The sequence below is a fragment of the Acanthochromis polyacanthus genome, chromosome 5, assembly GCF_021347895.1.
Source record: "Acanthochromis polyacanthus isolate Apoly-LR-REF ecotype Palm Island chromosome 5, KAUST_Apoly_ChrSc, whole genome shotgun sequence".
NCBI lineage: Eukaryota > Metazoa > Chordata > Actinopteri > Pomacentridae > Acanthochromis > Acanthochromis polyacanthus.
The window spans coordinates 9,657,687-9,801,581 of NC_067117.1; the positions used below are offsets into that span (position 1 = coordinate 9,657,687).

Below are 143,895 nucleotides of genomic sequence, written 5' to 3' on the forward strand. Positions count from 1 at the left end.
TCTGGTGAGACCATCATCAGTCATCTCCACATTTTTAGCTGTTAAGTCTTATAGCTCTACTGCTCACATCTATTTGAATGAATGAATATTGGATGTAGATTCATGACAGCAATATGTCTGCTGCTCATTATGGGATTTGTCAAGAGTGGGACAAATATTATCTTCTTAGTAATTGCCGTGAGCCATCTTTTCAGGCAAATGAATATTGATAAGGTCACTGAATCCTGACTAACAAGCTCAGTCAGTGTTAAAGTGGCCTGTTAATTCAGGGACAGTGATGCACCAGTTGGAATAAAATAGTAAGTTCTATTTTCTGTGATATATAAATGTTCTATCAGGCCTTGTGATTCTAATTCTAGAGATGTACATGAGTTCGTACTATATATGATTTCTGTTGACCTGCAGCTATTTCAGACAGTGTGGTTGTCTTGCCTGATGAATCTATTATGTCATCCTCATTGCATGAATTCTGTTGTGTATTTTCATAGCCAAGCAGTCCATATTCAATCAGAATTTAAGAGCAGTGCTCTATGAATTGATCTGACCACAGATGGAAGAGCCAAGAGCAATATTTATCTTATTTTTTATTGTTTTCAAGACTGTCGAGCACAGAAAAACAACAGCATCCAAGGTATTTTTCGTGGTTGACAATGGGCCTTTGGTGGCTGCTGACTGGTGACGTATTGACAGAAATCCATGCATTTTCATTGAATCTGACCATGTGATAAACAAAACTGTCTGTAATACCTGAGTAAATGAAACCTAAATTAACAAAACTGGGTTTTTTTTTTGCAAATAAAGAGGATATCTGTGAATAGGGCAACATAAAATCGTGTGGTTTTTACAAGAGACTGCTCTGTGCTTTTGTCTTTATTGATGAATCATTGTACACTAACCTAAACAGAGGATTAACTGTAATACAAGCCATTATGCTTCCTTAGTACAGAGTCTATGATACTTTTTAAACAAGCATGTGAAGCAACAGCAAGCTGATTTCTAGCAAGAAAGCATCAAGAAAAACTTGCTAATATACATAACCAACCACAGTGACAATTCTCCCATCACACCTCCATCTTTCCTCGCAGTGTCTGTGTGGGCCTGTGTGAAAATGACTGCAGTGACTGGAAGGAAAGCGAAAAATGCCGTTGTAACTTTCGGTTTGGAACAAGAACAACTAATTAAACCAAATCAATGTTTGTGGTTATTTCCCATCGATTTTCCCATTGTTGAGCTATCTAGGCGATGCTCCATTCACATGCATTACTTTTTACTGAAAGTGCCGTATGATTTACAGCTTACAGTGTCTCTGCTGGAGTTAGAGTGGCTGCCTCTGGAACAATTCCTTTACATGGCCATAAATTTGAAAGGCACGGATTAGAAAAGACCCAGACTACAGTTGAACTTGTCGTTAGTTGTTGGTGTTTTTATACGCATCCGTCAGAAACACAGATTCACACTGATTAGTGGACACGTGTGCAGTTTAAAGCTCGAGCTGTTAACTAATATACCAGCTTGCAAAGCAACTATACACGTCCGAACACAGATACTGATTCAGACATGCACACAATGTGATTAACAAGGAGAATCATTTCAGCTTTTGCACGGCTGTTGCCATGGAGATTTGCCATTGCTGCCCATGCCTTGTGAGGGAACATCAGAAGAAAATGCACCATTAACCACACAAACACACGCACACGTCTGAATCTGCACAGCTGTTTCAGACCTCCGCAAGACGGGAGAAGCTGCTTCTTTTATCTTACTCCACAGAAGGGTTATGGTGTCACTGAGCAGGGAGGGAGCCAATGATATTCACAATATGAGAGTCAGAGGAGAATGAAAGCCAAACCAAAATCCACATTTGAGTTAATTTGATACATTCACATTAGTACCTTACTGTAAGTGAGACTTTAATTATTAACAGAACACCTGAGCTTCCTTCCAATTTTGGTTTCAAAGTGTTTTATGTTATTTTTAATAGCAAAAATAATTGAATAATTATGTAGCAATAATCAGAGGCAGCGGTGGATGATTTTTTTGCCTCCTTGAACTAGCGGGTGCTTATTTTCCCATGTAACAACACCATCTAGCAAGTATTTACCTTTTTCCTATGCAGATTAAACTTGTAGTTATGGTTGATAGCTGTGCAAATCAACATGGTAATTCATTTTAGATGAAAATACAGCAAATGATGAGTATAGTGCATCTACAATAACTATAAATGCAGCAATGCAGTGCTTCTTTTTTAGTAATACTTTCAACCAGCCATATCAGGCAGCAGTGGCATGGACATGTATTTTTTCACAATTTTGGGTTAAATGTAACATGTTTCTCAAAAAATAATGTGTTACTTGCATCCAGTTGATAAGCTAACCACTACCTGACAAGTTTACCAGTAAATCTGCAGCAGTCCTATATAATAACTATTTGATGAGGCAGTTAGCATATACAGAATAAAAATACAGTGTGCAAACAGTCTTCTCTTCTGACTGAGAGAAACTGTCAAAAATGGCTTTAACAGACAATGATCAGATAGTGTGACCAGTGCAGACACACTTCTTTGACCGGTGAGTACAAAAGGCCGCGGTAAAATGTCAGCCTTATTCAAATGGCATTAGACAAGAGAAAGATGACGAAAGAGCTATTGGCATGCTGAATGCTGGCACATCAGTTAGAGCTGCAACCAGGCACTTGAATGTCCACAACTCCATCATTTGCCATCGAAGAAATTCTTTCAGACAGCATGGTATGACAGGCAGCCTGCCACATGATGCTCTGGATAGACATGAATGGGACATAACGTGATCCTGTCCCCCATAATGACCGCCTATTTCACCGAGCCCTTAAGGAGGAAAGTGACAACATTTCACAGGCTGTGTCGATGACCTCGTTAACTCTATAGGTCGCAGACTCATTACTGACATCGTCATTCCAATACAGCACACACTTAGTTTGAAGACACCCATTCTGGTTGTGTAGGTGATGAGTTGGACCAACAAATTCTTATTTCCCTCATAATTTAATAAAATATTTCATTCTGTGGTTATATTTTTATAACACATTTTGGAGCATAGCTTTAGCTGTTGAGTATTTACTATTAAAGCCATAACTTGGTGATTTTTATTTTTATTTTAGTTTTAGAATTTTAAATACCTTTTGGCATTGTAGTATTAGTATATTTAGTCAGATCATGCACTGCAAAAACTCAAAATCTTACCAAATCTTTTTGTCTTACTTTTAGTCAAAATGTCTTGTCCCACTTGATTTAGGATAAATTTACTTAACAAGTGACATTTCAGCAAGATGGAGGGATTTGTTTGAAGACAGTGCATCGTAAATATCTTTTTAAGTCAAACAATCTTGAAATTGTCTTATTTTGAGTTGTATTTTACAAGAAAACTCAAAAAGAGCTTAATACACGTCAAATTCGGAGGTTACATGAAAGCAAAAATCTATTTTTGACTGAAAAACTACTTTTTTTTTAGCACGTCTAACTTATTTTAAGACACCTAAGCTTGACTATCCTGGTAAAATGTAGCTTAAAATAAATTTTACCAGGTAATTTTAAGATCTCAATATTGTAAATATCATATCTTATCTTGCCATTTTTCACTTGTTCTATTGGCAGATTTTTCCACTTATTTCAAGGTAAAAGTTCCTTGAAATAAGTTTTCTTTCTCGTTTTGAGAGGAGCATTTTTCCGGTGTGTAGATATTTTTGTGTGTATGTGACACTGCGGTCATTGAATCTATCAGACTGAGCTGAGAAGACTGACTTTATAAAAAGACATCGAATTAAATGATGAAAATATGTCAGATCGCTAAATTATTGACCCCAATACAGTCGACCCTGCAAGCTCGCGAGCTCAGGCTTTTTAAGCCACTCTCTGCAACCGGCTCCAGTGAAAAAGCCTTCCTACACGGTTGGGGCTCTTTCATCACCCTTGGTTGCAATCTGACGTTGCATTTTAACCAGCTGCGCTCTGATGGTGATCTTGTCACTTTTGTTCTTCCCTGATAGCTGCTGCACTGCTGACCTCAAAGCTTTGCTGTATCCGCTGCAGTCCGTCGCTGATGTTCGTACACCTCTGCTTCAGCATCCACCTGTAGATCTCAGTGTCAGTTCCCCGTGGCAACGTCAGAATGCTACTGTCACTCCACACTCCCTGCTATGTTTCACTTGGTGTATCATTGTCAGTCGTGGCAAGATCAGAGCCTGGACACAAAAAAATCAACTCTCTGTATTCACACAGTAATTTAACTTGCATGGTTGACTGTAATTGTTGAGCGGTTGTCTACTGACGCCTACTGCATGCTGAAGCAACCCTGAACAGAGCACTGAACCTGTGGCAGCTCTGGTGCCATTGTTGTGTACACGAACGGCAAACATTGTAAAGCGTTTGAGTACCGCTAATGCAGAAAAGCACTATATAAGTGCAGACCTTTTACCATCTGAATGCTTGCAATGCATGAGTTGATGTATCACTATGTTGATTTACAGTTATTGTGGTGCTTTTGTTAAGCTGCTGTCTGCTCTACTCGTTGCCATGGCAAGTTTGGAATGTTGAATTTGATGCTGTGTCTACAGTACAGCTAAGCTTTTTGTGACAAATATCAGCTTTAGCCTCTTCGGCATTTCAGCACACTATGCCGGCTAAGTTTTGCTTTGTGTGTGCGTATGTGGAAGATATATATGTGTGTTGCGCGCAAGCCTGGCTAAATGGTGTTTGGAGGATTTGCTGCAGATGCGAGTTGTATGTGGGTGTTTTAATCTTGTTGCTCTGTCTAACCACACAGCGCTGTTATAGTTCATTCAGAGAGCTATTTCTTTTATAATAGCTTGGCTGTATCTGTATTATTCCCTAAGTACACTGAAAGCCTAGAATGGACATTTAACATATAATTTCCCCTGTTTTCAGGTGAAAAAGTCAAAGCATCTTCACACATTTCTAAAGAAACAAGACAAGCACAGAAGGAAGCATTCTGTGAAGGTGAGTAGCTGTGCTGAAACAATAGTAGACCTTTGTGCATGCATAGCTAACCGTGTTGTGCTCCCTGTGTTTCAATTCATCTGCCACAACTGACATTATTGTCTGCAAGGCAAACTTCCCATTCATTTACTTAATTCTTTAATTTTTGCTTCCCCATTTCATCTAGTCATTCAAAGGGGACACCAACCAACTGAATATAGCTCGGACTGAGTTGAAAATTAAGTGGATAATTCATTAAAATGCTGGAATTTTCAATTATACGGATGCCCTCCTCAGGCTGTAGATTGTACTACACCATGTCATGAGCACCTCCTGTCGATGCCAGATGTGCAAAGAGCCCAAATGTTCTGATTTTTCAAGGATTATCGAAATTGAGCCAGTAAAGCTATGCTCACAAATCTACCGCAAATGTGCCAAAACAGCATTTGATCAGGCTCCTGCACATCACACACACACACACACACACACACACACACACACACACACACAAATAATAGAGGGTGTTAATATCATATCCTCCACCAAAAGTGCTGGTTTCTTTGTTGCTGTCCCATCTGCAGATGAGGAAGGATTGCATTTTTCTTTTTTCACTGAATGAATTAGTGTTTATTAAAATGATTCATTTGTTGGTGTAAAATAATGAATAACCCACACTTTTACTCAGTTGTGAAATAGTGACTCCCCTGTGTATCTGCCTGCAAGAGGGTTTAATGTGTTTGTATGTCAGCATCTGTGCTTTGTGTAGATGGTAGTGTGCGTTTGTGTGAGTGCGGATGTGTACACACGTGTGCATTTGAGTCTGCTCTTGTAGTGTATGTGGGCTTGTATGTGTTGACAGATGAGTGATGCTGCAGGCGTTGTGGATTTGCTATGTTTGCGCATTCTTACTGTTTTTCCTCCAATGCAGTAGCACAGAACAGCTCATGTTGTCCTCTCTGAGCTACAGCTTTAACGTGCTCAGCTCGAATAAGTCAAAAGATCAGGAGGTGGGGGAAGGTTGGAGGGCTGTAACCTTTTGCTACTGAGAGCACCTTTTATTTCAGAGAAGATGCTGATGGTTTGGGGCAATGTGATGGTTGAGTGGTTGGAGTGCATGCATGTGGTGGAATAACAGTCCACTGTTGGGCTCCTATCTCTACTGCACGACTGAAATAAAACCTCAAAAATCTTTAAAAAAAAAAGAGGATGGCAGTTTAAGCGAATTATATGTGCTATAAATATTAGAATTAATCTCTGTAAATGGTGAGCCAAAATAATAAGAAAAGAAACTTCTAGCCTCCTTCTGATGCACATAGAAAGCTATGCGGTGTTTTGCGAATTGCTGTCACCTGCGTAACTTCATGCACACATGTATTATATAATGGCTTTTGGGAATGTGTTATGTATTGTGTATGTGTGTCATGAAACATGTAGGCCAGGATGAGCTTAGGATGTCGCTACAGTTCACACTGCAGCTCTGTGACTCACTGGCTCTCTTCTGGTTGACTAAACACTCTCTCCTTCATTGGCCCTGACTCATGACTTGCTACAAATGTGCATCCTGCATGTTATGCAAAAGAACTGAACCCAGATCAATATATTAATTACTTTACAAGCTTATGTTGGACTTTACCTCTGTGCTACTTGAGACACATGATTTATGCGCTGCCATGCCTCCTTGATTTTTTTTATGACACGAGAAGCGGGTTCCCTCTTTCGGTCAGCATATTTTCAGTCACGCTGCACGTCATGTATTTGGATGCACCCTAGAGGCAGCGGTCTTTAATAAATCTAAAAGTCACATCATTGTCGGGGTTTTATGTTCCACTGAACGTCTGGGTGAATAAAAGGTGAGTGTCTGGGGATGATGGAATGAGGTGCAACGATGTGTAGTAATCCGAACTGTGCACACTACTAGCCTGCAAATTGCAACAGGTTTTTTTGTATTTAATCAATTACAAAGAAAGAAAATGTTTCAAATTCAAAAGAGGGGTGGCCAGATAAGTGGTTTAGATTGCAGCTGAAAAGCAACCTTTCAATGCCATAAAGGTCAAGGAATACATTTCCATCAACTGAGCGCTCATTGAGACAGTCAGTGCTCAACAAATCTGTGTTCGAAATCAAAGCGGTGAGTTTCCAGAGATCTCAATGAGACTGAATGAGTGGTCAAATCTAATAAATGTGCTGGCTGGTGGGCTAAATTTGTAAAACTGCATTACGTCTTTTAAAAAATGCTTTTCCACTGGAGATAAGATGAAGGTGCTGTACCATGGATTTATATTTGCTTCTGCTGCAGTCTTTTAATGCCACACTGTTCTGTCTTAATGTGGCTCAGACGTGTGTGGGATTTTCTTCTCGCTTGAATAATCTTCTTTCTCCCTCTTTGTCCTGTCATCTTCAGGCTGTTTTCATGAAGTAAAGCTTAAAGCAGCAAACAGTGCAGGCACAGACTGCTGCTGCTGCTGCTGTCGGCATTTAGGAATCGTGCTCTTCTTATGACCTGAAATAGTGAACGCATAATGAGACCGGGCACAGGCAAGAGATGTTTGTTTAGGAAGAAGAAGTGAAAGAGACAAGGAAACACATAGTCTGAAAACCACACTGTGTGTCGAAAAGAAGCTGCACTGGCTTTTAAACTGAAAGAGTGTGTGTGTGAATTTATAGATGTATGTGTTTACCGTCTTCATAAATATTGCAGAGAAAATCTGGCTGTGACATGAGGATTTGCTGGATATACAGATGTAGTTATTTAAAAAATCACCATTTAAATTCCTTTGATAGCTGTGACTTGACATGCTGATGCTACAGTGCCTTTAAGTGAAATTGTTAGAAAAATCCTGCTGCAAAAATGAATATTGCAGATCCACTTTCAAGGATCAAAACATAAATTAACCGAAAATGATAGTTATCACATGTAGAGTCTAATCAAACTTGGCTACTCTTGGTCAGCACCCAGATGTGCTGTTTTCTTAGATCACAGAGCAAGACATGTTACTGAAATGAAATTGGTCAATAGAAGGCAGGAGAGATAATTAGATTTCTGTCCAACTCATCTTCCACGTCCTCTGTTTTTCTCTCTTCCTGTACAAATCAAGTCAGTTTTATTTATCACAAATCACAAATTTGCCCCAAGGGGCTTTGCAATCTGTAACCCATATGCCGACCTTTATTCTTGCACATTTGATTTGCCTCCAGAAAAAACTCCTCCATGAAGAAGGCGGACTACAAAACACGCAAGAAGCATAAGCCATTCACACCTTTCAGAGCAGGAAACAGACACACAGATGGGAGAGAGACAAGGGCAACGCAGGAGAAAGACATGCCAGGCTTGTTCACCATAATGGTTTAAATTACAAATCCTTCCTGTCCTCCTTTTATGCTACATGCTTTTAATGGGGGACAAAACTGGCAGCTGCTCAATCCCAGAGGACGGGGAATGTTTTCAGTTCTGCGGGACTATGTCTGGGAGAAAATGTTTCAGCATTGTCACACGCAAACGGTGGGAAAAGGGATTAAGGGACGACATGTCGAGCACGAGGTGGAAAGATGGACGGATGGTGGGAGACGAAGGTGGGGCTTGCAGAGCAGGGTGGATGGCGTTTCCATCTGTGAACTCCACCTTATGCACGCTTGCAGGAAACCCCTTCCACTGGTTGCACACGGCACGCAGCACTACAAGGCTGCAGCACGACACATATACGTAGTCTATGATGTAGGAGGATGATGACAGGAGAGAGGAGGAGGAGGAGGAAGGGGGGGAGGAAGGGGAGGAGGGGGGGAGCGCCAGTGAGCGTGCCGAGTGAGAAGAGTGAGCGAGAGGAAAAGGGCAGAGGGAGCGTGAGCGAGTGAAAGGGTGAGATAAGCAGAGAGAGCAGCATCTCTTGAGTGCATTCAGCTCGCAGCAGCTCAGGAGGCAGGAAGGCAGAGTAGACGGGGGAGAGCACCAGCACCTCACCAAAGGGGGCGACACCATACCTCTGTCTCTCTCTCCCACTCTATCTCTCTCTCTCTCTCGCAGACACACACTTTCACGCATCACACACACACGTATTTTGTGAGGAGGCGTGAGGCTCAGGAGGAGGATCACCACACAAGCGCGCTGTTTCGCTGGCTTAGCAGCACTTTGGAGAGCTGTCTCTTGAAGACTGGACCAGAGCTGTATCCATCGCTTCATCCATCCTTCCCTTCCTTCCTGCTCTCCATTCCTCCAACAGTGAAGCAGCTCCTCCGTCACGCATTCCCTCGACCACTCTGGACTGATTTGCTTTCCGTCATTCATCTAACCTCTGATCTCGCCGGCTACTGCTTTCATCCCATTCAGCCAGGAAACCAAGAGCGCAGCCAGCAGACCGACTGAAAGACCCACCTTTCGACCGCAACCATGAACTTCCTCCGACGCCGTCTCTCTGACAGCAGCTTCATGTCCAACCTGCCCAATGGTTACATGACAGACCTCCAGAGGCCTGACCCACCTGCTCCTCCTCCCCCAACTGCCTCCTCCCCTTCCCAGCAAGGTGCACCTCCTGCCACAGCTCCTGCCCAGTCCCCTACCAAAGCTCCAGCACCATCCCAGGCTCCGGCCAGCTCGCCCGCGGCTCAGGAGCGGCGCCCGTCCCAGCCGGCTCAGCAGCCTCAGCAGGCCCAGTCCTCCTCCTCTGGCGGTTCCTCTGGCTTCTTCAGCTCCTTCACCTCCATCACCAATGTGGTCAAACAGACTGCTGCGTCTGCCGCCGGGTTCGTGGAGCAGACGGCTCCTTCTCCTTCCCTCTCCAAGAAGTTCAAGATTCTGTTGGTCATTGATGAGCCCCAGCATGAGTGGTGAGTACTCAGATGGTAGTGGCTTTAATGATTGGTTGAGTGTTGTCCAAATGCCTGATGGGAAGTTGATGCAGCCGGTTTCTGTGTTGAGCCTTATTGAATGAAATTGGAATTCTCGGTGACCCTTAAGAAGCAGGCACTCTGCGGCTGAGTTTTTTGGAAGACACTTCAGATTTGGCGTGAAAAATATTTGGTTCATAGCGAGCCAGAAAGAAAATGACTTACTGTTAAAAACACAAATTTAAGTGTGGGTGTGCTGGCCTAATGCTGACTGGCACATATTCAAACCAAAACGATCGATTCGTGCAGTCCTTGATGAGATCAAAACAAATAAATGGTTCACATTTTCCGGCAGTGCAGCTACACATACATGAAATGAGCCTTATTCATGCATTATTCTGTTGTTTTTGTTAGTGTTTTGTGTCTTTGTATTGAAATGTATCCCATGCTCTCCTTGAAGCTGCTCCTAAAATAGAAACAGCTCTATTAATCTGAACAGACAGGACTGATTTTCTCTGGGGTTTGGACTCACACATCCCATCACCCAACGCTGTCACTTGTTTCTGTTCTTGCGTTTTTACATGTCTTCGTGACGGCATGCATGTTGTATGCTTATGCTAATGTGTGTCTCTGTGTGTGTGTGTGTGTGTGTGTGTGTGTGTGTGTGTGTGTGTGTGTGTGTATGTGTGTGTGTGTGTTCGAGCTATGAGTAAGTGTTTCCATCCATTGACTGTACAAGTTGGCTAACAGGATATAATCCTTATGATATCAACTCGTACAGCATACTCTTGTCATACAGGAGCATGTAGCTCTGAATAAAACATGCTCTTCTGCAAGTGAATTGTGGATCCTTGGCTCTGTAATAATGTTGCTTCCACACTCACTGCATTCTGTTCCTGCAAATCATATTTTGAAGGCTGTAAATGGTTTTGTGTGTGTGTGTGTGTGTGTGTGTGTGTGTGTGTGTGTGTGTGTGTGTGTGTGTGTGTGTGTGTGTGTGTGTGTGTGTGTGTGTGTGTGTGTGTGTGTGTGTGTCTGTGAATGTTGATTGATTTCACAGTTCTTTCATTATGCAGGTGTAGCTTTATCTTGTCAGCCTTATATTGGATAGCCACATGAAAAAGTGGAAGCCACGAGACACTTCTGACCTTTTGAATTTAATAGATACTATGGAGTGTTTTCATCTGGCAGCTATTGTTCAGCACCAGGCTGTTGAGCTAACGCTGATGTAGTATTGAAAAAAGCTCCAGAATACATGGAACTTGACTGCTACTGCTTCCAAAGTCAAGACTGAACTAGCTAGCTGAACTGTGGCCAAATAGTTCAAGTATAACGACAGATTTGGACATCTATAGCTCCACCAAACTCCATCTTGTCTGGAGGATTGTGCGATACCCTCGAAAGCTCCAAGAAAAAGCTGATAAGTGGACCTTGAACTGTGAGTGTTTTGTTTGGATGTGTTTGGTCACATTCACTTTATCATCTCATTCTGTTTTGATTTTAAAAGCTACTTCAGTTTAAAATGTTTCTTGGACGTTGCAAAGGTAGATCAGAAACTGGATTTTCAATTCTATTATAGTAAATTGTTAACACATGAATATAAACTTGCTTTAGTAACACAAAAAATACAAATGCATTCTTCTCTGTGCATCCGTCTTGTAGATGACAGAGATTTGACCCATTAACTCCTCAAGGACGCATGCATCCACAGCCCTCTCCCCTACTTGTCTTTTGGTTTATAAATGTGTGCATGTTTGGCATTGAAGGATTTAAAAACTTATCGTTTTGCAAAAAAAAAGAGAAGAATATATATATATATATATATATATATGTATATATATATATATATATATATATATATATATATATATATATATATATATATATATATGTATGTATATATATATATATATATATATATATGTATATGTAATATTTTTTTTCTCTTATGTATTTTTCACAAGAGCAATCAAATCATAATGTCCAAATTAATGATGACTAATGCCAACTTTGCAGGATTAAAAATTCTAGTATATATTTCAGATACTAAATTTTTTAAGTTTTAGATGCACAAAAAGCTTTAAACTTGCTGACTTTAAAGAATCACTGTCCTGTTTCTCTATTACATACAGGTTTTCTGACACTTTCACAAGAGACCTTTGGCAGTTTTCTCTCTCTGAAGACCTCATTTATGTTTGCATATAGTCAGATGCATGTTGTGTATAAAATTTTAAGTCTTCTTGCTCCAAAAAGAAGGGAAGAGGTTCAATGTCTGCAAATTGTAAAATGCAAATGCAGTTATAACCCTAGTGAGGATAAAGCGGTGCATAGAGAGAGAAAAATGCAATTATATAAATGCACTGTCACAAATCCCATTGGTGGTGCCCATGTGGAGGTGTACCTGTTAAATAAACTAATCCCATAGGTCCCTGATGAGGTAATGCCTCAGTTCAGGACACTGAAGGTTTAAAATGGACTGAAGGGTTTTTACTAGTAATTTCCAACACCATAAGCACAGGATTATCTCTATGCATTATGCACATATAGATGCATTGAGATTCCATTAAACTGTACCGACTGAATGTGACTCTCAGCTCTGTGTTTTGGTAATCTTGTATCTCTTTTGGTGGCTTACGATTGGATGACAGCCAGCCATGATGTGTCTGAATGCGAGACGCTGCAACCTCAATTCATAAAAGCAGCATTTGAATTCATTGCTTTACTTTGAAGAGTCATACGTCTACATCTGCAATGATTCAACAAAATCACATGTGTATCTGGTTATAATACACTTCAACTGTAAGCTGTGATATCAGACAGTTTATTGCTGGAGGGAAATGAAAATAGATGAAACAGATTTGGGTTTGCAACACATTTATATACATGAGCTAGTGCTGACTACATACACTTTCAAAAAGGTTGTTTTCTAAATAGTTTTCAACAAGTTTTCTGTGAACAATTTACTGTTATTTTGATGTTTTTCCCAGATTGGTCCAATTACACATAATTAGTAAAATCACAGAAAAAGTAATTTAATTCAATTTCCATGTTAAACAAACGAACCAAAACAAAAATGCCCAAGAGTGTAAAAAAAATTTGTACTGAAACAAATGGTAATTTTCTCTTATATATTTGGCCATCAAATTTCACTCATTTTTCTCCATTTAAATCAGCAAAAAATATTATTATTTTTTGGATTTGTCATGTTAATTAAAAGTTATGTATAATACGGATTGAGAAATAGTCATCATGTTTCCCTGTTTTGTTAAAATATAGATATTATCCTGTAAAAACACAAAAAAGAACTGTACTTATTGTCCACATCAAAAATGTCTTTTTATTACAAATAGCATTTAGTGTTTTTTTTATCATTTGACAGTACAATTACAGTGTTACTTTATTTAATAACAATATTTGACAGATATTGTTATTTTCACTGTTTTTACAGTTTTTGAATGCTGCAGGATTCTACCGTGTATTTACAGATTTTTTTGGCATTCTTGTTGCCAGATTTTCACTAGTTGTTCGTAGATTGCAAGTGTTACCTTTACAATCACTGTAGCTTATTGCTGCTGTAATTTCCACAGTCTTTTGATAATCATTTTAAGTGTGAGTCATGTGAGTCAAACCGCTAACAATGTGGTCTGACTCATATGATATACTGTGGTTTCACCAAGAGAGGGTTATGTTTACTCTACATCTGTGAGACATGTACAGTGTACAAATGGATACACACCTTTTTGTTAAGTGAAAGCTGTGAATTATAATATTTTGTAGTCTGTGTAGAAACATTTTTTCACTCCTGCACATCTTTGCCGTGGGTCCTATCAGGAAATGTTTTCAAGTCCTGTAATATAAAATTAGCTGTAGGACAAGAGCAGCTACAGTGGTACCAAGTAATAGGTTTTACAATATAAATAATGTAATGCATTATTTTCATAAGCCTTTGCATTTTGTTTGTAAACAATTTCTCATCTGGACAGCTGGACATAAATATTAATGTTGTTCTTTTGGGGGGTTGAATGCAGACTGAGGTTTCTTTTAGGCATCTGGCCCAGAATGGCACTCTGCTAAATGTTATTGATTTTCCTCAGACACACGAGCAGGCTTTTTACTCAATGGTGTAATTTAAAAACAGAGAATTATGTATACATCAGGGAATTCCACATCTATATATACATGATATATGTATACATATATATGATCTAAAGCCATCTTCAAGCTCCTAGGATATTAAAGGGGAACTTCGTTTTTTTTCAACCCGGGGTCTGTTTTCATATGTTTTTTCATACATGTGAGTGATGGAGAAATGAATTTTCGACATAGCTCCAGTATTTAGCCAGGCAGGCAGCTAACAGCTCAGCTAGCAGCTCAGCTAGTGAAAAGTATGGGGCAACTTGCCCCCTCCGCGTCAAAGTCCAGCCTAACGTGCTTTTTTTCCCACACTGACCGGCTCAGATAGTCTCAACGAGTGTCCCACAACATACTAGAGATGAGAAGTGAACGAAAACCTCCACATTACTTGGCGATCGCTATTTGTTGTGGTCTGTATCCAAATCTCAGGACGCTAGAAAGCAAATCTCGTTCCGAAATCGTGCGATAGCTCGCGCCAAAACCGGTGTTTTGGTTACAACTGAACCGTTTTTGATGCAGCAGAGATTAAGCATGACTAAACTACATCCATTTTAATAATAGCAGTACTGGGATGCCTCTTCACACAATGTGTCACATTCTGCGACCTTCTAAAATGGCAGCAGGCTGCATTTTAATAATACATAGGACCTGACCCAAACCAAATAATAAAATGTTTAAATCAATTCTAAAATGTATCAGACAATCAATAGAGAGTTCTTTGTAATGCCGGTGGCCAAGGTGGAGAAGTGCTTTGAGTAAGATGGCAGCTCAGGACTGTAATAGCCCTACGTTGAGGCAGAACAATGGACTACAGCAAATCCCTTTTTACATTCATACCCATGAATTTTAATCAATATTTTTGAGAAGACTGATGCAAAAGCTAAAGGGGATTGGCATGCAATTAGCATTAGTTATTTTCACACATCTTGATTGGATGATAGTAATGAGACGAAGCAATAAGGTTTAAGGTTTTAATTTTCTCCTGCTCTGTCTGTCATCTTTAGGTCTCTGTACCATGATTCTCCACTTAACCAGATGATGTCTGAGGGGGTCAGAAGCAGAGTGGTTTAACCCACAGTAAATCTGAACTGAGTTTTACATAATTTGTTTAATATTTTATGTTCTAGATTTTAGTGGCAAAGTGGTCTAACCCACAACCCAAATCTAACATTACAGTGGCGCTTAGAATGTTAGACCATTCTTGAAAACGCAAAACTTTGAACCCATTTTTCTCAGAATAGTGGGTTAGACCTCTCTGCTTCCAAACCCTTCATCTCTTCTCTTTCCTAATTTGAACTTCCTTTTCTCCACCCAGCTAAACTTTGCATACTGATCAAATCAAAATGAGCATTAAATATGCGTTTGGCATGCACGACAAATAGAGCGAAACTCGACATGCAGATACAAATGAGCGACAACTCCAAATGACACTGGCATCCTTTTTTTAAATGCTGGCTGGCTGTTGTATAAGCAAGCACAGGCATCACGACTCGCCCTTCACCTGATGGCTCATCCTCTACATTCTCAAGTGCTACTATGAGGAGTTTCTGAGAATGAGCCACAAAAAGAGGCCACAATGGGTGTCCAGTAATAAACCTGGAAGATGAAAGAGTGAATGCATTTTCAGGCAATCCAAAATGTGGATGTGTTTTTGAGTAGCTTCGTATAAATCCTTATGTAACAGACCTAAGCCCACTGAGATGGATGAGAGATGAGACGGTGTCCTCCAGGGTCTTTCAAGGTGATATCAGCACAGTGTGGAGGATTAAGGAAGAGAGAAGGAGCCGATCTGGGAATCTCCCTTTTGTCGTTTATTCTGAATGTGATGCTGCTTCCTGTTTGGCTCACCCTCTCTCTCTCAGTTGTTGTCTATGTTTTCCTCCCTGGCTTTTATCGTGACAGGCACTCTGTGTGGCTCCGGAGAAAGTGCTTCAGGTTCATGATGTGATGAAGTAATGAGAGCAGACGTGGTGATTCAGCAGTTTCAGCCCAAAGGCCACATCTGCTCTCTTTCCTTTGCTCTCTATATCTCTCTGCGTCTCTCTCGGTCCCTCTTTTTTGCTTCCCCTTTCTTTAAATCTCTATTTATCTACTGAATATGCACTCTGCAGTTTCTTCCAGAGCGCTAGTGAGTGTGTGTGGCACCTAGATTGCATAAGTGCCCATCAGGGGAGATTATTTCAGATTGTTGACTCTTGAAATGACTCGTGATGGAAGGTTTTGTTGGTTTGACCGCTGGTTGATGGTGAATGTCACTCAATTACCCTGAAGCTCTAGTATCTAGTTGGATACTGAACATCCAGTATGTAGGAACATTTGAAATTGGTACTGCAATGGGTGTACACATTCTTTTAACCTAGTTCTTTCAACTTTGAAGCATAAAAAACTAGACAAGGCCAAGAGTATGCAGTCATGCAAGCAGCAGTGTGATGCCATGCTTTAAATTAAATGTAAACGCATGCATGCAAACGGTAGATATGTTTATGGTTACTGTTTTGGTTAGCATGTTAGCAGGCTAACAGTTGCTAATTAACAGGTAAGTACAACTGAGGTTGATGGTAGTGTTATTGGTTTTGAAGGTATTTGGTCATGAAGAAATAGCACTTAATAGGTCACAGGACCATTAAAGTTACTGGGATTCATCCTCTAGGGACCACATATGGTTGTACCAAATTTTGTGCTATTCCATTCAGTAAGTGTTGAGATATTTGGTAGGATATGAGAAAAATGACCTACTCGTAACACTAGGGGAGAAGTCTGGACCAGCATAACAGTTTGTTTGGGGTTATTTTGTTTCCTATAGTTGCATAGCAGAAAGGGAGACATTTTTATGAATTCGCTCAGTTTTTGGTGTGATTGCAATGTGCTGACTTGAACATAAACTAGTTTACATGTCTAAGTGCTTGCATTCATACACTGCCAGTGTACACAGTGAGAGCAGGTGGGGAGGTGGAGTCTTTTATGTCTCTTTCAACATCACACACACACACATAAACAAGCACCTGGATCCTCTCTTTCTGTTTTGTCATCTAATTATACATGACGGGGGGGAAAAATCCCACAGAATCCAGCATTTTTGGATGTTGTATTCCTCCTTGTTTCTGCTGTCCAAGTTTCTTTAAGAAAAGTGGTTATTGTTGAAGGTTATTTGCTAAACACGGCATTTACTTAGCAGACAATACATACACTATAAACAGTAAAAGATGTCTGTGTTTTCTGCTGGCTGTGGTTTGACTTCGTGGTAGTGATTAGCCATTATCGGTGGCATTATGGCTCTCAGCTGCAGGTCGTATTTGCGAACACACAGGCTGAGAGCTGACCTTATTACAGCCAGTCGCAATGTCATGTCGACTTTACAGGCTGCTCTTGGGTTGGACCTCCTGATGTCTTGCACCTCTGAGCTCTTGTGATACTAGGCCGGTGGCATTTTGAGACCAACGGATGAGAAAGAATTAACTCCAAAAGGGATTTTACAAGTTCCAAACTTGGTGTTAGAATTATTGCATGATTGAAACTGTTTAAAGGACAATTCCAAGAAAATGAAAGCATTTCTAATTTGTTTATGTTTTGTAATGTGAACAACTCTTTTGGATGTCACAATGAAGATATGTCATCCTGCCCGAAAGATCAGATGATAATTAAGTTTTGTACGATTCATGCTGACTAGTTTCGAGGACTTCAGCATTCCCACGTTTTTTTTCTTTCCATTGTCGCCAAAGTCATTTCTTAAAGGAAATTGCTGGATTTTTTTGAGTTTTTCTATATTACATAATATCATATTGTAAGGACTTGGCCTTACTGTGTGATTGCGCCTTCTTTCTATGTACCTTTGTTTGGTGTCCATAATTCTGTATAATATATGAACTATTCTTTCTAGTGTTCAGTGCCAGGAAATGCATTTCTTTACAGATGAATAAAAACTAAACTGCAGACACCAGAAAGAGGCTTATTTTATTACTTTTTTTATATGCAAATGGAGCATTACTACAACAGAGAATCAATGATGCATGGTGAGAAATATAGCTAATTGTACAGTATAATGATACATTTGCTTAAATTTGACTGTCAACGTGGTCATGCAGCTTTGAAACCCCTTCCGTGGAGTTAAACAATGAGAGTAAATGCAGACAAGAAAAAAAAAAAAGAAATCAGGTACAAAAGTTTTTTGTTTTTATCTTGGAAATCAGAGTCACGAGGACGTGGTGAATCACTGCAGTATAAATAAGACTGAAGCTGGTTTTAATGTGCAGCATTTTTTAATATGCTCATGTCTCCCATATTGTCTCTGTGAGGAATACCCTAATAAGCATAATGCTCATGCTTGTGCCCATGAGACCAGGCTATTTGTACGTGCAGATTTGTGACACTGACTGTGTCCACACCCGCCGACTAATAACCAGCTTTAAGAAGAGCTTTTATCCTTCAGGCCTGTTGGGACTAAAGATCACAGATCACTCATTAACTCAGTGTCCAGAATTTGGGGGGATAAGTGCAGTTAGCCATTTAGCTAATTTAACTTTGGCAGGAAGGAAAATGTCCCAGTTGTACAATTAGTAAGTGTGCATGTCTCTTTTTACTTTTTCATTGCTAGTTTTTTCCTCATTTGTCAACTGTGGCGGACATTTTGCAAAGACAATTAGATAAGCACAGCACTTACTGCCTGTGCTTTCTCCATAAATTTACACCTCAGTAGGCTGCATAGCTGAAAGAACCAAACAGCTTGAGCGGCTTTATTCCAGAAAGTTTAATTTATCCAAAAAGCCACAGGCGGCAGTGTAGCCTGAATAAATTGTAAAGTGAATGATGCCAAAACAGAGCCAAGCTGATCTCTTACTCCAGCAAGCAACAAAGAAGTGAACTGTTGACAAAAGGTTTTGACATTCTTGTCAAAGATTTCATTTAACTTGGCAAACACCCATACGTAAAATGACACCAGTACTTGTCAGGGTTTTTCTTGGCTCTGAATGGGCCTTCCTGCAGAGTCAGTAGCATGATCAGTATATGTACAGTAAAAGCAATAGGCTTGTGTTATTTGACAGAAAGATATACATTTTACTGTAAATCTCTGTTGACTTTCCTTTGGTGCTGGCTAAAACCTATTTGGGGGATGCAAAAAAAAAACCTTTTTCTGTTTGGCTCAGTTTATTGTTTGTTTGTTGTGTCTCTCTGCGTTTGTTTGTGACTTAGCAATGTAACAAGTACAGTGAAATTTGTATTCTGTTAGTTGTTGGGCTCATCGTACAATTTTGGCTAACAAAATCAGGAAAACAGCCCAGTCACTGATGAGCTATTTACATTAGCTAACATCACCAGCTCCTGCCCCTGCTAAACTGTTTAATGGACTGGCTGCTTCTCATTTGAAATAGAAAATCTGTAAAGAGGTCTTTTTTATGTGAACTTCTCGATAATCATGTCGATGGCTGGAAAATAGAGGCTCCATTAGAATAGTGTCCTTTTAGACATAGAAAATCGATTTTAGAATTAAAAGAAAAGCAATAAACAGACACAATGAAACACAATAAAAAAACACAGTAAGTTTCAGCAGTAATCAATACTTAAGATGTTAATATTCGATATCTGTAATATACATTAAAACAGTACAGAATATTTTAATCGAGGCTGTCATACTATTATTGCAGGCTAGAAGTAAAATAAATTGCAAAGAAAATGGAAATGTTGCAATACAAAATAAGTTTTGTTCACTTTATGATGTGAAAATCTACTTCCATCCAGTGATAAGGGTATCAGGGTAAAGATACATGAACTTACAGACATGTCACATGTGTCAAGGTTAGTTTAATTTAATCTTTGCACATGTTGACCTTTGGTATGATTGTAGCATGTGCATAGTGTACAAACAGGCCTCTTAAAACCTCTTCTGTTAAGTGGCCTCTTCAGTAGGAGGAAGAGGAGGTACTTAGAGCGAGCAATCAGCACGTTAAAGAAGCAGAGCTGTGTCGATCTGTCCTGCTGTCCTTAAACCGGTTTTACTTCTTTCAGTGGTAGAGGTTTGTATTAAATATATTTTAAGACTATAGTAAAAAATGTAGTTTTGGGCTATCATATGACATTTCTGCTTTATTAACCAAGATAAACTAGAGCTGATTCATTTGTGTTCTGCCTCATGGTTCAATGATTTCTCCTATAGCTGTGTATGCTGCCATGGACTGACTGACCAACATAATGAGTTTTACTCTACTGCAACTGAAACGCACGACACAGTAACACAAAGAAATTGCAGTCGTATCGATTGTGTTGTTGTCATCACTGATTTTCTTTTTTCTGAGTCTCTGCAGTATTCCAGAGATAAACTTGTTACTATGTGGAAGCATTCAGTTACCTTAGAGGGCCATAAACAAGACCAATCAGCATCACAACCTCTGGTGAAATAGCCCACTGTTGCCATGGCAACGGGTGATCCTCTTCAATAATCTTGAAAATTCGTGGTTGAAAAGAGGGATAGATGTGATTTTCACGACAAAGACCTGTTTACAGATTACAGGTAGTTTCCTGCGAATAAATGAAACAACTAAGACATTGAAATTGGAACTTCCTCGGCTGACATCTCACCGCCTTTTTCTCTCATTTATGCACCTGTTTTCATGTCCCTTTAAAAATACATCGAAAATAATCTTCCTGACTGTAATGTCACAATTTGAACCATAAGATCTTTTTTATAGTCTCAAATACTTGCACGATTAAAATATTTTGTGTATAGAGGTCAGATGGAAGTCGAATGACTCAAGTGCAGGAATCAATTTAATCAGCATGATCTTCATTGTCGCTTTATATACAGCTTCTTATGTGCATGTTCCTCCAACATGTTTTCTTTCCAGAGAGATGCAGATTATAGTAAGTGGTGACTATAAATTACCCATAGGTGTGACTGTAAATCGTTGTCTGTGCAACCTGTCCAGGATGTACACCGCCTCCAGCCCAGTGTCAGCTGGGATAAGCCGCAGCTCTCCTCTAAGCAGTTATAGTTAAAGGATGGACTGCAGAGGCACAATATAAAATTGTTTTTCAACAAAATAATCTGTAGCCTCTTCCCGGCAATACGTGGTGCACATTTTAAGCTTGGTCATTGGGTATTTTTTGCTTAAATGCAACTTCAAAGTACAGTTAACACGTCCCCTGAAATTTGTAATAACACCCGCACTTGTACATTTGTACTTCCTGTCCATGAACCAGGTATTTTCACACGCAGTTCTTAATATTTTGAACCAATCATTTAACTGGGATCCAGACTGTTGCATCTGTGTGGATATATTGCTAACCATTTCCTCCATTTTAAGCTACAGCTTGCTCTGTTTCGCTGTGTGATGAGATTAAAGTTGGTGGATGGCAGCCGCCTGTGGTGGACGGTAGGATCAGAGGTGGCTGGGAGCTGCTGCTGCAGCGTTTTACCCTGCTGCTGATTCAAAATACAGAGCACAGATGTTGCCCCAGTAAAGCCCTCAAAGCAAATTTATTTCTAGAAGCAGGTATACCAAAACTGGCTCCTCCCAGTTACCTATTAGTGAAAGAGATGGAGTGCTAACATCTGTTGTGAGATCAGTAATGTCATATGACTGATGGGTTTTCTTTGGGAGGTGGAGCAGGAGCCATTTGTGAGACAGTGGTCAAGTTTTGAAGAAATGTTGTTTGATTTCAACTGGGTTTTCTACAGCTTCTCAAAATAGAGAGCTAGAAGGATTTCGCATTACCAGTAGAGGTTTAAGATGATTTGGATCATTACATGTCAGCACATCACTCTCCATAACAACTGAAGATTAAAACTCCCAGACAGCTAGTTAGATGAGCTTTTGCTGGGTTTATTTTACCAAATTACCCTTGGAAGATATTACAGGACAGGAAATAGATTGCAAATTGAAGATGAAAGGATCTTTGTCTTAATTGCTCTTTGTAATAATTCATCTGTAAACTCGTAAATGCACATCCAGACAGTCAGCGTGGCGTAGCCCTCCACAAGGCTGAGCTGTTATCTGTCAAGTAGCCCAAATGTAGGCACACTTGCAGTTGCAAATTGTGTTCTCTTCTTCAGTACAGAAATACACTGTGTAACTATTAAACCCACATTATACAGCAATGAAACCAAATTGAATTGGCCTTGCACTAATGCAGCAATTACCAAGATCAACAACTTGTGGTTCCCATCTTGCATATGCACTTATACTAAGTTCTATTACATTTTTTTCTTTTTAATTAGATGGGACTATGTTGACTCATAATACTCCTTTCAATTTATTCTGACATGATAGGCTCTTTTCATCAGTTTCCTTCTTTTAACTTCGGCATAAGGAAAATTTGTATTTGTCCAGTATGACTGTGCACTTGTATTACTCAAGGTGTGAGGACATAAACCTGCTTGCACAGTCACACTGAGTGAGTTTGTCTCCCTTCTGGGGTCAAAACTGAAGTAGGATGAAGATTTAAGTTAAGGTTATGGTAAGTGATAAGATTAAGTAAGTAGTGTTTATGGTCAGGGTGAGGACAAGTCTGGGAATCAGTGTAAGGCAACGTAATGTCCTGTGAAGTACAAGAAACACAATTCTGTATGTGTGTGTTTCTGAGACAGTGACAGTGAGAGAACAGCACTGGCACTTACTGTGATAATATCACCCGCATAGCACAGGGAGCTATTATGTCAACACAATCATTTAACTCATTTCTTGACTAATTACGACTGAAGAAACACAGCAATCATATCCAGTACAGATTTTAATATTAGTGAACCACTTGTGTAGGTGTTCTATGGAACAAAATTGACATTGTATGCTTCATCAGAGGTAAAGATTTTGTACTTTGGGGTTACAACTGTAGGTAATTATTCCAACAAATGTGAAATTAACTATTTAGAATATGCAAATGTTCCTACTTTTAGTTTATTGAGATAAAGGGGCTTGTGTCTAACAGAAGCTAAAGAATCTGGAAGCATTTTCAATATCACAGTGGAACAAGCTTGTGTTGAGGCTGCGGTCCTCCCTTCCTTTACAACAATCCACTTTATATGGATAAGCATGCATTACTACACGTTCCAACATTGGCATGTTAATTATTTAGTTCTACCTAATTGGATTTACAGAATAAGATGGATGATTGCCTTACAACTCTCCCCAGGCTTACAGACCTGGCTATACAGTCTGATTAATGATTCATTTCTGACTAATTTCTCCAGCAAAACTATAACAATGAAGGTGTAATTGGTGTCACAGGAAGGGCATGATATTGTTTTTCCTCCTATTAACAACAATCTAAGGGAAACCCTCCTAAATATCTGAGCAATTATGATCCAAGTGAGAGGACACAGTGTTTGGCATTATTATTATTTGGTCTGTTAATGAGTTCAAATTGAGCACAAGTCATAAGGGACGGCATCTTTAGTACAGCAGATGGGGTTCAGCAACGACTCTGTGGTGTTTTTCACTCACACATAAAAGATACAGAAAAAAGTGACTCGACTTGACAGCAATGGTTTTGTACTGCTTCATAAAGTACTCTGGATATTAAAATTCTGTCTGTCTGACATCAAACCGACACACCGCAACAAGAATGTTGTATTACTGCTGTCATAACTGCTATGGAAACATACTAATTAGATTGTCTCGGACAAAATATGTACTGCATTGTTGCGGTCATTAGTGTACAGTTGTTGCCTATTAAAAATGCTTTTCCACAATCCCATAGAAATGAGCGTTTGTTCTCAGAGGACTAACAGAGAAATGTATTTCTCGATTTCCATGACACAATTCCATTTTAAAATCTGTTTTGTTTTATGTGTTTATCAGTAGCCGTTTTGTGTTTTGCATTAACATGAGGTCTTTGCAAGCACTAGGCCATTTGCAAGAACTTTCATGTATTTTAACCTGCTCTCCTACTTTTTAGACTTGCTCGTTCAAGCTTTATTCACCAAACTCTGTTATCTAGACAGAATTATGTTTTTGCACCACTCAGTTCTGTTCCTTAATATTTTTGGAGATTTATTTGTGATCTGTTACAATACATTTCTAATCAGCATATTTTTGCCATTTATTTTATACTGTCACTCTTTTTCAGCCAACTAATCGTATATCAGATGGGATATAGTCCAATCATTTCAGTTGACATTCTCCCGAAAAATGAAACTCACTATCTGTGTTTGCTCAGAGAAACAACAGCTGCTTCCAGGCTACGACTTACCGCACTGAAAATGAAAATGAAACTAAAAGTTTATCGTCTTTTCGTTTCCCTTGTAGCAGAATGAAAATATGGTGCAACCAAACCATTGTGTTCTACAGTATTTGCTTGATAAACGAGACTATATGGGATTCGTAAATATAAAAAGAGAATGTCATACAGTAGGTGACATTATTCTGGCAGATGTGAAGGAGGCTTTTAGTGAAGGGCGACATGCATAAAGACCCCGAGGCAGCTGTTGGAGAGAACATTATCTCAGGAAGCTGCAATGCTACAATTTGCAAATACAAGTACTGTAATACAATCTAAAAGGATGATGTGGTGAGCAAAAGATTAATTTTGTATTCATTTCTTTGTCTCAATTTATTTTGGTGAATTTTTGGAGTTCTACTATAATTAATTGCTATATTTGAATTCAAGTGTAATTAGTGTTTCTTTAACAAAGTCAGGAGGTTACAACTGGTCTGGACCACTCCTGTACTTTGCAAAGCCAAGAAAATTTGCAAAAGCTGCAAATTTTCTTAATTCACATGCACAGGCCACTGGAGAATTCATCTATTCATGTGAGTGGTTCCAGCTTGAAACCCAATGTTCCTTGTGTCTCGCAGCTTATGCCATTACGTATACTCTAATTGTAATGAAAGTACACATAATTTAATCAACCCAGGCGCAGTGCAATTCAATAAGCTGACTGCACGAAGGTTTTCCCTTGAGCAATCCCTGTAAACACGCAGAACACTGTATAGACCTTTGGACCGAAACACCTACCTTGTAGCTTAGAAGTCTCCCATGCGATTAAGCACAAGGCCGAGGGTTTCCCAAATTAACCAGAGGTTCTGCGGATTCCCTCTGGCAGAATTTAGATCGAGTCGTGTCTGCTGAGTTCATCCCTTTTGTCTGTGAGCTTCTAGAAGAGTAGGTTCAGCCTGCCTTTGTTTGCCTTCCATTAAGCTGGGGTCGATGTGAACCACTGTTAGTTTGGAGTCAGCAGGGAATCAGTGGTATCTGACAGATAGCGGAAGCAAGAGAAAAGAGCTATCAGAAAGGAGAACAGAGGTAATGACAGAGAAAGCTGGTTCGAACAGCAGAGACGGGCATGAAAAGTGAAGATGGAGCGAAAATGAGCTCAGCAGAGGCAAAGCTCGAAAATCCCACTATTCCAGCTGTAACCATTAGATATTTATGATCCATAACAAGACGTTGGATCAAATGTGGCCCTGAGCTTTTCTCCCCTTCTTGCTTTCTCTCACTGTCTGAGTTCAATCCACATAATGAGAGGCTACAATCCATCACAGCATCAGATCGGCCTAAAGCCAGTCTGATCCGCTGGCTGCTCTGCTCACCACTAACTCTTGGTGTTGCCCACACGCTCGTTGCCAAGCGGGGGCCATGTTTTACAACAAATAATGGCATACCAAGACACTAAATATGTCTAGCATGTATTTATTTAATCTCCTGAGATACATTATCTCTGTTAGAGGGGAAAGCTTGCCAAGATGGGAGCACAGGATTGTAATACAAGAAGTAATTAACAGCATTTGCATATCCCACAATACAGTAGGACCCAAGAGACGAGCTAGCTGTTGAAGACATTCGCATTCCTCTTTAAACATTTTTAGCGTGGTCTTTTAATGCCTGATAAGAACACTGTTTTCAAATCAAGTTTATCTTTTACTTTTTTCCAGTGTTGGTTCAAAGCTTGATGCTTAAACATGCATCTTTGCCAGGTTCAGAGCAAACAGTGGGTGCAATAGTGGTTATTAATTTTTTATGTCATACACAACATCAATTAGATACAGGAGAAAGCAGATTTTATCCTCTAAAACAGGTCTTAACTGTTGATTTTAAGGATATGTGTTGTAAACAAACTGCTGCAGTACATACAATGTTAGACCAGCCAGTTTCCTAAAAGTTTGAATATTATCTAAATGCTTCATTTTGTTTAATCCATTGAATTAAACACTTTAAAAAATGGGTACTTCATCAAATTAATGAAACACAATCAGTGACTCTATTATTATCATAAAATCTCTGCGGATTGACTTGTGTACATTCATATCGCCCAAATCACAATGACATCAGTGGTATGAAATTCTAAGCTTTCGCAGTGTTGAAAGGTGAGGCCAGTACACCGTGATATTAATCATTTAAAGTGTTTCGTGAAAGATGAAGTGGTTTAGATAATGAGGCAGCTCTGACCTTGATTCTACAGTGTTTTGTCATCATTTTCTGCAGCAGGCCATACACACGTGGACAAAATTGTTGGTACTCCTCAGTTAAAGAAGGAAAAACCCACAATTCTCACTGAAATCACTTGAAACTCACAAAAGTAACAATAAATAAAAATTTATTGAAAATTAAATAATCAAAAACAGCCATCACTTTTGAATTGTTGATTAACATAATTATTTAAAAAAACAAACTAATGAAACAGGCCTGGACAAAAATGATGGTACCTCTATAAAAGATTGAAAACTATTTGAGCAGAGTGACATGATTAACTCAGGTGTGTCATTTAATTGACATCACAGGTGTTTCCAAACTCATAATCAGTCAGTCTGCCTATTTAAAGGGAGACAAGTAGTCACCCTGCTGTTTGGTGAAAAGGTGTGTACCACACTGAACATGGACAACAGAAAGCGAAGGAGAGAATTGTCCCAGGACATCCGAAAAAAAATGATAGACAAACATCTTAAAGGTAAAGGCTATAAGACCATCTCTAAACAGCTTGAAGTTCCTGTGACAACAGTGGCTCATATTATTCAGAAGTTCAAGACCCACGGGACAGTAGCCAACCTCCCTGGACGTGGCCGCAAGAGGAAAATTGATGACAAATTGAAGAGACGGAGCGTTGGAATTGTATCCAAAGAGCTCAGAGCAACCTCCAAAGAAATTAAAGGTGAACTCCAAGGCCAAGGTACATCAGTGTCAGATCGCACCATTCGTCGTTGTTTGAGCCAAAGTGGACTTCATGGGAGACGACCAAGGAGGACACCACTGCTGAAAAAAACTCATAAAAAAGCCAGACTGGAATTTGCAAAAATGCATGTTGACAAGCCACAAAGCTTCTGGGAGAATGTCCTTTGGACAGATGAGACCAAACTGGAGCTTTTTGGTAAGGCACATCAACTCTATGTTCATAGACTCAAAAACCAAGCATACGAAGAAAAGAACACTGTCCCTACGGTGAAACATGGAGGAGGCTCAGTAATGTTTTGGGGCTGCTTTGCTGCATCTGGCACAGGGTGTCTTGAAAGTGTGCAAGGTACGATGAAATCTGAAGACTATCAAGGCATTCTGGAGAGAAATGTGCTGCCTAGTGTCAGAAAGCTTGGTCTCAGTCACAGGTCATGGGTCTTCCAACAGGACAACGATCCAAAACACACAGCCAAAAACACCCAAGAATGGCTGAGAGAAAAGCGTTGGACTATTCTAAAGTGGCCTTCTATGAGCCCAGATCTGAATCCCATTGAACATATGTGGAAGGAGCTGAAACATGCCATTTGGAGAAGACACCCATCAAACCTGAGACAACTGGAGCTGTTTGCTCATGAGGAGTGGGCCAAAATACCTGTTGACAGCTGCAGAACGCTCATTGACAAATACAGAAATCGTTTAATTGCAGTGATTGCCTCAAAAGGTTGTGCAACAAAATATTAAGTTATGGGTACCATCATTTTTGTCCAGCCCTATTTCATTAGTTTGTTTTTTTAAATAATTATGTTAATCAACAATTCAAAAGTGATGGCTGATTTTGATTATTTAATTTTCAATAAATTTTTATTTATTGTTACTTTTGTGAGTTTCAAGTGATTTCAGTGAGAATTGTGGGTTTTTCCTTCTTTAACTGAGGGGTACCAACAATTTTGTCCACGTGTGTACATGCCACCAATAGAGATGACACACAGTATCGCACAACAACAGGGAAACTGCAGACCCTGCACACACTGTGTACTGGTGTACAATAAAAAAGCTGCACTGCACCCATCGGCCAATTGGTTCTGCCAAATTTAGTGTCTGCTGAAACTTGTTTCTCTTTCTTCTGTTGTCATAGCCAAAGTGAAAATCCATAAGATGCTGGAAAGTAGAAATGGCCGAATGTAGCAGGGACTATAAATTCAGTGAGGCCTCATCAGGGTCTCAGACAGCTGCAGTGTAGCATCAAGTAATAATTCTCTGAAGTCTTAAATGGTCCATTTGACAATATAGTATAAGGTGCAGTGATGCATTTTTGTCAGGGAATGCAGTGCACTTAACACAGAGACACACATTTATACACCTACACTTGTGAGGTCTCTTGACATAATACATTGCCTTGGAAATATATTAGTAATCTGAATCAATGCACCTACAGGCTTTATTGCAAATTTCAAGCTTTTGTTCTCATTAAGATCTATGCAACGAACTGGATGCTCTTTCAACAGCAGTTTTTTTTAAATAAAACATTTGGTTTGTGGTTTGTGTATATGAATTTTCATGTTGGTAAGCCTTCATGGTGTGCAAGAACTTGATGTAACTGTGAACCCTGTAAAAAAATACTTGGTTGACAGATGTAATGATCATTTAATGAGGAAAGACAGATGACTCTATAAGGGAAGTGAACCACAAATGATTTACATTGTCCTTGATGTAAGAGAAAACAGACTATCACCAGTGTTAAATGTTAAATGGATTCATATATAACTGTTGTTTAAAGTGTTTCACAGTTTTGCCTCTTTTTAACTCATTCACACAAGGCAAGCACTGTAAAAAAAAATGATAATAGGAAAAATACACATAGTGTGAGGGAGTAAAAATACACAATAGTTGCCCGAACAGTACTGTAGATTAACATTTACTTGTTGTATTAGCATTGCATTGACACAGACACACTATTATAGAGGCTATTTATAAAGCTTGCTGAAAAATTGACCAAACAATTCACAAACTTTCTGTCAGTGCTGACAAAATGGTGGAAGGTCAGTCAATCTGCTGTAGAGCTGCACCAGTAATATAGTGGTATACAGTGCTGGACTGAAACCAACTACTGGGAAAAATTACTTTCTTAATGTAACTGCAGTCACAAAAATCAGTTTTCCTGTGTTTGCTCACTCCACAATATTATCAGGAAACCATGAGATGACGAGCCACGTTTTGCTCTTTTTTGGTTGGAGTGTTACCATGGAAACATAGGCCCTAGTTCAGCATTAGCCTCGGGGTCAGATGGACAACTGTTTGGTTTTAAAATAAGTGAAGACTGTCCACTTCCTTCAGCTTAATCAGAGCAATGATAAGATGTCAAGATGGTTTGCAGTTGGGCAAATTAGCCCATGAAAATTCACTAAAGTTGATTCAAAAGCACCTTGCAATTTGCTTCGCCTCCACATCCCCACAATTCCACAGACAGGCATTGATTTCTTTTCAAAGTATAGCTGTTATAAAAGCTGGCGTGACTGAGCCCTTAACCTTTAAATGGCACTTTGAAGAAAATAACTGTTAAGCTGTCCGCACTTTTCCAAAATGTACTGACTCTTTAGATCAGAACAATGACACAGAAACACAGAATAACCCTCCACTACTCCATCTGTCTGCATCCCTCACGTACATCCATACACACTATGGTGCATAACTCTCCCATGACGTGAATCAATGAATCTGCAAACTTCTTGGTTTATTATTTAATTTCATCACACAGAACACAGTTATAGTGATGTTATAGAAGCGTAGAAACAGAGTAAAGATAAAGAAGTACTACATACAGGTGAAAGTATAAGTAACAAGTACAAAATACCGTATAACTGTATTACAGTTTTCATAGTATCTTCACTTTCTTGTTTTTTTTTTTTTTTTTTTTTTAAAGAAATTCGACTCAAAGATCAGCCGCAACACACATCAAACAAGAAAAGCATTCAGAGAGTGCAATACTCTGCCAAGGCTGCCCAGTCTTTGTATCATTTCCGATGGATGAAGTATTTAATAAACAAAAATGACCTTGCACTGAGCACAGGCGTGTGTTATGCATGTGTGCATTATGTGTAGATAGTGAATCGTGGCCTAAATATGTGATGGGCGGCGGGAATTCGTGGGACTTGGAAACACCCCCACAATTTAATCAATTGTTCCTTGTATCATGTCCTGATAAGTCCGTAGCGGCGGATTTGTAGTAGGATAGCAATTATGTGATCGTCAGCAGGCAGCTAACATAGCATTCACTTGTTGTCATGGTTACAGTGACACCGTGCCGCTATCTCGCAATGATTTGGAAATCCTTAACAAATCCGTGGATGCAGACTATAAGCCGCATCACTGTCAAAATCTAAAGAGGTGGTCCTTGTCTCATTTCTGACCTTCCCTGAAAATTTCATCCAAATCAGTTATACTGTTTTTGATTAATGTTGGATACAGACAGACGGATTCACCGAAGGACAAACATAAGCTGATCGTCACATAGCTCCACTGCATTCCTTGGCGGAGTAACAACATTAAAACTAACACAGTATTTAAACAAATATAGGTTTTGAGCCATCAGGGTATGAACGTGGTACTTCTGGTGTTTGGTTGGCAGCAGATCATTTGGTCCCTGTAGATTTTGTATTGGAGCTTTCTTAGATCAAGCTCATTCTGGCACATCCTGTTGATCAGATTGGGATCCCTAGGAGTATAGAGGTCGGGTCTGGACTTTTTCTCATGCTCCTCATGTCTCTGCGGTGTGGCGGGTTGCATTGTTTTGATGGGGGGAGGCTGCTGTTGTCGGAGAACGTTGTTGCCATGGGCTTGGTCTGCAACAATGTGTGGGTGGTAGGTGTCAAAGTAACATCCACATGAATGGTAGAGCCTAAGCAGAACATTTCATGATAATGAGATGATCAGTGTTATATACGTCACATGTCAGGGATTTTAATGTTGCAGCTGACTGATGTATATAACTACAGACATTACAACTGAAGCCACTTTGCTTTTTTTTAGCTGTTTTTCTAATTGACAGTCATGTCAGCATCTCCCTGCAGCTCACAGTTATTTATTCTCCAGTCACCATGCAATGTGTCATGTAGACCAACAGATCAATGTTTTGTAATTGAACTACTCTATATGATGGCTGGGAGGAGATGCCACTACCCCTAAACTACCCTCAGAAGGAACAACTGCAGCTCCACTGAGGAGATAAGGCAAGACAAAGGGACGATCCAAGACTTTGTTTAAAATGGGAAGCTAATTGTGGGGGCTGTTTTCTGTTCTCGGTAGATAAGTGTGTGTGTGTTTCCATATGTGCATGCAGGGTAGGTGTGGGCTTGAGTGGATGGCACTGCAGCGACCGACTGTGTGTGGTGTCGTGCTGAGGGCTGCCTTCTTCATATTCGCCATTCACACGCTTGTATTTCACACACCTCAGGGGAAGTCACATGACATGTCTTTTCTAAAACAGCTTAAAGAATTCCGGCAGGGAAACGTCCACATTTTGCTAAAAATGTGTGTCTGTGTATGTATGTGTGTGTGTGCATACGCAGAGTGTGCCGCCTTTTGAGTCGTGACCAGAAAAGATCCTCCCTCCTGAGCTTGTCTCTAACACCCACATTGAGGTTTTTTCTGCTGCCAGTAGGGAGCTGCAGTGTATACTGTGCTGTGCATGCATTTGTTCGCTCGAGTGTAAGATGTGACAGGTGTAAAGGGCAGAGAAGAAGCTCTGGGAACATAGCAGCTAACTCTCCTCAACACCACAGGAATCCTGAAAAACATCGACGCCCAACTGGCAGAAGCCGAATGCAGGAGTGATGAGGCTTGATTGGCCCGATTATCTGCTTTGAGCTTCTTCGTGACAGGTGGTGAAGGCTGGATTTTACCCGCTCTGGTTTAACCCTTTGTAATGCAACAGAAAGCAGTTTAATATGGATTACGTGACAGTTTCACGAATCCCCGTGAGACCGGGTTGGGATATTAGTGGTTTGAAATGGTCCTCAGGGTCAGATCATGGTCCTGCCTGATCATAGATCAGCATTTCACTTCAATGATTGGTGGCCACAAGGAAATATCTTAAAGATCATCCCTGTCCTATACTTATCCTATACTTATCACATGACAAGGAGCTATAATAAAGAATATACCAGACAAGAGGCAGGCCAGAGGGAGAAATCATCTTCAAGCTATTATTTCTTGTCAGCTGCAGGAGCGGGTATTACGTTTTTGTGAACACGTTGTTCTCGGGTACCTTTAGGATAGGTAATTCAGAATGAGTAACTTGAAGTCTTTTGGGGACCGTTTATTTCAGTGCACAATGGTCAAGATTTTAAAAATCCTCTATGGCTTTGTGGATTTCATCATCAGGATTACTTATTAGTTCCACACGACTCTGCCTTTTACCAGTGAGTAATTTTGCATTTGTGCCCGCTGTCATTTTCAGTGTGCCAAATTTGACATAAAAGGGAATCCACTGTAGCTGTAAGAGTATTTTTTTTTTAACCAAAGCAACATTGACTGAATCCCATCAACACATCTATGCCTGTTTCAACAGCCAAATCAGACTTTTATTTCTGTTAATGAACAAGACAAGGAAAAAAAATAGCTTGAAATGGCTGTTCTAGTTAATCATAGTAAATTCATCTTGTCTGTTTCCTGAGGGACGGTTTACATGATTTTGTATAATTAGTGTTAATATAGCACAGGCTCTTGGAATAACAATCGTTTTCTTTCATCCATGTTTTTGTACAAAGCCACATCACTAAAGTACATAATAAACATCTTGCTCCTCTGGTAAAAACAGCATTTATGACCTTTCCAGTCAAATTAGGCTTGTCATAAAAAGCCAACATGTGGCTTAATAGGTAATTAGAAGTCAAAAATGAACTCTCAACCTCACTTTATAAGCTAGTTGGGATGTGAACTCTCTTAAGGTGAAGATCATGTGATGTTATTATAAGCTGCTGCAGCGAATAACTTGTTGTAAGATTACTTGTTTAGCAATATTTTAGTGAGTCAAATTGTAAAGCTTAAGATAAATGGATGCCTCAGAAATTTAAATAATTGGAAAAATACTGTAAATGAGTCCATTTGAAGTTGTAGGAGAGACGTCATTGTTACTTTCATTTGCAATAAAGGCTAAAGTCTTTCAGAACAAGCTTAGGCTTTTCAATTCTTCAGAAGGTTGTCACTGAAATATTTTTTTGTTCTCAACAGCTTCAAAGCTGTATGCAAAATATAACCAAAGGAAAACCATAAATAAATTAAAGGTGGTTTAGCCAAAGGTTTGTGGACAAAATACACACAAGTTCTTGGTTTGTGAAAAGACTTACTGTGATAAAAACTGTGTGAAACCACCAGAGATGTCTGGAGCTATTTTTTTCTCTAGTACTGGTGTAATTCCAGTGACAACAGGGTGTGATTTCTAACAAAAATGTATTTTTAGCCTATCATGTGTGCTCCTGAAAATAAAACGGGGCCATTTTTCTTTTACATTAGAGAAATAAAATCCCCTGCTTTGTTACTATGTGATGAGTTTTCATAATTGACAGACAACCCTATGGACAGAGATGCTAGAAGGAGAACCAATTTGTTTGCTGAATCCCTCGGCTTCTAAACAGGAGTGAACCAGTGCATTATCTTGTCTTGTGGCCAATGAGTACGAAAACTGGATAATTACATTTCAGTTTTTAGGAGAGAGAGGAATGAAGATGGAGTAGAGGAGAGGCAGAGGGACTGATATGTTTGCAGAGGCTGGGATTTGAGGTGGGGAAAAAAGAAGCAAGTATTGAGGAGGGTAGGATGTGGCTTCACCCTCTGTCAGTGATGTCACTAGGTGTTAGTACAAGGGGAGTGGAGGATGATAAGAAGTGAATGGAGAACAAAATAACTGCAGGGGCATGCTTTTATTTCTCAAAATGAGACAAAAGATCCCAGTGTAGGATTGAAGCGTTATAAAAAAAAAAGTATTAGAAATGACACAGTGTGGTGTTGCGGCTGAGACAGAAAGACTTAGATGGCAAAAAAGACTCAAAAGGACAGTGAAAGGATAAATGAACGCAGAGAAAGTGTGTACGTGTGCGATAGAAGGTTAAAGCGAAACAAGCTTGTCTCTGAATGGTAACCGGAAACATCTGCGACACGTGCTTCCATCGTCCGAGTGAGCGCCACGGCACATGACTGCCCCGAGGGCCGCAGCACTCAGCCATGTCATGGCTGAACGATCTCAACACACAGGAACAGACTAAGAGCATGAGAGACCGACGGGAGGATGAGAGGGTGAAAGACAGAGGAGGAGAGCGAGGGGAAAATGGAGATTGAGGTGTGGAGAGATGTCGAGTAAAGGAGCAAGATAAGGCGAGAGGGAGGATGGGCAGCAAGTCAAAGTCAGAATGTCACACATGCGATGCTGAGATAGAGAGTTGCAATTGAAGCAAGAAAAAAACAGAGAGGCAAATATTTCCCACCAATCTATGAGGAAAACATTGTGCACATCAAATGTTGCAGCTGTGTTGAGCTGCTTCCCTCGAGTCATTCATTATTTGTGCACAGGTGAGCCTGAATACCCCAGTAAATCAAAACTAGCACAGTTTGACTGTAGAGGAAAAGTGTTTAGTAGTGAGAACATAATGGTTCTGTAATGTGAAGCTGCAGCAGGACTACTGAGGCTCAGCGGGGCAAAGGCTCAACCTTTATTGTGTCTGTTTGATACTTTTTTTTACTGATTGTGAATGACATCAGCAAAAAGGAAGAGAACAAAGCATAAAACTAGATAAAGGGCAAAAGAACAAAGAGATATAGATGAACGGAATAAGAGAATATTCGATCTCAGTGTTTCGAACTGTGCAATGTCCACTGAAACTCTGATAATTTGTCTAATACTCTGAGCTGACAGTCATTTTAACATCCAGTTCTTTCTTTGAATAAGCATATGAGAAAATAATTCATGTGACAGATGAAGGAATGACTAACACCTACTGGTAGGAATCAAATGCCCATCCAACTTTTTTATTCTTGTGGTAGGACTATGCTACTGGACTCCTTTACGATATCTACTAAAGCTTGAATTAAAACTGTTCTTGGATTTTTTTGTATTTAATGACTGCATTTTTTTTTTAATAACATAACATATAAAACATATCAACAGTACCTTCAATCGCTATGTTGTTTTGCTGTGTATTTGGAAGTTTAGGTGCAAAACGAAAAGCCTAGACTTGTTTCTGTGGAACACGAGGACCTCTGCTGTCGATTACATTTGCCTCTGTAGTATTTTTGTTGTCCTCCATGTCTGCACGCACTACTAAACAACCCAAAGTTGATCACGAAGCATGTGCGCTCTATCTCATCCCGCGTGTCAATCCTGGAGACTTTAATCATACACTGCAGGCCCACAGTTGGAAAACTATAACGCTCACTGTGTTGTAATTCCATATAAACAGATAAGAGTTTGGAAGGAGAGACACAAACAACTTCTCATTGACATTCTGCACATTCAGTGCGATACTCTGTCACACACACACACACACACACACACGCTCACACACACACTCATTCACACCCACATGACAACAATGCCGGGTGCACCACAAGATACAATTAATGAGTTGCACTGAACCAAAAAGAGGCAGAGTTCCTTGCTATTGCCATGTGAAAAGCCATTATGCCAAACAATGAAAGAGGAAAGCCACTGTAAATGACTTTGTGAGTTCGCACATGCTCTGTTAGTGCACGCAGAGCCGGACAGACCAGATGAGTGTTTTGCTTCGGACCTCAGTGCAAATGATAAACAACAGACACTATACCCGTCTCTTACTATCTGTCAGCTGTTATTAAACTGAGCGATCCGTCAGTGTCTCGGCTCAATGGATCAGGATGACCTGATTGTTTCCGATGTGTTCATAAGGGAAGTGTACCTGCTTGATGTGACTCCATGGCAACCAATTTGTCTCCAAAAATAGCTCATCTTCTTTCTTGAAAAAACAAAACAATATATATGTTTCTATATAAAGCTAAAGCAACTAGCTGGTTGACTTAGCGAAAAAACTGGAAACAAGGGCCAACCTGGCTGTGTCAGAATGCAAAAAACTCATCGACCTGCACCTTTGAAGCTCACTCAGGTTTATATTTAAAGTTTTTTTTAAATTTGTTTTAAAGAAAAATGCTGGTTGTGTATCAGGATCCCTTTTCTAATTCACAGGCAGCTAACTAAACCACACCGAAGGAGAAATGCGATATATTAGCAAGAGAAATGGAACATATGCCTGGGTACGTTGCAGAAGGGATCTAAGTCAAGTCTTAAAATTTTATTGAAATGCTCTAAAGTGGTTGTGGCTTAGTGAATACAGTGTGATACAAAGCTGTATTGAGTTATGTAGCTGTTAGATCCCTCACCGGTGCAGTTAGATCATTATACCCCCACTCCACTCTGATCGGGCTCCTGATCAGCTAGCAGGATTTACTACTTCCCACCCACTAACACAGCCTGGTGCATTCGATCACGCCAACATGGATTAATTGATAAATCTTTCATCTTTCTGTCTGTGTGGTGGAGCGTTTTATAAACACGTAAACTGGTGCAGTGTTAAGACTGAAAGCGTTTTCTGTACTTTGCTACTGATGCAGATAAGCTCAGTGAGTTAATTCCAACTATATTTCAGTTTGAGTTTTGCATGAAGAATCCCACAGTTTTTGGATTCCTTATTGAATTCTGGATAGAAGCAAATGTCATCTGAGTCCAGTCCTCCTTATTATACCTTATAATGTGTGTGGGTGTTTTTTTTTTGTTTGTGAGTCGTTTGTGTTTATCTGTGTGCGGGGGCGTAGTGTTTCAATTATCTTGGAGTGATAACTCTTAACTCGCTCTTGAGGTTTAGTTTCTCTTACAACCCAAACTACTTCCGCCTCTCACTACTAGTTCATCAGACTGAGCCAATTAATCTGTTGGAAAAGAGCTCTTTTACAGTTCCTTTAAATGTCTCCCTCCATCTCATTGTAATAACTTCTGTCTTTCTCCTCCACTCTCTGTCGGAGAGTTTGAGAGAAAAAATGAACCACTGACGGAAAACAAAATCATCTGTTCAGTTACTTAATTGGCACTTCAGAGCACTGATGAGATACAAAGAATTGAATTTTACTGCATTTACATAGTATAGATGCACGCTGTACATACTGTAGATGTCATCCCATGAATCCATCCAGTGGAAAATTACTTTCTTAAACTAGCTGGAAAAATGCTTTATACCATATTGAGTTTTGTTGTTATCCTGTTACTATAAAGGAAAACTGATTAGGAATGAGAGGAAATAGAAAATAGAGGTAAAAATTAAAGCCATAGCTCAGTTCTAAACTAAAATACTCCCTCTCTAGTCATTGATTAAAATCCTAAAAAATTGTTTTTTTAAATCAAAATTGCATCTTTTGAGGTTTTTCCCATGAAAATAATGCCTTAAAGTCCTAAAATAGGTTGCATATTACTACACAGCGGCTTTCTTTAGATTGTGTGTCTGTCTTTACAGACCTTCTTACTACTTGTTGCAGCTCGAGCACATCAGCTCAATTCCGACGTTGTTCAAACACTGTGAAATCCTTCTGTGCCACTCAATGGTGAGTTGTAAAATTGCAGTAATTCAGCCACATATGGTCAAACAGAAAGCCCCATTCTACAAGCTGGCAGGATTGATTCATTATCTGTGCTACTTAAAAAAAAACTCTAAATTTGTGTTTTTGAGACTGTCATTGGCACACTGCAGTTTCAAGGTAGAAATACTCAGTCATGGTGGTGCCTAATTTGATTTTGATGTGTTCTCCAGGTTACAAATAACACCATATGGGCATGTCAACACTGTTAAAAAACATAAAGTAATTTCAGTAGTAATAGTAGGTGATCAAGATGAAAGAACATTAGTCCAATCCATTTATCTGTATTAGTGTTGTTTTTTTTTGAAAATTAGATCAAAAATGCAAAAATTGATATAAAACTCGTCTAAGACTCATCTCAGGCAGACACATTCACAAATGGATTGTGAAGTCTTTTTTTGGAAGCTTTTTGCCCTTCATATTTGACAGGATTATCTTGCCATCGTGAGATGAGATATCTACAGCCTCAAGGAATAATCCATCACTGCATCTCATTCTGGCTCACAGAGGACAGACTGCTTACGCATGCAAATTGCATTCAGGAGACAGCTGCCATGTTAACTAAACACAGACACTACCTGAGCTCCAGTAGATTTATTTTATGGACAAAACTCCAAGCTTAGTACGGATCACTGTGCAGTATGTAAAGTAAGCGCAACACTTACCTCGTGTTAGACAACAACAAAGCAGTGATGGGTGTAGTTTGTTGTAGCTTAGGAGTACAAATGTAGGCTGAGCTTCTTTCTTAGGAGCTACTGTGGTGATAATGTGGTTAATTTAGGAGAAGGACTTTAAAATTTATTGTTATGACTATCTTTTCCCCCATGACTTTACAACCAATATTCCCTGCACCGGCAGTACTGCTGCTTTATTACCTTTTCTCTATTGCATACCAGTCTTTCAGAGCAAAATTTATTTGAGAATATAAAAAGAAATGAGTCTTGTATCATTTTTTTTTGTCTTTAGGTGCTAAATGTTTTACCTTAATGAACCTGATGATTAACAAGAGGACAGAGGAGGGAATTTCTGCTAACTTGTTCTTATGATTTCAGACTTTCTTCTGATTCTTGTATTTTTCTTGTTCACTAAAACAAGGGAAAGGAAAACGTCTTGCCCAGCAGAGATATGTAACCTGTGGCAAGAGACACTGTAGAAACACTGCTTTTTGGGGTCTCAAACTAAACTGGTGGGAATTACTGCTTTAGAGGCACACTTGTTCAGTCTAATTTTCAAATTCAGTGTCAATATTTTTAAATGAAATAATGACATTGTCTGGCTTTAAACAGAGAGGCACTTGACCATTAGGATTCACTGCATTGTTGTTATCATATAGCTTTTCCAGCACTTTGGTTATGTATTGTATTTCAAATTAAAGCGAGATCAGCATGCTGGATGTATGAAATTATTTCACAAAAATGAGATTTAATGTCAAAAATGTCACCGATTGTAAGTTAAGGTCTAATTTACTGACCGAAAATGTAAAAAACAAAGTTATGTTGAGTCACGCGCCAGCAGATGATTCCTTCCAGCTTTTTCACCATTTACTTTACACAATGAACACTTTCTTAATTAAACTTTTTTGAACTGATTATGTCTTCGGTTTTGTGTACATAACATGTTTGATATTGGTTTGATATTCATATTTCTGTTAAGATCCATTTCCTCTGGTGATTGTGCTGATGTTGAAGAGGTTCATATTTACGTTTTAACAGGCCTCAGCATTGTTCCTGGAAAACATAACAGAAGGATTGGCTGAAAAATGATCAGGCTAGTTAAAGGCCTGGATCACTGCCAGTACCCAGGGATAACACAGGATTGATAGCGTCCTGTGCAGCAGAGCAGTAAATTACCAAAGCTTTCATTACTGGGTTTCCTTTTGGTATGAGCAGCACTGTCGGATGTCAGTATCTTTTACCTGATCCTGTATTGTTTAACTCACAATCACACACATTTTTGTTTGTTTGTTCAATGACCGAGAGTGACGTGAAAACCAGGCAGGAGGTTAAAAATGATTTGAAAAACAGAAAATGACTTTTGCGTCACTTTTGTGCAGGTGCAAAGCCAGTGATGCAAATGAGATAAGCAGTGTCATTTGGATAGTTTTGATGTTTGCATATTTTGTAGTGGAGCTCCAAACAAATGCACTTATTTTGATGAGGTGGTACACGGCACATTGGGTATCCATTTTAATTTGAAATGTTGTGTTTCCACTCATTTAAACCACTTTTTGCCACACATGAAGGTACACGGAGCACAGGTGCACACACTGACCTCTCCATAGTCAGCCTTTTACAAATTTTAATTTTTCCTTGTCATGCTAAATTTGGTAATTTCATTCAATATGTGTTTAAAGTGCATGTGAAATTTCATGTTTCATGTGCATTAAATCAGTGTTTACTGTTTCTTCTCTATGTCACTTTATGTAATCCCAGAAGCAGCGGAAATATATTGTCAGCATGTGTGTGATCTGATAAATGCAGTATTTTAAATAACTACAAACATGCCAACAATCAAAAGCTATGCAAACCCACTTTAGTTTGTTACATTTTGCTAGAAAAATAAGATGACACTTAAAGTACACACCTAAGTTGTAAAGGGAGCATCATCTGTCCTTTGAAGCATCTTTGTGGAGGCTGTATATGTGTCCTTTGGGACACTACACCTCCTCGACAAGAACAGTTTTCTCTGAAGAAAATCCTCTCAGACTCCCCACCTGGCCCATTAGGAGGCTGTCTGCTGCCTCCAAAGATGGAGTGGATGTCATCGGGCATTGCTGATACCTGTTCCAGTTCCACCTGCTGATCATGTATTCCCTCGCTAAAGTATTCATCTTACTCCAGCCACTCTTCAGATTGCACCATATTGCACCAGAGAGGCTCTTGTGCACATGTTCAATTGTGCCACATGTATATTTTTCCCCTCTAATTTAATAAATATGGAGACCAGTGCAGCAACTGCTTATTGGCTTTTTACACATTCAGCACACGCAAAGCAACATTTTAAAAGTCACTCAGAGTCCTTTTATTCCCTTTTTTCGTGTCTACCAGCTCCTGGGAAAAGGCTATTAAGCTGTATGTTCCGCAGCTAGTCAGTGGGCTTTTTAGAGCTATTTGACACAAAAATGGCTGCCTGTTCTGACAAGAAAAACCAATTGGGTGAATGGACATAAACAGTCAAAAAAAACCAAAAAAAAACCAAAGATAATAACAATAAAGCTAAAAGATGCTAAAAACCTTCCATATTGCAGAGGTGAAGCTGCAGGATGAGCAAAAGCAGGCCATTTCACATATATGTAATTATTTGAGCTAATTTATGTACAAATATTGAGTGAATGATAAATGTTTTAGTATTCATTGTTTAAATGTTAACCAAGGGGAAAAAAAAGTTGTGTGCTAATGCTACTGCATTTAATTACAAATTATGGTAAAATCAAACAACATTTCTTTTCTGTGACGCACATACTTGCTATTTGACGCATCTCTGCTGTAATGGTTTAAACTATGGCTGCCTCAGTCGGTGCGTCATTAGCTATAAATCTCCCCTGTGCTGGCTTTTCATCCATCTGACCGTAGTAACCTGGAACTTTTTGCTTATGAATCTCCTTATTAGGCAAAGTGCCAATAGGTGGGTCAGCAATTTCTGTGTCCTCTCTCTCTCTCTCTCTCTCTCTCTCTCTCTCTCTCTCTCTCTCTCTCTCTCTCTCTCTCTCTCTCTCTCTCTCTCTCTCTAAATTTAAACTCTTTTGCTCCGAGCATTGTCACGACAAACAGGCGGCGTGGGCGGTTGACAAACACATGCACACACACATGAAACCACACACTATACGAGTTCTCAACAAAAGCGGAACAATAAGTGAAGCGATGATGACTTTGCCAACAGGGACAATGTGGTCGTGAAATAATGCGTGGGGAGTTGTTTGTAGGTGTATACTGTATTAATTTATAAGTGTTAATATGTATGTGAGAGAAAGGCAGTGGGGGGGCGTTCTTCACCACCTCACTAGGCAGTTGTCATGGCAATGTTTGTCAGATGCTGAAATTATATGGAGTACATAAAGTACTTCCTTGAATGTCCACATATGGGACTGTCCTAGAAATAAAATAGAAGTTACCGCTGAGGTTTGTCACACTTAGTATGTTTTGTTGTGACTGGACACTCTAGTAGTGAAGTGTTAGTTGTATAGGGAGGAGATGGGGGTGGATGGAAAGGCTGAAAAAACATTGGATAGTAACGCGTGGAACTGCTGTTTGTTTCCTGTTACAAATAGATAGTCAACATTTCTTTAACCTCTATTACAAGAGATATTTTTTAAAATATAAATATACCAGCAAAACCAAATGACTGCATCAATAGCAGGGTTGGATTCTTTTTTAATGGAAACAGTTAGCCCAGTTTTTGCCTTACACCTAGTGCTATCCTGCTGTGCAGATAGTTTCACCTTGATTTGTCAATAGTTTTATACTTTTGCCACTTAAACTTCAGTCAATGGTTTGTTATGCTCAAAGAAGATAAAAATCTGAAAAACTCAATAGATCTTTTCTGCAACAGTTCCACGACTATTCAGGATAATACGCAGACAAGTGTTTTCTTCAGGAACTATTTACTACTGAAATATGACCGCCAACTCTGTCTCTCCACGCAAAATAAAACATAACCCAGTGCTCCGCCTACAGTGTGTATAGAGAGTGCCCTGAGAGGGCCTGGTTAATCTTGTCATCACACTGAGAAACAACATTAAATATGAAACATGAGCTGACGCTGAAATTCTGTTTTTACTCAAGTGACAAGGAGTTTCACCACACAGAGCCGGCGGCGGATATGAAGCTTAACTCGTCAAGAGACAAACTTGAGTACTCACACCATTTGGTGGATGACTTCATCAGAATTTCACTCAACCTCGAAATAGTCTTCTTCACTATTTCTGTCACTCCGCTGTGCTTGTGTCTGCATGTGGAAGTGTTTTTGTTTTTGACATTTGAAACGGTGTGCACTCACAGGTGCTCAGACAGACAGCCGGACAAGAGGAGACAGTGTCTGGACGTACATCTGGATAAAGTGCGCATAAAGTCTCATTTGTGCCAGACCACTGCTGGGATGTCTCCTATGATTTATCTGTTCTCCATCTAGCTGCAGACAGACACTCTGTCTCTGCCCAAAGTTAAAGAGTACTCACCTGAGCTTCACCTCACAGGGAGATGAATCAGTGTGCGGCTGTCATTTCACGACTGGTCAACTTATTGCAGTGGACTGAGGCAGTAATTTTGTGCCTGGAGATTGTGTGCTCAGGTTCCCTGCCTTGTATTAGTTATGCATCAGTGGGATCAGATTGTCTACTCACTACAGTTGTTGAAGAGTATAATTGTGTCTTGTATGTGCGAGATATCGGACAAAAATCCACTTTTTACAGGTCGCTGTTGCTCCATCACCAGAGGACCTGATTAGACTCAGTGTGTTGTAGAGAATCCTTACACTGCCGTTTCCCCAATGCTGTGTCTGTCTCAGACTTCAGTCAATAAATAAAACAATGACACGGAGTGGAAAGCCCAAGCTTTAAAACTGAGAACACAACTCTCCTAATCTTTAAACCCCACAGAGAGTGGAGAGCGTGTAGCTTGGCCGGGCATGTCTCTTACTTTTGGAGTGAAACAAATGAAAGGCAGACTTTACGTAGAATTTAATTTTATCCTTCATTTCTTGCTCTATATCACTACTTTGGAGATATCCTGTTTTCTGATTGGCCTCCAATGTTAAAATCACATCAGGAGCCAGCTGAACTCCTGCTAGTTAGAGTGACATTAATAAATGGAGACAAGTGAATTAGGGCAGAAATTAAACAAATGTCAAAGCTAAGAAGCAACATATCTGATGCAATCCACTATAAAACTGTCAGGTAGAAACTGAGCTCTGAAAGGAAAAGAAATGTCAACACCCGGTGAAGCAATGGTTGAATCGTTGGAATGAATTGGACAACCTCCCCCAGAGGTGATGATTGTTGAAAATTGTGCTCTGAACCGTAATTGCACAAGCACTTCATGTGCAGAGCTGAAGTGATTAGTCCATTAATTGATTAGTCAAATGAGACCAAATTGTACTTCATTAATGGTTTCAGTCAGCGAGGCTGTAGGGATGTCAGTGATTTACTATTAGAAGGACTGCCATAAAAAGGACTGCAGGTATTCATGTTTCCTGTAGGATAACTGCAATTACCACATCATGGTTGTAATATTTCTGTCAGTTTACAACAATCTCTGATTCTGTTTCTGAGTCGTAGGGTTGAATAATGACCAGAAATGTGTTTTTCAGGGACATTAAGATGTCACTGTAAAATGTCATCGTTTCATCATGTTAGACATTTGTGTGAAATGTTATCCTAATTAGCGCCTTCATTCTTGAGCTGTGGCCAAAAATGTGTTTTGTGAGGTCATAGCATACCTTGACTTTTGACCTTTTGCCACCAAAATCAGTTCATCATTTAGTCCAAGCGAACAAGAGTTTTCACATTTAGGAGAATGGAGCTTACGTATGACCAGGGAAACCGAGAAACTTTGTCTTCAGGCATGACAGAGGCATAATTACCTTTATTTATATATCAATTTTTTAAGCAAAGTGCTCAATAGAAAGATTTTTTTCACTTAAACACAAAATAACAACACAGAGAAATCCTAAGATAGAATAAAAAAGTTACATGTGAAACATTCATTACAGCTTTTCGGTAAGAGATTGATGTGAAGAAATAGAAAAACACCAAAGATGTTACCTTTTCATCTATCCTAAATAGGCTTCCTGTTCCACATTTTGGGGACACTAATAGCAAAAGTCTGCTTACCTTTGGTCATTTGGAATAACAAGCAGAAAACCATCCACCAATCCAAACGAACAACCATAAGGGATTAATAAATCGGAGCTGTAATTTGGACCATTTATTGCTTTAATGTGATAACTACGATTTTAAAATGAGTGAGGAATGTAACAGGCAGCCAGTGTAGGTTGGCAACCACCGGAGTAATATGCTCACATGTCTTAGTTCTTAGTGCCAGTTAAAATCCGGGCAGCAGTGTTGTGCACCAGCTGGAGTCGGTGAAAGCAGCTCTGACTAATGCCGGCAGAAAGTGTACGGCAGTAATCGAGGCCAGAGAAAATAAGTGCATGTATGATCTTATGAAGATCAGCCGGAATTATCTGCTTTCTAAGATGTTTTTATTAATTTATTTTATTAGTTTTTACTTGAAATATGCATGACTGGACGAGATTTTTCTCTTGACCAGCAAAACTCTATAAAAAGCTCAAAGATTTCTAGCAGGTTGCGTCATGTTTTTAGGAAACCGTGTTCACTATGTAGCTGACTGGCTGAATTTGTGAGATGATGACTTCAGCCTCTTAACTTACTTGTGATTTTTCTTAAAATATCTCAGTCTTTATTGAACAGATTGCCATTGGGGAAGTTTGGATGAATTGTAGTTCTTGTTATTACAATACTTCCTCATTTTTTTCATCTGATGCCATTATAAGAATAGGAAAACAGATTTGTCCTTTTCTTTGATTTATGATGTAAGTAACTGGTAAATTACAAACTTTTCAGTGAGCCTCAGCTGTACTTTGGGTTTAGTGGCGACTAAACTGATGCAAAACGTTGTAAATGTTATAAACGGTAGACATCAGTGACCATGTTGGCATGGTGATGTTAGCACATAGGTCAAAGCACCCCTGCACCAAAGTGCTGCCTCACAAAGCTGCTAGATACACTTGTCATTTCAACAAAATATCAAACTTTTTGCTGCTTCAGTTTTAAGGTTTTTTTATATACATTTTTGCAATATGTTTGGAATATTCTCCGTAGGGAAATTGAAAAGACTCCACTCCTATTTTTTGGAAGTTATATCAGGCAGTTTTCTGTATTTGTAGATGTTATATGGACACAAAAATTAAAGGTTTATTAGCAGTAAAACTGAATGAAGTAATGAGGTAATTGCAACCCATGGCCATGGCATGATACTCATGATAATAATTTATATAGTAGAGAAACAAATGATTTTAAAATGGTTTGATAGCCAGAACAAAAGCAGTAAGACAAAATAAGAAGGTGTAAGATGCCAAAATACTAAACACAATATGGCAATGTCAGTAACCTTAATAAGCAATGAAAATAAGATATCACAAAAAACACAAATCTATTCTGCCGTGCTTATATCCTCATGCAGGTTCCTCCAAAGCTGATGGGTCCTGATGGCAGATGTATGATCATGTGTAGACATAAGCTTTGACTTTGGAACAGCCAGAAGGACCTCAACTGAGGATCTAAGGCTGTGAACTGGCTTGAAAGGGCAAACAATTCTACTCTGTGGGTTGGAGCCCAGCCCAGATGTGCTTTAATAGTGATCAGTAAAATCCTAAAATTGACTCTGAAATGAATGAGCCAGTGGCGAGAAGCCAGAGTTGCAATGATGTCATCTGCTGAGACTAGTGAGAAGCCGAGCTGCTGAATTTAGAGGCAGCAGGGTGACTTTCGTTTTGTGCCAGAAAGGAAGGAGTTACAGTAAGCTTAGAGAAGTGCAGAATAAATCAAAGATGAGGAGATCCTTGCCTGTGTTGTTGTTTTGTTTATTTTTTTTCCTTTGGAGGTTTCCATCGGAGGCAGAATTACAACAATCCTAATCAGAGCGTTTGGAGTCACACAGGCTTTTCTGACTCAACAGTTTGCAGTATTGAGGAGGTTGGGTTTCTTCTGCCTGGAGAACCAATCATGCCACATATTTCCGGTAATTGTCTGACTTTGTCACCCTGCTAATTAGTAAACTGAAGATCAACTAACATTGCCTTCAGTCTAAAGTAAAACAGTAGTGCCTAATTGGCATTAGAGTTCACATTTTGGCAAGAGCAAGAATATATACGTACTGGGGCAAAACATATACCTCAGTATATGCATAGAAAGTAAAAGTACTGCTTTTATTAGTGACTTAACGATTGATCTGCTTCAATAAATGTACGGTTTGCCCTCAAATCTTTCCCTATGGTCTTTCTCCTCTCAGAGGGGTGATCAGGTTGTCATCGTATTTATTCTCATGTTCATTTACATATTGCTAATGTCTGAGAGCTGTCATGAACTGACAGCGCTGATCAATCTTGTAGTCCCTCGTCCACCTCAAATGCTGTGATAAAGTTTTTAATGTATCCACTAACTGCAAATCAAACACAGATTCGGCCAACAAGTGCCTTTTCTGTGCCTAAATTGCTCCCAGACCACCTGAAATTAAAAACTGTTTTTCCCCCAAGCTGTCGCGTTCTGCACGTCTAAAATCCACAAATTCAGTTCCGGTGACTGATATCTGCTGTCAGCTGCCATTCAAATACTGACTGATGACCTGGTAGATGAAAAATGAGAGACAGACATATTATAGGTCCACTCAGTTCTGCTGTCCAGACATAGTTGAGGAGTATGGTTAGTAGATCTAAAAGTGTGTCAGTTTGCACATTATTGTAGTTTTTATGGTGTCTACTGACAGTGAGAAAGCTTTAACAAGGGGTGAACAGATGGAGAGTAAGGGATCAGATCAGTGATGGTGTGCATGTTTCTTACTGTCAATGTGTCCTACGAAAACAGTAAAAATAATCAGTGATTGGTTTTTGCTTCGGGCCTCCTCAATTGTCCAAAAACTATTTTAAATAAATCAATCAGCCACACTGTAGCACTGAGTAACATGTTCTTCCTTAATATGAATCTGTCCCACATAAATTATCCTATAACTAGAAATACTCCTTAACTTAAAATACTCTCCTAAAGATGCACTTGTTGACAGTATACCAGCTTAATCCTTTACCTGATGTTTTCTCTGGGTGTTCAATGTTGAAAAAATTAAAAAGGAAAATGATAAAGAACCCGCAGGGCAACTTAATGGATAGCTGTGAGCTGAAGTAGGGTGGGCGAGGGACAAGAGAAGGTACAAGAGAAAGGCAAAGAAATGTGCAACATGAAGTAAAAACAAAGCTGTCAAATTACAGGGATAAGATAAAAAAGATTACTGTCATCTGGCCTACTTTCCAAGGACAAGAGGCTCAGGAACTACACACCAACCCACATTGACTGAACACACACAGTCCAGCAACAAAAAACACTCTGCATCTCCAGGTGAGATTCAGTGAAGGCTCAAGGAAACAGTCGACGCTGCTGTTAGTTTCAAGATGTTCCCTAGAAGAGTCGTTTTCTTTCAGGCAGATGTGCTGTCAGTGGGAGCTCTAACATACGCACAAACCCGCAGCTACCACACAAAGCCGAACGTCTACGTGCAGATGTGTGTCTAGATGAGGAAGCAGCCTGGCCTGTAAGTCGACATTTATCACAGTAATATGATAAAGCTGCACAGACAAACCACAGATGCTCTATCCTCTGTCACTATACACACACAAACACCTTTCCAACATGCATTTCCTTTCCCTCCTGTTGTCCTCATTTATGGGCACCAAAAAATAATGTTTCCTTGTCTAAAAAAAATCCAAAAATTCAGCAAAAAAAAAATCCCCAAATTTCTGAAAATTTGCAAAACCTTCTGGGAGAAAATTCCAATAATTCCTTGAAAGCGTCCCTTAAAATGTTTATTTAAAAAAAAAATCCTCCAAATTTGACAAGAAAATTCTTGTAAATATTTTCAAAAAATGAGTTAAAATCTTAAAAAAAATCCTAAAACTATCTGAAGTGATTACATGTACTGTATATCAGTAAAACTTCTCATATTTTCTTTAAGAACATTCACAAAAAAATCTACCAAAAAAAGTCACTGGAGTTTGGTTGATTTTTTTGTGAATGTTCTTAAGAAACATTTTTAACAATTCTTTTTTCCACCAAAAAAATGTTCAAAGACTTCCCAAAAACGTTGAAAATGTGGACATCAGAAGTTTCACTGTGAAATTTTTATTTTTTTCCAAACTTTAAAACTTTAAAACAGGTCAATTTTGACCCACAGGACAACACGAGGGTTAAACAATGCAGAAAAATTGATCATTTTAAAGGGGAAATAAGATTATCTAGTAATGAATAGCTTTTGTGTCTCGTCACGTCCAAGTAACAGATATTCAGTCCATTCCGTACATAGTTACACATTTTGCTCTTCTTCGGGCACTGTGCTTCAACACATTCAATATGACACAAAATATTGGATACTCCATTATAAAGTGACAAGTCTCAGATTTAATTTGAATAGATTTACATCCACGTAGACAGAACTGTGTGGGCGACGAAGCTATTTTACCACACAGTGCTCAGAGTACAACATAGGGGTTCAAAAGTAATTGGACAGATGCACATAAAGTCAGACAATTCAATGATTCATATTTAACATTCAGCATCTTCAGCCCACAACATCCGCAGATGCTTTGTGCCTTCCAGACTTAACTGCAGTCATGTTAAGCTTACATTGTGTTGGAATGTGTGCTTTTAGTTTGTTTTTCAGCAAAATGGACTAAAGCACAATCAGTCTCAGACCCAGTCAGTCGCAGATTTTCCAGCACTTCACCCTGAGAAGCTCTTTGGTTGCTTTGGTCGTATGTTTGGGCTTGTTGTGCTGGTGAATGATGAAATGAGGTTTGGGCCCATAGAGGACTCTTGTTTACCTCCACACTCACCCTGTTGCTTCTGTCAGCAGTGAAATCAATAAAAAAAGCTCCTTTGAACCCTCACAGTTTGGATGGTGTTTGTTCAAGGGCTAGCTACGTCTCACTCAGGTATTTCATCACTGACATAAATTGCCTCACATTAAAATTTAAAAAACAAATTAAGTCTTGGTGCTTTTAATTTTATCGCCATTGTTCTGTTTAAAATGAAATGTGGTAAAGCACAAAGCCTGAATAACAAAAAAATGGGAGCTGTCTGAGTGCGTCTCTGGACTTTACTTTATTTCTGTTGCTAATCTCAAATCTGCTATGTATGATATAGAATTATTTTAGTATTTGAAATGCCAGATGTCTGTACCACTTGAAGCATTTCTAAGTTGTAACTACTATTTGTTGGTTAATCATTTATTAATGCTTTATATATCAATAATAAACCATTGATAGGAATTATTGTGAACTGCTAGGGTGCTAGGTATCCTTTCGGGCTAGTGTTTGTCCTCCTCCACCATGACACCCACTTTGTCTTTTTAATTTCATTTCAAGTTCCTCTTTACTTATTCAGAAGCTTCCTGTGGTGTTTTTCCGATTATCTCGTGGAAAAGGCTCTTTAGGGCACCAGGTTGAAACTCCATTAATTAAAAGCACATTAATATTTATAACTCCTGAGTTAAAAGATTATTATTATTATTATTGATCAGCATTACATTTATTTTCACCTGAAATATATAATTACTCATTACAAATTACCTGTTACTTTACATTGCATCAATTTCTCAGTGGAAAAAGTAATAATTATATTCGTTGTTACATTTAGTACACAGCCGAAGCACAGCGTTTTTTTTTGTTGTTTTTTTTGTGCATGGCTCTCTAGTTAACATGTAAACAAAGACTTTTTTGCTGTTAATGGTACATGTTGTTTTTTCAGTGAAATACTCACCAACGCTGAATGGCATTCGTTGTCAGGGTGTCTTATGAGCCTCTGAGCAATTTATTGAGGTCCTCGTGACAACTCGGTGTCAAAGGATGGCTGGCTTGTCCTGACATGTTTCAGAACAAGGTTGGACATCTGCATTGTGGGATTATGACAAATCAGTGTGAAAAGAGTGAAATAGAGAGTGAAGATAATTACACCAAATAATATAAGCACAACATAGACGTCTTAGTCTTTTGAATTTCTATTGCGATGCTTAGAAAAGGGTAAACTGAACCAATTCTACACAAATGATTTTGAATTGTTCAAGTAACAAATTCTCAAAACATTAACTTAATCCACATCCCAGCCATAGATAGCTTTAGAAGACAATGATTAGATAGTGTAACCAACATACAGACACTCCTGTGACTAGTGGCTACAAAAGTCCACGTTAAAATGCACCTTTATTCAAATTATACATTGCAATGCTGACATGAGTTGGGGTCATAGTCAGAGACTTGGATGCCCATGACTCCACCATTTCTACCAAAAAGAATACTTTTAGACAGTTCTGCATGGACGTGTCCAACAATATGATTCTGTCCTTCAACTGTCCATGAAGTTCACCGAGCCCTTCAGGAAGAGTGGGACAACAGGCCACCAGCAGCATAAACAACCTCATTAACTCTAGGCATTGCAGATGTGTGTCACAACTCAGTGCAAATGGTGGACATGACCCCACTCTCAATCCACCCGTTATCTTTTCCAATACAGTGTGAACTCGGTTGTTTCCTGTTGTCCATTCTTTTTATTCAATAGCGATAATTAGATTAATAGTAGACAGTTAAATTAGTAAACATACACATTTTCTTCAAATTCTGTCTATATATATTATTGTCTCATCTGTATCTAAGCTTTCATTTCTCAGTCGTTCCTCTCTTCATCCAACATCCAAACCCCAGACATCAGCAGGTGTTTCCCATCTGTTACATGTAGTAAAACACCTGTCTTCATATCACTGACTAGGATATGACCTGAAAGCTTCAGCCCATTAAAACAGCACAGCGACAGCTTTCTACCCAACACTATTCAGCAGCCAAGATGCCTCTAAAGCTTCCATTAAGACATAGCATGCAGTCGGAAAGTTTCCATAGAGACAGAAGATGAGTTCTTGGTCCACGGCCAGCAAAGTTCACCAACCTCAGTGTTCTTGACTTCGCTTTACTCTCATTTTCATGCACCTACTTTGTCCGTTTGCACAGGCCTGCAGCACTGGAGGAGACAGGGCTGCTCTAATACATTTTGTGCCCTTCCACCCCAGCAGGCCGAGTCTTGTTTCACACAATCACACTTGTGGATCAAGTGATGAGAAGGCTGGGGTATGGACTGTCTTGCTTTGCCAGATCCCCTGTGTGCTGTGCCAGGAAATTACAGTGTTCACGTAGTTTATAAAAGCCTCGTGGGTTTGTGGAGCCAGTAAGAAGCATCAGAGCTTTGACTCGATCACTGTAGCTCAGCTGCACTCTTGGCTGTTAAAATGGCAGTTTTGTTTTTTATCAAGTTGCAAATGCTGTGCTTCTTGAATTCTTTCATCTCGATAGACAATTATGCCAATATGATGTGCTCAGGGAGTGATCTATTTTCCTCAGTTAAAGCACCATAGCAACACAATGTGCCTTGCATGATCACTCTTCTCTCACTAAACACATTAAAATGCAGCCGCTTATCATACATGGTTCATTTGCATGCATAGTTTACATTAGCGCATCTTTACATTGAATCAATAACCACACATTCAAGAGAGAAGCAGATGGGTGGAAATAGTACACATCTAGACGGGAAACTGTAGCTACAGGGAAAAGAAAATGGGGAAGATAGTTGAGTGAAATATCAAGGATCTGTGGGAGACAGTGTCAAGAAACATCTCCTGTCTTAATGTGATGTGTATCATGCTGTAATAGGCAGCAGCCTCAGTCATTATACCCTGATTATAGTGGCTATTCCTGTCAACAGACAGTATGATGCAGGACTTCAAACCATGTAAAACACAGCTTGAAGGGGATATTTGGGACCATTCATGACATTTTGGCAATCAAAACTGAATGTGTTTGTATTTTAGAAGAGTTGTTTTCTTGCAGGGTCTCTGGAAAAATGGAAATAGTGGAACCAGATAAATAACAAATTATTGCTTAATATGACTTTATTGATGGTTTTGTAGGAAAAAACCCAGGAAATGTGGTCTCCACTTCAAAGCAATTTAAAATCCACAGCTATCTTAAATATTACGCAGAATTAAGCAGTTCACAAAACAGTAAATGCACGTTATCTTTTTATATTTTACTTGCTGCCTCTCCATATGCAGTAATGACAGAAACTCATTTCTGTTCTTTGTATTTTCTCGTCTCTCTTCTGTTATCTTTCTGTGTGTGTGTGTGTGTGTGTGTGTGTGTGTGTGTGTGTGTGTGTGTGTGTGTGTGTGTGTGTGTGTGTGTGTGTGTGTGTGTGTGTCTCACTGGGATGCATTGATTTGAAAGGTGTAATTTCTACAGGCTGCCTCAGACTCTTGGTCTCCACAAATCAATCACGAAAATGGGATCCCAGCAAATGACCCTGAAAAGTAATTGAGTGAACAGAGCTCAGCTGTTGAATTTAGCCCAGGATGGAGTCGGAGATACTTTGGTTGAGCTGTTTCCAGTGACATCCTAGTTAGTTCACAAACCTGCATCACAGCTCTGGTCACATGTGCATCTAATTTAGCCCTGCAATTAAGATTGTGAAGCACCACCATACCTAAAAAACACACAAGCTTCACAGAATAGCATAGAACACAGTGCACAGAACTCTGATTCAGCAGCTCACGCTCATCCAGTTTAAATAATGCCTTCATTTATTTCCACTTTACTCTGAATTATTCTGTATGCCATCTGCTGCTTCTTTTCTCCAATGTTTTGTTTATTAGATTGCAGTTATCATTCCAGCATTATCTATACAGAGATAATATTTGTCACCCCTCAGCTCCACTCAGCTCCCTTCCTCTGATGTTTACTCCAGATGTGTCTCCTTGAGCTGCTAGCCTCATGAATTAAAGAGCATGTACTTATTTAAATTCACCTCTATTTCTGTCCCTCCGGCTGCACTGAGTTACACTATTCATAGCTTCATTTGGATAATAACTACGTAATCTTGAAATCGCTCAGACATTGCCTGAGAAAATAAATAGATCTGCTCCAGTTACTCTAGAAACTTCAATAGTTTTCACTTTGTGCCAAAGTACATGGACCATCTGGGCTCAGAAGAAAAACGCTGTGTCGCCTTTAACGTCTTTACATAGTTTGGTGATATCAAAAGAATTTAATTCAAACCTCAGCAGAGTTCATATGTTGCGTGTTGACTTTCATTAGTTGGCGTATACTTTGTAGAGAATAACAGGGAAGACATTTCATTAAAATGCTGACCTCTGCTCCATTGCGCTTTAATAGGGTTAACTGTTTTCTTCATAATGGCTTAAATAACTACTGTGAGTCTGTGTACTGTACTGTAACCAAACAGCATGTGGGTGTCTGTCTCTGGGGAACACTGCACTTATTAAACTCTACTGAACTCCATTCAGCGATGTTTATTTTTAAGACACTAGTGAGGGCTACAAATTGAATCCAGGAAACTGTTGGGATAACATGCCAGAGATGATTTGTTGTTTACAACTTTGTGATTTATGGCATCCTTTAGCCTAACAGGACTAAACGCTCGTCCTGGTAGCTGCCTGCGAGGCGGTGATGCTCATTACAGTGAAGAAACAGGCTGCTGAATGGATGTAATGGAGAGCAAACTTTCCAAGTTGTAAATTTTTGTTGGCACCTGGCAGAGCTTTGCTGCTACCTTTTCTAGCTTGTGTAAACAGGCTAAACAGGATTTGGTGTGAACTGTAGATCCTGCTGAAAGAGTAACTCAATACCTCCTTAATCTTGTTTTTGCTGACCTGCAGAGGTTTAACTGAACCTCGCTGCAGTGGCGTACAGGTGGACTCCAGCACCCACTGATGCCGCTGTCGGATGTGCTGTTGGGGACAACAAAGCATACTTCTGACCGCTCTTATTTCCACCAGAAAGGGCAGCAAACCAGTGCCTTTTAACCTGGTGTTAAGCTACTCTAAGCTGTAGATCAAGCATGGGTGCTGCATTACTTAAGAATCAAGGGGCTTGGCAGGAATGCTGATCAGATGGAAAAAATGTAATATAATGTGGACACATGTAGGGAGGCTGTGCACTGGAGATCTCTGCATTTTTAACTACAGAACGCAGCAGGACTTAACAGAACAGCTCTTAAATATCAGTGTGGTACTGCTACTTACCCTGCACCAAACAGTCAGACACAGTAAAGGCCAGTTGATGAATATATATGAGCATTTAGCTGCTAAAAAAAATCAGTTCTTCATTGAAGAGGTAGTGCAACCAAACAAAGGTGAAAAGAGCTTGAATGATGGATTTATCAGGCTGCACATGGCTAGATGATAGATAAATGCAAAAGGTGAATGGGGAAACTGTTAACTAACACATTCACTGTTACAAATGAACATGGTGACAATGTGTGGCTACAAATTCAACAAAGCAGCTTTGCAGATGTCAGCTAAAACAAGCTTTTTTCAACCCACAACATTAAATATACAGCTTGCCTTTGGTCCCTTTTTGTGAGAAGCACCTGTGCCCTGTTAAAGCTCTCCCTCTCAGACTTTCACTCACAGCTCCGTTAGGATTCATACAGTATTTGCACATGCTGCGTTCTGCTATACGATGGCCACATTATGCTGTTTGATTGAATTTAATGAGGAGGCTACATCAGCTGCCTCTCAGTGGAGCACCGTAATTGTCCATTACCGCGTTGGCCTGACATCGCATGCCTTTGTGTATCGTTTTGCTTCGTGCACCACAGATACCGAACACACACTGAAGGCACAACCTCAGTTGCTCTTAGACCCGTTCAACAGCAGCGGGACGAGGCGTGCTTGATTTGAATCGTTGATGCAACCTGTTGCATTAGTGCTGCTGGAAGTGGTGACATTTCACAGTTCTAAAGGTGATGTTGGTCGTGTGTAGCAGAGGTGTTGGTGGTGTCAGACAGCAACATGTAGCGTGTTTACACAGCTGCCTGTGATGAAAACATAGACACACACACTGAAATGATCACATCTCCTTGAGGGGCTGGTAAAGATGTATTGCTGTAATTGTAAGGTCACCCAATTTGCCAGCCTGGGTATTGATTGTTGGAAGTTAAGGCATGCCCTCGGAGTGTTTCTCTCACAGATGGCCTGATCCTAATGAACCAGACTAACGAGCCAGATGCATCTGCGCTGCGCTACACAGGGTCCTCTGAGGTTATATGGAAGGTAGCCTGGTACATTTTTAATTGACGGGACAGAGGGGGAACCATGAGAGCACCTGCAATCTGATTTCATGTCAGACTGTGGTACATGGAAGATTGTAGCAAGTTCAGCTACCTGTAGACGAGAATGAGTTCTGATGGGAAATAGTGTTACCTGGGCTTCAGCAGTGTTATTTGGAGAAATCAGCCCTTTTTGTGATGCGTCACCCTGTTTTTGTCTTGAGAAGACATTGCAGTTCACAAAGTAATCTATCAAAGTTGGGGCATAAGCTGAATCATGAAGCCCAGAAGGAGGAGAAAGATATTAAAGGTTAGCTGCTGTACAGTTATTTTCAAAAACGTACACACTCGTTCAGGCTTATGTTCTTGGTTATTGCTTTTTATGGCATCAGTGTATGGTTTGAAGATAGATGCTGAGTTTGCCATCTGCGATCCATTTACAGTCGTGTCTAATGCAACGTTCTGAGCATTTTGTCTGTTTGTGTTTTGGCTGGCAGCGTGTGCGCCTCCCTGCTACCTCATTCTCTGTGTCAGTCTGTCTTTTCCTGCCTGCTCTCCATCTGTCTGCCTCTGTGTGTTTACTTGTGATCTGCTTGTACATCATTCTCTGGCGAGAGGCAGCCAAGATATTAGGAAGTCAACATCAAGTCACACTCCTGTTGGCTACATTCGTTACTCCAGCTGCAAGACGCTGCTTAATGTTTGGAGCAGAATCTGAATTTATCTACCACCTAGTGTGATGACACTAATTGGAGTGGCCACACTATGTTTTTTATGATGTTCAGAAAGGCTCATTAGCATAAACATTACCCTTCAGCTCAGAAAGTTTAGCCATTAAAAGAGAAGAGGGCATCCATTTTCTGTTTCTCTCCTGCTCCACAGGAGGTGTGCTGTCCAGTAGAGGGCAGCACAGACAACTGAGAGGTTTGGAGTGTGCAAATGGGAATATAATTCTCTTCTGTTCTCTTTCAGGGCTAAAGTGTTTCGAGGAAAGAAGGTCCTCGGGGACCATGACATCAAAGTGGAGCAGGTATCACATTGATTTTATAGATCTGTGATGCTGTGGAACCATTTATAAAAGGTTGAAAGGGATCAGAACTGATATGAAAGTGAACTGACACCTTATTCAGTACTATTCATAGTCAAATACCTACAGGCAGGATCAGATTAAAGACCTATGATGATCCCCTGTCAGGAACTTATTTTTTCTCTGCACTTTGGTTTCCAGCCAAATACCTGCAACATTTTCACCAGGCTTAGCTGTACTGTATGCTGAGCCAATTCAATTATTCAAAAATGCAAATGATGTTGAACCTGGTAAATACCTCTCCTTGAACATCATCATTTCAGCAGTGTAATTTGACATATTAGCTTTGAGTGCCAAGCCCCAAATAGAGGCTCTTGACTTTTGCTTCTTGACTCTTTCATACAGCAAAATATGCAACAGCGTTTTATTTGTCAGGAATTTGTGATTCCAGTTGTTTTTTAAACAGTCACTTTTTTCATTGTCAGCAAACCTTTGTGTTTCGCAGTGAATAAATAAACATGTATAAATGTGTGACCACACTTTCAAAACCACCGCCACTTCAAATGTAAAACTATACCTGAACCTTTGCAATATTATGCAGTGGTTACTTTGCATATTTCAGTTTTTGGCTTTAGACTAACTCTGTTTGACATATTGGTTTCATATTGGTTTAACCAACTCACCAGCAAACCATTCTGCAGTACTCTGTTAGTGCATATGAGATGACTAACAGTTTCACGCCTAATAGACTTTGACAGTTAAATTACAACCTCAAACCTCACCACAGAAACGAAATAGACTCCAGTGGAGACAGAATACGATTGCTATGAGTCACAGAGAAGTCCTCCACAGTGCTTTCAACCACACGAAGAGAAACAACAGGCCTTATTTTAACAGAGTAACTATATAGTTTATGCATATAATATATTATAATAAGATCATGCAAATAAATAGCAGATGCAAAAGTGTGTGCAGCGCTAGAGTGCCTTTTTTTCTTTTTACTAGATCTGCTAAGGACATTTGTTAGAGGAGAAAGTGACTCAGTATTTATTTTGATCTCAGCCCAAGTAATTAATTCAAATGATAAAAAAGAATGATGTGTCGTCTGCTCTGAAAGTGGCAGTAATTATGGAAGAGAGTTGGCATATTACACAAAACTTCTCACACAAAACCCTCGAACACTCAGAATAAAATTGTGCCATTTTCTGCCTCTTAGATAATAGCTTCTACAGCTATCTCTTTAAAACAGAAGAAACCATTTACAAAATATGGCCTAAATGAATAAATCATGCAGTGTTTTATCAAGAAATAACCGATGAAACTGTCCTGTATGTTTCTTTCTTTCCATGTAGGCGGAGTTCTCGGAGATCAACCTCATCTCACATTCAAATGGAACCTGTAATGTGGACATGCAGGTCATCAGGGGCGGGACCAAAGTGGTCAGGTTAGCAGCACACACACACACACACACACACACAGTCATGGTGGTTATACATTGCTTGAATCTCAAACCAAAACTGAATCCCCTGTTATACAGTTGGGTTTGACTTTGAGAAAATGGCTTACCCCAAAATTCACAGAAAAACAATACAAATTCTTAAAATATGAAAACCAGTATTTACCAAAAAAAAAAATAAAAATGACACACCTAACCTCAACCCATTGTATAACTTACCAGCTTGACCTTATTTCCTGTCCCCAGTCCTGCTCCAGAAATAGCAATGGGTCTTCTCAAAAATGTTCCCACTGTCAAAGTTCATTTCTTTTTGGATTTATGGGTGTTCAGAACCATTATTTAAGGTGACAGTCATGGCAGGAGACATGAGGTGAGACAGACGGGGGATGACATGCAGTGTGTGTGTGTGCATCTCTGCCACTCAGCCATTGTTACACAGTTTGTTTTAGTTTGGTTCTTAGAGGAAATAATAAGAGAACATTAAACAGACTCAGTGGACATCAGTTGTATTTAATTGTAAGTAATGAATGTGAATTAACAAAATGTACAATATCAGAATGCAGCCAAGGATGACTGACTAACTAACTAGTCCAGCATCCTAGCAAAATCCCCAAATTTTGATGATTAAGTGTACATTTATTGCAATAAAGTGTTGTTTTCACATAAAAGTAGAAGACACAAATCAATTTTTAAGGTACAGCACAGTGCATGAGATTAATAAAAATGACTCCACAGTGGAGGACATTTGGTTTTCATAGATGTAACAACACACAGCAAAGTGTTGCTTTTCCACATTTGTGCATCAATTAATGATGATCCAAAGACCATTCTGTGAGATCAGACAGAAAAACCCTGAAATGCATTTGGAAATAATTAACGGGCTTGTTTACAGAAAGCTCTGATTAGAGGAAAAAGGTCGGAGGCGCATGGCCACAACCATTACCCACACACTGCTGCTGTGAGCTTGTGTACAAATGTATGAGCGTCCCGTAAACCTGACGATCACGTAGACACAGTCGCTCACCACAAACCACGGTGACACAGACACCAGAGTCCTCGCTAAATACCGGCAGCAGTTAAGTGAGACTGTAACTCCTACGGCTCAGCTACTAACAAAAGCAACAGGAAATGAAGACGGCAGCATGAGTCTGATAATCAGCCTGTGATTACTCTTTATGAAGGGTTGGTCTGCATTTGTGCTCCCGTACAGTAAACAGTGACGAGTGCTTGAAATGTGCGGAGGCAGAAGACAGAATGATTCACACTCATCTGTCCTGATGGTGTGATGTGACTTCCACATAGACCTCCAGAGTAGTTTCATGCCCTCCTCCTCACTTAAACAACGGTTTGCTGCAGAGGCAGTTATCGAGTTTACAACATAAACGTCAGTCTGTGTCACTGCCTGCCTGTCTGGTGCACACTTTCTAGACCCAACAATCTACATTTGTCTCTGTAATTACGCTGTGTCCATCGATTTCAAGTCAGAGCAGTGATTTTCCAACTACTCGAAGTCTGCGTGTTGCTAAGTAACCTCCATCGTGAAGAAGATCCGTGAGCGTGTCACTACCCGATCTACAACTCTGCTTTCTTTTCTTAGCTTTTATTTTGCTTTTATAGCAATGTTACCAAAAACATTAAACATAGACAAATGATGAACTACTATCCATTGTATCAAATTTTGGGCGTTTTAATTGGTCGTTTAGCAAAGAGGGTGCAGTTATTAGCAGGTTCACGTAAACACAGTGTGTACATTTTGAGATGTAGGACTGCAGTTGGACTCTTGCTGTTTTTGGCTCACGAGGACTCCTGGAACATTTGCTAATCTCTTTGGTGTGCGCATGCATGATTAGCCTCCGTATGGTCTACTATACACACTGGTCGAATGAAGAAACGGAACTGTTCCCTTCCACTAATGGGACAATGATATGTGATAGAAGGACTCTGAAATCCTGAAAACTTTGACCTTGTTGTTTTTCTCATTTTCTCACAGAATAGGAATAAAATTATCTACATTTATTAGTGTCAACAAATCCCATGAGAAAGTGTAATAATGTCTCCATAGTCTTACTGTTTGAATGCCACACACACAGAGACACACACAAAAGAGCTACAGTGCTCATGTTCATTAGAATAAATCAATGTGTCAATCAATGCTGCCATGTGGCTCATTGACGTGACTTGAACTGGTCTGACTCTGACCATTTTAGGCTTGCCAGTGCTCGCAAAATATCTAATCTCTTGCTAATCTCTCTGGCTCTTGCATAGAGAGCTTCCATATGCTCAGCACCACTCACAGACATCCAGGTCAAATGAGAAAAGGAAATGTAGGCTTTACTAATGGATTTAAGAGAATGTTTAAAATGCTTGTCTTGTTGACTTTGTTGTCTTCTTGATGCCTTTTTGAAATCTTAATTCAGCAGGGAATTGAAAAAAATGTAATAATAGGAGACTTTCGTGTGAGTTCCAGTTCATACCGGAATTTTTCAAATAAAGTTTAAGGCACTGAAGTGCACAGTGAAAAAGCCAAAGTGGTTGACTGTGGCGCTGTTAGCAGCACTGAATCAGAGGCAGCGCTGAGAGTCATGGCCACGCCGATCCCTGCTGCCAGTAATGAAGAGATTACAGTCACATTAATTGCTGTGTCCTCTCCACCAGAGTCTTTTTGAGTTTCTTGGAGAGTCTGATTAGTATTCTCTGTGCATGACGAGCTGGTGGTGGTCACACTGCGCCAAAGTTTTCGCTCTGTGTCTGTTTTCTCTCACTGCACTCTACATCTCTTTTTCTCTCTGTGGCTTTCTCACACCTCTGTCTCTTCTCTCTCTCTCCTTTCCTCACATTCCCTCGCTGTCATACATGCATGCAGATACAAAAGGGAAAAATAACACGAGTCGTGCCCTATTACTGTCAACCTTCCGCTGAGTTAAGCTGCTCTGAATATTGTTTTTGACCTTAACCCAATGGTCGCAAATTGCTTCTCTGAGCTCCAGTGCTGTGGTTTTAAGTGTTTCGTAATTGAGGCCTGTGTCTACCATTCAGCATTTATTTTTCTATTATGCTAATTCATTTTCTCTGAATGGTTGAATACCCAATTTCTCTGTACTGTAGTCCTCTCTGCTGTAGGCCTGGGGGCGACTGTGTCCCCTCTGTGACACATGTCACCAGCAGCTCCGTTACCCAACAGGACAAGCTGTGTGGGAGGTTTACACTGCTCCCTGCACACCCAGTTTTACCTCCATTTGGTGGCAAAAAACAACAACAAAATTAAACTGTAATCTGATGCCAGCAGTGGCTAATGTACATATAGTTCTGTATTAAGCAGTAAAATGTGTGGTTCATCCATACTGGTGTGGAACTGTTACACCAGGGTGTTAAAAATGAACACTTTGCAGGGTTGTTGGTAGGTTTAATATTGCATACAATATGGAGAATAACAGTACATCATTGCAGTGGAAAAGAAACCTCACTCCTCCTTCCCTTAAAGAAGAATAAGAATGACGGCTTATTTAATTCATGACAGTCAACGACATAGTTGGTAAATTTGAACCTGATCATATGGTTTTCCTATTCAGTCCTACATTCCTCAGACAGAACATCTTCCTAGAGGTGAGGCAAAGCCATCTCCTTAGAGAAATGCATAGACTGTTTTACATTTGGCCCAAAAAAACCTCTTCAGACTCAAACTCCAAACCTGAGAAGACATTTTTGCTTCTTGTACAACAGACACATCTCACTTTACTATAAGCAGCAGTCAACCTGTAACTCCGAACACTTAAAAAAAATGGAAGCAACTGATTATGAATTGATTGACAAATGGTTTAAATATAAATACACGATAGGCTAAGAGCTTAAAATGGATATTTACTTCCACAATATCAGAATCATAAAAGGAGAGGAATGGAAGAGGTTCCTTCCTAATACATATTTACGACCAAACATATTGGCTGGAAAGCTGCTCTATGTTAATTACAAGAGAGTCTGAATTGTACATAGATGTTATGCATGCAGCAGCACAGAAGCAAAAGCAGAATGTGATCTGACATGAGACTTACAGATATTTTTGTAGTGATTAAATGCAAGTATCACATAGTAAATGCAAGACTCAAAACACGATGTAACGTCGATACTTCACTCTCAGTATCGATCCGCTCACTCCTACTTCACACTCTATAGGTAGAACAGTTAGAGGGCTGAGGCTAATTTTAACAACCTTCTAGAAAGATTCTTTTATATACAACAATATGAGCCGTGTTTGTGTTTGTGTGTTGAATAGATTATCACTGGAGCCGCCCTCAGTTATCTGCTTATTGTCTCACTAAGTAATGCATTCAAACTGGAAAGGTCATTAATCATTTTGCTCAAGATTCACGGCTGTCCACACTCACTACCTGAAACACAAGCATGCACAAAAAAACTCAACATAAAATTTCATTAAACCTATCTGACGTCATTCAAGGTGAGGCTCAACCTGAAACAGCTCACCTCTCGCTCAGCTGTGCGGCTACAAAAGACGAATGTACAGTTTTTAAATTCAAGACGATGCTTATTAAATTAAATAATCTACAGGCATATTATCTGAATAGTTGCATCATTGTAATTATGCATAATGTGAAAATAAATGAAACATCAATTGCGTACTTCAGGCCTCATTTACCATCAGATGTCCTCTTGTGTTTCGCATCCAAGCAGAGAAAGGTCCGCTCTCGTATGACTTAGCAATTCAACACAGAGCGCTCATTAACAATCCTTCACAGATGATAATCAGTTCTTAGAGAAGAGATATGAACACTTAATTGTCTTTTTTTTTTCACAGTCCAGTTTAGCTTTATTAATTCATGTGGCCTGCTGGATTTATGTAACTCTTTCCTCACTGCCACAGCAGCCTAGAAGCAGAAAAAGACAAATGTAATCATTTTTAACTCACTGCTTTGTCGGTTTTCCTTTTGTAATGTCATTTCTCTTTCTTCCATCCAAAAAAGCTGATCTGTTGCAACTGGCCTCCAAAATACAGTAAAACAGCCTAGAAAGATGAATTTATTTTCAATTCCACCTTCTTCTTGGTTTCATTCCAGGTCATTCAGGCCTGACTTTGTCTTGGTGCGCCAACACGCCTTCAGCATGGCCCAGAATGAGGATTTTAGGAACCTGATCATCGGTCTGCAGTATGCGGGCATCCCATCAGTCAACTCTCTGGACTCCATCTACAACCTGTGTGACAAACCCTGGGCTGTAAGTGACTTCAGCAGAACTAATTTGTAACAACAAACAACTATACAGTATTTCACATTTTAATACAGTGAGTTAGAGCATATAGGGCATTTAATGTCATGCATAATTAAACATTATCACATTATTTATTACTGAATGCGTGGCATGCATATACATTTAAGACATGGTATCATAAATGTTACACTCATTCAGCTGTCCATGATTATTTTTGCAGTACATCGACTTTTGCTGTTTTTTTTTCATTCTGTTCTTCTTCTCCTTTCCTCCAGTTTTCCCAGCTGATCAATAATCAGAAGAGGTTGGGTTCAGATCGGTTCCCTCTCATCGATCAGACTTTCTACCCCAACTACAGAGACATGGTAAAGTTATTTTATGGTTACTACACAGTGTATGTTGTCAGGCTGCCTGGAACAAACTCACACCTCAGAAACGTCAGCGATTGACAAAATGTAGCTTCTGATGATCTTGAGATTTACAGATTTACATATAATAGTCTCCCGTTTATTCAGTAATTTAACTGGCAGAAAGTTGCTGCCTGTTCATTAGGTTTCAGGATATCAGTTAAATAAAAGTGGATATTTTATTTAGAAGTACTTTCCAGCAGCAGCGTTTGATAAGAGCAGAGTACCTGTCTGTGAATTCTACACTACTGCTAAAAGCCTGTCCTTTATATTGAATTCATTGTGAATACTGTGTGGCACTGTCATGATTCATAACTCAAAGGCTCTAAGGTAAGTGGCTCTTGTTCTGGTTGTGGTTACCAAAAGCTTACAAAGAAACACACTGATTTTACACTCATGATGACGGTGAATAGACGATTTTCCTTTATTGTACTTTCTACACTCATTAAAAGATGTATGAGGCATTTCGGTTTTTAAAATATATACCGAGCTTTTCCTTTGAGGAAACCTACAGAAAAGCGTTTGACTTGTCAGGGATATTTTATTCTGTAAGAGCAGAAATTCTTGGCAAGCTTCGAAGAATGGTCATTAAATGTTTCATTTTTTAAAAATTATTAATCTCCCCTCTCAGCTCTCACTCTCTGAAGAGCCCTACTGTCTCTGATTTTCAGCTGAAGAGAATCAAACAAATAATAAAAAAAGAAGAGAGAGACGGTGACACACTGTTCCACTGAGACATTTTATATACAATCTTTTTTGGTACATGGAAATAGAAAACTCTATTTAGACAGAAACAGAGACTTAAATACAAACCCAAACAATTCTTCAGTATAAAACAAACATGAAATTGTTTAACTCTTCACTGAAGCCATACAGTTATTATGCATTATTATCATATCAGTCATGAAATTACATGAAGCTATTAACATTGTTTAAAATGAACAGTACGAATCCAGTGCTCATGCAAATGACTGTATTGTGGGGGTTAAATGTGTATATTGAGTGTGCCTCTAACATGATTTTGCCATATTGATTAATGCATGCCAATAACAGGTAATAAAGCATTGTAATCTGTATGACTTCAGTGAAGTAATCCAGTAACAAGACAGGGGTCAATTCTGATTTGGGTCTTTTAATAAAGGCTCAGTTGTTATATTAAACAGCATTTTAATCATTAATTATAGCTCCTTCCTGACTATCAGTTATGACTCTTTTTGTTGTCTTGGGCCAAAAGTGTGTGCTATCTTACACTTCCTCTTTAAAAGAGTTTTTAAAAAAAGTGAATTGAATCATGTCCTGTTACATAATTTCCTCTAAGGAGAGGTGGCTTGGCTTCTACAGGTGGCAGTGCTGTTGTTAAAGCGCTGGATTAGATTTTTGGCACAGGAAATAGTACAGAGTTCAACCAAGGACACTAAACACAGAAAAACCTCAAGATAAGAATCTATATGCTATGAGAGAAGCTCTGGTTAGCCTTTAAAGTGTTAATTCTCACTGAAATACAATATTTACAGTCTCAGAGATAAAACTGTGATGATTTTGATGCACAATGATTATGGTCATATATAATTTCAGATTTAGATTTAGTCAAAATATAATTAATTACAGAATGTCTGGTGTTGTTTTTTGTGCTTATACAGTACGGTGTGAGAGTTTTAGGCACTTTAGATGTTTAGATTCACACATACAATCCTTTTTAGCCCCTAATTTTTTGTACAGCATGACTCCAAACGTCATCAGAGTCGCAAAGAGCTAGCTCAAAGGAGTCCTGGAATAGAAGGTATAGCCTCCACAGAACTCTGATTTCAACATCATGGAGCCGTTTTGAGATTACATAAAGAAGCAAATACAAGTGAGATCTGCCTAAATGCACAGAAGAACTGTAGCAGGTTCCCCAAGGTGCTTGGAACAGCATATCTGCCAAGTAAATTAAAAAAAACTGTGTGCAACCAGGTGGTCTGAAGCTGATTTAAAGGCAAAAGTTGGTCACACCAAATACTGATTTGATTCAGAATTTTTCTGTTTATGATACTTTGTGTGAATTTGATCAATAAGTATAAAACATTCATGGAATTATGTTTGCATCCTCACTTCAGTTTTGTGCCTAAAACCTTCACACAGATCTGTATATACTATGTATTTTCATTTTCTTGGCACAGTTACTGTATGTGATTTTATATATAAAGGTAAGAATTCAACATTGGGATGTGTGAGGAAAAGGTGGCAGTGCTGCTGCAGTGTATCGAGGACTGATCTGCACTATATAAAGCGGACTTTGCAATGCAAGATTGTGGCAGAAGTTGGCAGCTTCCTGTCATTATTTTCGTCGTATTGTTGTACAGTAACTGTACATCTTTCTTACACTTCTTTCAGCAAATGCACAACTTTTGCTATATATCCTATTATACCTTATACAAATTCTAGACCTTCAAAGATTTGTCAGGGTTGTGCATTTCCCATCAGGCATGAGATTTGCTGTGGGGTGTATGATTCGCAGTGGATGATCTGCTGCTATTCTTATTCTGTGGAACACAGCGATTGAAGTGGAACGCATGAGAGCTAGAAAATGAGTCAGAGGAACGCTGAAAGCCCCTGTAGTTTGTATAAATGTTCATAGCTTCGCTGTAGGAATCACCTGAACCCTGCTCAGTGTCAAGTGATGCTCTCACGAATGTAAAATTGGCCCAATTTTTAAAGAAATCAGTTACTACTTTGCAAGCCAAATCCAAACTACGTGAGTCAAAGCAGTTTTTATTTAGTTTTGAGGCATTTCAGGAGTAAAATGAATGTCAGAATGACAAGTCAGGGGTCAGTCATGTCCAAGAAGTCTTTCTCAGGTGGAGGTCCGCCCCGGTACCAGCTACAGGTTGTGTCGGAGCGGCGGATGCAAGCATACTGTCGAGCCTGCTCCCCGTTTAGGCTGTTATCCAGCAGCCAGTCAGTCCACAAGCACTCGTTATCTCCTGTAGACGCACACGGCACTGTGTAGCAGGTGTTGATCTGATGAGAGAAGAATAATTGATTGGTTCATTTATTCATCCACTCATCTCTTTTCCTTAAGTTGATCTCCTCAGTGTTGTGAACAGGAGTTTACTTTTACTGGGTGGTGCAAATACAGTGTTACTATCAGCACTTGATGCTATACAGAAATGTTAATGGGAAAAACAATCACGCTTGAAAACGTCAGTACTGTAATAGAGAGGAGGTTTGAGGCAGAGCAGGAGTAACAGATGAGAGGAGTGACCTTTCTGCCGGACCAGCTGCTGCTTTGTTTTTGTAGTCGGAGCTCGAGGAGACGTCTCAATACCGGCAGATGAGTGTGAGAAAGATAAATATGTATAAACAGAGAACGAACAGTCCTTACTCACTCTGCATTCACAGCCCATCTGGTATCTATAGTTGAGATTCTTCTTTTGCGATAGCGACAAGTTGTCCCAAGACTCCACCAGGTCACACTGGCCAATAGAAATCCTTCCATCACTCCACATACTTCCTGTTTAGTGACATCACAACACCAGCATTTAACTCTACATTCAGCAAAACCTGTATAAAAACTCCTAATAACATTTCAGAAATGTTTGCAGCTGGTGCTTGTATAAATAGTTCAATGTACTTTGCTGCTTTCCCTTAAGGAGTTAAATAAATGTGGCTGCTTTTGCTAGACAGACAAGCAGTTATCAATCTTCTATTTCTCAGCCTGAAGGTGAATAGTTTTCCGCCAAAAGCGGAGCAATTTATGACAAGAGAATCCTCCCACAGTCACTCCACTGTAGATTCCCACTGGCAGCAACACTGATGTACCAATTGTTGCGTTAGAAAGTGCAATATAAAGAACACTTCTAGCGTACTGTACCTGAGAGCAGATACCCTGCTTTATTGTTGGAGTCCAATTTGACTCCACACAGTGAGGAGAAGACTGGAGTGTACACATACTGGATATCCTTGGCTTTGTCAAAGCCTTTGAACATCTGGACACAGAGACATGCAGCACAAAGAGATCAGGAAACAAACAGATGTAATGTCATGTATGCAGCAACACAGTAGAGAAGAATGACAGAGGAAGATACCAGTAAGGGGTTTCATTATCAACGTAAAGCCAACTCAAAAATAGGCACCTGTTAAATCTCTTTTAAAAAAAGACCTCCGGATCATTTAATTATTAACACCTTGACAACAAGTGGAAATGGACATTAGCTTGCATTTGGGCTGTTTAAAATAGATTTTTCCCCACCTTTAAAACATTTTTTGGGCAGTAAAGGTTTGACAGTTGACAGATATTGAACTGGGGATGTTGAAGTGCCTTTGCATATTTAAAAGGCCTGGACTGCCTGTTTGTGAGGCCAGTTCTAATTTGTTTGCCCTTCCTGACTGATTATATGCAGCCATCGTCCACATAACTCAGACAGCAGCACACGCGGTAACAGTGATGTATGTATGCGCCAGCAGCAGCTGTTACCACTGCCCAGATAGCTCACCTTGATCATTTTGATTTCGTACTGGATCATCTTCATGTAAGGTGAGGAGCTGTTGCTAGGCGACACAATCTTCTCACCAGAGATCTTCGCCCTTATCACTGTTATAGGAAGAAAAACAGAAAGAAAGGAGGATTAAGATTGATTGAATTGGGGAATAAATACAGGAGGCAAGATAAGAAACTGATTCACATGTCGGAGACAATGAGAAACCTTCTGAATTATGCTTCTTCCTGCTACAGATAGATAGATAGATTTAGAGATTTCTTTCCGTATCCCTCCCTCTCCCCCCTTTTCTATCGTTTTTTTGCCTGTCACTCGTCTTTCTCCCCACACAGACAGTGTTGCAGTCCCTCGCAGTAGTGATACAGGATGTGTCCCTCCTCTCCTCTGGGAGGAAAATCAAAACCCACATGGAATAACAAGTAGCTCTCTGCTTGCTCACTCCGATTAACCAACTCCACACACACAGCATATAAGTACAGTATACACTCTACCACACGCGCACACACAGAGCACATTTTAATTATACACCCTCTCAAAATATTCATGATAATAAAAATATTGTTAATCTTGTCGGTTTTACTCAACCAGACAACAACATTCAGCCCACGCTGTGCCGAACCGCACCGTGACATTATAGGCTTTACTGCTGTTTTTCCCATCTACCAAACTATAATTTTTGACTCCTGCATGATTTATACCAGCAACTGACAAGCTAATTTCACTGTCAAACATTTCCTTCGCTTTAGTAAGACTGTGTTAGCTAAAATGAATCAAACATAATTGAGTTTACAGTTATAGCTCACAGGTTAATCTCCCATTAGATAGCAGTGGCTGACAACTGCATTAACTGTGCAGCAAAATGAAAAGCAGAAGCAAACAGGAAAATGATGGAAAAGATGCATAACTAACAGCGAGTGTCCAATCATAGGCTGGCAACTGTAACTAGGCGCAACAGGCCTGTCACAATTTATTTTTCTGCATGTTAACATTGCATGTGTGGGGCTAGGTGATAAAACACATGTTTAGAGTGTCTTTTTTTCTCTTTAAATGAGCTGCAAGCATTGGCATGTCTGGCTAAGTAGATTACGAGTCAGCTGTAACACTTTTCACTCTGCATTATTTGGCATGAGAGTGAGATTTCAGGTCATGTTGTGTTTTTTAAAGAAAATATCCGGTTCATGACTAATACTTGTACATATGACGGCTGATCCTGCCGTTTATATTTTGGGATGTTTACACTCTAGCTTGTCATGTGAGATGGCACTATATTCACCAAACACTGGTTTTCTGGATTTCTTACACTGAATATCTTTATTCTTTTTAACATAAAAATGGGTCTATACTATAAACAAATCATAAATGTCCTGCATTAGTGATAATGCAGCATTTATTTTCCTTTAACATTTAGCTTCAAACTCAGTCGTTCAGCAGATAATTCATGCAGGATTCAAAAGTGAGCTTAGAACCTTTTTGCAGAGTTCTTATTTTAAAATGAGACAGCTGGAAACATTAAAAAGTTAGCTTGAGAGAGTGTTTTTTTAACCAACTCATTAGGTTGGAATTTATAGGTTCTTACACTTGCAGCTATTGAATAAAAAAAAACATGAAATAAAATGTAATTTCATCCAACAAAATCAGCAAACACTATAGGTAGAAATGACAAGGCTTCGTTTGTCTTTCACCGAATTAAATTTAACACCGATAGTTCAATATAATTTAATTTTAGGTGATATCTTCCTAAATTATGACTGTATCCAATGTTGTGTAGACATTATCACAGCTACATAAATATCTTTCCCCGTCGTCCACAACTTTCTCTGTAAAAGAGAGAAAGCAGCCCTCTGTAAATGAGCGAAGATGGAGAAAAGAGACGGGAAGAAGCAGCCAGCCAGAAGGAGATCAAGTAACCTTGGTAAAAGAAAGAGAAAAGCAACAGTATTGCAGAGAGGGAGAGAAAGAGTGAACCTCACCCTCACACACAGCTAAGCAAACCACCCCCTTGTTTTTCCTTTTCGCTCATCACATAACTACGCCACGGTTTTGTGTGCCTGTAAGAGGAGGAGGAGGAGCTCAGCGTGTTCTGTGAAATTGGCTCAGGAGAAATAGAGACCTTTTTTTTTTTCTTGGTAAACGTGCAAGAAGATAGAAAGGCGGGCAGACAAACAAACATATGTGAAGTTGTGTGGAGTGTTGCAGTTTAATCAGAGTGCGTAGCATCGCCTGCAGCAAGAGAGCTGGTCGAGGGACTTTGTAGAAAATGTCAAGGAATGCGGTTCTAGATGTCTCTTCACTATAACTTTAATACACTTCATTCTTAAACTGCATAATTCATAGCCGGGAGCTTAAATCAAGTGTGGAACGGCACTGAAGACATTACAGCAGCATCTTTCAACAGATTAATGGAACACTGCTACAGCAGATAAGGCGATGATCTTCACATTATCAGATGGAATAAAATAAAGGATAAACTACAGAGAAAACAGCCTCCTGACTTGTGAAATAAGGAACACAATGTGAGAAACTATAAGAGTAAAAGTAGTAAGCATGTGCACTATAATACCACACAATACACTGTCTGACCTGACAAGGACACACCTGCCTACAAACTCACCTGCAAGCTCACAGCAGCTGCAGCCTGAAAATGTCTGCAACGAATCCGAGTTCAGTTTGATTAATTGTTTAGCATGTTTTCAGTGTCATGGATAAATCTGCATTACTCTTTGTTGAAAGTAATTAATGAGGTTTTGTCAAAGCTGGAGCCATAGAATAGTTTACTTTAATGACTACTACCAATTTGTGTAACCTTGCACTGTACTATATTTGAGTGAAATTAAAGTTGTACTTTTTGCTCCCATACAGGTATTTCACAGCTAAAATGTTGTACTTACTTTGCGAAATGAGCTTTATACCCCTAAAACAGACTCTCTCTTCTCAAAATCTTTAAAAAAATCAAGTACTACAAATATGATTCTAGGTGGTTTAAAAGTCTGATCACACCCAATCTACTATATCGCCCACTGCGCATTGAAATACTATCCAAAGCTCAGTATATCAATAAGTAACAGTGTAAGGGGAGTAAGATAGGAAAATGAAAGTAAAATTGTGCATGTAAGACGACACTGTCAGTTAACTACAGAGAATTATTTTATTGCAGACACAAAAAATCCAATAACCATGTATCAGCCAATATTATTGAAGATCTCAAGTTTTATTACTCTTGTTCTATTGGTAATGCAGTATCTTTGCACCATTTTATTTTTACTTATTTATGCATAGACAGAAACAAGTGTCTGAATACATTTTCCACCACTGATCCAGTAACATACAAGTAATGTTTTTACAGGCCGAAATCACGTCCATTATTGAACACTGTAACATCACCACCTCCTCAGCTGTGATTACACCACTAACTATGACTGTCATTCCCACTAGGCTGAAATACTACACTGTACCGGTGATGACTGTCATTTTTATTGCCCTATTTTTTTTTTCGGTTGGACTCTTTGATCTGCACTTCCTTTGGCAAGAAGAAACATATCTCAAAGTAGATGGAGTTCTTTGTCAAATTAGCCATTCCACTTAAATCTCCCCTCATGAGCTGAATAATAGGCCTATGTGGCTTATTATATAAGTAATACACCACGGCATAACAGTGCTGTGTGTCAAGATCAAACAGTTGGCATTGTGAGCTTTGGCCATATATCAGTCTAAGGACAGAAGCTGCTATCGCTAATTAGTCAGGAACGGTAAAGTCATTTTTCATTACAGCCGACTGGTGGTTTTAATCATTTAGTGAGAAAATGTGTGCCCTCACCAGATAAAACTGACACAAATCCGGGTTGGATCGCCTTCCTGACATAATAGTTTCTGGGCAAAGAGCTCATCTACTCTGACAGCACTGTCTCCATTGGCATTTGTTGTAAAGGTTACGTGTTCATGTTAATAACCGAAAAGCAAAATCTTCCAAGTTTCACCCTATTCTTTTGGCCCAGATTCTTTGAAATATTTACCCAATCCACCCCCACATATAGCCATCTTTAAATTGCGCAGCCTCGGTTACGTCTCATTTCAGCTCCTGCAGCTGTGTTATAAACGGGGATAAGGAGAGACACGGCTGCAGAGTGAAAGTGGCTGTGCATCTGCCCCTACGGCTGCATAACCAAAGAGAAATATTGCAAACTTGTACCATGAGAACTGATGTTGTAAGTAACTTCCCCCTCCCAGATGAATCGGCACCCTTGTCATGCTCACAAAGCTGGACTGTCAGTGGGCTTTCACACTGATATTGTTAGTATGCAGCCCATTAGACCAAGCCTATAGACATGGAAATGAAGTGGGGAGAGAGAGGGAAAGAAAGCGAGAGATGGAGTAGGCTGTGTTGGCACGGTTTGGCCTCCGTCAAACAAGCACACACTCACACACACACACACAATATCAAATACACAAACATGGCCAGGGAATCATCCAAGGTTTGTCCAGATGGGATATTAGTCAGATGTAGCCTACAGCTTTATTCAAAGAGCTCATCTACTCTGACAGCATTGTCAGGTCAACTAAAGTCCACCACCAGCGTATGCCTAGAAAACAGCCAGGACAGTGTAGCCACAGAATGAACAGTTCTTGTGCTAAAGGAGGGATTTTCCTTGTTTGTTATTCATGGGTCCAGAAACTTGTGTCCTACCTGAAAAGGAACCACTGACTTTAACTATTCAGAGATGGACTCATGCATTTAAAACTAAAAACAGACCTGAGCCCTGAAGCAGGCCCAGCGGGAAATTACAAAAGATCCTGAGGTCAGCAGCACCACCTTAGTTACTGCTGAGACTGTCAAGCTTTCTGTTCATGTGCGGAACGCAGATATTTACCACTCAAAATGGGTCACTGACTTCTCTGATTCTATCCAAGAATCACTGATTTTGAAAGCTTATTTTCTCATCATTTGTAAGCTAGCAAAATATTGTCACCAATGTTTTAGGAGATATTATGCGACAATTTCTCAGCTCATCTTACAGGAAAAGATACTTGGACAAGCAAATACATGTACGAGAACGTTACGCTGTGTTTGTTAGAGTTTCAGCTTCCCTAACATTGGACAGAGCTGCCAACTTTACACTGAAACTACACTAGAAACTGACTCCTAATAAATATTACATTACCCTAAAGGGGCCTTTTTCTAAAATCACACACAACCTCACAAATGATGTTCATCGTTTGACATAATGCTGCTTTGGCATTACTACTGTAGCTCTCTTTATGCTTATGACACACTTTGGTGTTTTAATTTTTGGATATAATAAATACAAGCAGTATTACACCATGCGATACACCTGCTGTGATCAGTTCTGGCTGCTAAACTAAGATAATCGCTGTTCAGGGACCATTGATTGGAATCGATTTTGTTTCAGTCCAGAGGTCTCCCTGTGCAGGAATGTTTTCTTAATCCTGTTCCTGCCCTTGTTCCACTCCATGCATCTGCAAACATGCTGATCATTCATACCAGCAAAGTAGAGTTTGATTGATTTTGTGTCTTCTCCTGTCCCACAGGGGAAATACAGTGCTTTACCGTGTAGTATTTATAAAGCTGCTGATAAAAACATAATGAAATCAGGCTTCATTTAGGCCCACATTCATATGGATTGCAGTTATAGGTGTGTATTTCGTACAGTTCTCACTAATAGGCTATCTTGCAGGTAGAAGTGCTTTATCTTTGAAGGACAGCTCATTGACTGTTGATTTAAACTTTTGCAAAATTCTTGCATCTAACAAAGTCCCGTTCATTTCCATCTCTGTCATAAATAAATATGCCTGAGTTGCCTTGCTTAGTTTTTTCTATTTGTAAGAAAAGAAAAGCTGCTTTATTCTTCTGTTTAATGTCATTTCTTGACTCTATCCTCGTGGTTAGCATTAAATCCCACGACATGCAGTTTTGTTTTTTTCCACCGCCCCCTCCATCCTGCAACAAAGTTAAAACTGCCCAGTCCTGTGAGATTTGTGTTGGAATCGTGCAGGACCTGTGGGATAACGATCCCAGTGCGGTCCATTAGTCCAAAGCTTTAAACAAGACACAAGTTGAGAAAAAGTGCCATGCGTGCTGATGAGCTTCAGTAATTTGTTATATGTTTGTTTCAGTAACTTACACGAGGCTTGCTTTAAAAAATAGGAAGCTTTAGTTGTTGCTGTTAAACTGGTTTTGGGTTGTTGTGACACCCAAGGAATCTTGGGGAAACCTGTGGTCACAAAATTGGACCTCATGTCATACCATCGAAGACCAGAAAGTCTAACTGCAGACTTTGTTCAGGTCAGCTGTTTTCCTTTTTAGTTGCAATTTTGCATAAATACTTCATAATGTTGATTTACAGAAAACAAATGAATCATACTTCCAGGATCTCCATCTCAGTCATGGAGGGCACACTTCATATGTGAAACGCTGTCCTAAAAACACTGCCCCAAATACTCTCATTGTGTTCTCATAACCCAGATCTAATTGGGTTTTAGACCTGCAGGTTTTAAAAGCAGCTCTCAGCTTCCATTTCATACTGACTATTTTCTGAGACGCATTTTGAAAGCACTTTTAAGGAGCTGACCCTCTAAACCTGAAGGAAGATGCCGACCAATTAGAAAACAAGACTGAAATAAAAGCGGTTCCTCCTTTTCTCTCGCTCTCTCCTCTGCTGGAGTGTAACCTTTGACAGCAGCACATACTCCAGCTTTCCACACTCTGCAGCCAAGTACTCAAAGTCAGAGCAGAGTGTTGGTTTTGGCCTGTGCTTAGACAAGAAAGAACTGGATGATGGGGGGGCGTCGGACAGAGAGACAGGCAGACAGCCCGACAGACAGACAGACAGACAGATAGAAAGTAGGCCGAGGCCGCTCAGCACTGGCTGTTTTTTCATGGTTTGTTTTCATGCTATTGAGAGCAAAGAGGATGCAAAATTTTACCACAAAAACAGATAGAAGGCAGGAAAAAGAGGCCAGTAAGAGAGCAGCTATGTAGGTCTCATGAATATGGTTCACTGATTTAGAAATACTGACAGACAGATTCGCATGTCCAAATTACTAGTGACTCTACTACCATGGTCATATTTATGTAACCTCCTATGCAAAGCTTGAGGGTCAAGTTTCTCTGAATACAAATAGTCATTTCTATGACAGTAACTGGAAGAAGCCACAATAGAAATTCTGTGACGATAAAGTTTCTCTCCCTACAACTTATAATTTCTGTGAATAAAAAAAAAACACAACTGTAAACCTCTCTGTTGTTCAAACAGCTCAGCCCTGAAGCTCTATTGATTGCCCTTCTCACACTGAGTTTACACTGTTGGATGGATTTTTCTTCCTCCTCTTTGAGAATCTAAATAAGTGGATCGAATCGTGAATCAGTTGGTTAAGATGTAAGGGCATTTGCCACATTTCTAAATCATTTGGGTTATTGCATGCACCCTCTAAAGAACTTCAAATCTGTTTTCTGCCATTACTAAACACACCAGCTTTTATATTCTCTAGTTCAGCATTTATGTAGGTTTGACACAAACTTAACTAATTAGTCTCTGGTCAATAACTCACCAATCTCAGCGCTGCAGAAGAGCTGCTGTGGGTGTGCTGGGTAGCAGCTACATCCGTCCACCACTTCCTCCATGCCTGCACCAAGCAAAAGGAGCACCCAGAGCCCCAGACGCACACTCCGCTCCTGGGACACAGCCATGATGACTCTGGCTGCCTCTGACCGCTCCGCCACTTGATCAACGCTCGGCAACCTCTTCTGATCCCGTTAAGTTCCCCTGGAAACAAGTCAGGCTGGCAGACAGCGAGGGGGGCGGGCGGCGAATTGGACAGTAGGGTCGAGGTAGCGAGATGAGCTCTGCTGAGCTGAAAGGCAGCTGTGGATAGAAATGTTTTCATAAGTTTAAAGTGCACTACTGAAATGAAGCTGCAGCAAACAAGTTAGGTTGGAAGGAAGGCTGCTGCTACTGTTGCTGCAGCCACTGCTCTCTTTTCTCTTCTGCCTCTCCCTCTCTCTCCCTCTCTCTCCCTCTCTGTAGACAACACACAGAGAAACTTACAATAGTTGGATCCCCTCACACTCTGGTCTTGAATGCTGAGAGGGTCGCACACAGGGAGCCTCTTATGTGCTCAACAATTTAGGGACAGCCTCCTCAAACCCTGAAAAAAAAAGAAGAAACTGCCATCCTTTGCCTCTTCTTCTTCTGCCCTCTTTTGATGTCCTCCGTCTCCTCTTTTAGGCTGCCGCAGGTCTCAGTGAATCAAATCAGTTTGGGAGCTTTATTTTTAGTTAGTTAAGTTCAAGTTTAGTGTTAGATCTTGTTTCCAGATCTACCAGGAAATTTTGACATGATTTTCAGAGGACGAATCTTACAGACTTTTATTTCGAGCATCTCCATGATCTTGACATTGTAGGTTTTTATTTAAATGTCTTAACTATTAGATGGATTGCAATAACAATTAATTATAAAGGATGAATTTATGATGAATGATAAGTTCAATATCTTTCGTCTATAAAAGAAACTTTGTTTTGTCCTTTACTTTGGTATTTGAGCATGTAAAAGTAATGACTGTTTCTTCTTCCTCAGCTGTACTTTGTGTTCAGTGGTAATCAACAAATGATAAAATGCTGAACTAACATGGTAATAGGAATAACATTGCCATTCTGAGCATGCTGCAGTTCTATAAGCACAAATTTAAGGTATCCATGAAAATTGCTTTAGGTAATATTAACCCTCCTGTTGTCCTCATTTATGGGCACCAAAAAATATTGTTTCCTTGTCTGAAAAAAATCCAAAAATTCAGCAAAAAATTCCTCAAATTTCTGAAAATTTGCAAAACCTTCATGAAGAAAATTCCAATAATTCCTTAAGAGTTTCCCTTAAAAGTTTTATTTTAAAGAAAATCCCCCAAATTTGGCAAGAAAATTGTTGTAAAAATGTTCAAAAAATGAGTAAAAATCTTCCAAAAAAAATCCTAAAAATATCCAGCAAATTTCGCTAGATTTTGGATGATTTTTTGGGGGGGAAATATTCTGAAGAAACATTTTTAACATGCCTTTTTTTTCCACCAAAAAACTTTCAAAGATTTCCCAAAAATGTTGAAAATGTGGACATCAGAAGTTTCACTGTGAAGACATTTTAAAACTTTAAAACGGGTCAATTTTGACCCGCAGGACAACACAAGAGTTAAAAAATAAATAGCAAGTGCAACGTTATTGTCAGATATGTTCAACTATCATAAACTAGTATGGGAATGGTTCTCAAAAACCATTTCAATAGTGCTTTACGTTGTGATATTATTGAGTTACCCTTCACAAATCCACAGTCAGCCAACATGTTGTGTATACACACATCAGAAAAAGAAAAACTTGCATAAATATTTAATTTGTATAAGTACTTCTATACATGTAGATACCTTTTTCGAAGTTTGATCACATTCTGATAACTGTGTACTGTTGTACGATGTTTTCCCATTGGACACTTTGGCCAGCGTTACCCAAGCAGTAGTTCGCCGTACACGTAAATGTCTGGAAGCCAACGGCCACCACTTTGAGCACCTCTTGTCATTGTAGAAGACAAAGGTAACTTGTATTATTCTTGTGATGTCTGAATAAATTTGGTATTGAAATATTTGTGCAAGTTTTTCTTTTCCTGATGTGTGTATACATTATTATTATCCCCCGCCTCCACGAAGTGGAAGAGGGGGATATAGGTTTGGCCTCCGTCCGTCCGTCCGTCCTTGCTTCCGTGCGTCCGTCCGTCTGTCCGTCCGTCCGTCCGAGATGAAGGGGACAGCTTGTCTCGGAAACTATTACAGCTAGGATTACAAAATTTAGAGTGTAGCTTCACACCATGGACACCTTGATCAAGTTCGAAAATGAGACCTGTGCGATAATATTTAACAGAGTTATGGCCCTTGATCACTATTTTGGATATAGACTCATAGACATCACATGTGGCGGGGGATATTGATGACCATGTCGTCTTGTTTTGGCTGACTCTATATCTGTTTCCCTGCTTTAACTCAGCGTTTGTTTAAATACACTTTGAACAAAAATTACTTTCTTTACAGGTCATTGAGGACTGCAGTCTTATAAAAGAAAGCACATAAAGAACTACAGGCACATCCTCTGCCGAGACCAATGTCCTATTTTGTGTTTTTAATTAAAGTGATTTTGGATCCACACCAAAATTTAAGAGGCTCTTCTTCCTTTGCCAGCGCTCCACCTCTCCAGCAAGTTTCATAAAATTCGGCCTGGCAACTTCTGTGTAACCTCAAACCTCACAAACAGACCAACAATGATGATATAACTCAGAGAACTTACAATTTGAGACTTGTTTATGCGAATAGTTTATTACCTCCAGACAAATGCAGTCAGTCATTGACAATAGTTAGTGTTAAAAAGCCTCTCATTTTTCACCACAGGGTTTTTCCAGTGTGTCATTGTGGGAAAACAGCTGTTGTCACTGTGTACTCTTCATCATTACTCATCCTTTAATTGTGTTTTTTGCTTTGCAGATTACAACGCCAAGTTTCCCAGTAGTGGTAAAGATCGGACATGCCCACTCTGGAATGGGAAAGGTAACCAGTTTCATCATTCCTTACTAACTTAAATCTAATAGGTGGATCAGTCCCTTAAACGTTTTGTGAAATTAGCGACCATTCTAGCTGCTGCTTTGAGCAAATGAAAGTTTTTGTCAAATGGAAGACAAATGAAGAAAATAATTGCACGCTGGTGTTCTGCTGCTGCTCATCAATTGACAGGTTGCCATTGGGAAGTGTTTTAAAGTCTCTTTCTGCTCTTAGACTCACTTGAACAGTGACCTAAAATATCATCATGGCAGAACCTCATCGTTTGTACTGTACAGTGCTTCCTCTGATATCCTTTCTCCATCCCCTGTCTTCATCTTGCTTTGATGATCAGTTTCTTCCTATCTTGACTGCAGCTCATCTTTTTTAAATCTGCTCTCTCTGAGTCCTCCTTTTCTCCTCTCGTTGGACTATTATTGATTGACCACTCTGTTAATATTTTTTGGGTGAAATGGGAGTAAAGTGTTGCTATCGCTCGTTCCTCATCGATCCACCGCACATCATTCCCCTGAATGACTCAATCAGATACTGAGTAATCATCCACTAGGAGTCAATTTAGCACCAATACAATACTTTTCTTACCTTTATTTATTTATTATTTATGTATTTCTGTTGGGTTAATGAGGCTAAATAACCTCCGTACCTGCACGGTTGGATAATTTTAACCCATTTTTATGTCACTGCCACGTCCACTCATTGCTCGGTAAAGATAGTAGTTTTTAGGCACCTTTTGTATTCACAATTTGTCAAACAAATGATGTATTTTGCTGCAGTAATAAGCAACCTGCTAGCTTAGTTTAGCACAAAGACTGGAAACATGGGGAAACAGCTTGGCATGTTCTAGTCTTATGTAGTTTGGCTTTGTCCATATTTAAAACAACAAAATATCATGAGAACCTTAAAAGTGGTAATGGATGGATTTCTTTTCTGTTTACCCCTCTTCCAGTCCTTATGCCAAGATACCCTTTAATACTCATCTGTTTTTCACTGAAACAGACTAAAAGCTTAGAAGCATTTTCTTTGTTGGACTCCTTTGGAGAAACACATAGTGCTTTGACTTATTTGTCCCCATGTAGACGACAGAAAGCGGTTTATTGTGTACGCCCACATCTTGCAAGATAAAGAGCCATTGCTGTTGTTTCTGCTATTGTTGCTGTGGAACTGGTATCTTTAATTGATTTGTACCATTTTAATTGTGAAGCTTTGTGCCAGTGAGTGTTAAAGGGTTAACTGTCTCTCGGCTCTATAGGCTCCGTTTAAATTCAAGACACCAAACTCTCAGCAAGGAAACACACATCGAATCACCATTTTAATCGATAAGAAAATGGATAATGAAAAATCGCACATCCTGCATCTTGAAAGAGACATTTATGTTATATTAAAAATGTGTAGCTTTTTCCCTATGAAAAAGCTACACATTTTGCAAAAGAACTAAACAGTTACATGAAGAAAAGTCTGTGAGTCTGGCTGCATCATTCAGCACTGCTTTAAATAGCTGTTGTTTTTACATGTTATTTCTCTGTAGGTCAAGGTGGATAATGTCAGCGACTTCCAGGACATTGCCAGTGTGGTGGCCATCACTCAGACCTACTGCACCACAGAGCCATTTGTTGACGCCAAATACGACATCAGGGTCCAGAAGATTGGCGCTGACTACAAAGCTTACATGTAAGTGTGCGTACTTGTTTAGGAGTTGGGTTGTGTGAAGACTTTTAGGTTAATTTAAACACTAGACGCTTGTGCTCCAAACAAGAAAGATGCGCACTCAGTGAAGGCCCTAGAATCACTGACCTATCACTGTACACACCAGTGATCAATGATTCCTAACACATCTCTGGGAGTCATCAGGTGGAAACCTCCCTGCAACGGTGTTTCATCTATTTAGTTCTACAACACCTCCAGGAGGCTAGGCGGTGAGCTCTGGTGTCCTAGATTCACCCCCTCTGGTGCCACTTCACACTGCTCCTACTCAATCCAAACAGCACTGCCACGTTCAACTGACCCAGGCCCGTTTAGGAGATGTTCCAGGTGGTGACCAATGCCGATGCTACCAGTTAGCTAGTGCAAGATGCTGAATACTATACATATAGATTCTCCAAACCTGCTCGTGCTAACTCTAAATGCCAATGCTAGCTGCAAGACTATTACCATGTCCAAAGCCAACTTGGCACTGACAAAGAATCTACACTTCCTCTTCCTGATCTCTGCCTACTGGGAGAGGGAAAAGAAAGCGAGGAAAGCAGAGTGAAGGAGAGGGCTTGTCCTCTGCCTCCCTCTACTCTCTCACCGCCTCTATTAAACCCCCAACTATTATTATTTCTCCTAATCCATATCCATTGATAAAGTCGAGCAGCCTCATCTGCTATGTCCCTCACCGTCTTCCTCAGACTCTGCCCCTGCACTCCCAGCTCTCTCAAAAGTGAAACAGTTGACCCTACAACAAAACCCTTACACCCCACTTCAACTGGGCAAACTCTGGTTTTCCATCCCCTCTGCTCAGCTCCATCTTTAAGTCTGCATATCTACCCTTCTTCCTCTCATAAGTGGCCTCCACTGAATTTTCCCACGGGACTGTTAACTCAATGAAATACACTGTCTTTTCACTCACAGACCACAAAACAATGTCTGACCTCATATTAGTACACAGTATTTCTTGGAGAACAGCAACCTTTCCTCCTGAATCTACCTGCATTTCCCCTGCCTCCTTCCTGACTTAAGGCCCCTATCCTTCACCACTAACCTCTCTTTTCAAGAATCTCCAGAATTCACCTGCTTTCTCCTCTCTTCAAGTCCTGCAGCTAAGCTTCTCAGCACCCAATTATGCCGCCATGTATACCGACATAATGCGTAACATATATCATGTGTGTGCATGTGGCTGCTGTAGTGTGTGTACATTAAATTCTGAGCATTGGTTGTCCAGGGCACAGTGATATTGGTTTAAAGAGCCTTTTAACAATGCCTGCAGTTTAGCACACCTTTTCATTCAGTGTAAACCTGCACTATTACTGTAAAACAAAGAGCATATGGCATCTGGGCTATTTATCAGGGAGCTAATAAGCCTGATATCCTGCAGCTGTGCTCGCCGCCTGACTACACAGGCTCTTGACTGAAGCTGAAACCATAGCCCTGCTGCTACAAGGCTCTCTTCTTCTGTCTGCCTTTAATTGCCCGTATTCATAATTTCTGAAGAGAAGGGTCGCGCCGTCTATAGTAATTTAATACACAATTTCCTCTTCTTTTCCAGGCGAACATCCATCTCTGGTAATTGGAAAAGCAACACCGGATCTGCCATGTTGGAACAAGTAGCCATGACTGACAAGTGAGCACTGAATCCACATTAATGATGCTCAGACTGCCCTGGTGTCACACACGTCGCTCCGTTATTATGTCACAGTTGGTCACAATGCAGATTCAGTCATCTAAAAGCAGTTCACATGGGTAAACACACAGATGTTTGAAAATCAGTTGATATTTCTGGTGTGGTGTGATGCTCTGCTAAGCATTTATTTCGTCAAAGTTTATATTTATCTTTGTACGGATAGAAAGAGATTTAATTGAGCTGCTGTGCCTTCTGGTTGTGATAACACAGGTTTTCCCTTAAGAGGCTGAGCGAAGGTTGGTTTCATATTGATTTGCTCTACTTATGGAAATTAGGATTAAAGCCTTAACGGCACAGGTGTAGTCATGCATGCTAAAAGGAGTCAAAAAAAAAGACAGCGTGGAGTACAACAACATCTGTGTGGAGCACCTCTGAAACAGCTCAAAATGAAAAAGGTATGAGAAACAGTGCAAAAGCAGTTGTTTTATTTTACTAATGCTGTAGCAAAATGTCCTTGCAGTGAATTTATCATATAACAACCATAACCTTGGTCTCTATGTTGACATAGTCTGGTTTTGACTGCACTCTGTATTGTCTACATTCCTCGCCTGAATGCAGCATGTTGTCTTCATGAAAAAGCTGAATCTGTTTTGTTTGAAGGACAAATGCCACAATAACTTGCATGGTCTTGTTTGACTCCTGGTCAGACCTCTGAGCACAGTCCTGATGTATGAGCTCTGGCCTTTCAGTAAAATATTCACCCTGCATTTCTCTTCTTTATTACTCGGCCGAGGAGACAGAGCCTTGGCGGAATAATATGACAATCGGTATTTGTCTGTCTGTCTGTCTGTCTCACTGTTAGCAACATCACTCAAAAGCAGATTAACGGATTTTGATGAAATTTTTTAGGGAAGGTCAAAAATGAAGCAAGGACCAACTGATTAGTGTTGGAAATGAGCCTATTCTACAAACCAACAGAATATGTGTAAGGCTATTTCTGTCCAGTTCTTTTGATGGAGTCGTCAGGAGACTTCTTCTTAAAATCAAAAGTATTTATTACAGCAAAATTGAATGTGCGATACAGAGCTCTGGGCCTGAATCCCCTAACCGACAACAAGTGTTCAGTCAGTTCGGATGGAATCAGACTGCTAACTGTTCCTGACCCAGTCTTCTCATACTCTAACAGTCTGTATAGCTATCTACCTAGGCTGGCCGCCCCTTCCGATGCTGCGTTGTTCCGCTGTCCTCTGTCACAGCTGATGTTTTGTCATTATCGCTCACGTAGGAATGACTTCACCGCTGCACAGCAAGATTAGAGACTGCACACACAACAAGCTCATGTTCTTTACTGATTGTGGCATATGTCAAAAACTATCTGTACTTTTATTATCAAAAACTGTCTGTACTTTGATTATCAGTCACCTTATGTCTTGATCATTCTTGCATTCAAACACATGAGTAATAAGTAAAGCTGGACTTTTCTTCTTTGTTTCATTACAGTCACACCGTGGTAATGATGCTCTTGACCTTCCTATTCCTCAGAACCAATACAACTCTTTAATATGCAAACTTAGCAAATTATAAAACACACCATTTCCCACATTAGATTTTGGCAGTGATGTGGTTTATAGCCTGGATCCACGGATTTGTTAAAGATTTCAGACGTCGGAAAAGATACAAAACCTGATCAGCCTTGGCAGACTACTGCGCTCTGTGAGTGCTTTTCTAGGCATTCTTTGTTATACTGAGATAAAACACAAATATTGTTGCTTTTATTATTGCTCATCCAGATTTCCACTCAACAAGTAGTCAGATCTCCTAATCTTTTGAACTCTCTGAAGGATAAACAAACCCCACACCAGAAGAATAAGGCAGCATTTGGCACTTTACTAAAGGTCAGATTTGTCAGTCGTTAAATCAACTCACCACCTTAAACCAAAACCAAAAAAGAGTACAACACAGAGACTTTCCAAATGTCAGCTGAAATTATTTGGGCAATCTGACATTGTGAAAAAAAGTAGACTGCCCTGGAGTGGTTACATTATCCTTTAGGTGAATACTGATACATCTACTTGTCCATAGTTTGATTGTGTGCACTCTTCCAGACAGCAAGCCATAAAGACAAACAAGACGGCAACAGCATTATGGGCTGCAGCCGGCTCATCCTGGGGCTGGAGAGGGTCTGCAACAGATTTACTGTCAGGATAAATGCCCTGAAGAGCAGCACTGGAGCTCACATACTGTGCTGAAGTGATGCATAGTCAATGCTATTGATGAATTTGTGTTCAATAATTCAGCTTTTTTCCTCTTCTGTTTGATACAGCAAGGTGAAGTAGTTGCCTCTCCTTCTCAAGTTATTGTACATATTTTTTGTACATTTTCGGCGTTTGTTTGCACCGTTTCAGATTGTTATCCCTAATCAAGATTCACATTGTCACATGCTCATACAGTATGATGTGAACTGCAAAATGACAGTTTTACAAAGCTGTGTTATAACAAGAAGACAATAAAATACAGGGCTATGCAATCATGTGTGTCTTAGGTTTATGCATAAGTGTGTGTGCACATGTCTGTATGTTTATATCAGATTTACATTGTACCTGTGTGCTGCAGCTTAGATGTGCTGTGATTTGGATTTAGATCTTAGATCTGATTAATCCAGTCAAATTGTCACATATTTTTCTCTTTCGCAACAGGTATAAACTGTGGGTTGATACCTGCTCGGAGATCTTTGGAGGGCTGGATATCTGTGCCGTCAAAGCCATCTGTGGAAAAGATGGCAACGACTACATCACTGAGGTGAGAGAAACTGCCAGAAAAAGGACTGTTGACGTGGCCGTACGCTGCCACTATGTCACTAAATTTATTGACTCCTGCCTTTTGTTTGGAAACTTTCACCGCGTTGACATCAGCCTGTGGGAGTTGTGTTGCGTAAGTAATAAGGACTTAGTGGTAAATTTAGCATGTCTGGCCTAATTTACACTGCTCTGGCCTTAGGTTGTCTGGCTCAGAATAAGCTGATTGAACCTAACCTGAATACACATTATGAGTTTGATTACGTCTGTTTTTATGTCTGTCTTGCTCAGCACAGTGCTGTGTCTGGATCCTTTTAAGCTTCACTGTCTCAGTATTAGTCTTCTACTAATTCTTTCCAATTTTTTTTATTTTTTTTTACCATACTGGTTTCATGTTTCCTAGTCTTTAGTCGTGACCACAATACTTGTGAAAAACACATTAATGCAGAAATGCTCTCCTGTAACCATAACTTCTCTAAAAAAGAAAAATTTAGTGGTTAGTATTGAATGCTATTGCTTTTAAATGCAAGTTGGGGGTGAATATTTTATGCTGCAGGAGACTGTAAGATTTTGAAAATGTCCAGTTCGGACAGATGATTAGAACTGTGGAAGGGTCTGGACTGGAGGATTGGACCAGACTGAAGTTTCTGGTTCAGAAAGAGTCACACTAAGGCAAAGAAAGGTTCAGATAGCAGGACAGTCTATAGCAGAGGAATGGGGACTTTTTACTTGAAGGAAACTTGGTTTGCTGGCTGACTGCATGGCTGCTGGGGTGGCTGGCAGTGGAGTCTCAAAGCCGTTCAGCCAGAGCACTAGAGTGCAAGAAAATGAGCCCCAGAAAGCGAGTGAAATATGCTTCTATCCCGAGGCAGTGAGTTGATTCAAACCCCAAAATATGGCCAGCCTGCAAATTATGCTTGCTGGGACTCAGGCCGGTTATCCATCGAGGCACAAGGGAACATGATTGCTGAGAGGGGGATGGCAAGATGGCTCTCACAAGGACAGGCTGCTCAGTGAGGCAAAGGAACAAAAACAGAGTTAAACTAGTCAAAGCTACAACTCTGAAAGTAAGAACTGGACAAAACTGGAGATAAAGTGTGAGACTCTTGATTCGGAGGAAGGACTAATTTGGCTACAGGATCAAGCTGTTGAGTGGCCAAACATTTCTTCATGCCAAGGGAGCAGTTTGATAAGCCAGCATTTGAAGGACACAGACAAGTGTTTTAGAGAGAGCTGCTTCCTTTTGAATGCCTTTTGGCAGGAAGCTCAGAGCAATTTAATGGTATAGGTCAACTTCTCCTCAAATCTAGAAAAATCTGGATCAGTTTTTACCAAAATTGTGGTAGCTGGCAATGAGTAGTTGGACCCAAATGCAAACATTGATACTGTACGTGTGGTTAAAGACAGCTTGTTGTTTGAAAGTCAATAAACAAGCTCAAAATGTATTTGCTCACAGTTAAAACCGGCCAATATAGCCATTGGTTCTAGGACTCAGCTTCCATGTCAGGGATAGTTTATAATTATATCTAATAATGAAGTTATTGCTGTTGTTCTATACATAAGCTCAAGCGGCTGTCTTTCTGTCAAGCCCCTGATAGTGATTTCTGGTGGTAAATCATACAGCACCAGAAGGAAATAGTTCTAAACAGCTGGAAGCAACAAACTTCACAGTGACTCTGTGTGTGACAGTACACCAGTCTGATGTAAAGACAAGCAGGACTATAAAAAAGTTTAGACTGTTACAGACATTTCATTTTGCAGCCTAGTAAATTTCAGATTGTACAGCAAATTGAATAGAATCAGATACACTGATAGTGGACAGGAAATTGCTGATGTTACAGTTGCTGCCATTCAAAGACTTAAAAATTTAAGCCGCAGAAAAAAGAAAAAAACTCAACAGAAAAATATGTCCTGAAAATGTACTAGGAAATTCAAATGTAAGAATGCAGAGTAATAAATAAAAATAGAGGTGCAATTGTGTTATTGCACATTGATTTTCAGCTCAAAAAGTGAATGTAAGCCAACTGCTGACAGTTGACCCAAAAAAATCCAAAGTCAGCCTGTTGACTCCGAGTGTTTGACACTCTGAGTGAGGAGTTGTATAGTTTGATGGCCACAGGCAGGAACGATTGCCCGTGGCGCTCTGTGGTGCATTTTGGTGGAATGAGTCAGTAGCTGAAAGAACTCCTGTGGCTGACCAACATGTCATGGACTGAGTGGGAGACATTGTCCAAGATGACATGCAACTTTGACAGCATCCTCCTCTCAGACACCGCTGTCAGAGAGTCCAGCTTCACCCCCACAGTGCCACTGGGCTGGCAGAAAAAGGTGTGTTATGCTTATTGTGGCACACAAACTGTGTATTAAGCATTCCCTGTGATGTTTTTGAACAGATCTTGGTGCTGAAATGTAGAAAAAAAGTTGCTTCGTACAATTATATGTTAGTATGACGGTACAGTCCAGACTGTGTCGTATTAAAAGTGATATAGAAATGTTACTACGTCCGGTCTAGGATTGCCGGCACGACTTTTCAGGAAAAACGACCAGGGTGCACGTTCAGACATGATGCTGACACATTCAGTTGCCGTCACATTAACAGAATGGGGTGCATGTTTAAAAGGGGGCTGAAGCTGTTTTTCTAACCATATCATTTAAATTTCCAAAGGAACTGACTGTCAAAATAAAATATGTAGAAATTTGATGGGAGGTAGACACTGAAATGGGAAAGATGTTTAAAAAATAAACGACTAATTTAAAAAAAAAAAAAATGATGCAAATCTTTTTCGAGTTGTAAACAACATTTCAGCTAACATTTTATTATCAAAGCACATATTTTCTAAAGCTTTGCTGTTGTCCTGCTGTCCAGGTTGTGGGTTCGTCTATGCAGCTGATTGGTGATCACCAGGCAGAGGATCGCCAGCTCATTTCAGAGGTGGTGCTGGCAAAGATGACCCAAGCGCTGACCACCAGATCATCCAGTGTTTCCCGCTCACCTGCTCGCTCTCCTCAAGGCCAGAAGCCAACTACTGTGCAGCCCCAACAGGTGATGCCTGCGATGTGTTGTAACACAAGTGCACAGACAAACAGAGCAGTGTGTTCACAATTGAGCCACCTCAAATAAATGTTAACGACCTTTTAATGATGCTCTTACATCATTTGCTTTAATGGTCCCTCTGTATAACTGGAGGCTCACTGTTACTTACTGCCTACTGGAAAATAATTTTGCTGTCGTCCTTCACAGTCCACTGCTAATTCTTACCCATGTTTGCCTTTATCTCCCTCTCTATTCCTGCTTTTCTTTTTCTTTGTTTGTTTCTGTCTTTCTGTCCTGCTCCTGCCTTCTCACTGTCTACCAGAGTGCTGCCCTTAAGGAAGGAGTGTCAGATCCAAACAGGACCTCAGGCCAACGCCCTCAACCTCAAGGTTCTCTGAACACTGTTGTTCATAGTAAAAGTGCTGCCACCGTAGGGCCAAAGCACGTCTAGAAAGCGTTGTTTGAACAGTAGACGGTTCACTCTTTGACATCTGAAGTGATCTCTCTGAAATGAGGTATCACCTAGTTCACAAATGTATAGTTTTCCTTTCAAAGGAAGAACTGCCATCAGAAAATAAAAAATAACAGGGAAAAGTATTTAATATTAACTAATGAAAGAAATCTGAGGAATGATTATGGAGCCTTTTCAGGTTGGAATAGTGTAATATAGAGATACCACATATCCCAGATTTCTTATTCAGTATTATTACCATGATGCAGTTAATTAAATTAGTTAACTGGTATTTTAGCAAATAGTTAAAGGAATAGATCGAGATGTCAGGAGATGTACTTATTCACTTTTTTTCCAAGAGTTAGATGAAAAGCTCAACACCACTGTCATATCTGTACAGTAAATATGTAGCTATTGCCAGTAGATTTGCTTAGCACAAAGTCTGGAAATAAGAAAAATAGCTTGCATTGCTTGTTCCAAAAGTAATAACAACCACTGACCAGCATCTCTGAAACTCAATAATATACACATAAACTTTAAGTGCTGCAAGATTTCTTGGTCAGACTCAGTCACCTCCTAGAGTCTTTTTTTATAAATAGCTCAATACACATATACCCCATGGGTAATCCTTTCATTTTTACAATTGGACTTTTATATGAGTCAAACCAATGAGAAAAAACGTGTTAGTTATTGAAATTTAACGGTCCCATATGGTGAAATTCCATTTTTATTGTCTTTTGTGGTTGTTACAGCTTTTAGGTGTAAAATAAAAGCCGTTAAACTCTGTAGTTCCTGAAGACCCCAAACAGTTAGTTAGCGTCCCAGCTTTATGTGCAAGTAGGAATTCCACCCAACTGGAGTGTAACACCTGAGAAACTATAGTTATACACCTCCAGCTGTCCGTCACAGACACAGAGAGCGCATCCTTCCTGAAGTGGGCGGGGCCAGCAGCAGCTCAGTAGTTTTCAAAGCAAAGCAATGTTTAGAAGAGACCTTAAACCAGTGGTTATACAGTAATGGTGAAATGAAGCATATTTATGATATTTTGAGCTGATATATTGAGCTAGCTTTGCAATGAGCCGTGCTAACTCTTTCCCCCTGTTTTCAGATTTTGTGCAACTAAATACCAGCTGGTTGTATCTATATGTTCATTTACAGTACATTCATACGAATGATATATTCTCATATAACTCTTGGCAAGAAAATGAAAAAGAACATTGACTCATCTGTCCTTTAGGAGTAAGAGCAGCTTGTATTTCAACTGCGTAGTTTTCTGTGTTACTTAAAGGTAACAATGTCCATCATTACTGCCTCAAACTAATGTACTAATATCATGGTTTCAGTGGCCTCAGACAGCAATACTCATTATAGTATTCTGGGTTTCAAATAGAAAAAATCCTCTGCTGCCTCCCTTTGACTTGTTACATTCACTTGGATCGACAAGCAAATGTACAGTACAGTGCACTTAGCCAGTGTGTTGAGTTAATTGCAGCTGTAAAGTCAGTGTGTGCGGTGGTGTTTGTGCTCAGGACCAATGTTGTAAAACTGAATGTGCCTCCTAAAAGCAGTGGTGAAACAGCGCATAATGTGATAAATTAACAAAGCCATTATTTTCGCGGTTGCAGTGTTTGTCAGTGTGCGCGTGTTTGTGTGTCTGTCTGCATGTGTGTTCATTGTGTTTTCTCATTTTGCATGGATGTGGCAAACACCTGTACTCCATGTGGTGTTTGATGTGTTCAGAAATGCCAGCTTTTTGTGTCTTATGGGAATCGCTGGAGATTAACATGTGCCTAGAGTATTAGGATGTGCAAATCGGATTGCGGTTTCATTTATTTGAATCTTGCATTAATAACATTGCCTTTCAAGGATAACAATTTAACACTGTGAAACCCGATTTGATAGCGGCAGATAAACTTATTCGTGGAGGGATATTTTGTTCATTTTTATGCATTTTTCAGTGGAAAGTAAAATGACTTCTCGGGATCACTGGCCTAGTTAGGTTATTGCCAGTTTAAATCTTTTTTTGTCGTCTTTAAATCCTGTACATTCTTATGGTGAACTGAATGTTTCGTGAGTAACTGCTTGGTGTTTATCTTTGGTTTTAAATGAAGCTTCATTGTTCTGTGTTATAATACCTGAGGCATATTTTTCTTGGCAATTACAAAAGCTGGTTGTGTGTTTAATTAAAAGTTTCAAAGAAGCTAAGCATCTTTTTCTTTCTCTGCATGATCACTACTTATTTGCCTGGATCCAGACTATTGAATTGCTGAAGACTTTTGAATTGAATTTTAAGCTTCTCTGATTAATAAGCATTTGTTTAGTGCATATACAAGTCAAAAACTTTTGTTTACTTGCATGGCTGATATTTCCTCTCAGAACAAAACGGTCACCAAAGTGAAAATGAAGTCTAATAGCAGTCAACAAATACAGTGTATAATGGTAAAATAGATCAACAAATCTCTTAGCAAACTAAAATTCAGGGTTTGCATCCAAGCAAATTTTTTATTGTGTCACCCTTTACGAATTATGTTTGTACAAATTGTGTTTCCTTTGGTTTTTATGCGACGTGAGTCCCAAGCAACCATTGAGGTGCTTAATGACAATCGCTTATAAAACGTAAGACTCATGGCCATTTAGCACCTGACTGCAATGACTCTCTGAAAACATGTGGGATGAATTTTCATGAAGGTTTTGCAGGAGTCAAATGCTATCAGAATAATATGCAAATAAAAATGAACTATATGTAAAAAAGCAATATACATTTTGCAAGCTGTCTAAAAAGAGGCATTAAGGAAAACATCCTGCATCTAGTAATTATCTAGAATTATCGGCCGTTGGAAACTCATCCCTGTCTAGTCACTTGTTGCTCAGCATGTGTAATAATTCTTTTGTGTTGCATGTCTGCCTGCGTTTGAGTCACTTGTTTGATACTAATACTCTTTCTAAATTCCGTAATCTCTCCTTTGTTGTTGACTTTATTTTATTCTCATCTTCAACACTTGTCTTTCCTCTCATAGCCTGTTTTTAACTGGCACACTACAAATACATACAAATTCCTGTGCACAGAAGGAATGAACACTTGGCATGATAAACCAGTCACCACACCTTCTCTTAGCTGCTGATCTGCCACCCCCTGCTGGCCATTGCAGTGCAGACATCCAGAGCCTGCTTTGCCTCAGTCTGTTGAGAGATTGACAGGATTTCTATGAATGTGAGAGGTCATTATGTGAATGGGCATGTCTAGACTCAAGCTCATTAGCTGTGTCATGTTCTGCTTTGGTCTTTGGTGAGTGTTACAGAAGCCTGGTTTTCTAACTGCTGCACTAAAACAACAGGTGCTGCACTTATAATAATGATGCTTATTTACTTTCTTTAAGCTGTTCTCTTTTGTGCATTTTGCTTTTATTTTGCATTTGTGTGTTCTGTAACTGGGGGACTGTAGTTTAATATAACCATTTCATGTGTCGATCTTTTAGGTGCCCCAGTGAAATCGCAGAGCGTGGACACATCATCAGAATCAGTTAAGAGAGCATCTGAACCAGTACCAAAGCCCAGCCAGGCCCAGAAACCTGGTTCAGGTCCAGCTCAGAAACCAGCTCAGGCTCAGAAACCAAGCCCAGTCCAGAAGGCCGCCTCAGTCACAAAGCCTCCAGTGCAGAGGCCTCCCCCGATGACAAGAGCCCCATCCGTCACAAAATCAGCCCCAGATTCTGCCTCCAGCTCAGCCAAAGCTTCGCCCTCATCCCCGGCAAAAGCGGCTGCAGCTCCAGGCTCTCCCCCAACCAAAGCAGCAACAGCGGCCGCCGCAGTAGCTCCAGGCTCCCCTTCAGCCTCGGCTCCAGCCTCAGCCTCTGCTCCCGCTGCTACCACAGAGCAGCCCAAGCCCCAGCCCCAGGGCTCCCCGTCCCTAGCACCCGGCAAACCAAAAGATCTGCCCCCTAAACCCACACCACCCGCAAAGCCCATCCCTCCTGTGCGCAGGAATTCCAAGCCGCAGCTCCAGCCAAAGCCACAAACCACACCTCCTCTGAAACCCAAACCCCAGCCCACTGCCCAGGCCCCGGCACCCACTCAGGCTTCAGATACTGCCTCAGCCCCTGCCCCAGCACAGGTTCAGTCCCCAGCCAAAGCGGCCAGCCAATCCCCTTCTAACCCCCAGTCTCCAGCTAAGGCTCAGCCTCAGGCCAAGCCGGCCTCTCCTTCTGACGCTGAGCCTGTCCCAGCTGAGGCAGCAGCAGCACCCACTGAGGGCGAAGAACAGCCCCAGCAGAAGACTCATCCTCTGCTGAAGTAAGAGCTTTATTATCAACGCACTGTTGATAATGCAACGACATGCATTTTAGTGGGCTGCACAAAATCAATTATCATTCTGTGGTAGGAGAATAATTTGCTTCCACATTCTAAAACTTAAAATATCAGTAGAATTTCAGTCTTCAGAGTACCTTTATATTTACACATTTTGTGTATATGTGACTTTCTGGCCCTCTTACAAATTTCCCTGTTTGTCTTTGCTCCTCACTTACCCCCCTCACTTGCTCAATTTGCATACCCCTCTTTTCCTTTCCTTTTTATTCCTCCTCTATCCCATAATTCCTTCCCCTCCTCACCAACTTGTGATCCTCCCTTTCTTTTCCCTCACCATTCCCTTCCCAGTAAGTCCCAGTCCCTGACCAATGCCTTCAACGCCTTCAGCGACTCCTCTTTCTTCCGCGGGGTCTCGAGCTCTGGGGGCGACGGCCAGGACGAGGCGAAGGCTGAGACCATTCGCAACCTTCGAAAGTCCTTCGCCAGCCTTTTCTCTGACTAGACACAGTCGGTCAGCCCCGTTTTGATTCTGGCCCCTTCGTTTACCGCTGGCCAGTGATGACTTGATTGACATTAAATGTGAACCAGTCTGAGATTAAAGTTTGTGTGTTAACTGTACTGTATTCCCTCCGTCCTAGTCCCTCTTCTGCTCCACTTCCAGCTTCCCTGTGTGAGTAACAGTGAGGCCTGCTGGGTAGGATGTTCAGTGAATGGAGATGTGCCCGGGCGATGGGTTTGAAGGAGTTACGTCATTGATATAGATATAGAATAGAATAGATTAGAATAAGATTGAGAATATTTATTTTTCCCAGAGCACATTTAAGGAACACATTCTCAAGTATATTGAAAGTATGATACTGAAGACTACAGATGGAATGTACATACAGTATATATACAGTATATAAATGCAGTATATAAATATAAACATATATCATTATAAAGGGAAATAAGCCAATAATAGACAAAAAAATCCAGCGGCACTTTTCAATTAGCTTTTGTCAGTGACATAACTCTTTCATTCAGCGGCTGGATGTCTATAAATTTTAAATAATATCAACATATTTGACATTTGATGGTTTCCCCTACAGTGAATTATTGTTGGTGAGTAAGTGACTAAAAGAAAAAAGAAAAAAACGACTTCTTGTAAGGGTTTGTTCCTGTGTAAATCCCACCGTTGTGTCTCTGGTCCTCTGGGCTCGTCATCGCTGCCCCTTTTTCTGTCTACAAGCCTTGAAGTTTCCTTGCTGTGTGAGGGAGTTGATCCGTGTACGTTCATCTGTGTTCACTTGTTATGCATGGCTCCTTCAAGTGGCTTGGTGTGACTTTTGGAGCAGATGGGAGCTCTATCAGTGTTGAGTTTTGCCCTCCGTTGCCTCTTTCTCTCTCTCTGGCTCTCTCTCTATCTCTATCTCTCTCTAGATGTTGTAGCCTTATTGTGAACATGTTTTCGATTCACAGCTATGTTTGTTAGCTGTGCAGACCTGGGCCAGTTACTGCTTGAAATGTATTCCTTTACTTGAATTTGTTGACATTTAAATTGCGAAAGGCAGCATTGATTGGAAGGAGAATAGCTGTGGGATTGGTGACTGGAGAGTAAATGAGTGCATTTCAACCAGTAACTCGTGTCTGTAGCTGTGACTGGTGATTTCTTGTTTCACCTCTGTGTAGATCTATCAACAGTATTGTAATTTGTTGATTATTCTCATGAAAAGACATTGAGACAGTAGTGCAATAACACCTCGACATGACTGTTGAGCGCTGTCACCCTATTATAAATATAAGTATTATCATACATACGGGATCTGTGTATCTGTTAAATACCTTATTCTTACATTCCCTTTAAGGTTCCTTTCAGTGGTGACTCTCCAGGTTGTTCTTTCTCTGCAGTTAGCAGCCGTGGGATTAATATCCCATATTAAAGTGTTGGGGTTTGTCATTAATTACTTCATGTCAGTAAGTGGACAGAATTCAACACAACCTGGAAGTAAAGCCACAAACCTTCACTAGTCATCTTCAGTTCAGCTGCAGCATTTCAAGTGCAACCACTTCAGACCCGCATATCAAACTGTCTGCTAATCCATCCCCAGTACTCTGTTGCAAGTAAATTAAAACATATTGTATTTGTATGTAAGTGTGATCTCAGAAGTTTATTTTTTGTAATATATATCGATTGATTGATTTATTTTTGAGGCTCCATATTTATGGTACAGTATATATATTGTTTGTTTTGTATTGTGTTTTTATTTGTAATGCAATACTGCTTTGCATGACGGTGGTGACTGATGTTTCTTTTTTTTTCTGTACAGATAAAAGTTAATAAAGATGTGGTTCCATCATTCCACTGATTCCACGGTGAGATTCATGCTGATGGCGGCATCTTTGAGGCAAAGTACTGAAAGCTTGCGTATCTTGATCTTTGCCACTTCAATTTTGACAATTCATTTAAAATTTTATCCCCTTCAATCTGCAGTCCTTACAATAAGGAGTACACTTTGAATGGATATTAATATACCGCATATAGCTGCTGATGATACTAAAAATTGCATATACAGACTTTAGAGAGACAGATTAAAAAACAATTGAAGTCACAATGTAAGAATGATTTAACTGTGAGTGCAAAAACTAAATTTGAATGAGAGGTGAGTACTTTATCAGCTCTAATCTAATCTATACCCCCTCCATCACCATGGCAATGGCACTCCCCGACTGCACAAGAATACATCCTGTTTCACTGCAGAAACCTGACCTCCAAACTCTCGAGATCACAATTCAAGAAAGGTGTCTGTGGTAAAGAGAAAGTGTGAGAGTCAAGGTCCAATCAGAGGTAACATTTGTTATTTTTTTTACTTTTCATTCATGACAATTTTAGCATTTTTTGTGTTCTTTAGACTGAATGCAAAAGGATACATTGTGCCATGTTGTGCAGATGTGCAGCCTGTAAAACAAAGTAGCTAATAATTGGAAACGCCTTGACCTGCCTCCACCATAACCATCAGCTGACTGTGTACAGAAACAGCAATCTGAAGATCAACATCATTCTCTTTGCAGGTTTAAAACTTTGACAGAAGTCTGTGTTAAATTAACACTGAAGACATTACAAAAACAAATCAAATCTGCTCTTTCATTATCTTTTCTCAAAAAACTAGAAAACTATCAATCAACTCTTCTCGTGTCAAATGCTCTGATTGGCTGTTCAAATTTCTACTTTACATCCTGTACCTTTTACATATAAATAAAAGTCTGACAATAAAAATGGAATCAAATGTTTTTAAAAGTGTGATTTTGCAGTCGAGCCTTTGGCCATTTGAAATGATTGGGGTTCTTCATCGAGTCCTTTGGCTTCAAGGTAGAATGTAATTCTTTATTGAGCCAAATGGAGAAATTCCCTTTTGCTTGTGTGACTCACAGAGAGTTCGGTGTGAGTTCAGAGACAGCTCTGCTTGATAAGCAGGGCAGCTGGATGATGAGTAAGACATTTCTCTAAATTCATCTTGAAAACAGTCTCAGATGAAGACATCCACAGCTGAGTGTCGCAGCTTCAACTTGTAAAGAGCTTTATGTCACAACAGCTACAAAAACTTGTAAAAATAACCTTTCAAGCAGAAATAAATGGATCTGGCCAGAACACGAACTGGGAATCTTCCAGCTGTGAGGCGACAGTGCTAACCACTTATTCACTGTGCAGCCCACTGACAAATTATCTCAAAAACTGACATGTTGTAAAAGCCTGGTAGTGTCAAAAGGTCATTTTGAAAAGGTTGTGGATTATTGTATACTAATCTTACCATAAGACTTTCACTTTTCTATGACACAGAGATGAGTTGAATGTAGTGATCCAGCAGATGGCGCTATAACCATATGGAAGTACTGCATACTGCCTATTTCTCATATGCGAAAATTCATGTTTAGACATGTTTAGTATTACATGTAAAGCATTTGATTCTAATTGATTGAACTCTTAAATATCTGAATCAAAACCCTAGCTGATCACTGACTATGATTACTATTATTTTGAGGTGCTGATGGAGAGGTGGCAGTTTAACAGTGGCGATGATAGTAATGGAGATCTTATTACTGCTGCTAATAGCAACGCTTCATGCTCACACACATCTACACACAAGTCACATCCAGTCAATTACACTAGATTGCTTTTGCATTTTTTTGTTCATGTCTTTGTTGTTTCTGCTATATTTTCCACCTTCTCTCTCACATTTTTCTCATCCTACGCCTCTTTCATGTTCTGCCTTTAATGTCACACTTAAATAAAGTGAGTGGAGGAGGAATCCTTTCCATCTGTGACGCTGGTAAGACTTTATCATGGACCGCAGTATTAGCACATGACACGGCCACAGACTTTCTCGTGTTGTATAAAGAGGCAGACAGTATGTAAATAACAAACTTTAACAAAACCAAAGGCCTCGCCCTAATCACAAAGTATTTCATACTAAGGGCGTTGTAACATGCTGGTGGTAGTGATATCTAAGGAATGAGATATTGATGTTAATAATTCACATATGATAGAATCAGCATACATTAGTTACATTTAAAGGCTGTCTCTCTACCTCCCTATACTCATGTTTTGAGCATGTGCAAAAAAGAGAGACAAAACATACTATAAACAAAATTAAAGATGAATTTTACTGTCCATCCATCCATTATCTATACACTGCTTAATCCTCATTAGGGTCATGGGGGGCTGGAGTCTGGGTGAAGGCAAGGGTCACCATGGACAAGTCACCAGTCTATCACAGGGCTACACAGAAAGACAAGCTAGCACACTCACATTCACACCTATAGACAATTTAGAATCACCTATTAACCTCAGTATGTTTTTGGACAGTGGGAGGAAGCTGGAGTACCAGGAGAACATCTCATGCATGCACAGGGAGAACATGCAAACTCCATGCAGAAAGATCTCAGGTCCAGGCCAGGATGCAAATCACAGATCTTCTAACTGCAATGCAGCAGTGCTAACCACTGAGCGTCTGTGCAGTCCTGAATTTTACTAATACTATTTTTTTCTTGACAAGTTTTCTTGAGATAAGACAGTATCGTTATTATGAATCCATTTGGTTACAATAATCACCTAGCAAAAGACTTTTACAGCCCTTTTTTAAACTAATACCACATTAAAAATACTTTGAAAAGTGCTGAATACAACCATTTCCCCAACAAAGACTGCTAATACACATTGCGTGAAACCTGCAATATGCATAGTCAAGACAGAGGAAACGCACTCTGCTCTCAGTTCTTGGTCCATGGGACGAGCAGTCAGCAGAGATCTGTGGGAACGTCTCCATCACTCTGCACATGGGGACATGGATGTGGGCGGCTGAGGCACCAACGCAAGCCTGTACTAGCCAAACCATGTTTGTGTTGGTGCTCATCCCAACCTGCTGGAGCCAGACTGAGAGGGTGGAAGGATGGATGTGAGGTGGGAAGTCATGATGTAAAACTAAAGATCTTCTATCATCCAGAGTATCTGAGGATAGAGGGTAAAGTCAAGACATTCTGGTAATTTCTTCTTGTCAAACATCATTTCAGTGTTGGTTTTAATCATGTAATTTATATCACTACTCAGCACATCGATTTTAAAACAACTTGCTCCCCTTCTAGGCCTGAAAAATGACATGTCTTTCCCACTCTTTAATAATTACAGTGTCATGACACTGTAGGAGAGCCCTGTAAAGATACACAGGCATTTTGATGATGAACATTTTCAGATACCAGAGCTCCAGTCTGCTGGGACTAAACTGTATAAACAATCAGAAATTATTGCTTCGTTTTGTTTGTGACAGCAAAACTCTCAAGGGCGTAATTTTTTTTTTAGGTCAGCACAAAGAAATTCTGCGTGGGGAGGACATTATACATGTGAGAGAGGACAAGAGAACGTGTGTGTGTTTTCAGGTCGGTACATAATCAAAGTGTGCCAGCTGTCTTAATTCACCGTTTTAAGTTGAAATAGATGAAAGGAAGCTAAAATTGAGCTGACAGCTGCACAGTGAAAGTAGCATAATTAAACCACACTTGCATTTTCGAACAAGATTTGATGGAAAATTTGAGAGCAGTGTGAAGCACGGTTTCTTGCTTGTTGTGATCCGTTGTGACGCTTTAAAAATGGTTAGAAAAGCAGCACAGAGGAGTTCAACTTTACCTTCATCTTGAAGATGTAACACTGTTAAGTGTCAGTTCACACGTGAATTCTGCTACACTATCTGAGTCATTTATTCTCGACCGTGTCTGAAAGACTGGGGCTAAATTGTTGTTGTTCTTAGCATGTTTTAATTTCACTATCTTTCAAGAATCACTGGGTAGACTCTGTATTAATTAGACTATTTCTATTTTTTACAATCAAAGTGACACATTTGCGTCCAACAGCAGGCCAGACATGACATTTCATAACACAGGTTTCTGCAGCAAATTTAATTTTGTAGTTTCTTCTTTTTAAGGTATGTTACTGAAAAATCATGAATCCAAATTATCATAAGCTTGAACTCAAACAGAAAAGAAATAAAGTACTTTTACTTTTGTACAAGCGCAGTGTTATTTAGGATCTGCAACACTGAAGCAGACAGACGGGTCAGAGTCTGGTCAAGTGACACTTTGACAAAAAAAAAAGGAACACTTATTTCTTCACGATCTCAACTTTTTAGTTGTGGCAACGATATTTCAGGCTGCCTTGCTGCCTGTTGCAATGTTGTGCGTCTCTGCACTGCCGGAAGCTTAAAACCAAATCTAACCCGAATCCTTTCAGCGTAACATTGAGCACTCATGCGATGCCATATTTCAGTCTGAGCGTCCTTGAAGCTCATATTTTTTTGTATTTACATCTCAAGTGACATCAGGAGGTTTATTGTTGTAAATGTAAACTCGTAATCTTAAGAAAAGCTGCTTCTCACTGACATATTTACAACAATTAAGTACTGTCACACAGCAGGAGTGATTTCAAGATAAGTTGGTTAAAAAAAAACTTGAAGAACCATGAGTGCTGTCAAGCAACAGGGTTAAAAAAAACAGCTTGAAGATTCTGTTGCATCTGGTTTAGAGTTAAGAATAGAGTGAGGTTTGTGTAGGGCTTAGTTTGGGTCTGCAAAGTGACAACAAAGAGATGCAGCAGGTAGGGAAACAACTACTCATTGTGTGTCTATTTTTGCATGTGATAGTAAGCTGAGTTTCAATAGCTGACAGTCCAAATGAAGCATGGTGAACGAATCAGTACAGCGAAGTATAAATTAAAAGAAAACTTTCCTGGTTAGACTTACAATTGTGGTATTTTGTTTACTAAATAACACTCACAGGCTTGCCTAGTGAACAACAGAACGGGATGATGTAATTACAGAATCTGTCAAATTATCTCATGCTATTAGCGTTTTTCAGTGGGTGAATTCTATCATGTCTTAAGAGACCAAAGCATGTAATGCCAGAGATTTGACTGTAATCGGCTCATTAGTCATCAATGGAGCGCTAATTGACTAAGAGGGGGGCAACCCAGGAATCAGTCAACCCACTAAACAAGCAATCACTTACTGTCAAGTAATTAGGCTCCGGCTTCAAGGAACAGTTCTACCTTTTATGGAAATGCACGTATTTACTTTATTGCAGAGCGTTAGATAAGATAGTTAACGGTGGAAAACAGCAAAGCGCGTTTGCTCACTGTACAATTGAAGGGTTTGGAAGCAGAGTGGCCTAACCCTATTTCTGTAGTTTTTGAGAAAATTGAGTTCAAAGTTTTGTGTTTTCAAGAATTGTCTAACATTCAAAACACCACTGTTGCGCTATATTTGGGTAGTGGGTTAGACCACTCTGCCACTAAAATCTAGACCATAAAGTATTCCAGAAATGATATAAAACTCAGTTCAGAATTTTTGTGGGTTAGACCACTCCGCTTCTAAACCCCTCAATTTTGTATTACTTTGAGTATTTCCATTTATGCCACCACATTTTAGAAGGAAATATTTGCTGTTTGCTCCACTCAATGGACTTACAAGCTTTAATTTGTTACATTTTAGATATTTACATTGAAATCATTTTATTAATTAATAAAATACAATGCATTGTTACAGATTAAACTTCCAAATTCTAGAAACAAAATTTAGCTCCAGCCTAAACATCTGCTTACACATTAGTATAGAAGAATTTAAAATCCAATAATATAACAAATAACAGTATGACACATTTTATAAGCATTTATTTTTGCATTCAGTACATTTAACTGTGAGGTTTCATGTACTAGGGTAATGGATTGTTTTTCCTTTGTGCTACTGCTCCTATCACATCCTTATACATTCATAGCCTGCAGAAGATGGACGTAACGTTGTGATGTCCACTATTGGTTTGTGGATTTGTTGAAATGTGACCAATGCCAGCTTGCTATTTTTAAAGTAGCTGTAACGAGCGAGGTGAGGATCTGACTGAGAACTCGAGGAGACAGCCCCTGCCCTGAAACCTACTCTTTATTGTCTATTTTATTGTCAGTGGGACCCTAATTTACAAAATGAACATGATGCTGTATTGAAGGGGACTTAAAACTAGAGAATGAGACCATAAAGTTATCAGGAAAATGTTTACTGAGGTCAAAAATCAAGGGAAAAATGGTCATTTTCCCTTAGACTTTTATACACTTGAACTCTGTTTTGCACCCAGAGCAATCACCTCCTGCTGGCTGTTACAAAGAATGCAAGTTTAAGTTATTTGTTCATTGGCTTCAGTTTTTAAACCAGGAGGCTACATTAGGCTTTTATATACTGTCTGTGGCTGTATGTAAGCATGATCTTACTTAGCACAAAGAGAACAGGGGGAAACTGTTAAACTGTCATGGCTTTGTCCAAAAGTAGTAAAGTCAGATGACAAACACCCATAAAGCTTTCTACTTAACACTTTATATCTGGTTTGTTTTATCTGTTCAGCCAAAATGTAAAAACAATTCAGGCTACTGTTACTGTTCAGAGAAAGACAGGCCGGTTGCTTGGCAGCTGTCCCAGCCAATAATAGCCTGGTATGTAGTAAGAACTATAAAACCACAATCTGAGATTCAGTCAGCCTGATTAGTGAGCTCTGAGATACGTACTGGTTGTTTCCAGAGCTCCTAATGTACATTTCACAGTTTTTAGGATTAAAGAGCTTCAAGAAAATTCAAACCTGAATCATACACAATATAACCAATTGAAAAAAACATGTGCAGGTTAATTATTTGCATATAAAAAGCATTTTTATCCTGTCAATACACTTTTCCATGATAATAATATGGCATCTTTCAATAGCTATGAAATCTTGTGTAAACATTTTCTGGTTGGTCAGAGCTGCTTGTTGTGTGTGGTTGAATGAGGTGTGGTTGTGCTGTTAAAATGCATCCATAGGCGAAAACGGCAGTAAGTCCAGTCCTATTACTACCTACTGTCTTCTAAACTTCTCTACTCTTTGTATGGGGTGGCCAGACTTTAGTCTGTGATGGCCCCCCTGGTTTACTCCTTCGATCTGCCCCTGGAGCCAGCAAGGTGTTTCTGTAAGTTTGCAGTCTTTAGTCTTAAGTTCACCTGATGAGCTGCTGGCTCTGCTACACTTTTACCTACAGACAAACCTCCCAGTCTTATCTAGCTGGTCTAATTAGCTAATAATTCAAGTCAACGTGACTCTCATCGAGAATAAGCAATTTTCTCAAAATTTCGAACTATTCCTTTAAGTAAAATTCAGTCTTCAACAAAAATCAAATATGATAACAAACACAAACCTTCTAAGTCTGGTCCTTACGTTAGGTTTCTCTCACAAAATGGGCAAACAACTGAGGAAATCCCTTGAAAAAGTGGTTCAGATGAAGTAAATCAGAGCTTTAGAGGGTAATTTGATGCCTTTGTGCGTGTCCTCAAGATCCCGGGCGGCTGTGTTGAGAGGAGGGAGGAGAGAGAGGCAGGCAGACGTCGTCCACAGCAGCAGCGGCATGATCGCCGAACTCGGCAGCGAACAGACCTGACCGCTTTGGCGCTGCGCTCCTGAGCGCACGGTGCGGACGCAGAGCTTTCCAAGAGCGACGAGCCAAGTTACACGACCGAGAAAAGACGACCCAGCTTCACAAACTGCAAGCGGGATCCGTCTCCTCCGCGCTTCAACTCACTGATCAGGTCAGTCACCTTCCGCTCTGCTCACAGCTTGCTGCGCTGTGAGTGTTGTGGCTTTTGGTTTGTTGATAAAACACTGGAAACCACGTAAAATGATGATTTGACTTGGATATGGGGTGGGGGGTGGGGGTAATATGAATATGTCTGTGATTAAATTATTTGTTTTTAACACTGAAAAATCATTCTTGATGTTGATTTGGATGCTAGATTGTCTCAACAGGGGAACTCAAACTGGAGACTTCTTCAAATTAATGTTATTTAAGGTAGCATAAGGCAGCTGGATGTGATGCGTTAAGGTGGACACTTGGACAGTGTGATAGGCTGCTAGACTGGGGGGTGGTGATGATGGTGAGGGGGGGTAGAAGGGGTGCGGTCACAGGACTGACAAGTGGCACACAGTCAGGTGTTGGCCCATAGTGTGTCTGTGGGCCGCAGTGTCAGTTTGAGTTGACATGCAAACACCAGGCAGAGATTTTACCCATCAGAGTGATCACAGCTTCTCAGGTGAGTCCAAATGAAAGCCTGTTTTTGTCTCTGTACCGCAGAGCAGGAACTCCATTACATTAGCATTTATGGAAGCAAAAAAGCAACTTTTACTGTCATCTCACATGTCTTTATCTGCTGTGTCATACGAGGAATTTGCAGAATGTTACACAACATTAAAGCAGGCTGTGTATTTTTGTTTTTTTGAAAATCATGGTTTTGACTCAGCAATATTTTGGACATAAGCTCGGGGGCGAACTCTGATTTCTCTCTGAGGTTTGCTGCACGGCTCTGTGATAGCTGTTATCAGAGAAAACTTATCAGTTTGTTGTACAAAACCAAAAGTGTCACTGCCAACATTTAGTCTCGCTGTTGGCCATTTCCACAAATGTCTTTCCTTTATTTCCTTATCATCAGTCATCTGTTGACATTTTTGAAATATTTTAGACCAATTTAAACCCTTTTCTGCTCTTCATGCTTGCAGGTTTAATGGGATAATTCAGAGAAGTTTCCTTTGGGATACTTTTTTATACTCACAACATGACCAGTAAATATGCAAAGTATGTGACTGTTATAGATTGTCTGTTTTAAGCGAATTTAAAGTTAAAAAAGTCAGTAGTGCACTGACATCACTCTAAGCCATGAGTGCCAGGAAGATAGGAAAGCCATGTACAGCTAGTGGAAAAAACTTGCCAGTTATATGAAATACATACTGCTGCTAGTAAATGAGCTACAAGGCTTGCTGCAATAACAATAAATGCGGCAAGAAGGACTGTGAGCAAAATAAGATGGATTTTATTGAAAAGGGAGACAGGCGCAGAGAAAAGAATCACCTGTCACAGTTTTTTTTGCAGATTATTTCATAATGACCAAGTAGCTAACAGAGAATTAAACATAAAAAAATGATGCAATAAATGATTCAATTTTTATCAAAGTGATCACAGCGTTTGAGTTTATCAAGGGTTAAAATGTCATCGCTGATGTAACGTGGCTATTTTAAAGTAGGAGAACTTCGGATGAATTTGTGGTTGAGAAATAGGAGAAGTTCTCTGGTCAGCAGAGCTTATCCGGATTCATGTCATAATAGCACGTTTTTAATGAACTGACTTGATGAGCTGTCACGTTAATTTTTTTTTCAATTTTTTTTTGTCAGCTGTTTGAGTTTTGAGCCGCATGTGGACCATATCTTTAAAGTTGGGTTTTGCACAGTAACAGATTAAGGAATATGTGTCTAAAATAACTTTAATCAGTTACAAGAAAACCAAGAATCTTTGATAAAATTGTCCCGTAATCTCTGCATAATCTGCTTCAGTCAGTCAGCCCGTGAATCATTGCTTATCAAGTTATATAATTCCTAAAGAGAGGTGTGTGTGTGTGTGTGTGTGTGTGTGTGTGTGTGTTTGTGGACTTTGCTCCGCTGTCATAAATGGAAGGAGTGCCTCAAGATACCATGCTATGTTTATGTTGTCCATCACACGAGCTGAAGGCCTTGTTTGCCTCCATGTAGACAGCACACACACACACACACGCAAAGCTTTGTTTGAGCTGGTGTAAAGACAAAGTCCAGCTTTTTAAAGACACCTTCGCTCTCGGATGAAATTCAGTCTTAAATCAAAATCCCTGAAGCAACAGTGGCCAGTCGTCTAAGCTGTGGCTTTAGAACATTGTATAGAAAAGGAAGTAGGGCTGTCTGCACGTTTGTATCCGTGTAAATATCCAGATAGACAGAGAATGACACGCTCCAGTTCAACCCACAGTCAATTAACCACATTTGCCTCTACCAAATTGAGCTTTTCATATTAGTATCGTGTGCAATTCACCTTTGATTTGGTTTCATCAGACAATAATGGTGCCTGACGCAGCTCAGCCTCAACATCTTTCTGTTTTTTAATTTGCGTGTAATTATTAACCTTAAGGACAATCATTTCACCGTTTACTGTCTACTTACAGCGACATTTTGGCATTTTGACATTCAACTAAATTTGGGACACAAGCAGGTGGTTTGCACATGAAAAATTCAGGTCTTCTAGTTAATATTTTATGTCTGTATCTCACTCTGTCGAACCACAATATCCTCTCCTCTGTAGTGGCTTGCAGAGTGTCTTCCTGGATCTACATAGTGATTTTACTGTTGCGAAGGAGAATTGGGATCTTGATTTTTATTAGTTTCAGCAGTATCTTTATAGTGTGGTTATTTTTGGCATTTTATAGTCAGAGCTCATACCATCTAACTGATAACGTCTATAAACTGGACGTGGAGTTGATAAAAGTGACGTTCCTCTAATTTTGTCTCAATCTTGAATGAGTATTTTAAAATTGTAGTGGTTTTCTGGGCAAATGGGATTTCAGAAGTTGACGGTGCTGCACGTGTTTAGAATTTTTTTCATTTCTTAAACCGCAGACTCTACATTACATTTACGAAAAATACTCTGTAACATTTCATCTGTTTCATCATGCCACATGCTTCAGTCACAACACCTGTCATCTGTGAAGTGACTCATGTTCAGGACAACATCAAAGCTGCTTTTCAGTTCTCGTACTTAAATACATCTGTGTCTGGATGGGAAAAGGACACATCTTCGTGCGAGTTGTAAACATACTTTGTGCAGACACAACGGAACTTTCTCAAAACAATAACATCAGTCATGGTATTAAGACCAGTAACAGTAACCAAAGTGACAGCAATAGAAAAATATGTCATTTCCGTTCTGTTCTCTCAGTCCTTTCTTCAGCATGCTTTGGGTTGTTGAGGATCCAATTATTGATTTGTCTGCCAATTATTATTGTTTTGATTGTTTAGTCAATTGTCTGGTTGTTGGTGTCATCAGATGTTTTGCATTTTGACTTAAAAAATTAAAAATACGATAATTAATCCTGATTAATTTTCTGTTAACTAACTAAATTATTAAAAACCAAAAGGTACAGTTATTTTAAAGATTCAGTTTATCTAAATTTTGGCTCACCAAGTTTCTCTTTTTCATTTGAATAAGAACACAGCCTTGAAGAGGTCAAACAAACTTATCTGGTGGTGTAATTGATGGTGGTCAAATTATTACCCAAACCATTCATTATTAAAGTCTACCTACTCTTAGAGACAGCAGCCTGGTCCCACTTTGATCTACCATACTTACTGAAGTCCATGACAGGATTGAAGCTGCCACATATTTACCGTTTACGTTTTTGGTATTTATAATAATAATAATAATAATAATAAAGTTCTTTAAACTGTTGATTGCATGATCCTCTGAATGCTCATTTTTGTTATCTTGTCAGATTTTGTTGCAGCAGTGTCACTCTGCTCTCAGACCTTGGTAAATACCTCACTGAGTAGAATTGTATCAAAACAAAAAGAAAAGATGGACAAATTTGTTAGATTTTGTTTGTTAAATGTGTGGCACGTCATTTCAAACCAGCTCCATGGGGTTTAAGTCTGGAGACTGTGCCGGACACTCCATGCTTTCAAGCTTACCATCTTGTTCTTTATCTTGGTAGTTCTGGCATTGCTTGGACTTATGCTTTGGGTCATTATTTGCTGTAGGATGAAACCCTGACCAACTATGAACACACCAGAGGGTACTGCATGGTGCTGCAGAGTGCTGTGGTAGACGTTTTGGTTCAGGGATCCTCTCACTCTGTACAAGTTACCAACCCTGAATCCAGTGAAACAGCTCCAGATCATCATACTTCCTCCTCCATGTTTGACAGTTGATGTCACACACTGAGGAACCATCCTTTATCCTACTCAGCGACATACAAAACCCCTGGGTGATGAACCAAAGATTTAAAATTCTGATTCGTCAGCCCATAATACCTTCTTCCAGTCTTCAGTAGTCCATTGGTGGTGTTTCATGGCCAAGGCAAGCCTGTTTTTCTTATTCTGACGTCTTAGCAATGGCTTTCTTGCTGCAACTCTGTTCAAATTGAAACTTCTTTACTACGACCACCATGAAGTTGTGCTTGAAGCTGTTGTCCTGTGAGCCACCTAGCACGCAAGCTGTTGATTCTCAGAAACTTGTCTTCTGATTCTGTTGTGGCTTTGGGTCTTCCAGACCTCTTCCTGTCACAGTTTCCTCCAGTGCCTTTTGATGGTGAAGAAAACTGTACTCAATGCCCCCGTGACTTTCTTCGCAATTTCTTTTAAGTGTTCTGATGGTCTATCTCTCTTTTATTGTTAATTGCTTTTTCCTCACCACTTTTATAGCAATACACTACTTTTTGCGGTACAATGCTGTTTAAACAATGCGCTCAAGTGTATGGTGCCATACATAGTGTGTTCCAGTGCTACTTTTATGGAGACAGAGGGGGTTGTAAGTAATTAAGAAAAGTTGTTACACCTGTAGGATTTGGTAGCACCAACTTTCAAGACTTGATCAACCTCCATTGCTGCAGAACAGCTTTAAGTTGTTAACCCATTTCTTGTTCCCTGAAAAAGACCTTTTTGTATAATTCTGAAATGTACATTATTTTTCAGTTTTGGGTACCCTTACATTTTTTTAACCTCTGGCAGTTCACCACTTACCTTTGTACCATTTCCAGCTATTCATTGGACTTGAATTACTTCAATTTCAATAAAAAATGAAAAAAATAGGGCAATCTAAATCTTTTGACCAGTAGTGTATAAATTGGAATCATCCTTTGCTACCACAAGATCAAATAATAAGGACAAGCCTGTCTTGGGACACAAGTCTCTGCATCCTCCCAGTCAAATTAGCTTCATTTGAATTACATTAAAACAACTGACACACATTGAAATTGGAGCTTCAGAGGCCCAGTGGGGCTCTAAAGGGGCTCTAGAGGGCCTCTGATGGAGTTTGTAATCTGCCCTTAACCATATAAACAAAAACGCACATGTTCACTGACGCAAACACACAAATAATTTCCTCGCCAGTGCACTTTGACATAGAAATTATTCAACAGACAGTAGGGATATCTAGCAACCTTTGTCCTAATTTCCCTTTTTGAAAGATGTGGGAGCAAACAGCAGCTCCTCAGGTCAAGTCTTTCGTCTCTAGTGGGAACTTAGAGTGACTCAGACTTGATGAACACAGTGTTCTCTGTGGGTTCACTGGATGTGGCACCGGTTGAGACATCACCAGTTCAGGTCTCATTTAGAATGATGCATAATATGTGTAATCCACCCCTGCACTTTAAAATTGGCTAAGAATGGTGAAATACCAAAGGGTCTTGGAAAAAACAGGAACAAAGACTTTTGATAGCTTCCGTCATTCTGGAAGATTCTACGTGTTCTTGTAGTTTAAATCCAAAGCTGATCGTTTTAAATATATCCATTGTTATGTACGCTGGCTGTAGTAAGTTACTGTTGCCACACTTTTCAAAAATGTTAATTTTTTTAATGGGTTCTCAATTTTACATAATGTTAGGTCGGTTTCCTTCTTTACAGATGGTCAACTTTACCAAATGAGGCAGTTAGCTCCAGCAGATTTTGTCAGTGTTTCGCTGAATGGCTCATTAAGCCACTGAAGTTTAGTGAGTTGTTTGAAAAGGCATGTTTGGTGGTCGATTTTATTGTTTCCGCCTGACTTGCATTAAACACTAAATTGTTTTGTCCCGGGACAAAAGCCACCATCCTAAAGAGTTGACAATGTCTTCATTTTCTATGTAGAGAAAAACAGAAGAAACAGCATTGGTTGTAGTTTAAAGCTAGTTGGTCCTGTGAGGGATGATAGTGGACATCCATAGATCCACCTGTCATTTTGCTCTTATGTAACCTCGTTCGCTTGCTTAGCTTGTATACTGATCTGCTGCATATCTTTAATACATAAAGCCATCTTGAGCATCAGTTTCCACACAGTGAGGAGATATTGGATAGTGGTTGTACTAAACATGAGCAGCGCTTTCTTTTTAAAATAATGGAATAGCCCAAACAAAGACATATGGTTTTGCAAAAGCTCATTACACCCACTAAAGCACCTTGCACACCGGTTTGACGTGTGAATGAAGACTTGACCAACCTGCTGTGCTAAGTGACAGTTAGCTGAACAATCCCACAGAATGGGTGAGTGAACGGTCAATTGTTGCGTCAACTCTGGCCCTCCTTAAACTCCCCTTAAACCTCAGACAATTCAAGATCCGTTTCTTCTGCGTACACCTTTCCCGACACACATATTTACGGTACGTTCTGTGAATGAGAGTCACGTCATGAGTTGCTTTGTTATTGTCCAGTTAACAGCAGCTGAAGACAGCACACTCCCGTCTTTTCCTCTCCGCTTCAAGGAACAGGGCACGACCCTTCCCACATTGTACCTCACTACCTTCCTACTGCTTTGCCCTCATCTCATTCGTGCATCAAAACAGGAGTTTAGCTAAAAGGTCTTTGCCTCTTTCACACATGAGATTGCGAACACAAACAGTGACCATGATACTTTATGATCAACATAAACAGCTACTGCATACATCTCAATGTCGCTTTCTGTTGTCCTCATTCATGATTTTTTGCTCTGTCATTTTCAGTGCAGCGCCTCTCAGGCTCAGTTGTGTGAATGTGTGCGGCAAAGACAGACAGAGTTTGACTTTGTTCTCTTGTCATAAATGGAAGGAGTGCCCTGAGCCGTGCTTCGTTTGTATTGTGCACATACATGTCCTCATGCACATACGTCTTTCAGTGTGTCAGCGTGTCTTTACATTCGTATGTGTGTGTATCCGTGGATGTGAGGCCTTGACGGCAAGCACCACTCCTTCCCCTTATCCAGTGAGGAAGCTCTCAAGCTCAAGGGACTCATCAACCCGTAACTCATAACTATTTAAAGGATTTGGGGGAAAGTTCATGTCCTCAGATTATTGTGAAAACTCCAGATTCCCAGAAAGCAGCATATGTAGCAGAAGGCTTATGCCATAACAGTGGATGCTCCCTCTTTCAGACTCTCTTTACATATGTATTCAAATCTGCTTATGTATTTGTGTGTGTATTCGTATATCTGGGTTTAAATATTTAAAACTTTAAGTTTCACTGCGCTTACATGTCCTTGCATGTGCAAATACAATCAACATAATGCGAATGTGTCCTTAAATGTCCGTCTTTGTTTGCATGAAAGGGTTCAAAATCTTGTTAGTGCTGCTGAGTGGAGTTCAGTCACCCTGTCCTCCAGTGGCACAGGAGCTGCTACAAGTCCAAGTCGAACTAGTTTGGTATAAGCAATGCAGAACATTATTGTTTCTGCTCAGGTGTGTGTGAATCTGAGAATGACAAAGGATGACTGACGAAATCAGCATTTATATTAAAATCGGTATCAGATTTGTGACTGTGTGATATGAAGTAATAATGTGATTAGAGATGAGATGTCATAGAGGAGAGAAGTGCTGCCAGAAAGACATGATGACAGTATGGATCAGCTCATACTGACTGTGTGGTCTTGAATGATTCTTGTTCTCTGTCTGCTCAGCCTGTGGTTTTTATTAAGATTTTGGTATTTATGATCGTTGACATCATGTGCACAATAATAAAATCCTCTGAAGAGGGCTAGAAAAAGCAAAAAGTTTGTTGGTTACTGTACTAGTTTCTTGCATCAAGTTTAGTGGGGAGTCAGAGGTTTAAAGGAATAGCTCAATATTTTTGGATAAAATGCTTATTCACGTTTCTGCTCTTAGATCAAAGGATTGTATCCACTCTTCTGAGAGGGTGCTAGCATCTGAGCCTTACATGTAACTGCTGGTCAATGTATTTTTTCCTATTTTTAGTGAAAACAGTGACACAGACAGGTCAGCTGCTTTTCCATTTTCCGTTTTCATGCTAAACTGAGATAATTGTCTGCTTGCCCAAACATTTGTTTGATCATCTCATGGAGTATCTCTCTCTTAGTATCGCGGTTTATATTGAACATATCATTCATACTCAGTTGTAATCGCAGCTTATCTGTTGACCAATGCGTTGTGTCCGTATTTACTCAGTTGTTGATTGTGTGTTTCTTTCTGTCAGGACTCCAAAAAACTGCACAGAATGAAACAGTTGACACCAGGGGTTTGTCCAGTCTTCATAGGTTTCAGCTATCTTATAGTGTGCCCCATCTTTGTCCAGTACCCATTGCTACGTTTTCACTGGCTCACCAAAAAACATGATGGAGCCACTTGGACAATAGTTAGACGCCTAGCAGCAAGCAGCCCAGAGGGAAGCTTGATTTATACTCATGCTGTTACTATAGGAATGTCAACGCTCTGTACTCTATGCTGTAGCCTGATGTGCACCTCAATGGAAGTATAGCTAAATATCACAGCAACCCAGTCCATAACTACTATCATTGGTCTGCTTGGTAGTGTTTACACAGCATATTGATTTGTGCAAATATTATATTTCTGCGCAACAAAGTGCCCATAATGCAAATACAACCATCAGTCCTCTGCTGTTTTTCATTTTCATACCTCCACCAATCTATGCATAGCCTAAAAATATATATATATTTTCTCCAGTGCAGTAATTTAGTTAAAAGAAGCTGTTCAGCATTGTTTAGCTTCCAACATGGTCTGCTCTGTTTCAGCTGCCATTGTTTGAACTACAAGAGGAAATTCTGAAGCTTGCTAAACTCAGGATGGACGCATTGAAGACATCTTAAGGTGGTTTTTATATGCAGATGTAAAGAAATCAGTGATGTCAAGCCTCTCGTGAATTAGCAGCGTTGAGCGCGTAATTCGCTGCCATATTAGAAGCTGTTCATTTCCTGGTGTGGTTTGTCTTCTGACAGTGATTAAAATCGAGTGCCGTTCGTGGTGATTGGTTTTTGCTCAGCTGTATTTGGCTAAAACTGAGCTTTTCCCACCAGTGAATAAAAGCAAAGGTAAGTATCGGTAAACGTCTGTGGCTACAACTGAAAGTGTGAATGCATTTTTCTTTACTTTGTGTCAGTGAAAAACTGTTTTTGTCACTGAACACTGACTGTCACTGTCGGGCGGTTTTGCTGGATATTGGAGTCTGACTCATGGTGAAGTCTAGCTCATGCTCGTATCAGCACCCACAATACACACAAAAATGCAAACCTCAAAGCACACAAAACCTCATCTCTTGATACATGGAACAACAAGTATATGATATGATCTGATGAGTCACTTTTTACGGTTATTCCAGACACCTGAGCTTTTTCAGACAGTGTCAACTCGTACCTGAGGTTTACATCTTGAAATGGATCCGTCGTGGTGTGGGCAGCCACCTTGTGTGAACTGTTAGCGACACATTTGCATGGCTTAGAAATGACCCAAATCAACAGATAATGTTATGTGAATAGTTACAATCTACAGGTTTAAATGCTTCATCTAAACGTGCTATAAATGCAGATCGTGTTCAGCCTCCCTTCTAAGCAGCCTCTAAGCAGCAACATTTTTTCTTACTTTTTATCTCTGAGACGACTGCTGAATTTCCGTCGTTGAAAACATTCAGCTTTACATTCTTTCAAAACACCCCCACATTGTTGGAATAACAGGTTTTGGTCACACTTTGTATGGAAGTGGAGCAGTAAAAGCTACTGTCAAACTAATGTGAAATCACCTGACCCTGACTGTCCATCCTTGACCCTTTTTGGCAAAAAAGCACAGTTGCGAGTGAATGTTTGATGGTAAGAGACAAGCTGACATTTTTTCATTATCACTGCTGTCTCCTTTCCTTGATAATGGATTTTTTTTAACTAAAGCCTTTTTTAAACTTGTTTTCAGTTCAACTTGTGCTTTTTTTGTGTGTCACCTTTTAGTCACGTTACTTGTGCACAAATGCAGATGAAGGCAAAAATGTCAAACAGTCACAGCCAGTAAGAAGAAACCACTTCTCTCTTGTTCGGTTTAGGGATGTGTGTTTAGTAGAATTTAAAAACATCTGTAAAGGGGGAAAAATAACCACAGAAGGCTGCTATATGTAGAATTGTTAATTATGTAACAACCTCAACTGTGCTGTCTGAGTTCATTTTAGAATTTTGAAAAGATCAGTGCTAGCCAAAAGGCAGATTTTTACATTGCCTAGTGAAAATAATCGTGGAACACTCCACAGGTAGACAACACAAACTCAGGTAAATAAGACAGTTTCAGTGCTATTTAAAGAAATAAATTAGCCATAATGATTTGAAATATCTTCTCCATCATTATTGGTGCTGTAGACACACATTTTTACCTTAATAAATCTGCCGTATTTTAATGAAAAACGGCAACTGGATGTTTATGCGCCGCTGCTGAAATCAGCATTGAACAGTGAGTATCTGAGTCCAGCTTGTGAGCGTTAACACCTCTGATGTTTTAGTCAGACACTGACATCCACAAGTAACCTCATTTAGATTTTTTAACCCTAAATGAGAGAACTAGACAGCTAGCAGTGCGCTGGGTTGAGATGTTGCATGAGGAGGAGAAGTGAGTGCGTCATTGCTGTCACATCGACACCGAGTGACTGAGCGGAGGGAGAGAAGTGCAACCAAAGAGGCATGATGAGGATGCCTGTCAGAGTGAAGCAACAGGAAATCATCTGCATCTGATGTCTGCCACCTCACACACACACACACACACACACACACACACACACACACACACACACACACACACACACACACACACGTATGCAATAAAACACATTCAATCAAACAACTATACATCGTATTCAAATGCTGAGACATGGGTACACTGAAAAAGAGAATGAAAGCCACAGATACACACACACACACACACACACACACACACACACACACACATGGCCGAACACACCATCACGCACAAGGACACACACACACACACACACACACACACACAGACCACATGATAGTTCGCTGTCTGAACTTCTGCTGAGCCCAGACTCTGTCAGAGAGAGAAGATGTGTGTGTGTAGTTCCCTTTCTATTGGTCATCACTTCCTGAGGAAAAACATGACCACACACACACACACGCACACACAGAGAGAGAGAGAGAGAGAGAGAGAGAGAGAGAGAGAAAGAGACACACACACACACTCACCGGTCTCCTGTCACTGTCACTGTTACTTACATGCTGGTCAGTGAACACTCTCTGGAGTGAAACGGGAGAAACAGGGTGAGTGACTGGCACTGTGTCCTATGTGTGTGTGTGTGTGCGCGTGTGTGTGTGTGTGTGTGTGTGTGTGTGTGTGTGTGCTGTCAGTCAGTCAGTTGATCGTGTTGTTCCTGTTCAAACAGGAGTGACAGTTTTGGATAGCTACAGCAAGTACAAAGACCAGTGTAATGCTACATTTGAAGACAGTCAAATAGCAGCAACATTTACATTTGCATGTTTAATGGTGGTGAGTTGATTGCGACTCAGAGTGAGGGCATACATCAGTGTTTACCACTGAGACCTGGAGGTCAGCCGCTTTTCTCTGATATGCAGTTTGCCTTCTCTCCAACAGATTATCACCTCGTGAGCTTGCTTTGTTTTGAGTGAGAGATTAATGTGAAATTTGGTAGCACCGGCGAGGTCAGAAACTTGTTAGGAGAGTTTTTGGAGTGTTTTTCTCCAAAAGGGCCAAATGAGAAGAAAAGTGTAACTAGGTCATGTGAGCAGCTTCATCCGCTTCGTGCTGTCTTTCTGATTTGTGTTCTCCTGTGTGTTTCTTGTGTAAAACGCAAGAAAATTTTTAAACAAATGTTGAATTTTCAGTAAAATGTACTGTGCTTTTGAAAGATAAAGCAGAATTTCTTACATTTGGGCCCATTTCTAAAAGTGGTGCCTCCCTCTCAGTGTGACCTGAGTTTGACCAGATGCTGATCGGCGCTCCATTTTTTTTCTCGAAACAAAAAAATTGACCAAAAAAATCAAATTGAAATCAGAGAGTGGCTGTCTGGGTGCTGTTTTACTCAGATCCGTGCCAAGCAGATGAAGACTGTGGTTTCTAGCCTCACACTGTGCCGAGCTTTGAAGATTTTTCGTGAGCAAATTCAGTACCAACCGAGCAAGTGGGTTTTCAAATGAGAGGAGACTCTCGTTTCTGTCGTGAGGGCAGTCCAGACCTCTGCCTGACACTTCAAGTGCATTTGGTTTTCCATTACTCTCGTCTTTGATCATTCAGGTGCGGAGGGGAAAGCCCGTTCAGGTTATTCTGCCTGTAGTGGCTTGACACCACCAGAGTTTTTTTTGAAAAGTGCTAATTTCCTGAAGAGTGACACAGGATGCATTTTTTTTTTTTTGTGCACTGAAACTACATTCAAGCTTTTACACCTTACTGTTTTGGAAGCATGTGTTCACCATATAATGTTGTAAATTTGGCTGCTTAGTCAAATAAACCACAATGTTTTTTTTTTTCACAGTGCATGTTCCAGTGTGCCACGGTTTCCTTGTGCAGGACTTAACCAGGCGAAAACTGAGCACGCTGATCTTTTCAGAGAAATTGTGGGGAGTGTGAGGCAGACGTGCAGGCGGGCATATCTCTGTTTTAGTCACTGACACTGAACCACATGGTGTTTTACATGAAGAGGTCAGGAAGTCACAGAGCTCCGTGCACTGACTCGCTCTGTCACACATAAACACATTCATGAACACGGAACAACTGTGATAAAATTAATGGCTTACTATGCAAAAAAAAGAAAGAGAGTAAACCACGCCTTCCTCTAGAGGAGAAATACTCTGCAATATGTGACTTTATCTTCGGGATCTTTAAAGGGCAACAGCAAGAAAACTGTCAAACTGAGCTAAAGTAGTTAAATATGCAGCTCTATTCGATTGAGCAAGTTTTTGTTTAACTGCTTGCCTCACTTAGTTATGATGTATGAAGAACCTATATGCATTCAAAAAATGTTAGAAACACGTTAAATGATAAATGGATTGCCCTTATGTAACACATTTTTACTCTCTCTTGCATATATTGCACATTCACTTCCAGCACAATACACCCAGGGTTTGATATTAGTGGAGCAGTCCTGCCCTCAGCGCGGCTGCATAGCTTTTGTTCAAACAGAGACGATAAGAGTGTTAATGTCTTGAATGCAGCAGGGCAGGTTCTCCCTTTTGTCTCTCACATTACTAAATATACCAGACCAGCCTCTCATGTCCTAAACTCCCTCTAACTTATGCATTTTCTGCGCCTGACTGTTAAACAACTCCTTTTGTGTAGGAGTGTCAGAAGCACCTCAACCCTCAGATGAAATGATGATAACACTAGATAGTGTCTGACTGCATGGCTTTTTTTCCTCCTGACAAGCCTTTTTCTCTCTTCTAGTGTTTTTGCTGACTTTTTGTTGTGCTCTACAAGTGTATATAATATAATTAAAGGCTACTTAAATTCAATAAAACTGCACTGTCAAAGGTACAAAGAAGGACTTAACTCATTTTCTGAGCAGTAATCTGAACCCCTGTGTTTGCTGCAGTCTGTTTTGGACTGAATCAGGGCTGTTGTGAAGAAATACTTTTAAAAAATTACATTAGTTTTGCAACTCTGTCCCTGAAGGAAAGATTTCACATCTCTCAGTTTGACCTCCTGGTATTCGCCTCTTTCTCCAGAGCTGCTGATTTCAGGCTGCAAGAGCAGCATCGCAGCCTCTCTTCGAGTTATTGTGCAGTTTTATGTCGATGAATCAGCTCTGTCTTTTGTTTCAGTGACTACGTGAGCTGGTGGATGCTCTTCACTGTATGCTCACACACGTCGTACAGCAGCTCGCCGGACCTGCCTGCTAGTTTTGCCGTTGGCCCTTTGTTATTATGTCATGACTGAGGCAATAGCCAGCAGAAAGCACTCCTACACACTGTACGCTTACCTCGTAGTCAAGTTCTGACAAGTGGAAATGTGAGAACTGGCAGGAGACGCTGGCACACACGTGCTAACACACCTTTGTGAACGCAAGACACGCTGCATATCCCTTACTAATCATCTGTCACCTTTTATGATGTCTGACAGCTTGTTTTCCCAGACAACACTCACAGATACAAACATGTTTAGTTCAGTAAATTTTGCACCGCTCCGTTTCCATGAACAAGACAGAAGTTACAGCACGAACTTGTTTTCACCTTCGATTACGACATGATTTAAGCTCCTTGGTTTAACTGCCATGCTGCAGCCGCCTTCCTTTTCATCATTGCAAGTGCAGGACGTGAATTTTCTAATATGGGGGTTTTCCTCGGAGCCTATAGGGTACAGTTTGATTTCCTCTAAGTGGTTCAGGGACTCGCTCTCCGTCACCTCTCTTGATTTATCTCTCTTCAGCCTTCATCTCTGGGGCTCTCTCCCACTAGGTTTCTATATGATGACTCCATGCCAACCAGGACACAAGTCGCTACTTCTATTTTAGCTTTGGATTTTTTGGCAGCTGGCCAGAACATTGAAAAATAACCAGGTTTCTCTGTTTATTAATAGTCGGCACCCTCCGAAGCGGTGGAAGCTGCACACACACTCTTTCTCTCTCTTGTTGTGGAACAATATCACAATCGATGAGAATTTTAAGTGGACACCCCCCTTTTCGCTGCCACATTCCAAACAAGTGGGGAGGAAATAATAAGTAGTGGGGAGAGGAGGATGTTTTTGATCACACGGGGATGTTTTGCCGAGTAATTTGGAGCCATTTCAAGCCATTTTTATACCAGGTGCTGCTGTGCCATCGGAGTATTGCTATTTTAGTTTCGTCCTGTTGCATAATTCATTGCATTCTTTGTTATTTATATTTTTTCCAAATCAGGCGCTGGAGGTTGATTAGGGAGGTTTATTTTGAGTTTCAGTGCTGGTAATGAAGGTTGTGTGGCAGGTCAGGTGGTTCAGTTCACAGACCTTTTACTCTATTGATTATTTATAAACTGTTGCAATCTGCTGTTTCTTCCTTTTCACACTGTGTTTAGTTTGAATAACAGTCAAAATTCAAGCACGACCCTGATTACAACAAAAGAAATAAGAATTTCTCCTTCACTATGTTGAAATAACGTTTGTCTTTGTCCATTATGCGGCCTTATTTCTAAGAGTCACGCCTTTTCTTTCAGGCAATGTTTCTTATAAATTATAATAATGATAATATAGTGGCTTATTTTTATAGCACCACAGCTTAGAAAAAAGACCAGAAGGATTTAATCACATCCTAAAAACAACATATTCTACGAATTGCATTTTTACGTCACAGACTTGTACAAATGCGGCCTTGATTATACAGACTTGTGTGCAGTTTGTGTAGACTATAGTAACCCGTGACCAGTGGACTTTGGTCACTTCGGGTGACTGTGCTAGATATTTGAATGAGTGATTCGCTTTCAATGATTTGTGTCAACAAAGAGCTGAATATCCAGAGGGAGATGTGTGGACTTTTCATAAATTGCTGAGGAAAATGTGCATGAACAAGTCGTTAATGCAGCTGATGTCACTTTACTTCTTTGTGCCATGGAGCTCCTTTTGTTTGCCAACTATTAAAATGCATCAATGAGCCAGATCACTGCACGAGATGACGTGTTCCAGCGTACATATACTTTTTTTGAAATAATGAAAATGACCTGTTCATCACTTGTTTTTGAAAGGTTTACACCTACAGTAGAAATAAATGAAGTTATAACTGGGAGCCACAGAAAAGGTTGGGAGATTTACAATGTTGGTTTGTTTTTTTACATGTGTGTTATACATAGGAGCAAGTCGTCTTCCATGAAGCCCACCATGGTGCGCCACCATGTTTCTACTCTAGAGAGGATCTTTCAGGTTTTTACATTAAACTACAGCCTCTGTACGCCCTTGCTCTGAAGTGTGAGGGAATAGGTTCGTCCTTTAATGGGATTTGTTATCAATAAAAAAAATACAGATAATCCCCAGCTGTATCCTTCAGTAATGCTGGGCAACAAATAAAAATATAACCCCTAGAGCTTGAAACAGGCTCCTTCACAAAACAATATTTTCCACTTTTATTGCCAGCCCAGACTGTAACATATTTCGACACTCGAAAGGTGCAGTCTGTTCCGCTCCAAAATCTGGAGTCCTACATCCTTGGCCTGCTTTCTGTGTCCTTTGGTTGGGCAATCACACAGCGAGACACCCAAACAGCAACAGTGGAAGGCAGTGTTATGAGCAGAGATGTTCGTCAGCGCCAGAGTTCGTTTTGTACTTCATTTGTCAGGCCGCCTCCTTGTTTACTGGATAACAGACTGCAGTGATGCTGTTGTGCTCGTGTTGGAGTGTGTGTTTGTGCCCAGATGTTCTGAACTTTTCTGAACAGGCACATTTAAGGGACTGTTAATATGTAGAAACCAGTACATATTTCTGTCATCACTAGACAGAGACTTGGCGAATAGGAATCTCATTGCACTGATAACTTGTATGTTGCAACATATGGCGACTAAAGCCTCTGAATTCTTTGAATATTTCTCTCTCCCTTCTTCTGTTGCTTGACCTTTTTCATCTTATCCTCCCTTTCTCTCTCCTTTTCTCTTCCTCCCTTCTTTTTTGGTTCCTCTGCTATTATTTTCTTTTTATCAAGGTCACATTCAGAAATGTTGTCCTTGCCCTCAGAGAAGGTTCCTCAACTAACATTACCTTGTTTCATCTCTTCACAGTAGACATGGTGGACACCCAACAACTCCTAGCTTGGCCTGTTGGTTTCAGCCTGAGTACAGTGGATCTCCCAGAGCTGGACGACAGCACCCATTCCCTCGACATGAAGCATTTGGCCACGTTAGACTACGCCTCCATTTCCTCCTCGTCCATCCCTTCCTCTCTGTCTCCTCCGTCGCTTATGTCCTCCATGTCCTCCGCTGCTTTGTCCTATGACCTCAGTCCACCGCAGAATGAAGAGCACCTGACGAACATGGACTACATAAACATGCACAGCTACAGGACAGAGCTGGACACACACAGTAAGTGCAGTCAGTGTGGTGGGTTAATCAGAAATAAAACTTGTGAACTAGTTCTTTATTTATCAGCGAAAATTCTCTTGCAAGAGGAAGAACGTGAATCATAATTAACTTGTTTTAAGTCGGAGTCAGAGGAGAGTTGACTATGTGGAAACAGCAATGGATCTATATATTACTGAGGGACTTTTGAAGTCCATGAGAAATATCTTGCATACATTTTTATTACTAGTTAAAAAAATGTTTTTTGTGTTCATTATGATCATGTCTTTACAAATTCCATTATTATTTATTATGGACACAACCACTTATTAATAAAAAATGACTGGATGTCACTAAAATGTCCACTAAATAACCGTCCCAATTTAACAACAACCACCTTCTAATTAGCTAAACGATAATAAAATGAGCTTATTAAAAAAAGTTTTGATTGTGTTCCTTTGATTAAGTTGAGATAATCATGACAGATATTTCTTTTTTGGCAATATATCAAATTTTATATGGAAAATAACAAATTGTATCTGTGTCCAAGAAATCACTTTTAACTAAGTTACCCATTACAAAAACACCTCTCAAGGAAGTGTGTTAATTCCAGATCACATGACCTGCTCCACATGATGTCATTTCCTCATGAAGAAAAGACTGGAAAGACTCCAAGGCTTTCTGAGTTATTTATTATAAAGCAGTGTGTGAGTCAAGTGTGGATTTATGGCATGTCAACAGATTGACTATGATATCTTTATAAATAACTTTTAGTTTCAATTTTACTCAATTGTACATGTAATATTTTAGAAGAATCTTTCTCTAAAAATGCCATGTGGTGTTTGCTTATAGGCAGCCATGTTGATTTCAGGCCTCAAAACAGCAAAAATGTCAACTATGGTACCTGCCAACTATGTTACAAAAAGTCCCACAATTATATATTGAGCCAGTTATAGATAGGTTATAGAAAGCACATTTAAAGACACCAGGTTTAACAAATAGTGTCTGTCTGTCTATTACATGTCCTAACTTCCTGATGGTGTTTTTTTTAACAGATTCAATCAAGCTGGAACCAGAGTCACCTCCACAGTACTCTGACAGTCCTGTGTTCTCCAAGCTCCAGGACGATACGACATCGCCATCGCTAAACATCGAGTGCCGTGTATGTGGAGACAAAGCCTCAGGGTTTCACTATGGCGTCCATGCCTGTGAGGGCTGTAAGGTAGGACTGAAAGATATCACAAGTGTAGATGAAGCTAAAGTGTATTAGCAAGCACAGACAGAGTGTACGGCCAAACAGTTCATTTCATTTTATTTAATCTGCATTTAAGCCCCAACATGTTCAGTTTATTATCACAAGAGACAAAGAACAACATCAAGTCTGTACAACTAAGGTTGGGACTGATGTTGCATGAAAAATGTAAAATTAAAAATCAGCCAGAGCAGACTGATGTCACATCTGCAGGACTTCAGATGTTTAAAAGTTTAAAAATGTTGTCAGTGCATTGATTATTTGTGAGGATGAGGGGACACATTGCCATCATTTCTCTTTTGTCATTCTGGTGCTCAGGTTTTGTTTTGGCTTCCAGGTATTTTAAATATATATTACGTCTTAAACAGTAGTGCGTAGCAGTGGTAAGTGAATTCATTGCATTTCTACTGATGAAAAACAAAATACCACCTTAGAGCTGCATCAGGAAATGGCAACAGGTGCACCCTTTACGACTGCAAATGGTTAAGTTTTGTTTCTCTGCCACCCTTCCTTTTTCTGTCACCGCGTGTAACCCTAAGGTGAAACATGTTGGTGGAATAAATAATTTCTGTAATGCATGGAGAGAAGTGTGCATTTTTTCATCTTTTTGATGTCTGTCACTCTAACCACAAGCCCCGTGCATTTTCCACTCAGTGAGGGCTCAGCAAAGGCGTGTGTTTCTACGAGCATACAGCCAGGCCTTTAAACCCTCTGTCTGTCTGTCTGTCTGCATAGAGTATAAATAACTAATAGAGTGCGGGGTGAGTTTCAGACATATTTCCATTTTCAAACACATATGAGATTTTCAAAGTCAGCCATAGTATCGCATATACATCTTTTGGTTTGGTCACCAGACGTTTTCACGGGTGCAGAATTCATTAAGTGTGGAAAGTTCGTAGAAAAAAACGAGACCCTGAAACCCAGTGAGGGGCCATGAAGTAGATGATGCAACTCAGTGCAATACATCCGACCTGCTAAAAACACTGCTTTACTTACAAGGAAATGTCTGTGCATATCCTTCACTTTTCTTACTGTTAGCAGTCCCCAATGAGAAGACAAAAACCAGCAGATCTCTATATTAACAGTATTATTTTGAGTTTTCATAATTTCATCTTTATTGTATTTGTATCTTTTTTTTTATTATTTCAGTTGTACTATTTGGTGTTTCTTAGACCATGAACCCATTCACTTACAGGCAATCAGATAGTTTTATGTCTTAGTTTGTTTTTGTTCCGTCTTATTTTTGCCATGTCTGTGTACTTAGTGAGCTTATGTGTTGTGTGAGTAGTACAGTGATCTATGTCTTGGGTGGATAATCAGAAGAAGGGCAAGGGACGTGGAGATGTTAGAAAAGAAATAAAATTTGAAGTTATGATTCTCATTTTTCCCTGAATGTTTAGAACACTTTCTTCACTATAATCGTATGCCAAGAAATACAGAAACTTGCACTACGCTGGAAGAATTCAAACCAAAATAAAACGTATTCATAATGAGTAGATTTATGTGCACTGAAAGACAGACTAACACATGATGAGTTTTGATTTTTGTAAAATACAGAATATCACCTGATTTGCTCTTTGAAATGTTTAGATTGTAGTTTCTGTAGCTGACCCAGTAACTGCAGGGTGTTGCATTTGACTACAGTGTAATACAGTCAAATGCAACGCAACCACTAACAACAGCCTCAACCACCACCACAGAGTTGAAACAGCACCTCTTTGACACTGTCTGAACTGTTGTGGTAGAAGTGTTCTGTTTTTCTGCCCCCTTAAACTAAGCCGTACTGTACCTTTAGAGGCTGAATGAAGGTAAGTTACAGTAGTTATTGTTCTGCTAAAGTCTCAGGGGAGACTCACCAGAAGACGGGGTCAGCCAAGCAGGCAAACACTTAATTGTTTTAAAACAGAAAACATTCTTTATTGAGGTGGAGTCTTGACCCTCTTTAACTTCCTCGTTCTTTAAATATCCTACGATTAAAAAAGGAACATCTGTTGATCACAGGAATGTAGATGCCAAATACACAAGCCTTCGCACGTCCAGATGTGTGTGTACTGTCCTAGGAAAAGAATTCACCCTCCTTGGATGTTTATCCTTTTTTGCTGCCTTTCAAATTTGAATCATGGTCGATACATTTGGCTTTTTTACAAAATAAAGATTCTTTCATGTCAGATTAAAAACTGATTTCCACATAGTAATGCCAGTTAACAGAAAATACAAAAGGCAAAATAAATGATTGTATATTTATGCACCAACCTTCAAGTCAGTATTTAGTAGCAGTTTTGGCCACATTTACAGCACTGAGCCTGTCTGGATAGGTATCAATCAGTCATGCACATCTGGACGCGGCGGTTTTACCCAGTTCTTCTTTGCGAAACTGTCAGATTGCACAAGAATCATGACTAGCCAGCCTATTTGAATTCCAGCCACGAATTCTCAGTTGGATTGAGGTCTGGGCTCTGACTCCACAGAACATTCACCTTGTTGTCTTTAAACCATTTCTGTGCAGTTTTGGCTTTATGCGTGAAAACTTGCTGTAAAAAAATGTTCTCCCAGGTTACAGTTCTCTTGCAGTCTGCATCAGGTTGTCCTTTAGGACTTTCCTAAACTTTACTGCATTCATTTTACTCTCTGCCCCTACAAACCTCCATGCATGTCGCTGAGAAGCATGGCCTCACTATGATGCTGCCGCCACCATGCTTAATGGTGGGGATCATATGTTTGTGATGATGTGCAGCGTTTGGTTTCCATCAACCATAGCGACATGCCTTCTGGTGAATTTTAATCAAAATTTAATACAAACTTTTCAACGGTGGCTCTCTTTTTGCCACTTTCACATGCAGTTTTGACTAGTGAAGAATCCAGGCAGTAGTTGTTGTATGAACACACTCTCCCATATCAGCTGCTCAAGCTTGTAACTCCTTCAGAGAAGTCATTGATATCTTGGTGGCCTCCCACACTAATCTGTTTCTTTCACATTCAATCAGTTTTTGAGGACGACCTGCTCTAGGCGGATTTATGCATGTGCCACATTCGTTCCATTCCTTAACGACGGGTTTAACTGCAGTCCAGGGGATATTCAGTGACTTGGAAATTTTCTTGTATCCTTCCCCTCACTTATGCTTTTCAGTAACCTTTCTATGGAGTTTCTTGATGTGTGCTTTTGCTTTCATAGTGTGGTGATAGCCAGGAGTACTCATTTATCAGTAACTGGACCTTAGAAATGATGCAGTGAATACTTTTTTAGGCAACGTGTGCTTACAAAAAAAATCTCCCCATAAGCTTTGTAGCACTTAGTTTTTACTTATAATGTCTATTCGACACCATTCAGTTTGTCTTTGCTTTAGCCTTCACAACGCTGCAACCATCAACAAACCTGCGACTGGGTAAAGGAGTGTCTATTGGGAGTTTGACCATGGCTGCATAGTTAATAGCTGAGATAAGTGCAGGTCTTATGGCGTCTTTAGTCCCAAGGTTGAAAACGTCAAAGTACAAAGCCACCTTGAACACAATCTATTTTTCACTTATGGGCATGCATAATTGATTTTGTCACTTATCAGGCAGAATGGAGTGGCTCTACCACTAGGAAATTTTAACAAGAATATGAACAAATAAGCACATAATGTTTTCATGCCTTGATGGTAACACATGATATGATCTTTTCCTATAATGCCCCTTGTGTACCCCGTGGTGTGTCGCCTGTGATCTACATTATTTACCAGATGCACACAGCACTAGGAAAGTACTTCACATTTCGCCGTACTCTTTCAATCTTTTTTCGTGCTCTCCAGAATTAGCAGAATGATGCAACAGCAACAACAAAAAGTTTGCAATGCCAGTATCTGCAGTAACTGTGTGTCTCTTTCTCTCTCACACAGGGTTTCTTCAGACGCACAATCAGGTTAAAGTTGGTGTACGATCACTGCGACCTTCACTGTCGAATTCACAAAAAGTCCCGCAACAAATGCCAATACTGTCGTTTCCAGAAGTGCCTTAACGTCGGCATGTCACACAACGGTAAGGTAGCGATGCTGTCATGCACGTATTTTCTAATAATCGCTGTACAATCACAGTTTTGTCTCGGTCTTTAAAGATAAACTCATATATTAAGTTAAAACAAAAACCTGACAATCGTAGAATTTAAAGCATCTGTAAATTTAAGTGTTTTTTTCATGCCTTTTCTTAGACAGAAATGCAACCCAACCATTTATTCTCACTAAAAATAAATAGATGCATATAAAACGATTGATTCTTCTTTGAAATTGTGGTGCAGGAAACACCTCTTCACAAATAAACTTTTCTGCTTTTGGTGCCCTCTGAGAATGGCAGTTACATTCTGACCACACTAATGCCAATTTGGTCTTTGAGGTGTGGCTGTAATGTATGCAGAAATCTACACAACTGCCTCATATGTTGCTTGTTACTTCTTCTGTGGTATTTTACATGTATCGCAACCCTTGGGCTATGTTTCAGTTCCCATCACTCGTGCAGTGTGGTTGCCACCCTCATAGCATGGTACAAAGATGAGACTGTGGTCACTGGCCAACTTTAACTCACCCTCAAAGTTCTTAATTTCTACCTGGCTTTGTTCTTTATTCTGCAGTTTGTGGTATCAGAACTGAAACAATAAATAGCAGTGGCTGTCTTTAGATGCTTGGTAAAACTCTGTGATAACCTGTGTGCTTCTCACAAGCTGAAAGAGAGAAACTAATTTTGATAAATACAGCATCAATATACACTGATCAGCCACAGCATTATGACCAGTGACAGGTGATGGGTGTAACACTGCTCATGTTGGTACTATGTGGTGTTCTGCTGGAAAACCTTGGATTTTGGCATCCGTGTTGATGAGACTTAGACACCCAAATAAACATTGTCCCAGAACAAACACACTCCTTCATGCAAATGGAAATCCTAAATGTCACCTACAAGAAAATGCGCCCCACCAAATCTCAAATACAAACAATCAGGAACACCTTGAGGAACATGACAATTGCCCAAGATGTTGATTTGACCTTCAAACTTCCTTGACCCCATTAAGCATCAACAGGATGCAGTGGAACAAGTTTGATTCACAGAAGCCCCACTACACAACCCAGAGTACCCAAAGGATCCCACGTCCTGGTTCCATACCCCATAGGACACCCTGAGAGGTTCTCTGGTCCATGCCCAATGGTTCAGAGCATTTTCAACAACATAAGGAGGACCAACACTGTATTAGGCAGCTGGTCATAATGTTATGCCTGATCGGTGCACACATCGCTATGTGGGTTTTTTCAACTTTGTTGCTGTTTGAACGTGTAAAAAGATATGGATCACAGGTTTAACTGAGCAGTGGGCCTACTGTGTACTTTATGTTTGTACATCAGTCACATGTGTTGACCTTTCTTGCTTTATTATGGATTTGTGAACAGTTGGCACCACAGGTGATCCACTCATGGTCTTGTATGTGTGGATGACAGAAGTGGTCTAAATATTTCAAAACACTTTTTTTTTTAATAACACCTTAAAAATACAACGAGGACATCTGTTTGATACATTGTCCACCTGAAAGTGTGCCTATAATGCACACAGATTTAAAACTTGTTTCATTTTTTTTAAGTTGTGTTTTAGATTTGTTCAAAAGCACAATTTTAAAGTCTAATAAAACCCACATCCCTGTATACGTCACACATGATACACCCACACCGGTGTGGATAGACAGTGTGGGTGGGTTCAGTCATATACGGCAGGTCAGAGGAAACATCCACTTGAACGCTGCTCGGCTGATTCGCTAACACCTCCTACCTGTCAGCCACATGTGTGTTGATAAATTGCGCTGCCAATTCAAATAGATTTTTTCTGCCTCCACTGCTGTGTGGTTGTTTATGTCCACAGGCTGCATTTGCTTCATTTTTTTCCTATAAAACTTTAAATTCATTGAAAAGAAAGGTGCAATTCGCCTGACCACGCTGTTGAGATTTATCATTTATTTGAGCTAATTTACCCTCTGCAGTGCCTTTCATCTGCTATAAATTCCATTTGGAGTACGTGATTATTTATTGAGATACAAGATAAAAGCTTCCACACTAGAGCACTTTACAACTCCACAACACAAGTACAATATGGAGAAAAATTGTCTACATCACACTAAAACCTTTTCCCTCGCCCATCACTGTTTGGCTGCAGAATGGTTTTGTTTCCTTCGCCTTTGTCGGTCACTGAGGCGCATCAACCGACTCGGCTGACTCCACCTCTGCAGGTGTGCTCCAGTCTGGCCCTCGTGACTGAGTGAACACACACAGGTCGTGCTTGATTGAATCTCCCTGATTCTCCTGTTAGTTTTGTTGCTCCTGTTAGGGTGGGACAGCTTACAGCTCTTACTGTCAGCTTACTGTCATATAAACTCTGATGATATCTGAGAATTTCTCAGAAAACCCCACTAACAAACAACCACATTTGCTTGCACTGAAAAAGTGTGTGAAGTTTTAGTAGTATTATTAGTAGTAATGCGTGATAATGAATCCATAAGTGTTACCTACTGCCAAAAAGTGTGTTTTAATATTTGTTAATAGCGCAAATTCTGGTTATTGAAATTTGTATGATAAATAAATTTAGGTCACTGAGGAACACAGAAAAAAACAGTCATTAGTGATAGTACGACTGTACGCTGTGACTTTTTGCCCACTGAAATGCATTTCTTTGCAGCTAGCAGATTTGGAAATAACATTGGCACGGTTGTAAATTATACAGCTTTTTATCAAATACTTTATCATCATTACTCTCTATCGGGGCTGGACTAAGACAAAATTCCCGGCGCTGGCATTTTGAGTCAGAGCAGCACTGCCACAATCAATCACACACCACCCACCTTCTTGCTTCCATATATGTATATCGACTGCACCACTCCCTTAAAAAGCTAAGGCCATGAAAGGCATACAAGGTAGTCAAGAAGGATTAAGAGAGAGGAAACATGATAAATAGCTTCAGAAAGTGGCATTGCGGAACTGAATGTTGTGCTGAGAAGAAGCCATAAACAGACGACGATGTCTCGTGTGTGTGCTTTTATGAGAAAGAGTGAAAAAGTTTACATGATAAATGTCTGATCAGGTGATATTTGCTTTTCAGACAATGATGCATTGAATGAATTGTAAACTTACTAAGTCCAAAGAATGCTGTGAACTCCTCAGATGAATCCTTCAAAAAAACAAATGAGGACATCCTGTGTGTGAAAGAGAAAGAGTTGAAATGAAAGATGAGTGGTTAGACGTTATCTAGATAAAAACAACAATTCATAAACTGTACAGCCACACAAAAGCTGCCTCCCAAACACTGATTATTTTTTTTCTTTCCAGGTCCCCAAAGAGCACTGCTCACCCCATAGCCTAATAAAAAAAATGAACAAAACAACAAACACTGCCAGCTGATTCACTGCTGATGCTGAATAATGACGAGACAAGACGCATCATTAAATTATATTTTTATCTCCCCAGGGAAAACATACGAGAGCTCGCTCTTTTTTCTCGTTAGGGGTTTTAAAATATGATGGGCCACCATATTGAGAAAATAAATGATGGAATAAGCAACCTGTTTCTTGACAAAAAAAAATAGAGAGAAAAGACAGTTTCATCAGCATTCTTCTGTGTTTTTTAAGCTTCATCACTCTCACCCTGCTTAGGTTTTGTCATACAGTTAGATAAAAAAGGAATCTACATTTCCTGAATGTGAAGGAAACCCCTCTTTTGAATCAAATTGGCTGGATTTTGAAGGACTTTGTCATTGTTACAAACAATTCTATCTCATGCTGATCCTTTCATACTGCTCTGAAATCTAGTCATCGTCAACCCAATTACAGGACATAATGAATAAGTATAAAAAGTGGTGTGGATGCAATCACAGAATGACAAGAAAGAAAAAAGTCACTGAGTTCTACTTGTAATTTATTGCATTTCATTGTCTTAGTACTGTACAATGAAAATAAAGTGAAGTAAGAGTAAATCTAATCTAATTCAGAGAGTGACGTTAATAATTAAATAAAAATGTAAACAATGTGACAGCATTGTCTTGTACAAAGCAAATCAGTTCACCTTCCAGATGCTTTAAAATGGATTAAATGATCTTCATGTTTCTTATTTACACTCTGGATCTGCCATTTAATATGATGCTGACTTCACCATTGGGACTAGCAAAAGTCTTCTTTTTTTTTAACTTTGGTGAGTTGAAGTTTAATCCAAGAAGTGACATTTTGTGACTCTACAACAAAGACGCTGTACATTTACACTATTGGAATCTAATTAGTCTGTCCTGCCACTTATCTCCCTGTCTCCACATTCTCTCATATCACCCTGCTGTTATTCCAGCAGGCACAGCCAGTGCTTTGAAAATCTGCTCTGCGTGGGTTTTTATTTTATCAATCATTGACATCACAGAGTACATAGAGCTCAACTGATTTCTGCAAACTGCTGTGTCACCGCTGCAGGCTCGCTGCCGAGCAAGCAGTCAGGCCACTTTGGCTTGTATTCATTTGCTTAAGGTGTGCGTTCATCGCATACTGTAGTCGGTATTACACAACCACAGACACACTGAAGTGAACGCAGGGTGCAGGTCTGAATGGATAATTAATGACTTCCACTAACAGAAAAAGAAAGAAAGGTCTAAACATTTCACACTCTGGCATCAGATTTCACTTCACTGTCATCAGATCCAGCATAAGATCTAGACAGCAATGTAAACTCTGATAGCCCAATGTGACTTTTAAGACTTCATGTCGTAATATAACAGAATAGGTAGACCAGTGCACATGCAGTAGAAATCACATTTATTCAATGTTGGGCTCAATTTCATGCCTGTAAAATTGAAAAAATGTCCCCTAGATCTTAAAATAGATACCTAAAAATCTGAATTAAAATGGAAATCAATCTGTGCTCCTTTGTCGTAGTGGAATATGAGTTGCAGCAACAGATGGAAAGGGGAGGAGACAAGCAAGATAGTTTTTCAGGTTTCAATGAGCTGTGAAAACATCGTCACTGAGACTGTTAAGGTAGACATAATGTTGTAATTGCTCCACGAGGCACACCCCCCAAAAAATTACTGGAACACTCATACCATGTTGGATTTTCCTTTCACCGGTGGATGACATTAGCAGCGTGACTCATTTGTTAAAGTTGTCAGAGATGTGATTTCATGTGTCTGTGCGTCAACGGCCTCTGAAAATCCCCAAATCTTTAATTTCATAGAGCAACACTTGTTCTACTATTTAAAATCTGTTTATGTAGTAATTAATTTTGTTTATCGTTAATGTCAAAACTGTTTAAAGAGCTGTTACTCAATGTTAATGTTGCGCAAAAGAGGATTTGAAATGAAGATTTGAAATTAGAAATGCCGCTCAGGCTGAAATCAATTGTCCCATAGTTTAAACTTTAATGTCAAAAATAATTCTTTAACATTTTTTTGCTTTGGAATTTAGTAATAGCATGCGTGTTTGGTGTAGATAGAAGGTCATTTTTGTGGACATGAGCTCCACAATCTAATTCATGGATCACTGTCCAAATATTAGAGATGTGATAAAGAGACTTTACAACCATGTCGGCAGTCACACAGAGCCAGAGAGCTCCAGGGGGAAAAGTTGTGCTAGAGGTACAATACAAATACAAATACAAACAAATAAGAGGATTGCCATTGTATTTCTTATTATTAAAATGATGTGTGTGTATCTGCATTCATTTCAACACCACAATAACACAAACAAGCTGTCAGACTTAGACATGTATTAGAAAATAACATTTTAGGTGCTTGACTTCACATGCAGATAATGTTTCCTGTTTTTGGTTGTGGTTTAGTTCAGTTGGTGTTAGGATTTAAAATCCAAATATATATGCCTTACTGCTAGTTCACTGGAAATTTTTTATGAAGGCTCCTCATATCACCGAAATCAGTCATCACATTGACTTGTTAGAAAAACTTAAAGGCACTTCATTTACATTTTTGTTGAAGTTTTGCACTCTGAGGAAGTCACAATAAAGCGGGTGTATGAGGTTCATTGTGAACCACCACACAGATTTGTTTTTCTTTTGTGTTTCCCTTGAAAATATTAAAACAAAAAAGTCTTAGAGCAACAACAAATGGACCTTGGATGTTGTGTCTATGTAAATATGTCTGAAATGTCTGTTTTCAGTGACGCATCAACGTGCGTTTCTGTTTCCTTTCCCAGCCATTCGTTTTGGCCGCATGCCCCAGGCGGAGAAGGAAAAACTGCTGGCCGAGTTCTCATCCGACATGGAGCACATGCACCCGGAGGCAGGCAGATCTGAGGTCTCTGGCGCGGCATCTGTACGAGGCCTATCTGAAAAACTTCTACCTCACCAAGGCCAAGGCCAGGGCCATCCTCTCTGGGAAGACCGGAGACAACGTGGTGAGCAGCACTCCTTAAATCTACTTTACCATCTCCTATTCAGAGGCATTCACTGTAGAACACATTTTAGACTGAAGCAAACCTCGATTGATTTTATATCCGGCTAGATTACTCACATTTAAATAGAAAATCCTTCACCTTCATTCTGCTGATTAGTAAGTCCATCATGTCAGTATTAGTATGACAAGTTTAAATACTGGACGAAACACTTGAACTTTGCATTCGACCAGCATGCACTGCTGAGGTTGTTAAGATCACCCATAATGCACTTTTGGCTTCAGTTATCTTGTATTCCAGAAACATATCAACCATGCCCATCTACTGTACCTTTACTGCACATTATGCTCTGAAACGAGCTGCTGGACCAGTTGTGCCTTCTTGTCCTTTCCCACCATTAATCATAAATCCCACATGCGACGAATAAAAGCCTTCTTCTTGACTCCCAGTTTTGTGAAATATCAAAACATTTATGCTTAAACATGATTAGTCAGGATGATTCTGAACGAGCAGGTCATGAACAAGTCAACACAGTCAACATTGTACCAAAAATCACGTACAGGGTATAAAAAAAAACTTTCTTGATCACAAACATCTCTGTCTTTTCTTGGCATTACACTGACAATCAGATTATTACTATTATCTGTATCTGAGCTGTTAAGAGTTTAAAAAGCCTTAAATTTAAGGTAGTTCAAACTTTCCACTCAGTGGGTGTGTTAACATTTTTTGCCAGCATTGTCTTCATGTCACCACTCACAGTTTTGTTCAGATGAGGCCTTTACAGGCTTTTATTGGTGCTCTAACATGAATAGTCGCTCGACTGGTTCCTGCGTGTCTCGGCTGTTAGAAAATATCTCAGATTACGGTGGTCAAGCGGTGTTGAAACAGGATGTGGAGGCTTCTCAGCAGTCTTCTGTACAGTAATGGTTTCAACATTCCTGCTCAGAATGAAAACTTAATTGATTTAAGACATCTGGTTGTTATACAAGATGAATGTCAGAAATATATTGGCAGAAAGCAAATCAGACTCTGAGATACAATCTGTTGATGTGTTTTTCTACTTTGGGTTTTGGGATATTAAATGTCAGTATTCTAAAGAGGACCTAATCAACTGAAATACAAGCAATAGATTAAAGAAGTGAATATTTTCACATTGATGCATTGTGGCAAAGACAACAGTCATTTGGCTCTTCTTAAATGATGGATGAAAGGTTCATTTTTGGAGAATCACATCTGCATTAAAGCTGTCAATGTGAAGATATTGTTTTATCGTTTGCTTTACTGCCAAATCTGCAAGTGTTTCAGAATATTCAGATACGTCTCTTACCTTACATTTCTAAATAACAGTATAAAGCTTTTCTTTCAAAATAAGGGCATTTCTAAGTGACTCCAAACCTTTGAACGGCAGCGTACATTATAACTATATATTGTTAAACCATGGCAGTAGCGTTTTTCATCTGTTTCTCTCTCGGTAAAGTCTGAGGGGTTCAAGGTTGCTCTGCACCTCTTTTGTTATGACTGTGTATCACAGCGACAGCAGGCCAAGTGCTCCAAAATCTCTCTTTGTTTGAGGAGTGCCAGGTTATTTACTAAACCACAGCTAACCTCCTAAAACAAATTTAGAGTCAATGATTTTAGATTTTGTAGAATGTTTACATTTTAACATGCAAGGCCGTGATCTGAGTTGATGTGTAATCAGTGTTGTAACTCCACCAGAACTCCAGGACACGCCATCAGAGCGCCATCAGAGCTGAAGGAAAAGAACTTTTATATTATTATTATCTGTAATCACAGTTATTGCAAAATTGAGTTGTAAAAGAGGAGTGGTATCTTTACGGGAGTATATTATCTGTGAATTGTTATGGTGAAAATAAACCCAACTTCCTACCAGATTGTAGTACCCGTAGCTTAAGTTCCACTTTAAACTAAAGAGGCATGACAACTGTAGCTAAATGGTTGACTGTTGTGTGTTTCACTCAGTTCTGTAATTTTGATAGACATCTAATTTCTATGTCATGTTTCTTCACACAATAGAAAATTCCATTTTATTTCAATTAACTACCGTATATGGCTTTTTCTAAACCTCAAGTAGAAATGCTTGAATGATAAATGTTAAAATGCTGTACAACACCTTCACAAATACAAACGGGTGACGTCTGTTTTTCAGCATCTGGTCATACCAGACTAAATAGGCCAAATCACCCAACCCTGAGTGTCTTGAATGAGTAAGGGTGTGTTTCTAGGCTTCTGATAGGACCTTTCATTAATAAGAGAATAGATACTTCCTCTGCACTTCGTATAAATGCTGTATATAGACAAAGGCATATATAAACAGATTGTTGCAGGGCAGACACATATACAAAAACTCCCAAAAAAACACACACCAAATTCCACTGGCCTCTCTCTGTTTCATTCACTCACACGAGAAATGATTGTTTCATTTCATAAACTTTGGACATTGCCTGCTGTCAATTCCCGCTAGGACTTGTCGTATTAGTTATTTTACAAGCTGTGAAGAGGGAAGATTTAGGTTTAATCATGAATGGCCAGCTTTCATATTATCAGGGCCGGTTGTGCATGCCTTAAAAGAGTCAAAGCTAACTTGAGTTAAGCTTCATTTGATATTTTTGTCTGTCCCAACGCCTGCAGCAAAGACTTTTTTTTTTGCCCACCATGCTTATATCTGAATGTTGTACTCTTGCAGCCTGATGAATGAGCCGTGATGAAAGTGCACAGACAGTAAATGTGATTATATCTGCCGCTTGCATGTCCTCAGAAGACCTGTGAGGAGCTAATGCTGTTTGTTTTTTCTTTTTTTCTGCTTTCTCCTGTCATTTTTCACTTGCAAAAATCTTTCCCGCCTCCAGCCTTTTGTCATCCATGACATGAAGTCTCTAGTTGAAGGCGAGCAGTTCATCAACTGCAGCCAGTTACCCATGCAGGAGCAGCAGCTGCATACCCCGACCACTATGGACGGACACGGAGGTTAGTTGTGTCAAATTACTTAATTAAATGATACTTTAGTTGTGATCAGATCATGCTTTCAGGTCTTGGGGTTGTATTGTTGTCTCTTGGATCAGTTAATTGTACCTAGTTATTTACTAAATGAACTTGTAGACAAAAAGAGCGGTGTCATTTTTAATGCACACTTTCTGATTAACTGGCACGTAATTTAGCACAGTAATGTTGCTTTATCTTGTTGTCAACCAGATAAATAGCTGTTAAAGAAACAAATTTTATTCTCTTTCTTTTTTTAAATCAAACAATTCTATGTCATTGCTTGTTGAGCTCACCTCATAATGCTAAATTCTTTATTGGGTGGACCTCTGCTGATATTTACTTTGCTTTTTCTTGCAGCCCTCCAAGTTTACCACCAGCACGCCTCTCACCCAATGACAGGGATGTCAGCAGTTCACTCAGGTTCAGATTGCGGTGTTTTGGGAATGACGGGCATCAGCGAACAGGGACCATCGGACGCCGTGGAGCTCCGATTCTTTAACAGGTGTCAGTCACGCTCAGCAGAAGCAGTGAGAGAAGTGGACAGAGTTTTGCCAGAGTACCCAGGATTTGTCAATCTGGATCTCAATGATCAGGTAAGATACAAGGCTGCATCTGTTCTGCCACTCTTGCAAAATGTACATCTTGTTAAAAAAATAAATCGTCATTTCTAGCTACATTAACGTGGATATTTGGTGGTTTTTAGTCCTCTATGACAGTACATTAAATGTATTAGCATTTTGAAGACATTGTTAAAACAAAATTAGCATTTTAAAAAAAAAAGTCAGCTTAGGCTTTGATAAATCATGATGAATATTTGACATTATTTTTTGACATTTACAGAGAAAATGATATTCACTCTATTAGAGATAAATCCACAAAATACTTCCAGGTTTTGACAACAAATAATCAGTGATCAGTTGTTGAAGTTGTCCATTAGACCAACTACAGGTGAACTATCATTCCAGATGAAGTAAACTAAACTCTTTAGATCTTTATTTTAATCCTGTACTCTTTTTCCAGGTAACTTTGCTGAAGTACGGCGTGATTGAGGTGTTGATCATCACTATGGCGCCTTCTGATGAACAAAGACGGGACCCTGATTCCTACGGACAGATTTTTATGACTCGAGAGTTCCTCAAGAGTCTCAGGAACCTTTCTGTCAAATGATGGAGCCAAAGTTGAGTTCTCTGTCAAGTTCAACATGCTGGAGCTGGACGACAGCGACATGGCACTGTTTCTGGCTGTTATCATCCTCAGTGGAGTGAGTGCAGATCGCGTTGTTGACGTCATAGATAATAGTAATCAATGGGGGGATTTTTTTTTTTTATATAACTTAGTTGAGAAGATTGATATCATTCTGATATCATCCAGTCTAGTCTAGATTTGACTGTAGAAGGCAAAGAACTGCCCTGCTGTGACTTAAAACAAAACATGAACAGCACAGTCATGCTCCTCTATAAACCTGATGTCACTGACTTCCGTTCCTGTACAGAGCTACACACAAGACTAGTATAAGACTTCTCAACTCAATATTTGACAAAGAAGCCTATAAACACATTTCACAAAATGTCTAACAATTTTTTAACTTTATCTGCTTAAAGTACATAATTATTTGTGAGTACAGAATTCATTTTATTTAATTTAAAAGGCTGCTGCTGTTAACAATCAAAGTTATCAGCCTTACGCTCTTACGTAATCGGCGGCTAGCCTTGGCCCATTTATTCAGTTTTAGAGCCCCAGGGCATTATTGAGAGAGAGGTAATGAGTCATCTTCATGTGAGAGCAATAAACAGCGTCATATGTGGTTTGATGAGATTCAAAAATAGCAAGTGGTTGTTCGTGACAAACTTTGAACCACTGTAGCAGTGAAGACGAGAAAAGTAGATCGGATTTCACAGAGAGTCACCTGAGCAACTGAGAATCACTCAAACTTACAAACTGTTATGCTAGAGTTTATAATTGTATAGTACAAAGAAAAGCATTGCTAGGATGAGGCATCCTGAAATGCAAGTCTTTGCGCTGGTTGTCACCACTTAGTTCTGAGGACAATTAGTGGAATTTACAACAAACTGATGGTTGGGACTCTTTTTTTCTTCACTCAATCTCTTATTTCTGAACAGATCTTAATGAACTGGGCAAGTATTGATGATTAGTGTGTAGCTGCTTGATAAAAAGCTGACCTTAAGCATTACTAGGACTGGCATAAGACATTTAAGTAAATTATTAATCTAAACGACTAAGATTATGGGTTCAAATGAAGATAAGCAGGCTTTTGTAAATAGCAATAATACAACTCAGTTAAATATAAATGTCAGTTGATCAAAGTAGGGCTGCACAGTGCAGAGTAGTGGGTTAGCACTTTTGCCTGAAGCCAGAAGATCCCTGGTTCAAATCCAGCCTGGGCCTGGATCTTTCTGCATGGAGTTTGCATGTTCTCCCTGTGCATTGCGTGGGTTTCTCTGGGCACTCCGGCTTCCTCCCGTAGTCCAAAAATATGCTGAGGTTAATAGGTGTGAATGTGAGTGTGAATTGTTTGTCTGTATATGTAGCCCTGCGACAGACTGGCAACCTGTCCAGGGTGTCCCTGCCTTCGCCTGAGTCAGCTGGGATAGGCTCCAGCACCCCCGCGACCTGTGAGGATAAAGTGGTGTATAGAGAATGGATGGATGGATGAATCAAAGTATGTTCTGCCAGTTTGTTTATTTGACCTTTCAATCCTGTGTAAATTCTAAAAATGTAAATCACTTGCACTTCTCTGTGCTTTTAAAAGTCTCCCCTACCTTCTTCAAACAGACCCTAGATATATGAGGGTCACTTATGGTCCTAATTTATCCCTGTGTAACCCACCCAGACGCCCAGGCCTGCTGAATGTTGAAGGCCCATCGAGCAGCTTCAGGAGACAGTGCTTCACTCGCTGGAGCTGCAGCTGAAGCTGAACCACCCCAGACTCTCTGCAGGTTTGCCAAGCTGCTGCAGAAGATGACAGACCTGCGTCAGTTGGTCTCCGATCACGTCCAACCTCATGCAGCTGCTGAAGAAGACAGAGCTAGACATGTGCTTACACCACTGCTGCAGGAGATCATGAAAGACTTGTATTAGAATTCCAGCGGGGAGCAGAGGACAAGTGCAGAAAAGTGCAAAGAAAATGAAAAGAAAGAGAAAATGAAGAGATTTTCTTTTTGAAATCATGAATTGAGGTTGAAACACTCTGTGTTGCTTGTGTGTTGAAAAAAATGGGCAGACAGACTGACTGACTGACTGAAATAGAGAAAGAGATGGGGGAAGAACAGGAAAAGAGAAATCAAGGAAAGAAATACAGAATCTGAATCTTGTCTAGACAGCCTGCATGTGAATAACTTGTGGTGCACAGTCATTTAGCCACTGCTGGGCCTGGACATTTTGTTATGAGTCGGTTGCCAACTTTAAATACGAAACTACCACCTATTGCACCAATCAAGAAGAAGCATCTGTGACTAAACTGACAGAGAAGGGACTTTCTTATTGGCAGGCTCAAGTGTAAAAATTGTGAACGTTCAACGCAGACAGCTTCAAGTGCCTTAAGGAGAAATGTATTACTGTGAATATTTTACACCACGTCTCGCACAGTACAGTAAGTGTTGTTCATGTGCAGCTTGTGTATACGTCACTTACAACCGTCATAGGCAGCAGCAGTGTGTACGTGCTATCAATACCTCCGCGAACACGCACAAATGCATGAATGCTCACACACACACGTGAAGCAATGCACAGACAGTGCATTTTCTGTTTTGGCATCAGGGTGTAGGTGCTATCTCTTTTTAATCAGCTTATTCCAAAAACAGAAATCGATTATTGCCTGTAACATATTTTAGTCTCGGACGCCTGCAGAAACTGTGAGAAAGTGAGGAGCCAACAAAAGGTTTGTCGGCAAATGAAACTGTATATGTCATATTGTGCCTTTGAGATTTGTTGTTGAGCTTTTCTCTGTGGAATGAATGCCGTTTCACAAACATCCTGGATATTATACATATAAAGTGCATGATGTATTTTTCAGTATTGTTTTTTTGTGTGTGTGCTGATATTGTCAAATGCAATTGGCTTTCAGCCTCAGCTTTATTTCAAATTCTGAAAAACTGGTTGAGTAATAATTTTTGCTATGAAATTATTTTGTATCTATGGACAGTGTCTACTATGTCTGATCCATCAGATATCGTCATTTTCAGGGAGGGGGGGGACTGATGAGACAAACAGACTGGATTGATGCTGTTGAGGCAAATAAGAAGAAATTCTTTGTAAATAAAATATTTTCTAACTTTTTACTTGACGTCTGTCTCTTGTTTAAGGTCAAACATGTGCTTGCACACGCACCATCAAAAATCATTTTAATCTTTTCCTTGAAGGAATTCCAGTCGCTCTCGGAAATCTGTGTTACAGTCATTACATCAGCTGTCCTCAGTGTCTCTTACACACACACCCTGCTGAATGATTGCAACATCTGAACTCTGCTGAACTGCAGCAGAAGACCAAAGTCTGTGGATTTGATCAGCAAGCAGGGAAGTGGTTTTTACTTTTTAGAGGTTAATGGTTTCTTAATCTGATTTAATTTTTTTATCTATTAGGAAATCAGTTTTGGTCCCGCTTTTTTAATAGAATTAAAGACAAAATTTAAAAAATAGGATCGTGACCGATGGGATAGCGTGCAAAAACAAGGTCAGAGCCGCAGTCAGACTCAGGACATCCACCTCTCACCCACTGTGACTACATCGGGTTATCTCGGCACATAGGTTCACTTCAGACTGGCATTTCTCACCGTCTGCGTCTTAACATGTAGAATATGACGGTGTGTTATTTTCCTCACTCCCAGCACAGACTTTCCCTAATGTCTGATATTTATTCTCAGTGAAGCCTACCATTTGGATCAAATTCTACAAACATTAGGTAGAGTGGGAAACTAATATTAGACAGAATTGTAGAGGCATTAAAAACACTTGCGTAATGCGTAACTTAGACATGTCATAAACTGTGATATGTGTTCTATCTGTTGGTTGATTACACTTAAATATCTGTGAGACAAGTAGGTAAAAAAGCAACATGTGTCACCTCTCCTCTCCTGTCTGCTGTCTGTCTGTCTGTCTCCCATCCGCTCCTCTGCCCTGTCTGTCTTGCCTGTCTCCCATCCGCTCCTCTGCCCTGTCTGTCTTGCCTGGCTCCCATCCGCTCCTCTGCCCTGTCTATCTTGCCTGTCTCCCATCCGCTCCTCTGCCCTGTCTGTCTTGCCTGTCTCCCATCCACTCCTCTGCCCTGTATCTTCCCCCCGCAGCTCGGTGCCTGAGTGGAGTCTAACTTCACAGCTGACTCCACTCAAGCAATCAACCACCTCCACGGCTCCCGGACAGCTGACGATCATCTCACTAATGACTCACCTCAACAATAAGTAACCGGCTCAGCCTTCCACTCCCTGCCAGAGTATTAAACAAGAACCATGCAGTTCAGTTTGCTCTCTAGCCTCTTACTAGTTCTGTTTTGAGTTCCTGCCTTGTTTGTTTTACATTGTTTTTTTCCTTCTGCCTCTGCCAGACTCAGCTGTCCGGGATTCCTGCTGTCCTCCTTCCCTCCGGCTTCTCCCCAACCCAAGTCATCACCGGTTTTTCTCCTCCTGGGACCCTCTGCTCATGCCTAAACCCCCCCTGCTCATGCCTGGACCCTCATTCCTGCTGGACCCTTCTGTCCCTGCCTTGGACCCCGTTCCTGGTCAAAACCCGCCCACTACACCAGCGTTCCTGCACTCTGGTTTTCCCCCATCTAGGCCACCATTTCACCCCCCAACAATAAAATCCTTCATTCCAACCAGCCTTGGTGGTGTGGCTCTCTGCTCGGGTCCAGCCTCCTCAGATCGTGACATGTGCTTTCAAGCATTACATATCACACATATGCTCCATTTCTTCATGTGATAATCTTTTTTTTTCTTTTTTTCTTTTTCAAACAGCTGCTTCGGGTCATGCCACAGAGATCAGCATCACCTTTCTGCATCCTGTCTTGTCTAAGAAACAAAACATTTGTGTGATTTTGTGTTTTTTCTCATCTTCTTCCACCCATTTTCACTACATACACTGAAAATGCTGCTTATAGTGTCTGTGTTGGTTTAAATAAAATGCATAATGCTTACTTGAAACTGGTAAAACCTGATTGTGGGCTCTCAATTTTACTCTCCTCACTATCTGTGATACAGACCCTAAATTTGGACACTTTATCAGAATCCTTTTTTAACCCCATCATACTATAAAATGCATTTGTGTCCATTATTGTCACCAAATATTAAACAATACAAAAAATGCATCAGTAAGAGTCATCATTTACAGTCATGGAAAAACGCTTTAGGCCATCCTTGTTTTCTTCAATTTCTTGCTCATTTTAATGGCTGCTGCAAATCAAGGTACATTTGTTTGCACAATATTATAACAAAAAAATAGCTTGTAAGAGTTTAATTTAAGAGCTGATATCTAGGCATTTTCTATGGTTTTCTTGATAATAACCAAAATCGCTTAAGTTCCTCCATCAATAGCTATGGCATTGTGCTGCCAAAAACAGTGTTTTAAGCCTTTCATGTGTTCTTTTCTGTCGATTTAGTAGCGATGCACAAAGGAGTTAGTACTGATTCATAACCATTGTTTCTAATGACTGCAGCCATGCGTCTTTTGCACGTTCCCCACCGGCTTCTGATATTGTCCTGCTGTCACAGCAGACCATTCCTGTTGCAGAAAGTCTAACAAATTTGCTTTGTTTTTGGGCTTGTGGTTCTCCATTTTGCACTGTTTGTTGTCATTTTAGCTTTGTTTTTGGTCTCAACCAACTCTGAAGGCCGTCACCTACTTTGATTTATGTGATGTTTGTCACTGGGAAAGTTTTCAAAGATTTTAAGAAGTGCAAATGATATTTTAAAAGCAGTGAGAGTGAGTCAGAAGAGTAAAGTTATAGGGAAGAAAACCAAATAAATGAAAGGGTTGAGAGTTCCAAATCTGAGGAGAGTTGGGGAGTTGGGTGATTGAAGTTCGCGACTGCAAGTGACCTCTTACACACACAAAATATTGTTCAGATCCACCTTAAACTGTCAGTTATGCATGCAATATTGATTTATGGATAAGTTAAATAGTCTTTAATAGCAAAGCGATCTTCTAAGCCTGCAGGCATTAGCTTCAGTTCAACCGTTGACATCAGATATTACAACATGTAAGAATTAAAGCGTTTAGAAATAAGCGAGCGTGAGGGTCAAAAGAGTTTGCAGTTGCATCAGAGTAGCAAAGTTGTGTTTGGGGTGTGGGCAGGGGAGGAATGGGACAAAGTACATTCACTCAGCAAGTTCATATAAGCACAAAGCTGGCATATATCAGCCGTTTTTATTTTATGGCACTTGATAATTGTATTAGATTTAACAGTTTTTTGCTGTCTGTTACTTTACAGAGATTTTACATGTAAAATAACAAATGAATTATCTAATTATGGAGTATATTTATACATGAAACAGCCTAACTGCGTAATGAAAATGAACTTCACCTCAGTCAATAAATTTAATTATTAAGTTGTATTACGTCCGCAGCATTACATCTACCAGTGAAGTTCTTATAAACTAGATGCCAGTTTTCCGCATTGACCGCTTCTACATTTGTAATTCTAAAAGCACTTTGCTAACAATTTTTCAAAACTGGAGTACTTTCATATTTTTGAGCAAATTACACATTCGCTGGCACCACTGCGGTTCCTTGTTCTCTGGTTTTAAATGGTGGGAACAAGAAGATCTGTGACTGTGAGTGAGCTTTGAAAGGGGGAAAGCCAGGCACATGTGCTGAGAGAATAGCCTGGAGGACGTGAGAAAGCAGCCGAGTAAAGGAGAAGCTTGGCCCCTAAAAATAAGCCTTTGAATTGGCAGATGATGTTGGGGGTTTCTGGCTCGGGGCCGGATGGTCCTCTTGATGGTTGATGATGATGGTAATTAAATGTGTTCTTTATGTCGAGTCAGCATATCCTCACTTTGTTGCAGCCAGTCTCTGCTGACCCAACGCTGCCAAGATTCCTGAGCAAATCTGCCAAATAATTTTCAGAAAGTTATTTTCTGCCGTTGTCTTTCCACACTTAGCCAAGTCCAAAGATAGCATTTATGATTAATACAAGGAAGTTTTGTTTTTGTTTGAGCTCCTTAAGAAACAGCAGCCTTCGTTTTTCTTTTTTCGTTTTTATTTACTCCTTTTGTTTAGTACCAGGGAGGAATTTCACTCCCACCACTGTGTGATACCTGATATGTGTGTGTGTCCTTGTACGAGCCTCTTTCTCTGAAGTGATACACCTGCCACTGTCAGATGAATATAGCTCTCAAGACACCGTTTTGCTTAATCTGATGTTTGCATAGAAAACAGCTCAGGAATTTATGTTTGAGGCACTTCTTGTTCCTGTGAGGAAAACACTTTGGACTTCAGTGGAAAAAATAAGGTAGAGGCGCCGTTTAAAGCCAGTTATCAGACAAGATTTCCTATCCCTACTGTAAAACAATTACTATGGTTGTACAGCTGCTGCCATTAAAACTGGCAGCTGGTTCCTGTAAGTTTAACTTCAACCTACTCCTTTTCGAATAATATGTTTTGTAATCAGTTTAATTTCTGAATTGTTTTTATTTGTTTTATTCGAAATAAACATTTCAATCAATCAATCAATCAATTAAACATGGACAAATGCAGTCTCATATTTTTGCATTAATCCAATATTTCACCAACAGTAATTATTCACTTTTAAAAGCTTTGAAGGAAGCTTTCGATTATGTTATCTGAATGGTACTATAGACAATAACAATTATGGAAATCTCTATACAATGACCTGTAAATATATTAGTTGTTAATCATTGAGATGTTTGGTGCAGTATGGTTCAGATTGTTTTATGTGATTGTGTCTGTTTTAAATGGGTTTTTGTGATGTTTTCAACCTCGTAAATGCGCTTTAGCATTGCTGTAGCAGCTGTTGTTCATTTAATTCTGTGTCACAACAGCCTGCATGAGGAAAATCAGCCTTTTAGGTAAACTGGACACATTTACATCATAATTAATGTGTGTTATATTCATAAAGCATGATGTAGCGCTCGATCACGTCAGATTCATGGTCAATTTGAGTCTAAGAAGAATGCATGGAATTGTCTTGATTATAAAGGTCACAAATGTTCTATTGCAACAATGGAGAAATGCCCTCCTGATTCGAAACGTCATCGTGCTTCCACCCACAAACATTTTTTAAACATTGTGCGTCTTCAGCCCTAAATGGCAGGGCTTGCAACACATCACCTTTGTCAGGTGGATTTTTTC

At 39.8% G+C, this 143,895-nt stretch overlaps 3 protein-coding genes across 3 annotated transcripts; 2 read left to right on the top strand and 1 right to left on the bottom strand.

Annotated features, from left to right (window-relative positions):
* The first annotated feature begins 8,747 nt into the window (after positions 1-8,747).
* Positions 8,748-94,973, top strand: syn2b (synapsin IIb). Its single transcript, XM_022207558.2, has 13 exons — positions 8,748-9,784; positions 56,523-56,580; positions 57,930-58,021; positions 63,103-63,259; positions 63,529-63,618; positions 78,660-78,722; positions 80,257-80,399; positions 81,976-82,050; positions 84,747-84,849; positions 87,712-87,888; positions 88,202-88,268; positions 91,807-92,620; positions 92,984-94,973. Exons 1-13 carry the CDS (start codon positions 9,348-9,350, stop codon positions 93,135-93,137), a joined length of 2,430 nt encoding a protein of 809 aa, XP_022063250.1. The 5' UTR covers positions 8,748-9,347; the 3' UTR covers positions 93,138-94,973.
* Positions 64,381-76,335, bottom strand: LOC110960351 (metalloproteinase inhibitor 4). The gene is made up of 6 exons (XM_022207560.2): positions 76,199-76,335; positions 75,702-76,015; positions 68,136-68,233; positions 67,514-67,628; positions 67,029-67,153; positions 64,381-66,660 (listed from the first exon to the last, which is right to left on the bottom strand). Exons 2-6 carry the CDS (start codon positions 75,838-75,840, stop codon positions 66,463-66,465), a joined length of 675 nt encoding a protein of 224 aa, XP_022063252.1. The 5' UTR covers positions 75,841-76,015; positions 76,199-76,335; the 3' UTR covers positions 64,381-66,462.
* Positions 94,974-103,139: 8,166 nt separating the features above from the next.
* pparg (peroxisome proliferator-activated receptor gamma) lies at positions 103,140-135,854 on the top strand. Its single transcript, XM_051947785.1, is given in 9 exon segments — positions 103,140-103,251; positions 119,664-119,963; positions 120,995-121,161; positions 125,067-125,205; positions 131,378-131,435; positions 131,437-131,578; positions 134,443-134,560; positions 134,933-135,168; positions 135,596-135,854. Coding segments are annotated over 9 exon segments (1,359 nt in total). The 5' UTR covers positions 103,140-103,199; the 3' UTR covers positions 135,743-135,854.
* The last annotated feature ends 8,041 nt before the right edge of the window (positions 135,855-143,895 follow it).

Coding starts and splice junctions, on each gene's coding strand:
- syn2b (XM_022207558.2), top strand. CDS start 9,348: ATGAACTTCCTCCGACGCCGTCTCTCTGACAGCAGCTTCATGTCCAAC. Junction 58,022..63,102: donor GGCGGGACCAAAGTGGTCAG/GTTAGCAGCACA, acceptor GTTTCATTCCAG/GTCATTCAGGCCTGACTTTG. Junction 78,723..80,256: donor CCCACTCTGGAATGGGAAAG/GTAACCAGTTTC, acceptor ATTTCTCTGTAG/GTCAAGGTGGATAATGTCAG.
- LOC110960351 (XM_022207560.2), bottom strand. CDS start 75,840: ATGGCTGTGTCCCAGGAGCGGAGTGTGCGTCTGGGGCTCTGGGTGCTC. Junction 67,629..68,135: donor ACGAAATCAAAATGATCAAG/GTGAGCTATCTG, acceptor CTCTGTGTCCAG/ATGTTCAAAGGCTTTGACAA. Junction 67,154..67,513: donor AGCAGGGTATCTGCTCTCAG/GTACAGTACGCT, acceptor GTCACTAAACAG/GAAGTATGTGGAGTGATGGA.